Below are 135,853 nucleotides of genomic sequence, written 5' to 3'. Positions count from 1 at the left end.
TTAATCTAGTTGCATCCAAACTCGAAGCCCTGTTTGAGAAAAATCAACATTACATTCATAACCGTCATTTAACCCTGGGTTTTATGACTGGTTAATGCTAGACTGCCCAATCCTGGTCCTGAAGATATACCACCCTGCACAGTTTAGCTCCAGCCCTAATCAAACACACCTGATCCAGGAAATAAAGGCTTTCAGGATCATTTGAGTATTAGAGCCAGGTGTGCTGGATCTGAGCTCTGGTAGATCTCCAGGACTACGATTGGGCAACCCAGGTTAATGTATATTAACTTTAGCACACATTTTGACTTTAATCGCTTACTTGTTAAGCCATGTGTAAAAATTAACCTGTTCATCTCCAGTTGAGTTTACTGTACCATCAGAAAGTGCAGTTAGTCTAAAATAATGAGCATTCTCCTAGTTTTTTTGATTGCATATACTTTTGTTCAGTCTGAGTTCGATTTTCTAGTGTTTACTAAGCAACCACCTTTTATGTTTTGACCTTTCTGAAAATGTCTTTTGAGATCATGATCAATGAGATCATGTGGAGCCAGGACAGTTAAAATCTCGGAGATGTCATTAATGGGTTAGGTGGAGCAACTGGAAATGAAATAAAAGCTGGATTGAACTCTCGATTTAAACTCTAAACTCGATTTAATTCACCCTCAGAGTGGGGAAAACACACAGCAGTGCAGGGCTGTGCACTGACACCTGAGCTCATCTCTCCTGCGTTAAAGCCACGTGTGGTCGGGCGAGCCGTGTTGCTCTAATGACGAGGGCAGGCGAGCGGCACATGGCGCAGCTGTTCACCCAGTAAAGGCATTCAAAGTGTAAGTAATGCCTCTCTCCAGCCTCCCAGCCCCCACCCAGCAGGCCATTAGACACAGAATGAAGAACTGATGAGGCAACATACGCCCGTATTGTGGACCCGCACCTCCAATTAATGTCCCGCGGAGGGAGACTGGTCCCCCTTCATTTCCCACCCGCAGGGGCTTAAACAGACATGAATAAAAGGCATTTAAAAGGTCCGCGCGCTTTTTTTACCTAAAAGGGGGGCTCGGCCTTTTAGATCAGTGTTCATTCACGCCCACCCAAAGCTCAGCATCCTCAGCTGGAGCGAGAAGCCTGTAAAAGGATTAACCATTCATGAGCCCAATAACGGGCCGCGCTAATTAAACAGAATTTAAACGGGTTTAAACGATTTTAAACGTATCGCATCTTTACTGTTTTATTAGTCAGTACTTTCAGTATGAGTATACTCAACCCGTGACTCGTTGTCATGGCAATCGTGCACATTTTGAGTGTAGTTGCGCTCTTTTTCTCGCAGCAGTTTAAGGCCGCTGTCTCTGTTTAGAGCCATATGGCTAAAAAAGTGAGCTTTTTAACACCATATAAACACATCACACTGATCACGTTCAGTCTAGCCTTCTGGTCACTTTTGAAAACAATATGAACTCCATATTTGATTGTGAACAACGGTATGAAAATGACATGTAACGACGCTGTTTATATGCGCAAAAATATTATGGGCGATATTCATCTAACAACAAATTCATCCACGGTGTAAAAAAACAAGTTAGACCAGACAGAAGGTTCTGAAGCCTCACCTTACCAAATTTAGCTGTTGAACTGTTTAAAGATGAACAGATAAAGTACCAATTTAATGACGTCATTTGCCTTTAGTTTGAACTAGCGCTTCATCTGTCAGTCAGATTTTCCCACAGACTCCACAAACTGTCCTGACCTGATCTGATGGACCAAAGGGGGCAATTTACAATCTAGGTGGCCTCATGATGGCCGCATAAACCCACACTATAAACTTCAACCAGTTTACTTAAAACAACATGCAAACGTATTGCCTCAAAAATAAATACATGAATAAATAGTTTAGCAAGTTCGAGGTTGGATAACTGTGGCCTGTATTTGAATTATATCTAATATTTGAGTTATAATTACTTCATTTTCGGTTATCACCTCTTCAGCCAGCAAGGATAACCCAAACAGCACAATCAGCTTAAACAGTGTCAGCTGAGCTGACAGTCCGAGTAATTATTACTCTTGAACGAGTTAGATTAACTTTAACCCGCTAAGAATGCTGGGAAGCTTTTGGCTAAAAGACTTCGGTCTGTAGAATTTCTCCAAATTAATTGGTCTTAAGGAGCTTTACTTAAGTAACTGAGGTGCAAGAAATGGTTAGGGTTAATCGCTTTAGTACGTTTAACAAACTATTCAAGTAAATCGAGGAAACGTATTGCAATTGTTCTAGTTTGTTTCTGAAGCCTCGGTTTCAGTGGCTGCTCCAAAGCTTTCATATTCAAAACGGTACACCACCAGTACAAGTCCATTAGTGTAGTACGTGTAGTATAGTGTGTGGTTTTGGACGCAGCTAATATCCATCCAATGACACGTGCTGCTCTCCACCGGATGCTAGTATTCACACTTTTGGAACAAATGGCTACACTGCATGTGTCTGAGACCAACACACAACACGAGGAGAGGTCAGTCCAGAGGTGACAGCTCGGCTGAGAACCACCGCACGTCCTCCTGTAAAATGAGGCCGCTGAATAAAAGATAATTAACCAGCGTCTATGAGAACTAAGCCCTGCCTCACATCCCACGGTGACCACTGGTCTTGTGTGCCAGTGGTGATTCCAGTGATACGGCGCTTTGGAAAGAGGAATAACGATTTAACCTACGAGGCAGTGACGTTTCTACAGCCCAAACAATCCCTTCGTCATAGTCTATGTTTAACAGACTGTCTAAAAATCAACAGGGCTCACCACTTAGCTTCCATCATCACCCCGTTTATCTCCCTCTTATTCATTAATCATCCATGGTGGCAGCTTTCAATACACATCCATTAGTAACGAGGCATTCATTACTCAAATCTCAAATTAGAAACTTTACTTTACACTGTTAGACAAGAGGGCACCATGCAGGTACATGATTCATTCATCACGGTACAAACAGTGTAAACGTTCCCTTAAAGGTCCAACAGTGGTTTTAAGGTCCAACTGTGTACCTTAAATAAGTATTTCCCAGTGGAAAAGTAAATATTTGTATCTTTTTATGAACTAATTTTTTAAAACAGAACTATTTAATAAAAATGCCTGGAGACGATTTGGGGTATGTGGAGTCTGTACAACTTCGAAAATATCACTTCAGTGGATTGTGGTACAATTTTGTTCCATGACTAACGGTACTGAGATGTACCCCTGAGGGTACCACCACAGTGACAAGGAGGGTACTGCCCCAGTGACAGTGTCGTGCCTTTTTCTTCTGAGAGTGTAGACAAGAGTGGCCTTGGGAGAATCAGCTGGTCGATATGCAACAATAGCGAGCAGGGGCGTCTCTAGGAAAACCTAAGATTTTTCATTATGACTATAAATTCTGTCACGTAGCTTATGAAACATGCATACAAAGCAAAATCACGCCTTTTCTGATTGCAGCAACTGAGAGTGAACTGATCTGTGCATTTGAATGATATATTTGGGACCTTGCAGCTTATCCGAGACAGAGGAGCATGAATATAGTGGCTATTTAAGTCATGTTAAATGTGTTTATTACAAACTACACACAGATCTGTGCCAATTTTGATCAATTTCTGGCTGTTGCTGCTCTAAAACGTATTGATGAACGTTTTGGGGCCATAAAAAGTCCCCCTGTAAGCCCTAGCCCCCTCTATAAAGCACCAGTGACGCCTCAGACAGCGAGTAAAGAAGGAAATCACACTGTCATTATATTCACTGATATAATGATATATTCTGATATATTCACTGAGTAATGCTCGGGCGGAGGAAGGGGCGCTTATTTTTGCACCGGGGCGCCGCTGAGCGTAATGTAAATGAAAAGAGTGAAAATAATTCAGGCTGCTCTCCGCGATGCAAAATCTGCCTGTGCTGTTTTTGTTTGTTTGTCTGTTTGTTTTTTTTGGCATTAAGGCGCGAGAAGGTCACGTGCGCATGGGCGCGTGTCTTCTGCGCCTCTCCACGAGACAAACGTTAAAAGCGCAAGATGGATTCACACCTGAACGCCTCCGCCTCAGCAGCAGACCCCCTAAGCCCACTCACGCTGTTTACTCAGCGGAGTGTTTATCTTCCTTTCAGCACATCTGCGCTCTCTGTTTGCGCTGTGTGGCGTTTTCCCGCCTACATTATCCGCTGTAATGCTGCGTGTAGCTACAGTCCTGAAGAGCTTCACCCCCGAAGAGGTTTGGGAAAGGATCCGCCCACACATGACGCGTTTTAATTTCATAACAATAAATGCAGTAACTGAAGGTGTTATTAAGCATAGTATAACACTGACATGTCTTATGTCTCCAAACAGCATAAGTCGTTAAGAGTTCGGGTATTTCATGAAACTTACAGAGTGCGAATGTGGATCGGAGTTGGATGTGGATCTGGAATAGCATTTATAATCTGGAATGAGACCCAGTGTTGAAGGTGACGGTCCCAAAAGCTGAGCGCTCCCACTCTCGCGCGTTTTACGAACACTTGTGAGTTAAAGGGATATTCCACCGATTTTTCAAAATTTCTCTGACTGAAAAAGAATGGCAAACAGCAGCACAGGGTGATGCTGATAGGAACCCCAGTCCGAAGCATTTAACGCCTTTTAAAGTGACCTCAAAGAAACGTATACCACGCATTTTTACGTTGCCTGCTGCCTGAGACACAGCTGAACTTTAAAAAGATGGTTCCTCAAGGGTTCTTTAGTTAAAGCAATGGTCCTGTTTTTTAACTATGAGTCCTATATAGAACCATTTCATGCTTAAATTGGTAATCGCATGGTGAAACAATAGCAGGACCCTGTTAGGTGTTACCATTTTCAAAAAGGGTCTATATAGAACCTTTGTCTTTAATGGTCCTGTGAAGGTCCTGTGAACCTATATATATATATATATATATATATATATATATATATATATATATATATATATATATATATATAGGTTCATGGGGTAGGGTGTTAACCTTTTAAGATTTAACACTAATTTACTGTGATCGATATGTATATGTGTCTTATATCACCTGTTATTCATTCGAGAAATCTAAATAAGTTTCTTTACAAGAACCGTTTCACATCAAACCACCCTGAATGACTTCGTTTAAGTTTTACGGCCTGGACTATGCAGAAATTCAGAAAAATCGGTGGAATTCCCCTTTAAGGCAGTGTTTAGGCCTAATCAAATGCTCGGTTGTTTATATAGGAATTCTGTAATGTATGGAAAGTGTTTTGAACGCTTTTACGTCACGAGCTTCTTCTTTGTGGATATGAGCGCAGTGATGAGATAAACTGGAAGCTTTTCCTACTTTGAGCGAGATTAACAGTGCAGCGTGGGGCTGGAGTGAAGGTGTGCAGCGTCTCAGTAAATACGCTCTGCTGTTCGTTGGTGCGGATTGCTGGGATAAGAGGAAACATCCGCTGAAGAAAGAAGTCCTCTGCAAAGCTAATCCGTTTAAACCAAAACTAGTAATTGCATTTGGGAGAGTTATCCCTCCGTAATGGCGGGTTCGGTCGTCAGACGGTTGTTTGGAGAGAGTCTTCCTTCCATTGAAGCTCTAATCTGATTTCTATTGAAGCTCGCTTTATTGCAGAGCTTATCCAGAGGCGACAAAGCGAGGAGAAGCAGCGCATAGAAGCCGCCTTTGTTCGCGGTTCACCTTAGCTGGACTAAGCCGTTTTCTTTGATCCAGAGATCGTTACCATAGAAATGAGATTTCCGCACGGGATAAAGTTTTGAATTCGCGTTTTGTTTTTGAAGTTGTTTCTCATAAAGGGGAATTCCACCAATTTATCAAAAATTCTAAGTCAATGAAATAATTAAAAGAATCAGTTCTTGAGATTAAACAGTCATGCATGTGGTTTATAGAGAAACCTACCGGTGGTGGTGATGGGAACCAAGGGTCACCATTTCTACAACACAAGTACAGCCGTTTTATTTAGCGTCCGAAACCAGCAGTGAACCTACATGTGTGTTCTGAGTTTTTATATGTGATGCTGATGATGGTAAAACAGAAGAAAGTCCGAAAAAATATGTTTTCTTTCGGGACTATTTTGCCTTATATTCTTTGCATGTGTGCCACTGCCATGATTGGGTTGAAATAAATTAATTAAAATACATTTTAAGCCAACAATGCATCATGAAACATGTGTCAGACACCAGGCAGCATCAAACATTTCCATGTAATAACCTTCTGTGAGTGAACTTGCAGAGACGTTCCTATCACCACCACTGTGAGCAATTCTGCTTTCACACCAAACCACTCTGAATGGTTTTGTTTACATCTCAACTGTTTCATTTATAGATTTAAAAAAATCAGTGGAGTTGCCCTTGCACTTTGTTGGATGAAACAGTAATTGTTCATAATTCAAACTCGTGAGGGAAATAAAATGTAAGATCATCACAATTGCTGCCTCGCTTTGCTTCTTCTGGCAAGAGCTAATGTAATATATTCCATTAACCAAATCTTGCAAATTCAAAGTACTGTATTTTCAGTGCGGTTCAAACTGTGTCTAGTTGCGCGCTGCATTTGAGAATTACCCTCAGCGGTCTTACAAAGTGAACATATTTTGAAATTACAGGTATATCAGTATCAATTGGCATGAGACTTATTTCAGCAGAAAATGCTTGATTGGACTTGAGCTGGAATAAAATGATCAGTCTGATTCAGTTCTGTGACTTTTAGATGCTAATCTTAAAGGGGAATTCTACCAATTTTTCTAAATTTATGCATAACTCAGTCACTGAGATGTAAACATAGTCATCCTGAGTGGATTGATGTGAATTGGTGACTTGTCCCCACGAACCAGAGGAAGAAGCGGCTTAGACAATGTGTGTGTGTGTGTGTGTGTGTGTGTGTGTGTGTGCGAGTAGCTCCCCACCTCAGACTTTTATTTACTATCCAAAGTAACCAGTGTACCTAAACAATATTTCAAACTTATTGTAAAACAATGTCTCAGGCAATGATTTTCTAGCTCTAAGAGACATTAAATGCTTTAGATGTCTGGTTCCTATCACCACCAATGTGAATTCAAGACTCTCTAGAACTTTTCGCACCAAATCACTTTGAATAGCTTTATTCACATCTTAGTGAAATAATTCTGCAGAAACTGCAGAAACACCTTTAAGTGAATCAATTCACTGGTAACTAGCTCATGTTTAGGCTTAGTAGCCTTTAAAGAAGAAATGGTATATTATAAACCGTTCAACATCAATATTGATATTGGAAATAGAAAAAGTGGTATTGTGCTATTTTGGGTTGTAGTGGAATTGTGTGTATATACTGTAGGTGGATGATTTGTTAAATGTCCTTAATAAACAGTGAAAACTTCATGTATTTAGTAATTGGACCAGGGCTGGTGTTCATAAACAGTCCAGAGTATGAAGGAGGATCTGAGGACACATTGTTTAGCATTTTGATGGTATAGCCTCAAAAGCTTAACTGTGATAGCCCTAAAGGCCAGCGTATTCTGCACCACACAATGAAAACGACTCTGAGAGGATTACAAGTAAAAATCTGTGATACAGTGATTGGGCTTTGGAAGCAGGGCCTTGGCATGCAGATGACTGTTCCTGACAAAAAGAAATGTGGTAAATTACAGTGAAGTGTCCGGCAGATTGCTGACCATCATAGATCTCCACATTAAGTATTCAAGCTTCCTGAGTCGTTGGCAAGATCCCTAGCCATTCAAACAGATGTATAGAAAGATGTTATAAAATACACACATACTCTGAATTGTGTCTTCATAAAATAACTGCTTAAGTTGCAAAACAAATTTTTACACAACCACACACGTCTCCATACAGATGTACTGCGTATGTATGCAACAGAGCAGATCTGCAATATGCACAATTATCATTACTTCTTTATATCAGACATTTCAGTGTCTAATACACAAAACTGTAGAACATACACAATACATTTACTATCATAGGAAAGCCATGTATCTGTTTTTTTTGTTTTTTATTTTTGGTATTATCTGATAGAACAGCTGCACTTTACATCATGTGAACATTTGATGACGGATGGACAAATAGAAATAACCTGAAATTCCTTGGAGTAAAAGGAATACATGCTCTGTTAGAAGAGTGATGATATGCACTTCTGTTCCAAAGTTGTAGGTACATAAGCACAACGTTTAAAATCATTTATCATGGCAATGGCAGATTTTTGGCAGCAAAAAACATATATTGTTCAAATTGATGCGAATATACATAAATACAGTAAAAAGTACAAGCAACAAGCAACATTTCTTATTTTGAGAAAGGTAGTTGATATCTTGTGAGCCAGTTAGAACAATGGAGTTTGGTGCCAGATTTTTCCTCAATGCCCCAGGATGTGTTTAATTTCTTTACCAGCACACTTGATTTCACATAATGAGGTATTGTTTAGCCAAATCAGATGTCGGATGATAACTATAATTAATACTGGGCTTCCACAAGGAGAGGATTGGAAAAGTTAAATGAACACACCGACATACATTATAACACAATCTTTATTCTAAGCTATTTGTATTTATTTTAATATTAATGCTTTTGCAAACATATATGCCCAGGTGAATCGCTTTTAAGTTGTAATTTTCTCAGGTGTCTAAAACTTTTGCACAGTGCTGTAGATGTTTCATTTCAATATACAGTCATATGCAAAAGTCTGGGCACCTTTGGTCAAATCGCATTGTTGTTGATTGATTTTGTTATCTATTGTTCATTTACCAAATGTAACATAGTGGAGAAATCCAACATATTTTCAGCTGTATTAATCAAAAATTGTGCACTAACATTTACAGAAGAAATACCATATTTAAGTGTGGTCTCTGCAGAGGATGTGTTAACTTCTAAAATCAACAAAATATGCAATTTGACCAGGGTATTAAATTTTTGCTTAAATCTTAAGTTTCAACAGTGTGCACAGATAATGTAAGCAGATAATAAAACCCTATGGTTAAGCATGAAGTCATTGTGTTGGTGCACAGGAACAGCCATGCTTGGTCTCAGTGTGGTTCTGCAGTATATCCCCAGAATTAAAACTCAGCTTCTTTTGTGAAGGTTTGTTTTTTGATATAATGATTGCTGTAAAGAATAGAAATGTATTGAAGATAGTACACAAAACTGTTCAGGTGAGTGTATAATTGCTGTGGGAAGAGTCTGCAAAAGACTACAATTAAGATAAGAACAGCAAGCCTAATGAGTTATTTGCAAGTCAATGGGTTCTGCTTACCATCCAACTGCTGCATTTCACACATATTACTGAGATAACAATGAGCTGATATTGAGCATTGCCTGATAGAAAGTCTGCAAATGTTTGGCCTTTGGCAGCTTATAGCTCAAAACATTCACACAAAATCTGAAGAAGAATGTTTAGATGCTCAGGAAGTGAATGGATATCCAGATGCACCATTAAGAGGCATTTAAAACACGATTCCAGACTAAATCCTCTGAGAGGTTTATTCTGTCAGCATGAAAAAAAGCATTGTTTGCACAGTCTACACTGGACTGTAAGGAGCCACACCTTTTACAGGAAGAATTTAGCACGTAAAAAAAAAAATATGTGCTAAAGGAAAAAAACAGCATGAAAGTTTGTTTTACACTGGTAGTGGCATTTAAGTGTTAGGCAGATTGATAGCAAAGCTGTCTGATAAAAAATATATATATACATGAAACAGCTCTACATTAAGTATTCATTCTTCCCAAATTATTGGCAAGATTTGTAGCCTTTTTGTAGAAAGAAGTAAAATAGTGGCTGCTACAAAATTACACTTGCTTCAATTCTACAAAAATATGCTAAAAAGTACATTTTTTTACAAAAAATGTATACATCTCCATACGAATGTGTGTCTATGCATCTGAACACAAGACACATATGTGATGTATATAGTTTTTTGTCATTGCTTGTTCATATCAAAATAAAGGTTTCGGTATCCAATGTACAAAGTTGACATATTTACATATGCTGCACATTTACACTTTTCAGTCTTTGGTTGAGTCTTGTGGTCATTTTGCTTCATGGTCAGTGGTTAACTGCTGATAATTCAGTCTGTTAAAGATTGTGAACTTTTCCAAAGAAAAGTGGGTCATTTCTATTTTTTTGGATTCTACTGTGGCCAAGGCCTCCACACAGTATCGCTGACCATCAAAGGCTGTTTGGAGTTGGGAGCCATCTTCACTGTGTGCTCATAAACGACAGTTCTTTGAGAAACCTTGGGTTGACCCATGGCTGAGTCCACATTTGTAAGTGACTGCTGCCCTAGTGTGGAACTGCTTTCATGTGTAAGGTGCATCAGGCTTCCATGGTGAAGCTGGCTTGCAGACACTAGATGACTCTGGTCCTCTATGTTCTCCTGCAAGGTTCCACACATGCTCTCCAGACCATCCTCTGACTCTTGGTTCTTACTTGCAATGAAATGGCTCACCCTCAGTAGACAGGTTCTCATACCATCTTGGTAGCTCTGGATACGCTTGCAAGGAGAGGACACCTCATCCTCATACTCCACACGTCCTCTTTTCCCTCTGTTTGCTGGGTGAGATCTTGACTGTTGCTCAGCCCTTAGGAAGTTGACCACACACTCCAAGATTTCAGCCTTTTCCACTTTGGGATTCTTCAGTTTCTTGAAAAAGGAATGGACAGAAGGACGTCAGAAATACTTGACAGGCTTATATATTCACTTATTTTTGGAATGAACAAACTTCCTGTACTTGGTATGAAGTTTAGGCCTTACCTCATTACACGTGCTTTCCAGTAGCAGAAGTCTCAAAGTTTCCAAACTGTGGTTAATTCTGTCTCTCCGTCGTTTCTCCATGAGAGGTTTGGGAACCTAGAACGTAGTACATTATACGAAATCATTACAAAGCCCAACATGGGTTTACTGACCATAGTATATAGTTCACCAATGTTTACAATTCTTGCACACCCAGTATCTCAAACAAACAACTGAGAATCTATCTCTTTGGCTTTCTTACCCGTCTCATTGCTTCTTTTTGCTCCGCTATGCCAGCAGACATCTTGCTCATACCTGAAGACAAACAGCAAACCTTACAGCATCAGATGTATTTGCAGCACATTGGAACTTTTCAGCTCCTATTGAACTGTGAGGCCACACCCAAGCCCCGCCCACGAGCTTCTCAAACCAATTGAGCAAATCTATCAATTTAAGTTACGCCCTCTCATTAATATCCCTACACAGGCTGAAAGAAGGAGCTTTGATCGCTAAAGATGATTGAAATTGAGTTTAGTGAGACAATGACCCTTTTGGCGCCCTGCTGTGATGTTTAAGAGGAGACAATTAAGAGGCCGTTTAGCTGTTAGTGTGCGAAGTGGAAGGTCAGCATGACGATTAAAATAAGTAGCGCTCATGGTAGAACAGCCATTACCAGTTCGAGCTTTAAGAAATATGACCTCACATATAAATCTTGTAGCTCCCACTGGATCTGAGGCTTTAGATCAGCAAAGCATTTCACACACAAGTTTAATTCTTCCACTGTGATGCGCTTCAATGATTTATACTCGTACGTGGCTGAAATCATAACGCCAAATCTACTCGTCTTTCACTTTGATATCATGGTGGGCTTCACGGACCCTTCACTGGAAAGAAACAGGGTTCGATCTCATCTCCTCTCTCTTTATTAGTCGTGTGAATATTTCAGCTGCTTGATCGGATCACAGGTTTTAAAGGTCTCTGCTGGTTCTTTTCAGCACAGGTGGAAGCAGAGGGTGCTTTGTGTTTGGTCGTGGCCTGTCCACTGGAGCGTGCTTACGGGGCTGATGAATAGTGTTTGAAGCCCTCCCTGATCTCCAGCCCTTTGAAAGCTGGACCGCCCGTGTGAGCTGAATGCGTGTGTCCACTTATGAAGCGGTCAAGCAGAAGACAAAACCGCAAAAGTAACGTTTATTTCTGTAGATTTGATGCTATGATATTTCAAATAGATCAGCTGTTTTTTTAGAACTACAGGGGGGCCAGGGGGACATATCCCACCCACTTCATGAAATTATGCAGGGTAATTTGGGACGGTTGGGAGCTTATATGATCAATACAATGTTTTGGAGAATGACTTTTCCGCAAAATCTCCCAAGCCAATGAGGCCAATTTGTCATTGTAAGAGATATTTATTATATGATCATTTGTTGATTTATACCCCCATCATCTTTCATCATCACTGAGGTATTTTGGGCCAATATTTATAGCAGCATGCTGTAAGATTTTCAGTGACATGCAAAGGGAAAGTGCTATTCTACACTCTCAGAAAACAAGGCACAAAACCGTCACTGTGGCAGTCCCCCTGTTGTCACTGGGGTGGTACCCTCAATGGTACATCTGCAGTATCTTAACTCTGGAACATAATTGTACCAAAATTCATAAAATGATATTGTCCCTAGGTTGTATTGACTCTACTTACTCTGTCTTGTCGCCATTCTTTTAGTCTATTATTCTGTTTCAAAACATTTACTTATGAAAAGGTATAGATATGCACTTTTCCCCTGGGGAAAACAGTAGGTACACAACTGGGCCTTAGAAGGTATATTTAGATCTTAATGAGTGAGAAAATGTACCTTAACAGTGCTTTAGTTCTTGCAAATGTGCACCCCTGCCTTACCCTGAGATATGAACATCACAACATGGACTTTGTATTTGAATAATTTATGCTAAAATTAGGTGCAAATAACGCACAAAGCTTGGAAGCATATTACAGTCAGGATACTGATACTGCAGAAAAACAAACTATTCTGTTGCGAATATTTGGAGTTTTTGAAAGAAGGATCCAAAGTAATCGGTGTCACTGGATACGTGAATAATACTGCATAACCTCTAAATGCGGCATGCATGTCTTAATTACCACAGAATACAACTTACATACAAACGTATAATTCAACCAGTCTGCATTAACAGCGGCCATCAGTTGCGATAAGCGGGTTACGCCCATTTTCTACAATGAGCTTCATTTACATAAACCTCTCGACCCAGACCCTTACAGCAGCATGCTCAGACATGTAGACCAACACCAATGTCTCCCATCAGTTTTATATGTATGCCAATAAATGCTTAGTAGTTTGTATGGTTTAGTAGTATAGTAGTATAGTTCTCCATGGGAGCTGGTTAAGTGTAAATTTCCTTTAGTTAAGTTTAAGCCTTTGACCTTCTGACCTGGCCTCGTCTTAGGTGCAGTTTGTGCTGCACAACTGGCCCCCAAAAGTTCACCAGGAGTCCACCTTCCCACCACACGGCCCTGAGCGCATCAGCACGTAATAAAATCGTTAGCTACACGGGTCTGGGTGACCGATCTGACACGTTTGGTTGGTTCCCACGACAAAGATGTGAGGGGTGCTTCAGGATTTTCTCCACTTTTCTGCTTCAAACATTTTGCACAACACTGTTAGTAAAGCTCTGCTGTTAAGTCCTGTTACTGGAGGTTGTTGTAATTATTTTGAGGCAGAGGTTTGTGGGTCAGACTGAAGTCCTGTTTGGGTGTGCATCAGCGTGTGTTGGTATGTTGACTCTTGTCATCAGGTCGTTCTCACTTAAAGCAACGCGCTCACACGCCAGCACACTTAGTAGAATTGTGCTAAGCGTTTGGGCATCACACCTCTGGACATACACACCCCACCCCCAACCCCCCTAACACGGCTCTTTCCCTTGTGGCCACGCGCGGAATTTGGGTCCAAGGGTTTCAAGTTACACCCTCACGTTACAATATGGACATGAACCTTGTAGGTTAACTGCACTGTTTATAATAATATCAGATCCATTTTAATAGGTATGGGATTGACACCCTGTTGAAACATCTGACCATGAAAAAATTGCTCTGATGCTAGAAGCTTATGAAAAGTAACTCATACCTCAATATGAACGCGACATTAGACGCAGAGTGCGCGTAGATTTCCTAAAAGTTATACACGTGAACTGTCTGGGGAGCTCAGTCAATCGTTTAGACCAAGTTACCAGGCAGTTTTCTGTACATGTCAAACCTCTTATGTAGCAACATGATCAAATACATTACATAGACACTCGAAGTAGACTAGTTTCCCCAAACATGTTTCCTAAAACAAGATTAAGCCTTCAGACTAATGAGCTCAGATGAAATTTACAATGTCATTAACAATGCAAAGTACAAAGTATAACAATGAACTAATACACTTGGAAAACTGATTTATCGAATTCACAGCCATGTTGTGTGGCAGGTAGGGTAGGTTCCTTGACCTGCACCGCCTCCTCTGTCCTGATTGGCTAGTAGATCATTCTGTCAATCAGTTCTCAGTATGAATTAGCCAATCATTTCAGAGAAGGCGTGGCTTGTGCGCCGTATAAGTTCCAGCCTGGTCTTCGTTCACTGTACTGTACTAAGACCTTCCTGGAGAGACCGGCTTACATGAAGATCCGGTTCTAGAACTTACACTATGGCCAAGACGGAGAGTCTGAGACGAGTAAGCTGGGTTTATTCCTTTAATCAAAACTGTTTTCTCCTGAACTACTCGTTATTTGCAGGATTTGCCACGGAAATTGTGGATGTGATGTGTTGGATGTGTGTTTTAAATAACGTTTAATTCACCCCTCGTTAGACGTTGAAGCCAGTAATAGAGAAGAAAAGAAGAGACCGAATCAACCAAAATCTGGAGGCGCTGAGGGCTCTGCTGTTCAGGAGCACTGCAGATACAGTAAGAACACAACACTGCACTGATTTTGTTAGCTGCTTGACTCTACTTCATAGTCTCTCTGCAGCAGATATAACCCCCCCTCTCTTGCTCCACAGCGTTTACAAAACCCTAAGCTGGAGAAAGCAGAAATTTTGGACCTGGCTGTTCAATATATACGAAAGAACACATGCAGGAGGGCAGATAACAAAGGTATGTTATATTATACATTATAGTATATTGCACTGGCAGTCAAAAAGAATTACTCTACAATTACTTTAGCATGTGTCTTGATGTGTTTATCCTGGCTGTTCACTTAAAGAGGAAAAGCACAAGAAATGATGGCTGTTCCCAAAAGACAGTGGAAGATGCCACTTTCAGTTTCAATCCATTGAGATCTTGTTGGGCTACATTTGTAAATTTGGGACATTTGGGAGGCAGTTCCTCTCAATGTTCCTGGAAAAACTACACCCTTAAAAAGATGGTTCTTCAAGGATGCTTTAGTAAAGAGAGTGGTTCTATATACACTCATGGTGAAATGGCTAATTGTTTCTGCCTTTCGTTTTATATACCTGTATGGTATATCGGCCCTTTTCTGGTTTTCCTTTTTTAAGTGAAACGACTGGATGAACACATCAAAACCAGTTGTTAAGCATTAGCATATGGCATATGTGAACAAGCCCATTTAACTTCCAGTGTATGATTTTATATGTTATACTGGACTTCTGCTGCCTTCATGAATAACTGTGAATAACTAAACACCCTCTTCTTCTGCAGTGAGTGCTACTCCTGCACACCAGGAAACAACACGAACTCAACTCAAGGCACCAAAACCTGTCTATGGAACACATCCCCATCAGTGTGTCTCTGAGTTCACCTCCTACATGAGCCAGATGAACCCATCTGAGAGGGAGACCGTTCTTCAGAGTTTGGAATACTATCTGGACAGTCAACATGAACGTTTTGGCAAAGCTGGGAGTGAAACGGACACAAAGTCAGCCAGCGCTCTGACAAAGCTCAGCTCAACATCATCCCATCGCTACAACCAAGACCTAACCCTTCCTGAATCATTATTACTGTGTTATAAATCTACCAGTCAAAACAGCATTGGCTTTACTCCATCAGCTTCACCAAATCACCTCTCCCCTCCACCCTCTCCTCTTCTCTCCTCCTCCACTTCCTCTTTCAGCACCTCTCCTCCATATTCATCTGTTCCCTGCCATCTGCCTTTTGCTCCTTCTGGGTCTCCTCCCTTCACCAAACCTCCTCTCACTTTTTTTGCAACACCATTGTCTGTCTGTAGTTCTGTAAACATGCCTCACGTCTCCAGAGATCTCCCCACACCACCCTCTTCCAGTCTGGATACGAGAGGAGTTTTGCTGCCTGTCACTGCTCAGTCAACGTGGAGGCCATGGAGCTGAAATATCTACCTTTGGTATCTAATTGAACACACAACCAAGCCAACTTGAACCATCCCTCTTAAATGCTTGGGACCTGCTGGTGGGTCCAGGCTTCACGTGCTCACCCCTACATCTCAGCCAGTTTGCACAGTTTCCTGTGCAATTACTGAATCATAAGCTGTAGAGTGTTACAAGCGTGGGGTTAAAAATGTGGCGCTCTGTGGGACCCCTGTTGGACAGAGGTTGAGAATAAAGGGGGGAGACTTTTAATTGTACTGACTGCAAATGTCTTAAACACTTTGTTTTTGCATTGCAGTGCTACATCTATTTATTCCAAAGTGGTTCTATATGCTTCTGTATGAATCCCTACTACCTGCTTTTCAGTTCATCTACACAGAAAGCTAATTTTATACATCAGTGTATATATTTGTAAATACTTAATTTTTTTAAATATTCCAGACACTATTTTCTACCTTTCCACTTATGTCACTGTGTATTTCATGGAAATGATTAAAAAACAGCTGAAATATAAATAACTTTGTCTCTTTTGATTCCTATGTTAACATTTTCTCTAGGTCTCTACCTTTTATTAGTATCACAAAAAAGTTTTTTTACTCTTAAATAAAACACAGAAATACATTACTACTCAAAGGCGCATAACAATTTGTTATATTAAAAATAGTTTTTTGTTTTGTATCATAATAAACTATTGTTTGGTAGTTTACCACAGCATAACTAAGATTAAAGTTTAGAAATGTATGAAAAACACTCATTCACAATTACTGTGATGTGATGTACCCTGCAAACTGAAAATAGATTATAAAAGTTTGTTCATATAAGAAAGCATAAAATTGATTAAAAATGATAATAATCTAAACAGGTTATCACATTTACACAAACACACATAAACTCACATGCAAAGGCTTAACTAAGGCACACACTATATATACAATTGCCAAATTTGCCTTACAAATCAAAACTGTTACAATGCAGACCCAGATGGAAAAGTGTCACTGGAGAGATTTAGTCAGCAAATAATAGTTTCCCTTTTAATGACATCAGCAAGAGTCACTCTCAGTCAGGCTGAAGTCCTTGAAGGTTCCCAAGTGGCCACCTTTAAACTAGTTACACACACATTTACCCAGTTAAAACACAGTAGTCTTGAGTCTTGTGCTCAAAAAGCTTTCCAGCATTCCTAACAGTTTTGTTGGTTTCTGTCATTTAACTCTTATTTTTTTCCTAATTTGTATAATTCTCTTTGCAAAATGGTATTTTTGGGTCATAGCATGTGAATTTGGAATTGTGCATGTAAATCAAATCTAACCAAATGATTGACGTCTAATTTGCTTCAAGACTCCTGAGTGGCTCCAGCACATTTCGTGAAATCGCTGATAGATGTGCTTATCAAGTTCTTATGTCTTATCTTATCATGTCAGAGTGTCTTTCTCTATAATAAATATATATTATAGATATAGATATAGATATATATAGTTATAGATATAAATTCTATATAAATAAACTTGCCTTGCCTTGCCTTTCTCGAGGAACATTACACAGGCCAAAAGTCAAAGGCCCAAAGTCAAACTACTGTGTTTCCAAGAAATATATTCTTAAGGAAATTATATTTAATTGCACAGCATTGAATTATATTGAATTATATTTAAATATATTTAACCACATTAAAAAGATTTGATTGCAGGAGTCTAAATCCTTTCAATACAGTCTAGATTGAAGTACTGTAAACAAGACAGCACTTATTTAATAGTTAAACGTTTTTTAGAAGCTACTGAACAATAAACAATAAACAAAATTTAATTTTGTAGTTTTAAATAATTGAAAAAATGAATTCCAACATTCTGGTGATTCCAATCTTTGAGACGGTAGTATAAATAAATTCACATCTTTCACTTATCATGAAATGCAATGAAGCATCATTATAAATGTAAAGTAAATGTAATACAAACAGTGATATAGTGCAGTACTGCATTCTACATAGTATAAAATATGTTTTTGGCAATGGCCCTTCACTTGCAGGCTGACATATATGGCAACCACCCCCAAAATCAATGAGCTAACCAAATCTAGCCATATTAGGACTCAACTCTGTTTCTACTTCATGTTAGTATTACTTACTGTTGGATTTCAAATCATATATAAAAATATACACTGTTGCCATTTCTACTAAAATTAATGTGAATGTAACATATCTCTCTTTAAATCATTTCTATTACATATGTACTCAAGAAGTCATTTGTTTTGTTTAAACACTTGAAAATCAAATGTTTTTTTTCCACTTGATTAGAATTGTACCGTTTAAAGTTTTTTGCAAAATGAATACTGGTCAACATTTATGTTGCCTGTTTGTGAGAGTATCCTACTGATCCAGAAGTGAATGCTGTGCTAACCAGCTCCATTCTCCTATACCATATCTAATCTAAAATCCAATCTAGAATTTTAACAAGAGCCTGAAATTTCAATTCATGAACGCTTAAGTAAGCACTTTGTTTGTCTTTGCTGCCATCTTTTGGTCAGGTACATATAATCACACTCACTCAAAGTTGAATTTTATTCATAACTTGTTTTAGTAAAGAGGGATTAAACTGATTTTATGCTTTGCATAAAAAGTTATAAACAAAACTATTTTTTGATGTGTTTTGATGTGATTTATATTCACCACTGTAGTAAATATAAAGTGAGTGAAAACATTACAAAAAACACATACACATACATCAACTATACAATTTACAGTTTAAGCAGGATCTACATAGACCAACATATCAGTGTACTTACCCCACCTCAAAATGGCTAAAATAAAGCTATACTCTTCATGTGTATCTATATATTCATTGCAGAAATTAAAAGTGCATCATATTTTATAATAACACCAAAAACCTACAACCTTGTCATGTCAATAATTAAGCAGTGCTTTGATTGAACTGACTTTAATTAAGCACAAAAAAAAATCTTTAAAAAACATAAGGAATGATACAAATTCTATCATCATTCCAAATGATTTCATTTAATTTTATGTATATCTGAACCATAACCATAAGTGCAAATTCAGGTGATGGAGGGGATCCCTACTTTTTGTAAATTATTTGAGATAATTTTCATAGGGTGGCAGGATGGCTGTTTAGTTTATATTATTGGCTATTTTCCTTATTTTCCATTGAAGCTACCCCAAGTTAGATTTGGGGATTTTGGAGACCTCTATGCTGGAAATGTGTAATTGCATGTAACACGTGGAAGAACATTTTATAACGTGGATTGCGCTTCTGACACCAACAATCAAACCAATGTGATAAATGCAAGTGCATTGAAAGAGTACTGGAAGAACACTCAAAACCTGGTGAAGGAGTATCACTGCTCTACACATTTTAGAGTTGCCCCAAAACACCTGATACAGCTGAATTAATAAATATCCCCTTAATGAGGTCAGCTATGCGTGGAGCAGGAAAAACACCAAAACATGCAGGGCAATGGTACTTCAGGACCAGGATTAAGAAGCACTGTACTATTGTTACCATATCTTCATCAGTATAATGTTGATCTTGTATTTGTGTTTAAGGCTGTGCATTTGAACATGTCTCAGAAATGCTACTTTCAGTTTTAACAAAAAGCTTTCAGTTGTAAGATTAAGTGACCCTTATCAGTCTCACAACAGGGAAATTTCACCTCCGCATTTAACCCATCCATGAAGTGAAACACCACACACATACTAGTGAGCACACACAGACTAGGGAGCAGTGAGCACACTTGCCCGGAGCGGTGGGCAGCCCTATCCACAGCGCCTGGTGAGCAGTTGGGTGTTAGGGGCCTTGCTCAAGGACACCTCAGTCATATACTGTCAGCTCTGGGGATTGAACCGGCGACCTTCCGGTCACAAGTTCCCTAACCTCCAGCCCATGACTGCCCCCAAACAAGTCCCCATGTTGAAACCCAGGATGTAACAAAAAATGTACATAGTGCTTCATTTCCACAAAGAGCCACACAGTGACATAAATAGCCATATTTTTGTTTTTGTGCCTTTTCACAATGAATAGTGAGAAAATGAAGTGGGTCAAAGCACTGATTTAACTGTGTCTGTACAAAAATTTACTTTGTAAAATTTATATTTTAAAATAAAAAAAAAAAGTTGTATATTTGTTTGTATATTTTTAACTAACTATGCTAGCTAGAAGCTATTGGTAACAGCTAACACTATATTCCATATAAGGTAGCTTTCATTATGCTGACACCAGGGGGCTAAAATGAAACAGTCTTAAAATATCAATGGGAAAGCTTGTAATGCTCAATGTTTGTCTGTTTGTGGAGAAATTCTACCCTATAATAAAAAGATCCAATGAGCTTTGCTGGTGACACTACTAGTGGAGAAGTGTTCATGGTTGTGGAGATCTCCGCAAGTTTGGTACTATTGGATACTATTGTTGAGTTATTGAGCCAAACAGCACAAACTATTTGATGTTTTTTGTCAGATCTTACCTGTGATTTCAGATCTTTTGTTAAACAGTAATTTGACCTTCAGTTCGGAGCATTTTGGTCTTTCCTACATCAAATAGATTGGAGTCTGGTCTTGTATGGCTGGGAATAACTGACTGGCAGCCTTGCAAAGATGGAACAGACCGTCTATAACAAATTTGGTACAGCATGCCAGTGATTTCTGTAACATTTTAGACTTTATATATAAAACACATATTTGGCAGACTTCATGTAAGCTCTCTTGTAGCTAATGAAAGACTAGCGAGGTGTTACAGGTGCTAATTAGGTAGCCTACAATCAGCAGTTTGAGGAACACCAGCTTCATATGTGTAGCAAATACTACCTGACTAGTTACATTAGCAATCAGCCACACATCATATCACTGCTTACTCAAAAACACAGCTCATAGCTTGTACTTGAGCACTGTAGTTATGCTGTGACATTCTGATTTCCCTTTTCTGTTTAGTTGTTGTGATGTGGGAGAGCTATGCCATGTCTCTGACATAATGTGCCAGCTAAGGTTAGTTCATACCAAGCTAATATAGGAGAGGTTAAATCGCTGATGGTTTAGTGCCACTATCATTAGCCACAGTATTGGCTTTTTTAAAGACATGAGAACAAAATTGCTGGTAAATGTGATTCCAGAAGGCAGTTGTATGTTAGACAGATAACAGTTTGAGAATTTAGCCCCAATCTAGATAATGACATTAATATATTGATATATTTGTAATGTTGTGATGATGATATACATAACTCATTATGGTAGAATAATGGAATACAAGAAACATGCAAATCCATGTCCCTTCATTGCTTCTGTACATAGTAAATCTGCAACTTTAATACTGTCATGCTAACATTGCAGGCTAGTCTCTATGAATGATGATCCCCATGACTTGTCATGTCAAAATTACCACAACACTTGCAGCAATTAAGCCAGTTTCTACTGTGTCAACTCACTGTCATGGTCAGCAGAGGGCAACATCAGATAGAAAAAGCAGCTTCAGGCCTTGCTCGAGTTCATTTGCCCCTAGGAGTGTCACTCTACAGAGCATAGCGCTCTCAGAGACATAGAGCTCAGCATTGTTACCCACCTGAGCAGCTTTCTGGCGATAAGCCGAAGACACATGAGTTCTCTCTCTTACAAATGTCAGTATTTCTCTCGCACTCTTTCAGTTCGGGATAAGTGCGCACCCTACTCCTTATCTCTTGCTCACATCTCTATTACACGACCTGAATATTTTCTGTGCAAGGCACCAAAGGATTTGGCTGGAGAAAACAGATTCTCTGACATGATAGAACATGTCTTTGGATAATGGTTATTTTTTTTTCCCCCCTCGCCTCCCCACTTCTCCATCGTCTTCTCTCATCTTCACATTCAGCAGCGTCTCTCTGTACTAGTGCCATTACCTCTGAGGTGGCCATTGTTCATTGTGAGGGAAGCAAGCAGGCACATATAATGGCTAGTTCTGCTTTTCTATGATGTCTCTCCACAGCTTGCAATGGGCAGTGCTGACCAGGAGGCGCACAAATTAAAGATCTACTCTGGCTGAGTAAAAAAGTAGCTCTGCAACAATGATAATTAAGAGTGTAGGGGTTAAAATAAATCTATTGCAGTTGTACAGGACAATTGCTAAAATCCCCTTAGGTGTTTCAGGGCACGCTGATTAAAGTTGATCCTGTTAGTCATAGCTGTGTTAATGCTGAACGCAGCCCATGCATTCCTGATTTGGCCCAAACAGGGAGCGGAGTGACTTAAAGAAAACATTGAGGAAGATCCAGCCCTGGAGATGTCATTGCTTTTGTCATGGTTTATTGGGCTCGGAGGTAAATACATTTGTGTTGGCACATCTCGAAAGCAATTTGTTGAGGCAGAGCTGCTGTCAAACACTTTCATCACACGTGCACACACTTGCACTCACCGGTTCCCTCCAAACACATATACACTCGCAGGCATGCATACACAAACACTGTCAACTCATTGGGGATGGAACCATTTTTCTGTATCTTGAAGTTGTGAAGTGAAGCTGGCTGGAACACTGAAAGGCCCTCATGTATGTGTGCAGCACCCTTTCTGACAAGAATCTGCAAACCAAAATGTTTAGGAGCGATCCATACTTTATCTGTCTTTCCAACATAATGATTAATTTCACATTAACAGGCTGTAACCACGACAAGATATTTTTAACGCCAGTGCCAATGGGCCTTCAAGGATTGTGGCAGGAGGTGCTGAACACACCCACATTTGGAAGGCTTGCATACTTTAACCTGCAATCTCAGTCTAGTCAAATAAATACAACTACAGGTATTCAACCTTGTTATTTTACAGCGAGGTTAAAGTAGACCTTAAGTATAAATTATTCCTACTTCCTTGTAAAGCTGGCAGGTCTAGTTAATACAGCAAAGGTTCGATTTCATTTCCTCATTCTGCAGATCCAGATCATTTCATGAAGTTCTGGAAGACCTCCCGAGCTATAGTGAAAAGAACCCCAACAGATGATTATATAGTATAACATACAGTACTGTGCAAGATCAGAGACCACCCTTCATTTAATTTCTGGTCAAAATGGCCATCAAGTAAAACTTATTCATACTTCAGCAGGTATTTCTAAAAAAGACTGGATATAATATACCCACTGGCATAAGAAAGGGGAAAGTCATATGAAAATAAAAACCAAGACTTCCTTGAAGATCAAAAAATTATTAAAAGACAGAGAAAACTGTGATTCCTAACAACCACTAAAGACCTAGTAGGCCCAAACGGCCTCCATCAGGTAAAGAGTCCTTAAAGCATTGATCTTTGATAGAGTTGAGAAAATCAAGCTCCGCTCTTGCTCCATCCCTCTACTGTTACAAGACAACTCTACACTGAGTCTAAAAGGAAGTGTAGCCATTACTGAGAAAAGGAAATAGACATAAAAGAAGAGCATTTGCAAATCAAACAAAAAAGCTTCTGGTGTTCTCAGAACAATTGACTGCCCACTCCAGAGTCCAGACCTCAGCCTCACTGAATGTGTTTGGGATTATTTGGATTGTGACAAGCAGAAAAAGCAACCAACTTCTAAGACTGAACTTCAGAGGTGTGAAAAAATAGATTTCTTTAAAAGAAACTGAAAGCAAGGCTCCTGAAAAACATAGAAACTGTGATTGATATTATATTTTTATTACTTACATACTTACATTACGTGCATGTTACAATAATTGAAACAATGACCTTTTGGTGTCCAGTCTTAAGAAATGCTGAATCAGCTTTCTGGGGATGTTCCAAACAATCTTGCTTTCAATACTGCTCTCCATTTACATTGCAGTAACACTTATGCTCAAAGTAAGATACACATTAACACATATACTGTTCACCCGGTTGGTTTTGCTCTGTCATTTCATGCAACATGATAGGTGCTCCTGGTCCACTGCAGAACTATAGGAGTGTTTTCATTATCTGCTGTAACTAACTAGCTTACTGAAGAGACACTTTTTGGATTCGGCCTGGCTGGAAACAGTACAGGAAGACACTGAAGAATGCCGATCTGTCGCTACCCAAAACTGAATACCATTTTCCCCTCTTTCATTTCTCTTTTTTTCTCCAGCAAAAGGGGCTTTGAAGTTAATAGAGAAAGGAGTCCGGATTGTAGCAAATTACCCATGGACTGGAGCATTTTTGACATAAGTCCTGAGAGGCGGGTGAGCCACTTTTCCTGGCGGCCTGGCCGGGAGCGTTTAATCTCGAGCCACAGGAGACAGCGGCGCTGACAGACTGACAGCACGGCTGGACACGCTTCCAGGGAGCAGTGATGGACATGACAGCCCCCAGAGCAGGGCCAGTGCCCACGCATCACCACACGGGTAAATAAAGGACATGCTTTCACCCGTGCACAGACACAGAACTACACGACCATCCGTGCTTGGACCAGAACCAAACCTCATCATAGCTCTAACATCTTTGTATGTCCACATTCTGAGGCTCATTATTCAGTAACAATTTTATACACAACAGTATGCTATACAGCACCAATCCCACACATACAAATATGTTTATTTAAGATTTAGGCATTCAGTTTATATGATGCTAATTGGTGAAATATACATTTTCCTAGTTATCTACATTAGCTTTGTAGCTCAGCGCTAAACTAAACGAAAGAAGCAAATTTTAGACACTAGACATGTCTTGGATGATCAATTATGTTCAAAGTTAATGGAAAAATGGAATTTTTGCCAAGCTATTACTTTAAGCTACAATTCTATGCAATACTGAGATTTGTGAAGCCCTATGAAGATTTTCATGCTTGTATATGAGGCCTACTTGATTACTTGTTTTCTCATTTGGTACAGTCTGGTTAACTTTTCACCCTTTGACAATAGAAATGTTATTGTTGGGAAGTTTAGGAGACTGTAAGCCATATCAGAGATCTCATAAAAAAGCCTTAATAGCTGCACATAGAGGCAAAGTGGTAATTCAAAGTCTAATGTAAGCAAGGGCCCTCTCCCAGTTCTGTAGCCCGCACTTAATAGATAGTGTATCCGCCTCTAGTCCCTGATAGTCAAAACAAAGACTACTTAACAATAGCTTTGGAGGCCCAGCATTGTGGTGTTCAGATACTATTTTGGCACTTTGATTCTGTTGAATCACGTCTTTCAATAGCCTACTGTACGATTCCTCTGTATTAATTTTCAGAGGCTATTGTTACACAGCCTTACATTGATGTGCAAAAATAAACCCTTTCATAATGTTCAATGCTATTATTTTTCTTCTAAATGGAATTTAGATAGAATCAAGAATATGGAGTCTTAATTGTCTACATGACTGTTTTAAAAAAGAATCTAACTCAAACTTTCCAGAAGCTGCCTTAGATGTAAGGGCTGGCTGTAGAGTTTTGTATGTCTTGCCCTGAGGTTGCGTGTTAGCTGAGCAGTCTCTCTGGTGTCTAGAAGCCAGTGGTCCTTGCCAGCTTCCCTGACCCAGGTCCACCAGCTGTGGGTGGGCTGTGACCCAACTTGCCTGCAGCCATGCTGGGCTAAAAACCTCTGCACTCTGCTCTTGTAATCCTTTAGGATGCACTTCAGCTCAATCAAGAGGTTATACCCCCTCCCTCTCCTCTTGCCTCTTTGTAAAATCAGGAAGAACTTAACGTGTCAAAGGTTGAAACAAACAAAACTGATAGCAGTTAAAAATAGCGAGTTATTTCTGTGGCGGCTAAAAATACGAAGAGAAAATTGTTTTGATCTGTCTGAAGTGCTGGTATGTGGAGCACATTGAAGTAAGTCATGGCTACATTGATGGGAAAATAAAACAAAGACTACAATGTAGCTATGTGCACAAACACATTTATTTTTTGCACAGCAGTTGTGAACAGAACAGGAACCAATGTAGTATATACACAGTATTTTAAAAATCTATGTTGCACAGAGGTCAGAGACAATCAAAACAGTACTAAGCACAAGTTATTCATTCTTCAAGAATTATTTCTGAAGAAATTAGATATAATAGATTGCATAAGGAAGGGGAAAGTTAAAGGAAAATTTTCCTGAAGTTCAAGGAACTGTTAAAATAATATATAGATATAGAGAAAATGGGACTCCTATTCACCATACAACACCTTATAGACCACCACCCTTCCACTGTGAAAAGACACAGCTTAACACAATGGGTCTGCAAGGGTGTCAAGTGTGGATGTCAAGAAGAAAGATGGACAGTCTGTGTTAAACTACAGAATTTTTTTATAACATCCTATCAAAAACGTAGTAGGATCACAAGATAAGGCTTCTTAACTTTATAGTGTAAGTTAATGTAGCAAGATTTTAGATTAAAATGGATAGTGGCTCTGCATACGTAGAAAAGTAAAAATGACGGCCTTGATATCAATATAGGGCAACATGTTGCTTGAACATGTCATGATAAAGAAATAACACAATGCCATACTTAACTGAGCACTGGCAACATCTGCAGGAGAAAACAGCAGGAAAATACACATCTGGCTCCAGCAATGTAGTGTTTTGAGAAAAAAAAAATGGAGTGAAACAGGGGTTTCCCAAAGTAACACTAGCAAATCCATGCACGAACAAGTAACTCAGAGAAAGAGAAAAGTACAGGCTGGAAGTGAGCCAAACGCTGGCTGCTTTTATGATATTGTTGTAATGCACATGTATGGCCACATTAAAGTGGTCAAAAAGAGTCTGTAGCAGCTTTTCAGGTGCTGGTTTTGAAAATGACCTGCTGGTCAGGAGTGATGTTTTGTGATTTTCATAAGTATAAAGTGCTTGTGGCTATTTTTCAGAAGCATTCAGCATTCAGTAGTACAGAGAAATCGCTTTTAAAGAGCTCAAAAAAAAGTAGGCCTCATTAAGAACTACTATGATAAGTATTTCCTTTAATTGGACTCTTTGTTTGTTTATTTATTTATTTATTGGAGAAAGACAGCATTTCGCATGGACTTGTAAAGTCTCCTCAGGGCATCTTCACACTAATTCTGTGAAGGAAATCACCTTGTGAGAATGGCTTTTAAAGCAGCCCTCCTTCCTTCACTGACTTGTCTTCTGAAGGGTCGTAGGGATCAATGACCAGTGCAGGCTGACTGCTATGCGTAGAAGACCAAGGAAGCCCAAGAATGTCAAAGCACAAAGCCAATGCCACAGTTACAGATCATGTACTGGGTGGTCTGGAGAAAGAACACAGCCTCACTATGGCCTCAGGTTGGGTTAAAGAGTTAAAAGAGCCACTCAGAGGTGTCGTGATTGAGTGAGTGATTTCAGCAGTCTGAGGCAGAAGGTGGGGCTGGATCTTAGGTGCACACAAGGAGCTTCAGTTGCCTTTTGAAATGGTTAATGCCAGCTGTTTGTGTGATCCTGCTGCCTTTGATGTTTGATGTGAAGATGTAAGACAGAGGAACAGCTTTGCGGGAAGTTTTCCATGTGCCTGTATGTCAGCTGAGATGATGTCTGTTTTGACATCTTCAGTCCATGCACACAATGCGATACAGACAACAATGGAGACATCCTGGCAATCAACAATGAGACCTACATCTTTGTATCATCTAAATGACAGCCACTGGGATGAAACAAAGGATCAGACTTGACAGTGAGCTTGAAACGGCATAAAAATATCAATGTCAGTATCAAGACAGTGAGGATTACAGTGTAATTTAACTGTGTCTACTTTGACAAGGTACATCATGGCTGATCTAAAATAAAAAAAGATAAAGATATCAGGGCATCCAGCACTTTGAAGGTTAGCGTGACAGTGTGTGTGGTTCTTCGGATCTGTGGACAATCCTTTGTTCTTCCTTATTTGTTAACTGAGGTGAAAACACAGAGATCTAACCTTTGGATAATAGCAAGAGTCATCATGGAGTATTCAGACTTGATGAGTGGACCACCAAGCACAAATCTCCACACAGGAATAGAGGCAAAGCGATATGGGCCTTAGTTCCTCGTGTTAAGATACTGAACAGCGAGCTCTCTTTGGCAGAAGCTAAGAGGCAAGGGGTCCTGGTGGCACTTTGTCTGTCTCAGCAAGATGTGAGAGATAGAATGCAATGATAAGTGCCATGAAAGAAGCTTGTCCTTGCTGGCTTTTTTTTTTCAGATATTCTTTTCACCCACACTACCACCATGCTCCTGACAGAGGGACTTTAAGAACTGAGGAGTTGGCAGAGGCACAGCTGGGGATGACAAGCAGGTTCTAGCTGGTGACAGGATGCACAAGCTCCACTGAGTCTGCAGAGGCCAATCTGATGAGCTTGCACACTCCAATGCAAGTAATACTCAGCTTTAGAACAGACTGCATGAAGGACAAAATTAAGGTTCCTAAGTGATTCTTGACTTTGGTGTTAAGTTCTAGGAATTACATTTGGTGCAGAACCTTCCCATATGCAAAGGAAATATATTTACGTATAATTTTCAAAATATGTGTCAGTATATTTTTGAAAGGTATTTACATGTAGCAAGTTCTGTTTTACAGTTATTGACTGTAGTCCATTTTTTCCTACATCAACATTCGTTAACCCCCTTTCACTCTGTTCTTCGGTGGTCAGGATCCCTACAGGACCACCACAGAGCTGGTATTATTTGGGTGGTGGATCATTCTCACCACTGCAGTAACACTGATGTGGCGGTGGTGTGTTAGTGTGTGTTTTGCTGGTGTGAGTGGATCAGACACAGCAGTGTTGCGGGAGTTTTTAAACCCCTCAATGTCCCTGCTGGACTGAAAACAGTCCACCAAAAATATCCAGCCAATAGTGTCCTGTGACCACTGATGAAGGACTAGAGGATGACCAGCACACACTGTGTAGCAACATATGACCTACTGTCTCTGACTTCACATCTACAAGGTGGACCATCAAAGTAGGAGTGTCTAATGTGAGTAGACCCTCTACTTCAGCAGCACTGCTGTCAGATCCACTCATACCAGCACAACACATTCTAACACACCACCCCCATGTCAATGTCATTGCTGAGAATGATCCACCACTTGAATAACTCCTGCTCTCTGGTGGTCCAGTGGGGGTCCTGAATATTGAAGAACAGGCTAAAATCAGGCTAACAAAGCATGCAGAAAAATAGATGACTAGAGTAACTGTAGAACTACAAAGTGCACTTATATGGTAAGAAAGGAGGTGGTGGTTTAATGCTATGGCTGATCAGTGTGTAGTCAATTGAAAAGGTGTTTACCAAAGAACCAAAGAGCCCTTTTTAAGCCATATATTTTTAAAAATGATCTGAAAGTGGATATGAATAAAACTTTCTTCCCTTTTGTTTTATGTGGGAGACGTAGGAGATGCAAAGGGAAAAAACGCTATTTCGAGCACATTTAACGGATGGTGTGTTGGTCATGCAGCTAGAGCAAAAGTCCGCTAATGAACCAATTATGCACAGCAAATTGAACATCAGAAACAGAAATATGATTAGGCAAAATGCTAAGACTATATTAGCTGATGAGCAATTTGCAATTATGAGTGAGCAATTTGCAATTTTCTGCCACATTGTGCATATTAAAGCAGCATTAGCAGTAAAAATGCTTAGACGCTGCATCGGTTGCATCGAACATGACAGCAAACATGTTATTATGCAGTTGCTGAATAAGCAGCCAATGGTATGTATATGCTGTTAGCTTAATCTTTCTTTACACATTAGCTGGTCTCTGAGATTCTCTGTGGGAATTTCACGAGAGAAGGCATCTACCATACTTAATCTCCTATCTACACGCATAACACAGCACTAATACCTTCTAATGTTACCCCAGATATACTCTTCTGCTCCACGAAACACACTAACCCTGTGTTATCAGTTCTAAATGGCAGTGGACATCAATGTCAAGCTTAAAAAGGCTATTTCCTCTTGCCTAGTATGTTACCTATATGTACTGAGGCCAATATTATAGCTGTCATCTCCCCCCATGCTCCTGCCATAAAGGAATCTTTTGTTCTGCTTGTAACTTAGACATTGTTAAGCTCTCAGGTGCACAAAGTATGCTGAAGCATGGAACAGTATATGTGCTCTTGAACATGGCATAACTGTTTCCTGTTGACAGAGTAGGATTCCTTAGCAAGCGCTTGCTACATGTTTTATTCCATACTGACTCCCCGGAAACATTTTTATACACTTCACATTCCATACACTCATAGGTTCCGAAATGATTCCTGGCATACAGTTCTAGGAAAAAACATTAATAGGAATCTTAAGTTATGTAGAGGCTCTTTAATCTTTAAAAAGGTTCCTTATACTTGCATATCAAATTTAAACAAACAAATCTGTGTTCTTTGGTAGTATATATGCCTATTTTCTTTGAGGTCAAATTTTCCTGGAATGTAAACCTAAATAATGAACTGTACAACATTCAGTGTCTAGAAAGTGACAAAATAAACCTCACTGGCGTTTTGCCTAAGGGCAATGGATTCTGTTGACTGCTGTGCTTGGTCACCATAGCTGAAGCTCCTAGTGGATCTCACACTCCGTTTTTAGGGAGAGAGATGCTTTTGTTTGACTGTGACAGGGGAATGCATGGCTAAACATTGCTTCAGCTCCTCAAAAAGGCCTTTAATGTGCTCTGAGGTGTACTTTGATCTGCTCGTTCTTACCCATCTGCCCTCAGCTTTAAGTAGGTGAGTATACCTGTTACGCTTATTTTGGTGCATATCAAATGCTAAATCCCTCCAGTGTGAGGACTCAGAAAAGCTCAGAAGGTGACAATATGCTGTTAACTTTCTGAATCCTGTCTTTGTGTAGTGAAGATTACAGAGATACAGAGAACCGTACAGTGTTACCTGACAGTTTAGGCCTCTATTCTTTCACTGGCTGTTAATCTTATGTTTCACAGTCAAACTGTAAAGCTGGTTAGAGTCCTTCTGAACAGAGCTGAATCCTACTAAATCCAGTCATAAAATTAGACAGAGTGCAGTCATACTTAGTAATGGAATGGGACAGCCCCCCTCGTGATCGCACAGGACTAATGTTTACATAATGTCTTTCTCTAACTACGTTTGTATCCAGGAAACTGTCATCTTAGCCCAAGCAAGCTGCCAAAATGTCAAGCTCCCTTTGGTGCTTCGAACCTTTGCTGTGATATTTGATGTTAATCTCACTTTGAATCCAATTTTAGAAATCCAGTCTATTTCTTTCTTCTTATTCCAATTGAAGACCCTTCTGTCCATCAAGGTTATGAGGTTTTTATTATTGCAGATTTGCGGCAAAGGGAAGATGGCTGGCTGGCTGACAGCAGTGGTGTGATGCCTCTGAGATTAGACTGCCTGCAATAAAACCAGCACCTGCATGGAGTGTGATTTCAGTGCCATCCTCTCTGCCGCAGCCCTAATACAACATTTCCTCCTGTCTGAAACAATGCCCCCCTTCACCATGCGTTCTTCACTAAAATAAAGAGGTTAAACGGGAGATATGGTGATAATGATGTAACTGTTTTACATAAACAATACTTTTTCACTGTCAAAAGAAGCCCTCGTATCTCATAAATGGTTTATAGAAGAAGGACGTGATGTTCTTAACAGTTTGTCGTAACAAACCATTGTAAAACTGAAATGCTAACTTTATAGGAGGAGGTAAACATCATTCTTAATGGGCATTTCTTTCATTTTTTCAGATTTGCAGTCATTGAAAGCAGACAAAGACAGTGAGTCATGATGTTTTCATGCAGAATGGTTCATTGTTGAGAAAGCTACAGACATTGATTTCTTTTTTTACAGTGGTGGTTATATAGGAACCAGATATCACAATGTCTACAACACAAATATAGCCAATTTATATACTGTCCAAAGTGAACAGTGAACCTACATATGGCTTCTAAATCTTCCTATATCATATAGCATATCAGTAAAGGTAACTTAGAAAAATCATTTTTGAGGGACTACTTTGCCTTAGAATGCCCTGCATCTTGATCTCCACCATTGTTTCATGAATATACACATTTTAGGTCAACTATTTATAAAATGTATCCTAAAACTATGTCTCAAGCATGATGCAGTGTATTTGTAACAGTTTTGTGTATTAGTTTTCTGTGAGGGAGCTTTTACAGGTGTTAAACTCTTCAGAGGTCCTATCACTGTGAACTCTGTATGTTCCTCTAGAATGGAGCATTTTTACATTAAATCACTCTGAGTGACGTAACAATTTAATTATGCAGAGCTTCTTAAATTAAGAATTCCTCTTTAAAGGGCACAAAAACAAATTGTCATGCTTTTTTTCAAATTAAAGAGTTTGATGTCATTGTTAAAGTTTCAAAATGTGCATTTCACTCCTCAGTCCATATAGTCTATATATGGAAACTAAGGTACAAAAACAGTGTTTTTGTTTTTAAAGGTTTTGTGGCATCATAAACGAATTTCAATATATCCACCTATTTAGCATACAGCAGTTTAGCTCCGCCCATTCACATTGAAGTTAAAAGGAGTGTTTCCATGCCAACTGGTTGTTAAATGAGGGCCAGTACAGGCAGCCAATCATTTACATAACATGTCTTAAAGGCACAGTAACACCATGTTTTAACTTTATTGTACGTTAATGTAAGATCTTAAGTAATTTGGACCATTTCCAACTAATTTCCGTTTCTTGTTCCATTCATCATGAAATCTTGAAGTACTGCTGGCAATTTAAAATAGTCTTTACAATAATGGAAAAAGATGTCATCGCAAGGTTTTCTTATGACATTGACACAACATTTCTTGGGAACCTGAAATATCTACCTGAAATATCTACATGAAATCTACCAAAAATGCCAAAAAACATTTCACCTATTCAGTTGGACTGAATGTTATGATAGAAATTAAGCTTCAGCAATGTACAAGCACGCATTTGTAGTGAATACTGATGTCGTGCAGTGGGGAAAGGGCCCGTGGGACCAAGCATACATTACGCTGGTATAATTAACATCTAAGGCTCAGGGTCGCTCCAAATGGCCCTCTCACAAAATGCTGGTTCAGGCATTCTCTGCCTTCAGAACTGCTTTTGATCAATCAGTTTGTCTCCACTTTATCTGTATGGACAGGGTATTAAAAGATTACCTGTAACATAACCATCATAATGGCTTTTGATTTGCGAGCTGAAGCTAGGAGGAGTTAAGGGATGTCATTATAGTGGTGATCTATGGTCATCTATTACCAGAAGCTGCAGTGCTGTGTAATGCTGGGAACCCCATTTATACCTGTCTGCTGTGCAATTTCCCTCCAGATAATTACTGCTGGGATCAGAGTGGTCTCTAAAGAGAAAGCCATTGAAACAATGAGCAGGAAGTTTTTCTTTCTTCCTTTTTTTTCCAAGCACTTCACAGAAATAACATCTTAACCATAATTTGAAGTTGACCTGACTCATGGAATGATTAATACCCTTTGCTTATTTCATATAATTCATTTATTTGACACATTTCCCATATTGGCCCTCTTTTTTAATTAGACTTTTTAAATTCCAGTTCATGGTAAAGCATGTGTTTTTTGTTTTTTTGAAAAATACATTTCCACTGTAGATGTGCAACCTTCAAACTTTAATAACTGATCCTAAGTTCAAATTTCTAATTCACCATCATTCACTGCAGACATTCTTTCATATGTCAGATGCCATATATCTTATCACCTGGTGTAGCATCTTGTTGTGGCAGATTGTGCTGCCTTTGATATTGGAGAGCATGGAGGTTTCACCTAAATAAAGGCCCCTTTGTACTCTGCTGATTAACTTCTGTACATGAGCTTTTTGATAAGATGAAAAAGCTTTCTGCATGAGGCCTGAACCCATGCACTTGTTCACTTTATTTTGCACATTTAAATGTAATGATGAATATTGCCTTCACTCATTTAAATATGAAACACTTGAAATTTGGGGTTACTATATACACCAGTCAGCCATTACATTACAACTTTGTATTAAATCCTTATATTTACACTCTTTATCCATTTTATCAGCTCCACTTACCATATAGGTGCATTTTGCAGTTCTACAGATACAAACAATCTGTTTCTCTGCATACTTTGTTAGCCCGCTTTTACCCTGTTCTTCAGTGGTTAAGACCACCACAGGTATTATTTGGGTGGTGGATCTTTCATGTATATTATTATTATTATTATTATAGCAGTGACACTGATGTGGTGGTGGCGTGTTAGTGTGTGTTGTGCTGGTTAGAGTGGATCAGACACAGCAGTGCTGCTGGAGTTTTTAAACACCTCAGTGCAGATGAACTATTGTCTCTGACTTTACATCTACAAGGTGGACCAACAAAGTAGAAGAGTCTACTAGAGTGCACAGTGAGTGGACACAGTGCTTTAAAACCCTAACAGCACTGTTGTGTCTGATCCACTCATACCAGTGCAGCACACACTAACACACCACCACCACATCAGTGTCAGTGCAATGCTGAGAATGATCCACCACCCAAATAATACCTGCTCTAGGTGGTCCTATCCCCCATATTCCCCTCCTGACTATTAACGTTTGCAATTGTAGAGCTATATGACAACCTAAGTGGAGGTGACAAAATGGAAAAAGAATGTAGAAACAAGGAGGTGGTTTTAATGTCATGGCTGTTGGGTAAAATATAGTTTTTATGAATTTAATTGTTGGATATGACAGTGCAGTTACAGCAAAAGAAGGGTTTCACATGTTGCACGTTTCATTAATGTCACACTGTAATCTACAGCACAGTTGTGTTCTAACTAGACAGTAATATATTTTTTGATGACTGCATGTGTGTGTGTGTCAAATTCAGATTACAAACAGTAATTGTGAATTCAAATATTCAGAAGTTTGTTCTCTGTAGATGATGTGTTCACTTATTTTCACTTAGAAAATCAACAAAACATCATTTTGACCAGGGTGTCCACACATCTGCAATCGACCGTGTGCCCATACCACCATGTTTCACTGATAAAGTGGCATAAAGTGCTTTAGATTTTGAGATGTTCTGTTTTTTCTCCGCACAATGTGCCTGTCGTTACTGGTACAGGATAATCTTCTTCTCATCTTTCTGTTCAGCTCATTGTTTTGCATCTTGTGGTAAACCCCTCAGACTTTGACCTTTTTTACTATATCTTCAGTGGTGGGCTTCATCTGTTAAACATTTTTCCCTCTTTGTATTTTTCTCACAGTATTCTTAGGCATCTGCTACTGTGGTCTTTTGTGGTCAGCCAGGCTGTTTGTTATAAGCTTTCTGGTAAAACTAGTCTAATATTTCAGTCCTGTAGCTGCTATGAACCAATTTAGCCAAGACAGGCCGAGAAACAACAATTACAAAATATCTAGCTGCTAATGGTCTCCTAGAATGGGTGGATATCTATGCAAAGTGCATCATATTTCCATATGATTCATAATTGTTGTTTAATTTCCAACTCCGTGAGCTAGAGTACAGAGACAAAACAAGAACTGTATCACTGTCCAACTGTATACAGACTGCATTGTGCTTTATATGATGTATTCAATGCCTGAGCAGCTTAAGTTGTCCCAGTGACAGGAATGTCTGTTTTGAACAGGCTAACACGCATCAGATGAAAAACCTACAAAGCACTTCTGAAAAAGAGCTCCTTTGATAATCTGTTGGTACACATTTGATCTTGAGCCATTTGAATTTGTCAGCGTTAAACTTTCAAAGGAAGTGTATGGGCCTGGGGCTATGTTCTCAGAAGTGGATTAGCACGGAAGGGAAATCATATCAAATTTATTTTGATGTTGGTTTGTCAAGAACTGTCTGAGTCTTTGGTTTGGTTTGTGCTGTGTCCAAATCACATGGAAATGTACACATCACCCAGTCAAATAATATCTCTTGAATATAAATGTCAATATATGTCAGAATATATATTTATGCGGATCATTCTACTGAGTTGGTTTAAAGTCACAGTTAAAAACACATTTAGGGCTTTTAAATGACTTTGACTTTAAACTACAATCACTTTGCCTTGAGTGACCCTAAACCCTAAATGTGTTTATTTTATTCAAATAAATGGTTGAACATTCCATTTCCATTTGTTTTTTCCAGCAAACACCATAACACTACCAAAACTTTCAGTAATGACTATTTCATGGGTTCAAATTCTAGTTCATTTTGAGTGGAGCCAATACACGACTAGCAAAAGAAAATCACAACATTTTTCGACGCACAAGAAAAGTTTATGTACTTGCAGAAAATATGCATTGAGTAATGACAATTCTTAAGGTTACACACTGATTTTCAGATTTTCACATTTACTTTAAAGCAATGAGATGTAACCACACACTATGTGGGACAGGGATGCAGTCTCACTTCCTGACCTAAAATGCAGTGACCAAAATAAGGCTCCGCCTATGGACTAAAACTTTAAGTGTCAGTAGTGACAGGAAAAGGTAGCACATTGTTTTTTGGAAAAATTTTTTCTCATTAAGAAATTAAACTCATGAACAATCTAAATCTGTCAACTTCGAGGAAATGAACAAGATCAAAAAGAACACTGAAAAAAGTACAAACATTTATCAAGTTGAAATTTAGGCATTAGATTAACCAGATGCTGCCATGCACAAAACACGAGGAAATTCAAATTAAGGAGAGCACATACCTATGGATATTTGCCATGAGTACATGCACTTGAGTAAATGTAAGGAGTTACTACCCAGCTCTGATGTAAAGTCCAAATGTCTGAGACCACATTGAAAATCTGGCATTTTTTCTATTAAAACCTGTAAATAAACAACAAAAATTGTTAGAATGTTGAAAACTTTCAATCAGAGAAAAGTTATGATAGTTAAGAAATTCTGTTCTATTTCTGTCACTATTCAAATGGAAGATCATGGATGTTCATAAAGGTCAGTTTTTTGTCTTATTCTTTCCATTGAAACCTGTTTAAATGACTTTAAGATTTGATCTACTGATCTGAGGCTTTTGCAAAAACATGTGGAGTCCATGCCAGCTTGAGCCCACACTGTCATTAAAGCAGAAGAGGGACATACCAAATACTAAGAAATTCTGAAGTTTAAGTAAACATTCAAAGATTTTACCTCTTGCTCACATTGTCCTGCTAATAATGCTGATCATTTGTAATGAAACATTTGGTATTAACTTAGAAACAAATGCAAAATAGAAGTATTTTCATCAGTGGTCTCAGTGCTTTGAATCCCAGTGTTCATAGTATTTGTAGTGGTTAAGTGTAACTTTATCCAAAGCACTTCAGTTGATCTGCTTTTAATGCCACCTGATGTGTTCCTTTTTGGTTTTCATAGCATAACTACTTTGTCAAAGACCAATGTTACAGTGTCTGATGCAAACTATTTCTATCAAGGTGATGGGACTCTGTGCCAGGGGATTTCCTTTTCCTCAGAAGCTTTCTAAATTACTATGGAGGCGGTTTAGTCCTGTGTCGAAGTGCTTGTTTGAAGTTGCTTGAACGAGGTATAGTTTTCACTTCTTCAGGTCACATCTGCCCCAAATAAGACGTGCCAGGCAATTAAGTCGTGTACGTTGCGTTGCATGCGTGTTTAGATCTTTCGCAAAGAGGCAAGGATGCTGGCATGCTAACTGACATTTTGCAATGAGCTAGATCTGATATCACTTTCATTCATAAATTTGTGCCTTTCACACAGAACATGTCAAGATTCTATGAGTTTTTGCAGCTGACATAATGTTGCAGCATATTTATTACACTTTGAACGGATTCCAAGTTCTTCTAATGTGAGGATGCGTTGCTGGAATTACAGATTGATATGCGGACAATAGACAGTGCTGAAAATCATGTCTTGAATTGACCTACATGTATCTAAACCACTGAGTACCACATGTACTGGCCCCACCCCTGTACTGCCAAACACTTCTTATAGCCTTTTCAGAGTAAAGATAAACAGTTAAATGGCCAGGGCCCACTGGCAGGCCCACAATTTATTACACACTCTATAAAGGAAGAACAGCTCAGCCAGTTTGCATTGAAACCCCTGTAGTTACTGAATAATAAGTGTAATAACCCTGTGACTTTAAGAGGTTAAATGCTGTCCAGTCCAATATTTTTGTGAGGGGTCATTTATGGATCATTTGTTGATTTTCTGACCCTGTTAGCTATTGTAGTGCTAATTCACAAACAGCTCTGATGACTTGCAGGGGCTTGCCATGCTCAGTGCTGTGATTTATAGCGTGGCTTCATGTGTGTGTGTTTTAATTGCAGCTGTACACATTGACAGGTGGCCTCTCTGTTTGATATCAGCACTGTGATCTTCTAAAGGACATCACAAAGAAGCATGCAGAGAGTCTTTGTGCATTAGATTTCACAGAAAAACATCTCTTTACGTTTTAAAGCAGTTGTATACACTGCACTGCACTGTGTCACATTATAGTATGCTTTAATAAGCACACTGTATCTTAACGCCTTTATAAATTTTGGTTTTCTGTTTTTATTTCTTTTTTTTCAGGTTATTAAACTCAACTGTTTCAGCAGTGAACGATTACAGCTAGACCTTCAGTTTGGGCCACAATGGGATTTTTGTAGTATGTCAGTGCCGAGCAAATGGCAGTTCACATGCACATGGCAATTCATACTTTAGATTGGTCTTTTACATTTGATATAAGCTTAAAGTGCACACTTTCATATTTAAGGGTATTTATTAATATCCATATTGGATGAAGTGTGCAATCACTGCCATTTTCATACATAATGCATTTGTTTTTTGCTTGTCAGTCTAATGATGGCTTAATTCACTGGCAGTGACAGCTCTTTTGACTTATTGCAACAGCAAATGCCACATTCGAAATTAGATCTAGATCTTTTATCTGCTGGCTTGTAAGTAAAATAATGATGTAATACCACACACCTGGCCGTGGAACAGCTGGGTCCTTTTGAGCCCCTGAAAAAATTATATATATATATATATATATATATATATATATATATATATATATATATATTTGTGTGTGTGTGTATGATGAATACATAATCTCAAATAAAAGCTGAAATTCTGCAGCTCATATCCATTTCATTTCAACTCTGATATGCTGTTGTAGACAACTAAAATAGCCATGACTTTATTATCAATTATCCAAATATTTATGGCCCTGATATTTTCCAGTTTTAAAGTGAATGTTTTAGTAAAGAGTCACGAAGTAAAGCTGATGCTATTTTCCTTCACTGACTGCCATACATTCAGTGAAGTATCTAGAACTTCCAGAAGGCTTAAAGCGACATTTTTCCTACCAATTGGCGCGCTGGAATAGCTGTACATGCCTATACTCCTGACTGGATAATTTGACATTGTGCATGTCAAGGATTTTAACACTGTAAGCAAAACTTAACGATGAAATAGGAAAATCACTGCAGTACTTGCAGAATTTAAATACAACAAACATGATGATTGTATTAAATAAATCTGATGTAAAAATCACGTCAGTGTGCCTTTTCATTCCTGCCATTTCTATGCTGCCAGCTTTCTGTTGTTTGGTATCTTTGTAATTATTTACTGTTACTTGTTGTCTGACGTTCTATGTTCTGTACCTCTTTCTTAAATGCGCAATAGACCTTTATCTTTTTCTTGCTCCCCTTTGCACACACTTTATATCGTCTGCAGGAGTATTCTGGAAAAAAAACCCACACATTACACTAGACCTTCGCTGTAAACATCTTTGTATTGGGCAATAAGTAGTGCACAGAAAGAATGACACACTTTTTTATTCACAATTCAGCACGAATAAACCAGAGGGACCAATAGCTGGAAGTACTGTGGCACCAGGAAATCACGCAAATGACTGACAAGCAGAAACAATCTTTCTCCAACAGACATCAATATGTTCTGAAGGCTGTTTTGAAACAATCAAAGTTATTTGCATTTAGACAACAAGCAATCAGTCACTTCAACAGAAATCTTTCCTCATCTTTTCCTGAGTGATAGAGAAATCCATACAGAAATCTGATCTCAGTTTGCTCAATAACATGCTGTAAAATATTTAGTTAATCAATTTCAGAATCTCTACTTATGTAATCTAATGTGTTAAGTTGCAGTGTAATGCACATTGCATTCCTAACAGAGCTAGGAAATGTGAATTCCTTTACATTTTGGGGATCAGCAACAAAATACATCTTGTTAGGGTGGAGACACTGGTTGAGGAACATATTACTCCATGAAGTAAGAAAATGAATTCCCACTTTACATGAAAAGCCCCCATAGATTATCTGCAGCTGGCATTCTCAACAGTGTTAGTGTTGAGAATCAGAAATCATTAGCTAAGGTTTAAGTTTAGGAGCAGGTTTAGGATTAGTTTTGCGTTAAGGTTAAGGTCAGGGTTATGGTTACAGCCAGGGTTAGAGTTAAATTTATGTGAATTAATTAGATATTTAATTGAATGTAAGTTAAATGGAAGGTAAGCATATACAGTGGGCCATCCAAATAAAGTGTTACTGAAAACCATTCAAATTAACACTCAAGGTTCTACACCAGTACAGTTACCCAGATAAAGAAAGGAACCATTAGACCAGACAGTCAGGTGGTGGTGATAGGAACGTCTAAAGAGATTAATGTCTCTAAAATCTCCCTCACAGAAAATCATCGCATGAAATGGTTGCAAATGTGCTGCCTGATGCCTGAGACATTATTTTATCAGTGTTTTGTGCCTAAAACTTATTTTAAAACCCACTCATGGAAGACATGTATATACATGATGCTGTAAGACCAAAAATTTAGGCCTGTTTTACCATTATGACTATTGCATATAAAACTCAGGAGACTCATGTAAGTACATTTTGGATGGTAAAATTTCCTGTAGACACTGCAGTCTTTGGTTCCTATTACCACCACAGAGAAGAGATCGGAGTTGTTAAGTTTCTCTACAATTAACCACTTCACATCAAACCACTCTGAATGACTTTGCTTACATCTCAACCACTGAATTATGCACCAAGTTTTAAAAATCGGTGGAATTCCTCTTTAATTCAACGAGCTGCTCTTGTTAACTAACTGTACTGCTGCAAGCCTGTGTGGTCTGCGTGGAGGTTACCGAGTTGCTTAAAAAAACAACACCTGATTTGTTTTCCACTGGGTACAATTTGTATGCTAAACTGAATTGAGATAGTCAGTTAAAGTGCTAAGTTACATGACACATTCTTCACACCTATCAGCTTTCCTTGTGTGGAAGGCCGAGCTCCTTTAAACCCTCTTTTCTTTCGCTCACCTCTTGTTTTGTTATTTTACCTGGCAGTCCAGGTGTGAAGGGGTGAGGCCATGGAAAAACATTCAGCTCTGTAAGCTTGTCATGAAAGAATCCATTGATTGACCTCTACATCGAGGAGCACAATGACAAATGGGTTAGCAATTTTCCGCCTCACTTATGGGCAACAATACACATTTCCACTTTCACTTGGAAGCAGAGAGTGCACGGTGCACATACCTTTCTCAGGTTCGGCAAACAGTGCCCAGGAAGTCTCACAAACCTTGACAAGCTGCACTAAACTTTCAACGAATTATGCACATACTGTAGATGGCCTTTCATCAGCAAACTATAGCTCAAGCTGCCTCTCTGTCATCTCAGCTGTTACTGTTAAATGCTAACGTCATACCTATAAATAATGTACCAGAAATAAGTGTTGAGAAACGATCCTGGCTAACATGCCTGATCGTCACCTCATTGGACCCCTTTGGAAGGCCTCATTTTAAAGGGGCTGAGTACAGCTTTGGTATACAATCAATTCCTAACGATTTTTTTTTCATCAAAAGATATTATTCCATGTTTTGGCTGCTGATTGAATTACTCCCAAGTGCCTGAAGAATGTTTTAGGTGAAAACTATGGAAATTAACCAATTGACCTTTCCTCTGACCCCTAGGATTGGAGAACCCTGCGGGAAAAGTCACTCTAATGCCGGAAAATCAAAGAGATCTTTGAGGCCATTCCATAGAGCTGCGGGCAATCCCCCTAAAATTCCCACATGTGAAAATTAATACCACATCATATAGAACGCATGAATAAGTTATGCTTAAACATTATCAGGCAAATACACATCTCAACAATGACCCAAAAAAAATCTAATTAAGTGACCAGAACAAATACCACAACACTTCTTACATGCCTTACAGATGTTATTGCTAAGCCAGTAATAAAAAAAAACAAGAAGGTTTAGGTGTTTTGCACATTTCTGTACTTTTTGAAGTGGTAATTTGTATTGGAATGCCCGTCCACCCACTGCTGGACAGGATAATGGGTTTGTCCGTCCAGCCTACGAGGGCAGTGGCTAGCTCCAGTCAACAGCACACTCATGTCCTGTAGGGATAACCTGTCACAGCGCTGAGAGCCTAATTGATGCCTCATGCTTTCAGGAGCAATTATTGCGCCCAAATGTCAAGACCTAATTTGTGGCTTTATAAGTTGGATGCATGGGCTGAGGGGAGGCTGAGCTGTGGGCTCCGCTGGGAGACGCCACGCGGTTTGCTGAGCAGATGTGGGGTGGTCTGGGTCTGAAAGTCTGGGTCTGAGGAGCAGCCATTTTGAAACATGAGGCAGATCGCCTGAGGGCCTAACTGTCTGCAGGGAGAGACACGTATGCAGAGTAAATCAGTTTTAGGAACCTGAGGAAAATGTAAGATGTGGGGTTTCATAATATATATAAACATACACACACACACACACACACACACACACACACACATATATATATATATATATATATATATATATATATATATATATATATATATAACTGCTTTACTCTGCAGACGTGTCTCTCTCTCTATATATATATAATAAGCAATATATGTTACCTGTGTGCATAATATATGTGGCGCCTTTTAAAACAAATGTGTAAAATTACTTTACAGGCAAATTATAAATAAAGTTTTTCAAAACCAGCATAAAATGAAGTAAAGACTTTATGTATTTATTTATTTATTTATTTACAGTACTGTGCAAAAGTCAGTTCTACATCGAATTTCTAGCCAAAGCAACCACTGAATATAAGTGATTCATTTTTCGGCATCATATATATATATATACACTGCTCAAAAAAATAAAGGGAACACTTAAACAACACAATATAACTCCAAGTAAATCAAACTTCTGTGAAATCAAACTGTCCACTTAGGAAGCAACACTGATTGACAATCAATTTCACAGCTGTTGTGCAAATGGAACAGATAACAGGTGGAAATTATTGGCAACTAGCAAGACACACTCAATAAAGGAGTGGTTCTGCAGGTGGGGACCACAGACCACTTCTCAGTACCTGTGCTTTCTGGCTGATGTTTTGGTCACTTTTGAATGTTGGTGGTGCTTTCACACTCGGGGTAGCGTGAGACAGACTCTACAACCCTCACAAGTGGCTCAGGTAGTGCAGCTCATCCAGTGTATAACATATTTAACAGAAAACTTTTGTGCACCCTTTGCTTTTATTATAGCTTCTGTTGTTTTCGGGAGACTTTTTTGAAGAAATCTGCAGGGATATTTTTCCACACCTCCAAAGTTCAGTGTGAGATGTTGGTTGCATTTTCTGTTTCTCACAATCCAAGTAATCCCAAACACATTCAGTGGTGCAGTTTTTTTTTTGTCAGTTGCTTTTCTCAGTATAATATTTTGAATAATTTCTTGAACGCCATTTTTGGAAATTGCTGTTTGTTTTAATGATTTACTTTTAACTTTCCCCTTCCTTATGTAAGTGGATTACATCATACCTAAACTCCACAGAATCTTCTCCTGAGAAAACCTGGAAAATAAATAATTAAATAAATGAAAGGTGGTCTCTGTCATGATTGGCCCCTCCCAGTTCTGTCCATGTGCTTTTGTTTACCTTCTAGTCCTGTCCATGTTCTTTTGTTTACCTTCTATTCCTGTCCATGTGCTTTTGTTTTCATTGAGTTCTTCCCGGTCCTGCCCCCTTGTTTCTTGACTCCACCCTTGATTGTTCTCACCTGTGTTGTCCACCTGTGTATTGTATTCTCGTGCTGTTTGCTCTATGTTTGTTCTTTGTGTATTTGGCCTCTGTTGTTTGTTTAGCCTGCGTATCTTTTGTATGTCTGTTCCCCGTTCAATCCATGTTGGCTCTGTGACCCTGGACTATTCTGACCCTGACTCTGGATTTGCCCTTAATAAATCTTGCTTATCTCAGCACATGCGTCCTCCTCATCATCGCTCCCCAGCATTACATAAAGTCCAGCCGATCAAGGACGCAGTGAGAAAGCGAGACCCCGGTATGTGGTTGTTCCATTGGGATGAAACTCCAGCTGTTTTGATGGAGCCCGAGATACACATGTCCCAATGCCACCAAGCCAGAGACAGCAAATCCCCTGGCGCTGAGGGTACACAGGCTTTTCGTCATTCCCGTAAAAAGGCCTAGGGTTCACCCATCTTGAGCTATGCTGCAGGGAGGAGCTACCTGTAGGGCAAAATGAGGTGAGACAGAAGGAACATTCAGTAAACCCTTTTTATGGCACTCAGCTCACTCTCAAGCACCACTGCAAGCTTCCCATAGCTCGGGTTAGCATTGGGAGCAGCTGAGAGGGTCCTGTTTCTGTTTGTTCCTGCAGGTTGGTGCAGCAGTTCATTCCTGGTGTTATGGACGCTGCCCAGCCTGTTCCAGTTCCTGCCACTGTGGACGCAGCCCGAGTTCCTGATCCCATTGCCACACCCCGTGGCATGCCTGTTCCTGTGGCCGCTACCCATGACACACCTGTTCCTGTGGCTGCTACACCACGGCACGCCAGTTCCTGTGGCTGCACCCCATGGCATGCCTATTCCTGTGGCCGCACCCCGTGGCACGCCTGATCCCATGGTTGCACCATGCAGCACACCTGATCCCTTGGCCACTACCCGCGGCATGCTTGTTCCTGTGGCCACACCGCATGGCATGCTCCTCTGGGCCGCACCTCTGGGCCGCACCTCTGGGCCCGCCACCTGTTGCCATGCCTTCGGGCCTGCCTGCCTCCGAGGACATTGCTGCAGGCCTGCATGCCTCCAAGGATATTGCTGCAGGCCTGCCTGCCTCCAAGGATGTCACTGCAGTCCCGCCTGCCTCCGAAGACGTCGCAGTCCCTCTGTTCCTGCCCATCCCGCCCTTGCCTGTGTCTGCTGCTCCCCATGGGCCTCTTGTTCCACCTGTGTCTGCTGCTCCCTGTTGGCCTCCTGTTCTGCCTGTGTCTGCTACTGTGTCCCCTGTTTTTTCTGCTCCTTTGTTTTTGCCCTCCTCTGTTCCTGGTGTTGTTTTGTTCCCTACTGTTGTGTCTGTGCCTGTGCCTGTTCCAGTTGTGGTTCCTGTTCCTGTCTCTCCTTCTGTTTCTGTCCTGGTGTCTGTTTGTGTGTCAGTTTCTGTGCCTGTGTTTGTTTTGGTTCCTGTTCCCTTGTCTTTTGCGTGGTCGGTGTTGCGATCTTGTTTTCCTCGTCCTGTTGTGCCTTCTGTTGTCCCTTATTCAGTGTTGTTTTCTGTTGTGCCTCCTCATCCTCGCAGCCCTTGTTTTGCCCTCAGTCTTTTCATGTTTCCTCTGTTTCTATGTCTGGTGCTGTCTCTTCTGTTTCCTCTCCTGCTTCTATGTCTGTGCCCTTGGCTCCTGTTCCGCGTTCTCCTCCTGTCTCTGCTCCGGTGTCTGTTTCTATGCCTGTGCCTTCTGCTCCTATTGTTCAGTGTTTTGTGTCTACTCCTGTTTCTGTTCCTGTTTCTGTTCCTGTTCCTGTGCCTATTCCGTCCTCTGTTTCTCATGTCCCGTGTCCTGTCCCAGTTCTTTTTGCCCTGGCTCCTGTCCCTGTCTTGTTCTTTCCCTGGTTTTTGGTTCCTTGTGTCTGTTTGGGTTTGTTTAGTTGTTTGGCATGTTTCGGTGTTGCGTGTCTTTGGGGTGGGGGGGATCCTGTCACAATTGGCCCCTCCCAGTTCTGTCCATGTGCTTGTGTTTACCTTCCAGTCCTGTGCATGTGCTTTTGTTTACCTTCTAGTCCTGTGCATGTGCTTTTGTTTTCATTTGTTTTAATAAATCTCACTTATCTCAGCACATGCATCTGCCTCATCATCGCTCCCCAGCATTACAGTCTCTGTCCTTGTCCATTTGTTTATTTATTTATTTATTTATTTACAGCAAATTTCCTAATACATATTTATCTCCTGCTCATGGGTTTAAAAAAGGTGTTTACTGTAATCAGCTTTTACAGCAGTGTATTGTGCTCTGAGTTTGGTAAAAGAAATACTTAATAAACATTTCCCTCTGATTTTCCGTATCTGTAACTGTGCTACTCACACTCATCCCTGAACGCATTATAATTAAGTCACAAACTGTCATTAAAAGTGCCCTGGAGTGCTCAAATACTGCAACTCCAGGAAAACCCCAGAGGCTTTTAGAAACTCAATGATTGGCTCGGCGGCGTAAGTCTTTTCTATTGTCTCCATAGCGATGGAAACAACCCAACAACATTTCCACTACAGTTGACAGCTTTTAAAATTGAGTGTCAGGAAAACAAGTGTGCAAAGCTTAATTGCAGTTTAGGAAAAGCACGCCTCAAACATGTCTTGCTAAAAAAAAAGTATGTGGCATGTGATGAAGTTGGGTGGGGTGAAGAATCGCTCAGTTTTTTTTTTGTTAAATCATCCCTTCATAGTATTGCATATATGTCATGAATTTCCTACCTATTCAGTAGACCAAGACTGTTCGGCACTAAGCCATGTAAACAGCATGGCATTGTACTTTGGCTTTAAAGAGGTCATTTACTCTTAAAGGGCTCTAAATAAATACTTGCTGTGTGTATTGTCGGACACCACCCTTATGCAAACAGATGCCTATCCTTAGAAGAATCCGCAGCTTTAAATCAGCAGGTGAGCCTTAGCATTGCCCCCACCCCCCGGCCCTTCTCCGGTCAGTCTGTAAAAATACGAATTAGACTTTATTGTGATCCAGACAGACAACAAAGCCATCTAGGCTGTATTATTTCCATGTGCTGGTGTGAGAGCACACACACACACACACACACACACACACACACACACACACACAAACACAAGCACACACACACACCACCTTACAGATCAGAGACTGAGGAGATGCTGACAAGTGCTGAGGGAACACCTGCACTGTCTGACTGAACTGACGGAGAAAGAGAAAGAGAGAGAGAGAGAGAGAGAGAGAGAGAGAGAGAGAGACATTGAAATAGAGACAGAAGACAGAGAGTGTGAGAGAGACACTGAGAGAGGCAGAGAGAGAGAAGACAGGAGACAGTGGAAGAGAGTGTGAGAGAGACACTGAGAGAGGCAGAGAGAGAGAAGACAGGAGACAGTGGAAGAGAGTGTGAGAGAGACACAGAGACAGCAGACAGAGGGAGAGCGTGTGAGAGACACAGAGAGGCAGAGAGAAAGAGACAGCAGACAGAGGGAGAGAGTCTGAAAAAGACACTGAGAGAGAGGCAGACAGATACAGCAGAGGGAGAGTATGTGAGAGAGATACAGAGAGAGGCAGACACAGAGACAGCAGACAGAGGGAGAGAGTGTGAGAGAGATACTGAGAGAGAGGCAGAGAGAGAGACAGCAGACAGAGGGAGAGAGTGTGAGAGAGACACTGAGTGAGAGGCAGAGAGAGAGAGCAGACAGAGAGTATATGAGAGAGAAACAGAGAGAGGCAGAGAGAGAGAGACAGCAGACAGAGTGAGAGTGTGAGAGAGACACTGAGAGAGAGGCAGAGAGAGCGACAGCAGACAGAGGGAGAGAGTGTGAGAGAGACACTGAGAGAGAAGCAGAGAGAGAGACAGCAGACAGAGGGAGGGAGTGTGAGAGAGAGAGACACTGAGAGAGAAGCAGAGAGAGAGACAGCAGACAGAGGGAGAGAGTGTGAGAGAGACACTGAGTGAGAGGCAGAGTGAGAGAGCAGACGGAGAGTATATGAGTGAGACACTGAGAGAGAGACACTGAGAGAGAGGCAGAGAGAGACAGCAGAGGGAGAGTATGTGAGAGAGACACAGAGAGAGGCAGACAGAGGGAGAGAGTGTGAGAGAGACACAGAGAGAGGCAGAGAGAGACAGCAGAGTGAGAGTATGTGAGAGAGAAACAGAGAGAGGCAGAGAGAGAGAGACAGCAGACAGAGTGAGAGTGTGAGAGAGACACTGAGAGAGAGGCAGAGAGAGAGACAGCAGACAGAGGGAGAGAGTGTGAGAGAGACACTGAGAGAGAAGCAGAGAGAGAGACAGCAGACAGAGGGAGGGAGTGTGAGAGAGAGAGACACTGAGAGAGAAGCAGAGAGAGAGACAGCAGACAGAGGGAGAGAGTGTGAGAGAGACACTGAGTGAGAGGCAGAGTGAGAGAGCAGACGGAGAGTATATGAGTGAGACACTGAGAGAGAGACACTGAGAGAGAGGCAGAGAGAGACAGCAGAGGGAGAGTATGTGAGAGAGACACAGAGAGAGGCAGACAGAGGGAGAGAGTGTGAGAGAGACACAGAGAGAAGCAGAGAGAGAGACAGCAGACAGAGGGAGAGAGTGTGAGAGAGACACTGAGAGAGAAGCAGAGAGAGAGACAGCAGACAGAGGGAGAGAGTGTGAGAGAGACACTGAGTGAGAGGCAGAGTGAGAGAGCAGACGGAGAGTATATGAGTGAGACACTGAGAGAGAGACACTGAGAGAGAGGCAGAGAGAGACAGCAGAGGGAGAGTATGTGAGAGAGACACAGAGAGAGGCAGACAGAGGGAGAGAGTGTGAGAGAGACACAGAGAGAAGCAGAGAGAGAGACAGCAGACAGAGGGAGAGAGTGTGAGAGAGACACTGAGAGAGAAGCAGAGAGAGAGACAGCAGACAGAGGGAGAGAGTGTGAGAGAGACACTGAGTGAGAGGCAGCGAGAGAGAGCAGACGGAGAGTATATGAGTGAGACACTGAGAGAGCAGACACTGAGAGAGAGGCAGAGAGAGACAGCAGAGGGAGAGTATGTGAGAGAGACACAGAGAGAGGCAGAGAGAGAGACAGCAGACAGAGTGAGAGTGTGAGAGAGACACTGAGAGAGAGGCAGAGAGAGAGACAGCAGACAGAGGGAGAGAGTGTGAGAGAGACACTGAGTGAGAGGCAGAGAGAGAGAGCAGATGGAGAGTATATGAGAGAGACACTGAGAGAGAGACACTGAGAGAGAGGCAGAGAGAGACAGCAGAGGGAGAGTATGTGAGAGAGACACAGAGAGAGGCAGAGAGAGAGAGACAGCAGACAGAGGGAGATAGTGTGAGAGAGACACAGAGAGAAGCAGAGAGAGAGACAGCAGACAGAGGGAGAGAGTGTGAGAGAGACACTGAGAGAGAAGCAGAGAGAGAGACAACAGACAGAGGGAGAGAGTGTGAGAGAGACACTAAGAGAGAGGCAGAGAGAGAGACAGCAGACAGAGAGAGAGTGTGAGAGAGACACTGAGTGAGAGGCAGAGAGAGAGAGCAGACGGAGAGTATATGAGAGAGACACTGAGAGAGAGGCAGAGAGAGACAGCAGAGGGAGAGTATGTGAGAGAGACACAGAGAGAGGCAGACAGAGGGAGAGAGTGTGAGAGAGACACAGAGAGAAGCAGAGAGAGAGAGACAGCAGACAGAGGGAGAGAGTGTGAGAGAGACACTGAGAGAGAAGCAGAGAGAGAGACGGCAGACAGAGGGAGAGAGTGTGAGAGAGACACAGAGAGAGGCAGAGAGAGCGACAGCAGACAGAGGGAGAGAGTGTGAGAGAGACACTGAGTGAGAGGCAGAGAGAGACAACAGGGGGAGAGTATACGAGAGAGACACTGAGAGAGAGAGAGAGAGAGAGAGAGAGAGATAGAGAGACAGAGAGAGAGAGAGAGAGAGAGAGAGAGAGAGAGAGGCAGAGAGACAGCAGAGGGAGAGTATATGAGAGAGACACTGAGAGGCAGAGAGCGAGACAGCAGACAGAGGGAGAGAGTGTGAGAGAGACACTGAGAGAGATGCAGAGAGAGACATCAAGTGGGAGAGTATGTGAGAGAGACACTGAGAGAGAGGCAGAGAGAGACAGCAGAGGGAGAGTATATGAGAGAGACACTGAGAGAGAGGCAGAGAGAGACAGCAGAGGGAGAGTATATGAGAGAGACACTGAGAGAGAGGCAGAGAGAGACAGCACAGGGAGAGTATATGAGTGAGACACTGAGAGAGCAGACACTGAGAGGCAGAGAGAGAGACAGCAGACAGAGGGAGAGAGTGTGAGAGAGAGACACTGAGAGAGAGAGACAGCAGACAGAGGGAGAGAGTGTGAGAGAGACACTGAGAGAGAGGCAGAGAGAGACAGCAGAGGGAAAGTATGTGAGAGACACAGAGAGGCAGACAGAGAGACAGCAGACAGAGTGAGAGTGTAAGAGAGACACTGAGAGAGAGGCAGAGAGAGACAGCAGACAGGGGGAGAGAGTGTGAGAGAGACACAGAGAGAGGCAGAGAGAGACAGCAGAGGGAGAGTATATGAGAGAGACACTAAGAGGCAGAGAGAGAGACAGCAGGCAGAGGGAGAGAGTGTAAGAGAGACACTGAGAGAGAGGCAGAGAGAGAGACAGCAGACAGAGGGAGAGAGTGTGAGAGAGACACTGAGAGAGAGGCAGAGAGAGACAGCAGAGGGAAATTATGTGAGAGAGACAGAGAGAGGCAGAGAGAGAGACAGCAGACAGAGTGAGAGTGTAAGAGAGACACTGAGAGAGAGGCCGAGAGAGAGACAGCAGACAGAGGGAGAGAGTGTGAGAGAGATACTGAGAGAGAGGCAGAGAGAGACAACAGACAGAGGGAGAGAGTGTGAGAGAGAGACACTGAGAGAGAGGCAGAGAGGGACAGTAAGCGAGAGGCAGGCAGAGAGACATGTGACATTAGTCTACAGGCAGGTGTGGAAGGTAACAATCTCTCAGTCTCTCTCACTCGCACACACAGACACATACACACACACACACGCATACACACCTCTATCTGATTGGATTTCCTTGAGAGCTCTCTGACTCTTTGAGGCTGCGTCTGAAGTGATGAAAATAAGGGTGCATCCATTAAGTGCATGAGGTAGGCCTGAGAGAGGGCATGGATGAAGGATTTAAGTGTTGGCTGTAAAGTGCTTCGGACCACCTGCTGCAGGGACAAAGGCATCATTTTCAGCCCAGACAGACTCCAAAACACCGCTTTAACAAGTGCCAAAAAGTATTTCATGGCATCAGGTATCAAACATCCAGAATGTTCAATTGACCCCCCCCTCTCACGCCTATCTGGACCTTTTACTAGAACAGCACAGTAAACACAGTTAATGGTAGCAAGCACCTTCTGAATATTTTACTGTGATATTTTCTGTGTTGCATGCAAACACACACACAGTCTTTATAACTAAAGATGCCAAAATGATATCTTTGAGAGAGGAACCACATTAGTTTTCCTGCAGGACGTTTAGATATTTAAATAGATAACATTTAAAGAGTGTGAGAGTGAAGACCCTTAAAAAATGAGTTTAAGGGAATAAGGCAATTCTGTTTATTTTACACATTTTCTGCATAATTAAATCTTTAAGATGTAAACAAATACAGAATGGTTTGAAACAACGTGCTCCATTTTAAAGAAACATTAGAGAAACCTACAGAGTCCGAATTGTTTACAGTAATAGTGATAGGAACCAGACGGCCACCTCTAAAAGCTCCCTCACAAGAAGATATTACAAGCTTGATTTGACCTAAAATGTACCTTTTTAAATGCACTCGTGGCAGAGTGGTACATGTGGAGTATTTCATAGCAAAATGGTTCCTAAAGAAAGCTGTTGTGTTTGGACAAATTTACCATCATCAACATTAGATATAAAAACTCTGCACCATAACAGAGAAAATCCAAGCTTGTATGTTTCTCTACAAGCCCAATTTCACATCAACCAAAGACTTTGCTTCTTAATAATTAATTTATGTAGAAACATTGACAAACCTGTGAAATTCTCCTTTAAAGAACCTCCATGTGATAGAAATAACGATAGTGTACAGGTACATTATTTGTTCATCAAGGTTTTTTGCTCCCTCAAAGGCACCGCAGTGTTTTTAAGGTCTAATGTTGCACGTTCACTAAGTTTTTCTAAGTGAAAAGTACAAATTTGTACCTTTTCATAACCGAACGTTTTAAAACAGAACAATAAAATAAAAAGCCTGGAGACGAGTCGCAGTGTGTGAAGTCAATACAATTTAGAAAATGGAATTTCAGTGGATTATGGTACAATTATGTTCCCTGACTAAAGGTACTGAGATGTACACTGAGGGTACCACCACAGTGACAAGAGGGGTACTGCCCCAGTGACAGTGACATTTAGTGTCCTAAATAAAGTTCTATTGGAACCATATTAGCAAAGAATCATTTAGGACCTTTTTTTAAAGAATGTAAACACACAAATTGCTGCTGTCATAATAAACCCTTGAACTTCTAATATGCTAACTTTTCAAGAGAGAGAAAAAAGTAGCTTTTTATGTAAGATTTTGCTCCAGTAGACTGTTTTAACCGACCCATTCACACGCTGTAAACGCCAGTTGGTGTTTTGATATCAACAGTATGACGGCGACAATATGCAAGCACATCATAAGGAATAAAATATATAAAAAACGTAAAGAAGATGATGGATTTTTTCACTTTATTTTTCCACAGTGCAATCATCTGCCCATTGTCTAGAAATATTAACATGCTTGGGATGAAGAGGAAAAACTGAACTGTGTAGTATTATGCAAGGTGCTTTTGGTATTTAGGCCTGTCTGTAGATCTGGATGAATAGGAATAAGACGTTTCATCCACTATAGTGTGAACCCCTCTTTGTTTCCACTCTCTCCCGCCCCCATATGCTGCTCGCTGTTGTAAGCTGTTCAGATGGGAAAATCCCACAGTATCACATACCGGTAAAGGTTGGCAGCATGTAGGCTCCCCTGTCAAGACAGCCCCTGGCTCACCATCACACAGATGCTGAGATCACAGAGCGTAGCCTTCATGCTTCGACACAAATACTCTTCCAAGCGTTGTGGAAACTGTAGATAGATATGCTTTTTTGGTCACTGTTGTGGAAATTGCTCATTGAGCCGTTTAAACACATTCAGAAAAAGAGAGGAAAAAAAGAGTACAGGTATGTTAAGCCTGAGGTATCTAAATCTCATATTGTCCTTTTGTCCAAGTGATGCTTGGTTTAATTTGTGAATGGTGGTACAGACCTCACTCTTGATAGAAATAGACAATATGCGAAAGTTAAAATGAAAAAAGAAATCTGAAGAAAAAATAAAAGCAGTTCTTTCCAATATTTTATTTTTATTACAGCATTCCATGGAAAAGTAAGTGGCTCTTAAGTGGTCATATTAAGCCAGACTGTGACGTAATCGACAGAGATTGCTTAATATTTGTCATTTTGACCCTAGTTGTGCTGGGTCGCTGAGCCACCAGTCTACAGCTAAAGGTCAGTTTTTATTCCACCCTGATCTTGTCATTGCGAGGCTGTTACATGAGAAGGTCTCTAAGAGGAGCTTTGAAGTTGATGAGTGCCGGACAAGCCTTTTGTTCTCAGCCTAACTAGTGTCATGTCAACAGCTTGTGCCTGCCTGCGCACGAAGCTATGTTTAAGGGAATAACCCTCTTCCACATGACGTTATATCACTGAAATATGTAGAAACAAATACACATTTCTTCACCAACAGTTCACCCTGTTTAAGTGATGTTTATGAAGGGACAACATGTACACTTTGTAAAATAGTTCAAGTCAGTATGACAGGTGCTATTACAAGACTCAGCACAGATTGAAGTTAAAAGGATTGGGGTTAATTTTCTTGGTCCTTCTTAAAACATATTCACAGAAAAAAATTCTTCATACACCTGAACGGGAAACAAGCAGGATTGGTCTTGTAATTTTAATGGTAGCAACAATATGAGTAATATTTTGCACTTCCATAATAGGAGGACATCAGATTTTTTACTATCTTAAGGCACCTTCTACTGTGATATCTATTTAGATAGGTTTACATTTAGGTGTGAAAATATATATTATCAAATAAATAAATACATCAAATAAATATGTAAGGCATGAACTGTATAAATAATATCCTATAAGATGATGAATCCTGTTCTGCACAGGTTGCAGTCCTGACAGAGTTCCAGAAAGTCTTTCTAAACCAGTCTCAGTTATCTCCAAAGCAGGTCAGCGGTAAGCTGAAAAACTGTCACAAAAATTTCTAAATCTTGTCATGCAGAGCTGCAATCAAACTGCAGTCAGGAACTCAGGACCTTCTCTTTGCTCACTTTTTACCAACAAGCTTAGTGTTCGAAAGGTTCTGTCAGACCCATGCACACTGGGACACCCACTTAACTCTCAGCACTCAGGACAATCAGGGTAGAGCACTTCAGTGCATCACTACTGGCCTGTGCTCTCACTGGCTAATGCACTGGTGCTAGAAGCCAACCATCCGGTTCCCTCGTTCCTATAGGGTAAGAACTGGGCTTATTCCTCTTCTAAAGCCAGGCTGATTGGTCTCAGCTGTGGCCTAACACTTCTTTGTAGAGTTCAGGCACTTTATCTGGGTCCACCGGCCTGGGAAGGAAATGTGTGAACTTTTGATGTCGCCTCGATTTTGTCCCGTCCCGTGGCGTCCCGTCCCTGTTGAGGGCCACATAATAGCGTGCCCCCCTTTCCCCGTGTTTGTAGAGGTTGGAGGAGTATGTGTTGTACCAGTTCTCCTCAAACTGCTCCCGGAAGACGCACTCAGCTGTCAGCTTCTCCTGTAAAGGCAAAGTGAATATCAGGCCTTGTGCAAGTAGGACACATAGTGCAAAAGGTTTAAACAGGGGGTATTTGACTTCAGTAAGAAACATCATGGATACACAAATAGGAACAAGCAGAATACTATGCACCACTGTAATTCCCATGCAAACATTCAGTAACACTTACAGAGCCATAGAGTTCCCCCTTGTCATTCATCCCAAGGTAGAGGCCACTGTCCACTCCTCTGATGCTGATTAATCCAACTGCCAGGCTTATGAATTCCAAAATACCTGGAGAAGAATAAATCAATTGTTCTAGGTATGTTCTCTGAAGTCCAAGCTCTCGTCACAGATTGTGAGTAAGCTGCTGGAGTTATCCTCTCTCACCCACTCACTCACTCACTCACTGACATTCTACAGACATACCAGCTCTGCATGAACTTCTATAGAGTGAACTTCTGCTTAAAGTATAATTGCTGGTGATATCTCTGCATTGCAACATATCTACTATATCTAAATAATAAAAGTTGTGCTAATAACATGCTCGAGAAATCTACATTTGTACCAAGTTCAGGAGACTTGTGCAGTTTTCTGCAGAGTTTTGTAGAGTAGCCCGAACTACCCACAAGTAAAACGTTCTTGCTTCAATGAAAATGAAAAGGTAAACAAAGAAAGCTCCTCAACTACTGAGTTATAGAACTGCAGTAAATCAGTGACTATTGAGTTATAGAACTGCAGTGGTGAGTCTGCATACAATTGTTCTGTTAGGTACCATTTGTCTCTTAATGGTTTAAAAAAAACTGCTTAAAGGGGAACTCCACAAATTTTTCATAACATTTTAGTTCAATGAATTTGTTAAGATGTAAACAAAGTCATTTAGAATGATTTGGCCTAAAATGCTCCATTCTAGAGGAACTTACAGAGTCAGAACTGTTCACAGTGGTGATGATAGGAACTAGACGTCCACTTCTAAAAGCTCCCGCACAGAAAACACATGAAAGGCTAATGAATACACTGCCTGATGTCTAACACACTGTTGTACAGTAGCTTTGTGATAATATTTTTGGTCTAAATTGTATTTTAATTCATTTATTTTAATCTATTCATGGTGGATAGATACATAAAGAGTGTTCTAGGGTAAAATAGCCCTTTATTTTCAAATTTATGACTATTTTACCATCATCAACATTACTTTTAAAGACCCACGTAGGTTCACTGGTGGTTTTGGAAAGTATATAAAAGGGCTATATTTGTGCTGTGGACATGGCAACCTCTGGTTCTTGTTACCACCACTGTAAAGAAACCAGTCGGTAAATTTCTCTGAAAAAATAAACCATTTTACATCAAACCGCTTTGCATGGCTTTACATCTAAACCACTGAATTATACAGAAATTCTGAAACACGGTTGGAATTCCCCTTTAAGTGAGACGTGCAGAAGACAGACATCACGAAGGACTCGGATTCATTTCCTTACAAATATATAAAGTATTATGATTACAAGTCTCTCAGAATTGAACATAAACCCTTGGAACTTGGTAAAAAGTAGACAAATGCACGTCATCTGAAGTAAGGAAAGATCATTAGAGTGAAAGGAACTGGTTCTTGTACAGCTCATATGCACTTCAGTCGTGTTTAAGAGCGCAGTTTAAAGACCCCCTGTCCCGTACCGAAGCGGCTGTGGTCCTGTCTCGTGCCCTGCACCGTGCCGTCCGGCAGGATCTCCAGGTGGAAGCCCGTCCTGCAGTACAGCTGCCGCCTGCGCAGGATGCCCTTCAGGTGCGTGAGGTCTGTAGTGGGGCTGCGGGAGAGGGGCTCCGCGGGCATGAGGAGGCGCTCGGGTAGCAGCGCGAGCCCGTCAGCCAGCGCGGGCATGAGGAAAGGCGAGCTCGCGCCGTCTGCGGCGCCGTGCACGAGCGCGCCGAACTCACCGAGCCCCGCCATAGTCCGGCCTGTCCGGTGAAGGCTAGGAGAGCGCTGGATGGAGCCTAAACGCTGCGGCAGGTCGCTCCCATGCCTGCCGTGGCTGCTGCTGCTGCTGCCGGCCTAACGTCCCCCTCCGCAGCAAGGGGGGGTCTGAAGGTGTTGGGTGGGGGTCCCGAGAAAGGGGTAAGAAGTGTAAGCGCGCGGGATAAATGACCTCTGTCTCTGCGTTAGTCTTCACTCAGTAAACATCCAGTTTAATTCAGGCAGGTCTGGTTTCTCAAGGTTCTCCTGTGAGTCGAGCTGCATCCACCGCGCAGAGAGCTGGAGTGTGTGTGTGTGAGTGTGTGTGAGTGTGAGGTCGTAACTCTCAGCAGTCCCGGTTTCGCGCGATCAGGCAAGGTGAGCGTGAGTGCGTGTGTGTGTGGACGTGGGTGTGTGAGACAGAGGGAAGTGGTGTGTGCTCTAAGGACGAGCAACGCGAGGCAGGTGCAACGCGCGAGCGGTGGGCGGAGACTGGTGGGTTAGACCTGCCCTGTGTGCGCACGTGTCCTTTGGCCTCAGGCGGGGACCAAATGTCCCCCAGATGATGGAGCACATAAACATACAAATGCTTTTTAAAATGTATGTGTTATGAGTTATGAGTGCAGTACACACTTCAAACAGATGGCTCTCAATTTCATTTTTCATATACAAGCTTTTTGAAGGTGGCATCATATAGGACCAAAAAGGGTTCTATAGATCTAACAATAGATGAACCTATTTCAACATTTCAAAAAGAACCATTTAAACATGAAATGATTCTATATAGAACTCATCTAAACAGAACCACTGTCTGTACTAAAGAACCCTTGAAGATGTGTGTACTCCTTCTTTAATGCCGCCTGTGGTTAATGTTAGGGTTTGATGGCAAAGCACTAGCTACTGGGTCAGTGGACCCCCCCAACCCCAACCCCATCCCCATACATAGGAATACAACTGTGTGGGTCCACAGATGGAAAATGTAAACATCCAGATATTGTGGGTTAATTCAGGGATGGATTATTGATTGGGCCAGTGGGGACAGTGCCAGAGGCCTCTGAGTGCCAGGGGCCTCAGAGTACCTCACACCACAAGGCCCAAGGGGGCTCGAGTACTTGGAGCGAGCTTGCGAATCTTGTAACAATAGATTGCTAATATTCTCAGACTGTCCACTGCACATATAAGCATTAGATGTATAGAATAGCAGTTGAAAGTGCAAGAAATCTTATCTATTCTTAGGCACCTCAGGTCAAGTATAAACTGAGTATTTATTTTATTGCTGCCATTCAAATTGGATTTCAGCTTTAATGTGTTGGAATATTTCTGTTTCAGCATCACACCTCAAATGGGCTTAAAGCAAGAAGAAGTCTCGATTCAAGTCAGTATTTAGGTACACAAATCTTACACTAACAGCATGAATAGTTACAGTATACACACAACGCAATATCAGATATTAATCATTAATATGGATAATTTTGTTTATACTCAAAATAAATACACTATAATAATGTGTGTTGCAGATTGTACACAAACACAAAGGTGAACTACTGCTTAATCTCTTTTTTTCTGGTAGTTATTTATTTTTTAAGGTTGTTTAGTTCAGAGGGTCTCTTAACCTGGGTTAAGTGGCAGGTGGTCTATACAAGAAAATTCCCTTTTCAAAAAACCAGAGCTTTACTTATTTATTTAACAATGCAGAGAATCAGTTATGCATTTAAATGACTTTTCAAGTTGCCATGGATCTTAATACAACCATTGAAGCCTTAGAACCCTTAAGAACTACCTTTTTGAGGGTGTATGTTTGGAAGTAGGCATAGCAAAAACTACTTACAGCAATGCAAACTTTGAAATCAAAGAGTTTATTGTAGTATGTAAACATTGTTCAACTATACTATATACTCCCCAGTCAGTACAGTCCAGATGTTGAAACTCATCTGCAAAAACAGTTTCTAAATGTGCTGTTTTAAAGATGCAACAAAAACATCCCATTTATATCTGACAGTTGCATTTTAGCCATTGTGGCTTGACATTGTAACAATAGCAGAACATTTTTTGATGTTATATGGAACCATTTAAGCACTAATAATAGTAAATATTCTAAATAGAACTCTTAGCTCTAGATACACACTTAAAAGATGGTTCTTTGAGTGTTTTTAGTAAAGAAAATGGGTTTCATAAAGAAAACATGAACACTCAGAGAACACTTTGCATGATTAAAGGGTTCTTTGCATGGCGAAAAGGTTATTTGGATTGATGCACAGTGTGCTGTATATGGTTCTGTATAGACGTTTTTTGAAAAGGGTTCAGTATAGCACCAAAATGGGTTCTTCTATTGTTACAGGCCTGACATCATAACAACAGTAGAATCCATTTTGGTACAGAACCACTTTCAAAAACGTTCTATATAGAACGATCTACAGCACATTCTAAAGAACATTCTAAAGAGCCCTATAATCATGCAAAGGGTTTTTGAGTGGTCATGGCTCTTTATAGAACCATTTTCTTTACTAAAGAACCCCTGTAGAACCACTGCATTTACTAAAGAACCATCTATTTTAAGACTGTAGAACTTCTGTCTTTACTAAAGAACCATCTTTTTTAAGAGTGCAGAACTTCTGTCTTTACTAAAGAACCATCTATTTTAAGACTGTAGAACCGCTGTCTTTACTAAAGAACCATCTATTTTAAGAGTGTAGAACTTCTGTCTTTACTAAAGAACCATCTATTTTAAGAGTGTAGAACTTCTGTCTTTACTAAAGAACAATCTATTTTAAGAGTGTAGAACTTCTGTCTTTACTAAGGAACCATCTATTTTAAGAGTGTAGAACCGCATCCTTTACTAAAGAACCATCTATTTTAAGAGTGTAGAACTTCTGTCTTTACTAAAGAACCATCTATTTTAAGAGTGTAGAACTTCTGTCTTTACTAAAGAACCATCTATTTTGAGAGTGTAGAACTTCTGTCTTTACTAAAGAACCATCTATTTTAAGAGTGTAGAACTTCTGTCTTTACTAAAGAACCATATATTTTAAGAGTATAGAACCGCTGTCTTTACTAAAGAACCATCTATTTTAAGAGTGTAGAACTTCTGTCTTTACTAAGGAACCATCTATTTTAAGAGTGTAGAACCGCTGTCTTTACTAAAGAACCATCTATTTTAAGAGTGTAGAACTTCTGTCTTTACTAAGGAACCATCTATTTTAAGAGTGTAGAACCGCATCCTTTACTAAAGAACCATGTATTTTAAAAGTGTAGAACTTCTGTCTTTACTAAAGAACCATCTATTTTAAGAGTGTAGAACTTCTGTCTTTACTAAAGAACCATCTATTTTAAGAGTGTAGAACTTCTGTCTTTACTAAAGAACCATCTATTTTAAGAGTATAGAACCGCTGTCTTTACTAAAGAACCATCTATTTTAAGAGTGTAGAACCGCGTCCTTTACTAAAGAACCATCTATTTTAAGAGTGTAGAACCGCGTCCTTTACTAAAGAACCATCTATTTTAAGAGTGTAGAACTTCTGTCTTTACTAAAGAACCATCTATTTTAAGAGTGTAGAACCGCTGTCTTTACTAAAGAACCATCTATTTTAAGAGTGTAGAACCGCGTCCTTTACTAAAGAACCATCTATTTTAAGAGTGTAGAACTGCGTCCTTTACTAAAGAACCATCTATTTTAAGAGTGTAGAACCGCGTCCTTTACTAAAGAACCATGTATTTTAAGAGTGTAGAACCGCGTCCTTTACTAAAGAACCGTCTATTTTAAGAGTGTAGAACCGCGTCCTTTACTAAAGAACCATGTATTTTAAGAGTGTAGAACCGTGTCCTTTACTAAAGAACCATCTATTTTAAGAGTGTAGAACTTCTGTCTTTACTAAAGAACCATCTATTTTAAGAGTGTAGAACTTCTGTCTTTACTAAGGAACCATCTATTTTAAGAGTGTAGAACCGCATCCTTTACTAAAGAACCATCTATTTTAAGAGTGTAGAACTTCTGTCTTTACTAAAGAACCATCTATTTTAAGAGTGTAGAACCGCTGTCTTTACTAAAGAACCATCTATTTTAAGAGTGTAGAACCGCGTCCTTTACTAAAGAACCATCTATTTTAAGAGTGTAGAACTTCTGTCTTTACTAAAGAACCATCTATTTTAAGAGTGTAGAACTTCTGTCTTTACTAAAGAACCATCTATTTTAAGAGTGTAGAACCGCTGTCTTTACTAAAGAACCATCTATTTTAAGAGTGTAGAACCGCATCCTTTACTAAAGAACCATCTTTTTTAAGAGTGCAGAACTTCTGTCTTTACTAAAGAACCATCTATTTTAAGAGTGTAGAACTTCTGTCTTTACTAAGGAACCATCTATTTTAAGAGTGTAGAACCGCATCCTTTACTAAAGAACCATCTATTTTGAGAGTGTAGAACTTCTGTCTTTACTAAAGAACCATCTATTTTAAGAGTGTAGAACTTCTGTCTTTACTAAAGAACCATCTATTTTAAGAGTATAGAACCGCTGTCTTTACTAAAGAACCATCTATTTTAAGAGTGTAGAACCGCGTCCTTTACTAAAGAACCATCTATTTTAAGAGTGTAGAACCGCGTCCTTTACTAAAGAACCATCTATTTTAAGAGTGTAGAACTTCTGTCTTTACTAAAGAACCATCTATTTTAAGAGTGTAGAACCGCTGTCTTTACTAAAGAACCATCTATTTTAAGAGTGTAGAACCGCGTCCTTTACTAAAGAACCATCTATTTTAAGAGTGTAGAACTGCGTCCTTTACTAAAGAACCATCTATTTTAAGAGTGTAGAACCGCGTCCTTTACTAAAGAACCATGTATTTTAAGAGTGTAGAACCGCGTCCTTTACTAAAGAACCGTCTATTTTAAGAGTGTAGAACCGCGTCCTTTACTAAAGAACCATGTATTTTAAGAGTGTAGAACCGTGTCCTTTACTAAAGAACCATCTATTTTAAGAGTGTAGAACTTCTGTCTTTACTAAAGAACCATCTATTTTAAGAGTGTAGAACTTCTGTCTTTACTAAGGAACCATCTATTTTAAGAGTGTAGAACTTCTGTCTTTACTAAAGAACAATCTATTTTAAGAGTGTAGAACTTCTGTCTTTACTAAAGAACCATCTATTTTAAGAGTGTAGAACTTCTGTCTTTACTAAGGAACCATCTATTTTAAGAGTGTAGAACTTCTGTCTTTACTAAGGAACCATCTATTTTAAGAGTGTAGAACCGCATCCTTTACTAAAGAACCATCTATTTTAAGAGTGTAGAACTTCTGTCTTTACTAAAGAACCATGTATTTTAAGAGTGTAGAACCGCTGTCTTTACTAAAGAACCATCTATTTTAAGAGTGTAGAACCGCGTCCTTTACTAAAGAACCATCTATTTTAAGAGTGTAGAACTTCTGTCTTTACTAAAGAACCATCTATTTTAAGAGTGTAGAACTTCTGTCTTTACTAAAGAACCATCTATTTTAAGAGTGTAGAACCGCTGTCTTTACTAAAGAACCATCTATTTTAAGAGTGTAGAACCGCATCCTTTACTAAAGAACCATCTTTTTTAAGAGTGCAGAACTTCTGTCTTTACTAAAGAACCATCCATTTTAAGAGTGTAGAACTTCTGTCTTTACTAAAGAACCATCTATTTTAAGAGTGTAGAACCGCTGTCTTTACTAAAGAACCATCTATTTTAAGAGTGTAGAACCGCGTCCTTTACTAAAGAACCATCTATTTTAAGAGTGTAGAACTTCTGTCTTTACTAAAGAACCATCTATTTTAAGAGTGTAGAACCGCTGTCTTTACTAAAGAACCATCTATTTTAAGAGTGTAGAACCGCGTCCTTTACTAAAGAACCATCTATTTTAAGAGTGTAGAACTTCTGCCGCCTGATTCCACGCAGGAGCTGTAAACTGACCCTGTAGCAGCTCGAGCGCTGCTGCTGCTGGAGCTGAACGCGATCTGACGGGATGAAGCTGCGCGTAGCGCCACATCTCGCGAGAGTGAGCGAGCCGCTCTGTCACTGCCATGATGGCGGCACTGCGTCGGCTCATCTCAGCGGGACACAAATGCATCGCTTACACGAGCGGAGCAGGACTCCATCCGAAAAGCACACGCTCGCTGAGACGAGCCGGAGCCGGACTGGGTCTCGGGCTCGGAGGAATAGCGGTGTATGAGCTCTGGTTGTCCCGGGACGATGAGAAGCAGGGCTGCAGAATAAGTCAACACTGTGGACTGGTGAGACTCCCAGGTGTGGCAGCGAAAGAGAAGGTATGGCTGAGAAAAAACAGGGTTACACAGGGCGTAAACAAGAGGCTGCCTTTAGCCCTCACTGCTGTTTCATACGCACTTCAGTACCGAGGCATGATCAGGGTAAACAAGAGGTTCTTAAAGAGTTTCATACGCTCGGTATCAAAGGCGCTCTCCACCGGGGAGGGGTGCTGAAAATAGCATGTCAATTGAGCTGCCACATATGGCTGTAACGACAAGCATATATCACTGTAATAACAACAAACATGTCTGAAAAGGAATACAATGCAGTTTGTCACCGGCACTGACAAATACAATGGAATTTCCTTAAGATTAATCATACGGGGTAAACTTAAAGGTGCGACCGAATGTAACCATGGCGACCTGTGTTGTAAACATGCCCACTTGCGTCCCATAGCGATGCTACAGTAGTGTCTAAAGCATAATTTTCTGGAATAAAAACGAGGAAACCCCCTCTTCTAGTGATGTATCTTGAAGCTGAGAGGAACTTCTGAATAACCAGAATAATCTGCTTAGAGCTTAGTTTTGGGCAGGCTTTTAAAATAAAAAAAAATATATATTATTATGTTATTGTTATTTTTATTCTTAAATGGTAGAGTAAGCATCACTTTAGACCATCTCTACCAGCCAGCATGGGTTGAGCACTGCAGAGATTCCCACTAGTTGTATGATGTATTTGTGTAATGCATGCTGGGTATTGTAGTGTCAGAAAACTGATAAATGAAAACATGGCTGCAGAATACTGCATTACCCGACAAATGGCATATTAAAGTGTCATGAGACCCTGACAAAAAAATGACGGGATTTAAGAAACCTGGAAGCTATTTTGCAAAAGTAGTGATATTAACTGAACAAATGGGATAACAGCATAGCCAGCATAAGCATAGGCAGTCTGAAAGTGTACATTCAATAGCATGTCATGTAGCACATCATTTTAAGCACTTTGTACTACATCTGTCATTACTTTAAATATGAATTAGGCTAGCAGTGTTATTAGTTCTGGCAGCAAATCCAATATCATAGACTATTGTAGCAATGCTAATGATTGCAGCATGATTTGGTAACCCTCAGAAACAGATCACACTAACATAATTTGAGCATTTAATCTACCCTTTGCATTATGTTAAAATTTCATAATGAACAGTCCAATAGCGGAAAAAAAGTATAGTACAAATGAAGAACCTCCTGTTAAGTTACCAATTTGGAGATATGAGATTTTGTTCTGACATTTTGACATTTTTCCTTAAGATTAAGATTAAGTGACCCTTTTAGTCCCACAACAGGGAAATTTCACCTCCGCATTTAACCCATCCGTGAAGTGAAACACCACACTCTAGTGAGCACACACACACTAGGGGGCAGTGAGCACGCTTGCCCAGAGCGGTGGGCAGCCCAATATGCAGTGCCTGGGGAGCAGTTGGGGGTTAGGTGTCTTGCTCAAGGACACCTCAGTCATGTGCTGTCGACTCTGGGGATTGAACCGGAGACCTTCCAGGCACGAGGCTGGTTCCCTAACCTCCAGCCCATGACTGCCCCCAATTCCTGGTGCATTTGAAAAATTTGTATTGTAAAACAGTTCTAATTAATTTTTACATGAACATTTTACAAACTCTTTTTATCCCTTTGTTATTGAGCTTTCAAGACTGATATATGCACATAATCTCTGTTTTGACTGGCTGCCCTTAATTGTATGTTATTCTGAGGTTGAGAAAAGCCCAAATTTCCATTTTTGGCCTTGGATCGTGGATTTGTTTTGTGGTATCAAAACTGTTTAGGGTGAGTTGTGAGCTAATTACCTCCAGTTTTGAAGAAGCTTGAGTTTATTTCTTCAAAAATATGTGAGAAAATGTTGGATTAAGAAGACAATAACATCAAACACTGAATAAAAACATTGAACAAGATAACAATTTCCATTCAGCCACCACTTATGTTGTGCACTGTACATGCCCAGCAGTGTTCAATAGCTCTCATAAACTGTGGAGATCAAAGTAAGATTATCTTGGTTCCAGAAAGCACTACTGAGAGCACTTGTTCAGTTCACTGATTTAGTCCATCCACTCCTTTCTGCGCATAAAAAGAGCACAAGGAGACAAGGGCTGTACCCTACTCATGTTCTTGGCATCGGTCTCTCTGGCAAGTTTGTCTAGCGGTGATCTGTGTGGACTTCATTGGTTTGTTGGATCATTAAACCATGCAGGGTTGACTCAGTCTGCGTTGCAACCTCCCTTACACTGTGTTCCTTTTTGTCTTTGCTCCCTTATCAACTCGGGAACAGGGGCGAGGGGTGGGGGGAGCACTGGACGTAACCTTGACTTGTGGATTGAGACGCAGGAATCCAGGGCTGAGGTAACGGGACACGGCAGCTTGGCAGCAAGGCTGACATTTGATGTGGGTAATAAGTAGCAGGGGCACACATTCCCAGGGTGTTTGCTTGGTGCCCAGTGGGCCTGGCTGCCTGCCACCTGGGAAAGACATCAGCTCTGTCCTCGTGAGCTCAGACTCTTCATATCAATGCTTCTGAACATTTGAGTCCCCAGTCATGTGGAGGAACTAAATGAGAGGACATGCATTAAAAACAACAGTATTCAGTCATGTGTGGATGTCAGTAATGCAGTATGGGAAGTTTTGCTTGTGGACATTTTGCAGAACTGATCTTGACACTTTTAAAAATGAAGGTTCTTAAATGGCCCATATTCCACATTTTTCACTTACCAAAAGCAGTCAGAATTTATTTTTACATGACCATTTTCCAATCTTTTTTTGTCCCTTAGAATTAAACAGGCTGCCTTTGTTATTGTGCTTTTAAGACTGATATATGTAAATGATCTCTGCTCTGACTGGCTGCCCATTATTGTGTCTTATTGTGAGGTTGTGGAAACCCAGAGTTCCTTGTTGACCATGCATAATGGATTTGATGGGTGTTTTCAGAACTGTTTATGGTGATATTTTAGATAGCCTTCTAGAAGCTTGAGTCTATTTCTTTATAAATGCATAAAACATTTAATTAAACTTTAATTTAACAAGGTCACAGTTTTCATTTAGCTACCACTTGTTGCCCACTGTAGATGACCAGCAGTTGACTGTGACTGAATGTATGGTAATGACCTCTATTCTGATTGGCCACCCTTTATTGTACCTTACAAATAAACAGGCTATTTTTGTTAGATTTCCATAATAAGGGCCCTTTAAATGGTTTTTAATTTGGACATACAGTTCTAGGAAAAGATGTTTAATTGGCATTCAAAAACATTTTCATACTTGAATATCTCATTTACGATTGAAATCCAATGAAACTTTTTTTGTATAGCTCCAAAACCCCTTTTGGCACTGTTATAATCAAGGTGGTGGGTTTTACCTTCAGTTTCAAAAATTAAAAAAAATTTCAATGTTACAGACCAAGATACGTGCTGATGACGAGGACATGGCAATGTCAGCTCATGAGCACAGATTCCGGCTGTTCAGCTCAGTGGAGTACGAAGGACAGCTTTACATGACGCCGCTGGACTTCATCGAGTCAGTCACTATGAGTGAACCAAAGAGTAAGCACTACTTTTAAACTCTTTCACACTGTACATACAGTTTATACAGTCTTTATCTCTCAGACTGCACATACAGAACAAATACATGAAGCTCCCTGAAGCTGCCTAACAATTTAGAACAATAAACACGGAATTCTGTTTTAATCACTGATTTAGTTGTAAAACTGAGAGATTATATTCCTTTTTTTCATACAAGTATCCCACCCAGTAGATCTTTAAAGGTAGCTATGACTGGTCACTGCTAATGGAGTCATAACACCTGCATAAAGATATCCATCTCTACCAGCATAACACTTAAGGCCCATTTCTGTTACAAAAATCTGCAGAACCATTCCCAAACATGTATTTGATCTTGACAAGACCTAACCTATGAATGAGATTGCTACTCTACATGTTGGAACATTAGGACAGGCTTCATAGACAGACTGAATTTATTATTCAGCTATGGTTTTTTAATACGGTGCCATTTTTATGTTACAGTGAGGTTATAACTAGGACATTTTCACCCAGTATAATGTTGCACCCATCTGTCATTACTTTAAATATGAATTAGGCTAGCAGTGTTATTAGTTCTGGCAGCAAATCCAATATCATAGACTATTGTAGCAACGCTAATGATTGCAGCATGATTTGCTAACCCTCAGAAACAGATCACACTAACATAATTTGAGCATTTAATCTACCCTTTGCATTATGTTAAAATTTCATAATGAACAGTCCAATAGAAATGGTCTAAATGACTTGCGGGGAAAAAAGTATAGTACAAATTAAGAACCTCCTGTCAAGTTACCAATTTGGAGATACAAGATTTTGTTCTGACATTTTGTTTTGACATTTTTTCCTGGTGCATTTGAAAAATTTGTATTGTAAAATAGTTCTAATTAATTTTTACATGAACATTTTACAAACTCTTTTTATTCCAGAATCAAACAGACTGTCTTTGTTATTGCGCTTTCAAGACTGATATATGTAAATGATCTCTGTTCTAACTGGCTGCCCTTAATTGTGCATTATTCTGAGGTTGAGAGAAGCCCACATTTCCATTTTTGGCCTTGGATCATGGATTTGTTGTGTGGTATCAAAAATGTTTAGGGTGAGTTGTGAGCTAGTGAAGCACTAGGGTTCATAAGATCCAAGCTGCACCACTGGTTTTTCAGCAGCTTTAAAAAGCTTTTGTCATCCTGAAACTCGGAGCACAGTTCTACCCTGCTAGCTGGGAGTTGGACTTCCTGGAATGTTCAGAGACGAATAAAATGTGAACTCTAATATGAAGGGCACCCATTGCATCACTGCTTCAAGCGCATTATTTTTAATGGCATATGCTCAGCTAAAAGGCATAACGGTATTTATGGTTTTATGCCTTGGCTATAAAGTCTGTTTTGAGTGTGCTGTCACTGTGCATGTTTGTGAAAGTCTGACCAGAGGGCCATTACGCATAATTGAATTTCATCTTGTGCACATAAGATATGGCTCATATATTAACTTGTGATTGTTTTGTTTGTGCTAAAATGACCAATGTTTTGCATCTGATTTGTTTACATCATGCTGATGAACCTATGTTTTTTAACAATGTATTATAAGATGGCCGAAGCTCTAAACTGGTTTCGTGTCTGGATTGCTGTTAAAAGCAGTGAGCATTTTTAGATGCACCGGCATTTTGATGGAACAGAGCTGTGGAGCTCTTTTTGCAGACTCATGGCTGATTTTGCAATTCATGGAGAAAAGCTTCGTGGTTCTAGTCAGACTGCTGAGAGAGGAGGAATGCTTTCAGTCAGTCGAGCATTTTATGACCTCTCTGCCTTATCGCAATAGCATGGCCTTGCCATTCCTTTGGAACGTGTGGTACAGTATTAAACAATAAGATCACCGCATTGCTGTCAAAAATTGCATTTTTGACTGGATTTATGATGTGACTGGATGAGATTGTTACCAAGACCCATATCCAGACAGAAATGCATTATATTGATAAGTACACTGTGTTAATATACAGTCCATCGATGCCTGTGTTTATGCTGACACCTAAATGCAAGATCTGACTCCCTCATGTAATCAAATGTCTCCTGTTTCAGAAAAGAAGTTTTGGAGATCATTGACAAAAAAGGTACGTTAAAAACGTTCTTACTTATTATCGCACTTATGTTTACTTCTTGACTGTATTTCATTGACAAATATGGGTAAACTGTTTTTTAAATTATCCATTCTTTTTGAAGGATTTAGATAAGATCCTATCAGACACTCCTCCTGTTTGGAAAGGATCATCTCGATTTTTCAGAAACTTACATGAGAAAGGTGAGACCTTAAGACAGGTTTCTGTCATCCCATAGTTTTGTACTGTTAGGGATAGGTATGCATTTACATTTAGACTGAGTCGTTAGGCAGGGCCTCTTGTCCAGATTATAAATCCATAAAAACAATTCAAATAGAAGATTCTTATCCTGGCTTGATCATGCTGAAGTGTATCTTTGAGCAAAGGAACATTTCAAAGTACAGCAGTACATCTGAAAAGCAACCTAGGCTCACTTATGTTTTCAAACTAGTGAACATATGATAAAACTGCATGTGATCAAGTACTCTGTAGTGTCATATGAAAGATTTATAGATCAGAGTTGGCCAAGAATGAGTCTTAAGAACATAACAGAAATAACACTGGAGATGGACAGGGATGGGCCAGGGTGTTGGGATTCCTAGGCACAAGAGTCCTTGGAGGCCCCCCACATGCTACAGTAACATGTAACCAAAAAAGTCTTGAAAAGTGAAATTAAACATATTTTTGTGTGCATTTGAAACAAAGAACAGCCTCTTTAAATAGCAGTGTCCTATTGTCTGTAACGTTTGCATATGATTTAAAGATTTTTAGCCAAACAGAGAAAACCACTATCACACATTGTCTAAAACATCCCAAAATCCCAATAATAACAATATTTTTAGTAATTTAATATATTCAATGGCTACTCATTAATCTAATGTTTACACATGCAGTGGACTTTCCCAGGTATTTAGGCCACCTACAGCCTTGTGGCATAAATCCCCCCAGGACCTTGCAGTCAGAGACTTATGGGCACTGGCTCCTGCAGATGGAGCAATTTGGACCTGAAAAGGAGCTTCTCATACTACTGAGGGGCAAATTCACTAATGCAGCTCAGTTTTACCTTGCAACCATGTTTGCACCTAAAAGGAGGATTTTTCAAAATTTATGCAAAATTTTGAGCAAAATTTTGCTCAACGTGTGGTTTGATGTGAAATTGTAGAGAAACAGACAGTGGTTGTGAGTGAAACCAGAGGTAATGAACACAGATTCTGCATGTGTCTTCAGTTTTAAATGGAATAGCGATCATGTTAAAACCATGGTCAATGTGAAAAAATGAATACATTTAAACATTTCCTGTGACAGAGCTTTTAGAGGCATTACATGCTTCAGATATCTGGTTCCTATAACCACCACTGTGATTAAGTATGCAGATTTTTAAAAATGGTTGGAATTTTTCTTTAAGGAAGGTCATGCCAGGCACCCTGAAAGTCAAGGATCTTAGTTAGAGCACTGTGTAGTAGTGTAGTTCTGAACATGCTTTGAAAGTAGCTGAGCCCTTTGAGACTTGGAGAGCAATAACAGTGAGTTTTGTTTGGTTGATAGTTCGGTCCTTGTTGCAGCAGGGAGATAATGGAGAAATCTCAGTAAACAAGTTGTGTCAAAGAAGTTCTTAATATTGAAATGCTACAAGATTCACAGACCACAAAGAACAGACTATGGAATAATTTTAGATACGATTCTGATTTCCTCTTCACACTACTAGGACAGTGAACCTCTTCCAAATACAGCAAACATAATGTAGTGTGCTGGCTCTATATCTATATCTTATCTTGGAATCTAGCAGAACTGTGACTTTGCTCCAGGGGAAGCTCAGATATGAAGGTGACAGAAATCCCTTACATACCACGTGGCACCTTAAATAGAAAAAAGATGTGTTCAGCAGAGGGGTAACTGGAGTACAACACATTCCACAGACAGACATTAGTTCACATATTACTCAGTCCTCTAATGGCCATAGTATTGGTCTGTTAGTCATACTCATTTTCATATGAATAAAATGTTTTACATTAACACATTCTTTCAGTTTACTTACATTTGGGGTTAATTGAGTTGGTTCAACATACAGTGAACAACATACGTGCAGTGTAAAAGTCAGAGGCTTTTCCATTAATATGGCTATTAAGTACAAGCTATTCATTTTTCATGAGATGTTTCTGATGAGATTAGATCAAAGATAATCCACTTTCATAGGAAAGGTTAAAGTCAAATGAAAAAAGTGAAAAAAGGAGTTTTTAAAACTGGAATTGAAATAAAATAATGGGACTCCTAACAAACATACAAGACCTGCTAGACCACCAAAACTGTCACCATCAGAATAACAGCATGTAAAGCTTTTGTCTTTGAGACAGAGGAGAAAAATCAAACACCGCTCTTGTTTTAGATCTGAAAAATCCATAGGTGTTTTTGTGCACACTTCCACTGTGAGAAGACAACCCAGTGCTATGAGTCTGGAAGTATGTATAGCCAAGAAGCCTTTACTGAGAATGGAAAAAGAAGGAATATTTGCAAATCCAAAATTGAGCTTCTGGTGCTCTAAGAACAATGAAATGAACGTCACAGAGCCCAAAACTATCCTGGGATTACTTGGATAGTGACAGAAAGAAAATGCAAACAACTTCTAAGACTGAACTTTGGAGGTGTGGAAAAAATGTCCATCCAGAATTATCTGAAATAATCTGAAAGCAAGTCTCCCAAAATGAATGGAAGTTGTAATAAAGGCAAAGTGTAGACACACTAAATGCTGAAGTTTATATTGTATTTGTTTTTTGAGGTTTCTGTATATTTTCTGCTAAGTGTATTTTTCAGCTTTTTTCTTATGGTGAAAAATGAATAAGTTGTACTTAATGGCCATTTTGACTGGAAATGAAATAAATGATGGGTGCTTTCTGACTTTTGCTCAGTACTGTGTTACTGTAGTAACACAATTTTGTCTGTCAGCGAACTTTCAGTATATTGTTGCTGTCGTAACAAAACCTCCAAAACTGTAACTTTACAGGAGAAGGAAAAAACATACTTTGCTTTTAATGTAAGTCAATGTAACCAAATTTTGGGCAGTTTCTTTTGGTCCATTCTTCATGAAATTTACATACAATGTAAAGGACAACAGCCATTTTCAAATTATGTTAAAAACTGAAAAACAACAAAAATGGAGATACAATTTCCAACAGCAGCGATATTCAATATGTCAGGGCAAGTAATATTTAGTTTAACAGTATTTATGTAATATGTTTAATTCAAGTGAAAATTATATTAGGTAAATTCAATGCATCACCTTTTTCAGTGCAATGTTAAAAGAGCTATAGTATGCTAAATAAAATGATAGCAGCTCAGAAAACATTCCATTATTTTTTCATTATGGAGGTTTATTAGCATATTATCATCCTAATCACTGCTGTTCAAAATAAACAGTAGCAAAGGACCTTAAGCATTAGCTTTACATAAATTGCTCTTTCTGAAAAATTTTAGGAAGAATGGCTCCAACCGCCGTGGCAAGAATCAAGTCTTGAGTGCGTTTTTGCATTTTAGGCCACATAGCAGTGTGTTGTCTATATACCGTGCCTTCTATGGCCCCTCCTGAGTGCCAGTGCTGGAACCTTGGTTTTTTAATTTACCCGTTAAATTCTGAAGGTGCACTTAGGTTTTTCAAAAAAGACTAGATTGATCTCTGAACAAAGCTTTGCTTCAGATGACAAGGAAAGCTGTTTGAACTCTGCAGTGTTGAGACTTGCCCCAGTGACAGCCCCCCATCACTGAGGACAGTATGAATACTAAGAATGGCGTTGGATTACAGCTCTCACACTGACACTCTATGTGAATTGTCTATGGATCTTTGTATTCCTGACAGGATCTTCTTGAGTATATGGGCTCGGTTTCTTTCTGCAAGACTGAAGGTGTGTGATTTCTTGTCTGGAAGGCTGCAAAACCATTTACCGCCTCCAACAGATTAGGCATAAACAAATGTTGCTTTACTCATTTTAAGTATTGTTTATCTAGCTCATCGGCTGGAATCAAATCATTGTTTTTTTAAGGCCACAGTTTCTATAAAAGGGATATGACTCTAGATACATCTTACAAAGAGGCTCCATAAAGAGATATGATCCAAAATACATCTGTAAAACTCTTCCAAATCTGCTTTGAGCACTGGGGGTAGATGTAGTCACTCATGCTCACACAGACCGTTTTCTTTTATCCTCTCCGCTAAGCATACAGATGTCCTTTTCCCACAACACTCAGAGCAGTCACCCTGAACTATCTGTGCTCGAGTCGCTATCTTTACCTGCAAACAAAAGCCTGGGAATGCTTTCAGTGGCTGCAACATTTCTCCTTAAGTCTCCCCTGTCATGACAGTTGCTCTTCCTTTTTCTCGCTTTTCGCACAACAAAAGGACTCGCAGGCCTGAAAGAAGAACACAAACCCCACATCAGGCATCCACAATCAGTGACAGCTCACTTGAGAATGTTTTACACCTAGGAAAACAAACAGAAGTTGGCCCAGGAGCCAGCCGCTTTGGGCTGCTTTTGTTTGGGTTTGTGTCCGGCCTGATTACCCGACTTTTAGCGTCTCTGTTTGTGTGGAAAGAACACTAAATAGGAGTTAAGAAGGGAATCCCCTTAGATGTTATCAATTGGAAAAGGAGAGATGTCGAGTTTTAAATGACATATGATAGTTTGTTTGATTTTTAAGGGGAGGTTTTAGGATCAAAGGTTGTTTCAACTGTCAAGAACTGTGCATTCTGTGCTGTTTTTCAGGCATCATCTCATACACAGAGTATCTCTTTCTTCTTTGCATTTTGACAAGTGAGTATATGCTCAGGTTGTATGTTTTGTGCTTGTGCAATAGGGTTAAAATTCTGTATATATACTCTATATAAACAGCATAGATTTTCAGATGTCTGTGTTCCTTTTTTACCTACTGAATCTCAGCTTTTGTTGTTCATCATTTTCTAGAGCCTCATGCAGGCTTCAGAATAGCTTTCAACATGTTTGATGCAGATGGCAATGAAATGGTGGATAAAAGGGAGTTCATGGTGGTATGCTTTTTTCCCGTTTGTTTAACACAGTTGTGTCCAAATGTTCCAACGCCCCTGGTAAAATTACCTTTTGTTGAGAAGCTAACATAATATCTGCAGGGAATGTACATTTATATGGGAATTGTCTGTAAATGTTATTGTCCATGTGGTAGTTATTTTCTGAGTTTAACATATTGGAAAAAAATAAGACATAAAATATAAAATGTGCCACAACTTTTTCCCAATATATTAAATAATAAACAATAATTGTGCATTAGAATGTGCAGAAATGTGTTCTCTGTGGAGGATATGTACTTTTGTTTTCATTTAGAAAATCAACAAAACATTTCCAGAGGTGCACAAAGTTTTGCGAACGAATGTCTATAACTATACTAGTACATGTATATACAAGGTCAAAATTATGACTTTTCTCATTTAGCTGGAGGAAATATTTCGTAAGAAAAATGACAAAAAAGAAAGGGGAGGAGATTCTGACAGCTCATCTCAACTGGTAAGAGAGGCATTTAAGTGTGTCTATCAGCTATCTAATTCATTCCTATTCACTTGACATTCACTTTACAGTCCTCACTGAGATAAATACCTGTCTCGTCTAGAATAATAAGCGTTCAGTTAGCAGAAATGTAAAATCAGAAATGTAAAATCAGACATGTAGAATTTGAACAGGATGAATGGGAATAACTGCATCTACTTATGAAAGCTTAATAATGATAGGAATAACTGGCTTGACCACAAGAAATGTGTGTCTGAAATGTGTGACCATTTTCTTTCCTGTACTGTGCATGCTACTGCCATATGTCATCTTCAAGAGTGTGGAACTATATGGATGTCAAGGTTCTGTCAGCAATGCTGTATGTATTTTAATATGGTTAAGAATCATTAACAGCATGTTTTTGACTAGCATTCTTAGCCTGCCTGTCAGTGTATGTGATGTATATCGTGACAGTCTGTAATAGTAATGCATGTCCATGTTATGATGTTTGTACTGGAAACAGTGGTAGAGGCCGGCTTTTAAAGTAACTATACTCTTAAAAATAAAGGTGCCAAAAAAAGGTTCTTTGGGGCAATGTAAAAAAAAAAAAAAAGCCCACACTTTTAGTTCCCTAAAAGGAATATTTAAAGGGACACTCACGCCAAAATGAAATATGTAACTATCACTACATCTGTTGTACACATGCTTACTTGCATACAGCAGTACAGCTGTAGTCTCTAAAGTGAGATTTTCCAGTTTCAAGACTAGAGAAATTCCCTTCTGATGTATCATGAAGGTAGGATGAGCCCCTGAAAAATAGCAGCTGCTTAGATTTTTTGTGGGTGGCCAGTTTTAAAACGTTTAATTTTATATTTTAATTTTTTTTCTTAGCTGGTAAATGCTAAAGGTAGAAAGCTATCATAACTGCTAGTAAGCTGGATACCTTACCCCAGTTTGGCTTCTTTTCTCTGGCTGAAAGGCATTCTACCTCCCTGGTTCTGTAGCTACATTATGGAGCTTCTCTGACAGGCACAGAGCAATGTCCTTTTGCCATCTAGTGTGTAATGTTTGGATAAAGTCACAAGAAGTGACCCTCATGCGTGGCTCAGCCTCAGAAAGGCAGGACAATGCAGCCCTAATGGATCCCGGCCGAACGCAAAGCGAAACATGTCTCCATTGTTTGGCAGTGCAGCCGAATTGCATGGAGAAGAGAACAGATGATTTATGTTACTTGTCTACTGTCAGGTGGCGATCGCTGAGGCATGGTCTCAAAGATTTCACTTAAAAGGCCTTCACCTGAAGACAGACAATTCCTCCAGGACCCCCATGTTTTATTTTTACAGTTACTTGAAAAGTGGTATTTGGGCTCAGATTACCTTTTTTGTGATGGCCTGACCATGAAGAGTGGCGTGCTAGTCACAGCTAACACTTGAATGAGCCAGTCCCAGCAGAGAACAGCAAAGCTGGGGATTTTTCTATTTTTAAAACTTGCTTAGGTTTTGTTCAGGGGTGCTGTTTTCTTGTCTTTTGCAACCCCACCCACCATGGTCTTAATTGCAATCTGTGAGCCCTACGATAGATTACAGTGCAAGTATAGGAGACTGTATTTGCACAGTATAGACATTTGGCACTGGTTTTTGCAGCGTTTCAAAGAATCATTGTAGTGATCCTTGGAAGTATGTTGCCTCACCGACTGAACCTGTGCACCTAGTCATAAATCTTACATTTTGTTTGGTGACTTATAAAGCACTACGGAAGAACATTGTTTTATCAGGTGCGTTACCTTTCCGAATACCTGCAGGGCACAGAAGGTTGGAAAAAAACATTATGTAACAAAAAGGTATAAAACACATAAGACAAAACATATAAAAGTAATAAAACAAACCTTAAAGCTAAAGACAAAATCATTCTTAACTTATAATGTAAGTTAAAGAAATTTTATTCCATAGCATTTATATTGGTGTATTCATCAAGAAATACAATGATGTACAAAGTACTGTGGAAAAGTCAGAGACCACCCTTTAATTGATTTACTTTCCGGTCAAAACATCCATTAAGTTCATTTAAGTATTTTTGAAGAGCATACATTTCCCAACAACTAAATATAATCTTTTTTGTCCTCAGCTTCTATCCTTTTTTGGGAGACTTTCAGTTTTTCAAAGAAATCTGCAGGGATGTTTTTCCACACCTCCTAAATTTAGTCTTAGAAGTTGGTTATATTTTCTGCTTCTCATAATCCAAGTAATTCTGATATAAATTTAACATTCCATAACACCTTGCTCCACATCTCTGATGTCCATGTTCTAGTGCAAATTTTCTTCTTTCCTTTTCACATACCACACAGGGAGGACCACTGTCAGGGAATTAAACCCAGGCCCTGTGATACCCACTGCGTTAATTTTATGTTAATTGTGCTTGCTGCTTTTTTCTGACATTGAAAAATGAATAACTTCTGCTTAATAGCCATTTTGACTGAAAGTTGATAAAAGGCTCTTGCTGCTTTTTGCTTTCTTTAGATCATTTCGGATAAATTGTTCTTTATTAGTTGACAGTTAAAAAGCCATATGTTTGTAACTATTTTAAAATCTGTGTATGTGGGTATGTAAAGATGTACGCTAAAGAAGATCTAAAAAAAAAAGTTAAGGTTACAGCTAAAGGTGTTAAATCAATGTGATAATCATTTATTAATTTCAGCATTACTGAGTTCTGCTAAAGCCTGAGTAGACTAATAAATCAATGTTCTGATCAGTTAGTAATCTCAGTGTTACTGAGCTCTGCTAAAGACAGAGTAGACTAATAAATCAATGTGCTGATCAGTTAGTAATCTCAGTGTTACTGAGCTCTGCTAAAGCCTGGGTAGACTAATAAATCAATGTGCTGATCAGTTAGTAATCTCAGTGTTACTGAGCTCTGCTAAAGACTGAGTAGACTAATAAATCAATGTGCTGATCAGTTAGTAATCTCAGTGTTACTGAGTTCTGCTAAAGCCTGAGTAGACTAATAAATCAATGTGCTGATCAGTTAGTAATCTCAGTGTTACAGAGCTCTGCTAAAGCCTGAGTAGACTAATAAATCAATGTGCTGATCAGTTAGTAATCTCAGTGTTACAGAGCTCTGCTAAAGCCTGAGTAGACTAATAAATCAATGTGCTGATCAGTTAGTAATCTCAGTGTTACTGAGCTCTGCTAAAGCCTGGGTAGACTAATAAATCAATGTGCTGATCAGTTAGTAATCTCAGTGTTACAGAGCTCTGCTAAAGCCTGAGTAGACTAATAAATCAATGTGCTGATCAGTTAGTAATCTCAGTGTTACTGAGCTCTGCTAAAGCCTGGGTAGACTAATAAATCAATGTGCTGATCAGTTAGTAATCTCAGTGTTACTGAGCTCTGCTAAAGCCTGAGTAGACTAATAAATCAATGTGCTGATCAGTTAGTAATCTCAGTGTTACTGAGCTCTGCTAAAGACAGAGTAGACTAATAAATCAATGTGCTGATCAGTTAGTAATCTCAGTGTTACTGAGCTCTGCTAAAGACTGAGTAGACTAATAAATCAATGTGCTGATCAGTTAGTAATCTCAGTGTTACAGAGCTCTGCTAAAGCCTGAGTAGACTAATAAATCAATGTGCTGATCAGTTAGTAATCTCAGTGTTACTGAGCTCTGCTAAAGCCTGGGTAGACTAATAAATCAATGTGCTGATCAGTTAGTAATCTCAGTGTTACTGAGTTCTGCTAAAGCCTGAGTAGACTAATAAATCAATGTGGTGATCAGTTAGTAATCTCAGTGTTACTGAGCTCTGCTAAAGCCTGAGTAGACTGATAACCTATGTGCTGATCAGTTAGTAATTTCAGTGTTACGGAGCTCTGCTAAAGCCTGAGTGGACGAATAAATCAGTGTGCTGATCAGTTGGTAATCTTAAATTGAATTGTTGCACTATTTGATCATGCAGTCTTTCACAGAGTGATGCACCCCTCCTCATCTTTACTTCTGAAAGACGCCGCCTCTCTGACATGCTTTTACACCCAATCATGTTACTGACCTGTTGCCAATCAACCGCCAGGTGTTTTTTTAGCATTACACAAAATTACCAGCCTTTTGTTGCCCCTGTCCCAACTTTTTTGGAACGTGTTGTTGGCATCAAATTCAAAATGTGCAAATATTTTTCAAAAAAGAATACAGTTTCTCAGTTTCAACATCTGATGTGTTGCCTTTGTACTGTTTTCAATTAAATACAGCGTTTAAATGATTTGCACATCATTGCAATTTGTTTTTATTTACATTTTGCACAGCGTTCCAACTTTTTTGGAAATGGGGTTGTACGTCAAATTTGCTAAATTTGTTATTGGAATACAGTCAATGGTTTGCTCAGTTCAGGAGATAGTAGTGGGATTAAGGGAGCAACAGTGGACTGAAGCAGGCGATGAAAGCCAAAATAATGCTGAAAAATTTGCAAATTCTAGTAAATTGCCTTTTTAACGTGATTTTTTATTAAACTAATATTAACACAATAATTAAATGAAGAAAATGGCCAAACAGCAAGGAACATTGTGAGTTAAAAATTGTAAAAATCTGTTGCTATGTATGCTACATTTATAGAAAATGTATCCTGAATAGAGTACTTTGTATTGTAATGGAATATGTTACTGAATACATTTAGCACAGTATATTCAGTATTCAGCCATCACTATATTTTTCAAAGTATTGTGGAATACATAACTGGAGATAGCAGTGAGTTGAGCTGTATAGTGTAGAGAGCATTCAAGATCACCTGAAACATCTGCAACAGCTCTTTTAATAACTAATGAATCCAAGTTTATGGTCTCCTTACAAATGTTTATGATCTCTCAACAGATGTTTCATTTCCCATAAATTCAATGGCTGGCTCAGTAATCATCTCATTTAGCATTTGTTCAGAGTAACCTGCATGTTTTGCATGATGATTGTCCTATTATGGCCTATTATAATCTCCACCTGAGGAAAACAATCAATATTAAAGGAATACTTCAGCATCTTTTAACCTGTCTGCAACACATTGATTAGCAGGGACAATAAAGTTCTTGTATTTATAAAAGAATAAAGAACCTGTTGTCTCAAAATTCACATATAATAGAAGCCAATGGGCAAGTACTTCAGTATTCCTTTAAGAAGTTTGCAACACTGCTCTCTTTGTAACTCTAATATGTTTTGATATTGTGAGATTTGTGTTGTAGTGTGCATGTCTGTGTGCATTTTCCTGTATTTTTAATGCCTGTTTTGAAGCCTATAACAGCTATACTTCTGATATGCAGGTCCTTAAAAAAGAACAGCCTCAGTTTGAACCCAGAAGCTTCTGGGATGTGCTGAAGCAGGGTGCGAGAATAGTTCTCTTTTCAGATCTGGTGGAGGTACAAATATGCTCTGTCTCATCAGTCTTATGATTTCAGTATGCCATTTGTGAATAGCTCCCTTCTGTCTATTGTGAAGTTGTTGTATGTCTTTCCCCATATATGTCATTTATAGATGCCAGTTTAGCCTATAAGTAATTTGTTGAACTTTGTCACTATCTGGATAGAACAAAGAATCTCAGTTTCAGTATGCAGCAAAGAAATAATGTAATGGTACTTCAGAAAGAATTTGCTCCCCAACTAATCGACATATGCATGCTTAAGTCACGAATGTGCTCTTTTGTGGCTACTGTTACGAGGGTAGACAAGCTTCATGCTGGCTTTACACAGTGAAACTTTTATGCAACTAGTTGCATACTGTGAGTCAAGCAACAATCATGCAACATAATTTCCATGCAACTTGGCAGTTGCTCAAAACAGTTCAAAAACAAAGTTGCTTGCAACACTTTCCATTATTCCACTAGTTAGCCGAATGTACAGATCATTATTTGCATGTTATAATACACTGTATCTTTCTCACTACATGTCTATCTATGGTTCTGTACTATACATAACTTTTTTCCATCTGTTGTGTGTAAGTTATATTTTAAAAATTAATGTTTAAGTAGCCAGTAACATTATTTTCTACTTAATGTTTTGGTCATTCTTTATTAGATTCACTGCTAGTTCACTTTGACCGCATCAGTGGGGGTCTCTTTTTCAGCCGACCAATAGGTCATCTTCTCTTTTATTTCATATTTTCATTATTTTTTTATATCATTGTAGATTCATCTGGTGAAATCAGTGGTTTCAAAGTATGTTATTTGATCACATTGATGAACTTGTAGCATTTTGAGTAGCTGTTTCATGAAATCTGTTCCATAAGCTTGAGACAGTTGCAACTCTTGTGGCTGACTTTCAAATGAGTTGCAGGATGCTTTAAATAATGCAGTTTAAGTGAAATTCATTTTCATGTAGGAAAAAGTTAACTGTGTAAAGCTAGCCTCACAGATTGTGGCCAAAATTCCATTCAACCCACTGAGAAGCTAAGATTTTGTCAAAGCATAGTGGCAAATTCATTATTTCCAATTTGCATGATTTCAGTTAGCTACATCATCATCCAGCTCAGTAACTTTAACTGTAAATTAAATGTTATTTGATCTCTGACTGACGATAGTTGAAATGGGATTTTTGGCAACAGTAAAAGAGAACATGCTTGTGGGAGGAACACTGATAGGTCAATCCTAAGCAATCTAGAGGCTAAAAACGTCAGTGTGCATACAGCTATTATGCAGCCACAGTATATCTGTTTTGTTTTTGGCATATTTTGCAGTAATGGGACTAGATAAGGTACTGTAAGAGCCTGTTCCCAAAGGAAAAAGCCTCATCATCATCAGCAACAGATCCAGCCTGAAAGGAAAGAATACTGACATGACTATGCAGATTTTTTGCATGAGTAACCTGTTTGCTGTCTGGCATGGGTGTATGCTCCTTATTCTGTCCTTGCTGTTACACAACAGACTACTCAAATAACGTTCAAATGTTTGATTTAACCTACTCAAATGACTAGCTCTCAACACGCAACAAGACAATCTGAAACAATCTGAAAGTCCAAAGCAAGGCTTCTGTTTAAGGACGTGAGACACTGATTTTCATCTCATAAAATACCACAAAACAGAATCAATATGCCTTCATCACAAAACATTTGTCTGTGCTAAACAATTTTGCCTTGTTTCTGTGTCCGTGTACTCATCCTGTGGATAAGCCATTTTGGAAAATGTGTGATGGTTTATTCTGTGGCAGATTTTGCTCTCAGTCTGTTGTCGATACTGAGTAATGTGTATGTTTTTTACCATCTGCTTTTGCCTTCACAGCAAGTACAAGAGAATATCACAGACACAACTCTGTTGCTGCACTTCTTTGGAAAGAAAGGAAAAACTGAGCTCAATTTTGAGGACTTTTACAGGTAAAAGGACAATTAGACCAATTTTCAAATATATTAATAAAGATGAAACCGTAGGGGTTTACCCCAGTGCTTCACAAGCCTGGTCCTATAAACGCAGTGTCATTGTGTTTTCCCCACTTTTACACACTCACTGATTTATCCCTTTGAACCCTAGGCTGATTATTCTGTTAATAATCTTAATAGTTATTATTTAGCAACTACAATAAATTATTCTGTGAAAACTATTAAATAAGGATGCATTATACCTCTAAAGATGGATCATGGATTTATTATACATAGCTATACAACTAGACATGACAGTTACTGTAAACATTTATGTACTTAGTAGGTTAGCTACGGTACCTAGTAGATAGACAAGAGGATCATACAATGATAGTAGAATTGGCATTTCTTTCTGAACTGTAAATTCAACCTACAGTCTTTTGCATGTGGGGCTGTGGTGATATTTATTATTCTGTCAATTTCATTAAGAACTATGGGATAGATTTAATAACATTTTGGAGCCCGTCTAGTCCTTTACTCAGTTCATGGTACCATGTCCTCTCAGCACCGCATCTGTGTCTTGCTCTGCTGACAGATTCATGGACAACCTGCAGACAGAACTGCTGGAGATTGAGTTCCTGGCCTATTCTAAGGGCATGACCACTATCAGCGAGGAGGACTTTGCTCGCATCCTACTGCGCTATACAACTGTAGACAACATCAGCAGCTACTTGGAGAATGTGCGTCAGAGCATACCAGATGAGAAGGTAAAGCTTTTGCTCTTCTGCTCTTCTCTTCCTATCTACTGACGTGACTCTGCTCGCCATAGCTCACTGATCTTTGACAGGCCCGTATGTGTGAGCATGCCCCTACTGCAGCACAGAGCTTTTTTTTAAAAAGCATTGTCAGAGTTGCCATACCTGGTGTTGGATTACTTTACAACCATATTCTAGTGTGCCTATAGTATATTTCTTCTTTTTTGTCTTTGTCTCTTTTTTGTATTTGGCTCTCTTTATAAACCAGCAATACAAATAAATTAAATTTGTTTTGTTTGTTTCTTAATTTAATTCCTTTTTATTCATATGCACATTAATCAATTAAATGGTAAATGTGCCAGTGCTAGAAGTGGATAAATGGCCATACAGTCTAACAATCTAGCAAACATAATCTATATCAAAGATGCAAGACAGCAATTTACATGCAGAAGAGTTAACAAAAAAGGGTTCTACCATTGTATTAAAAAATGGGTTTATTCTTTGACTCATGACATCAGTGAAACCTTTTCAGTGCTATACAGAACCATTTTTAAAATGGTTCTTTGAAGAACAATATATGATTACATTATAAAAAGAACCATTTAACCAGGCAACAGATATTTGAACGGTTCAAATTAAGATTTCAGATAGTTCTTTGAATATTCACGGTTATGTATATAACCACTGTATTTACTAAAGAACCCTTGAAGAACCACTTTTTTTAAAAGCATCCTTAAAAAAAAGAGGTTCTTCAAGGAGTTTTAAAGTAAACTCTTGAATGGCAGTGTTGGGTTATTTACAAGGTTAAATGGTTCTTCTCTATGACAGAAAACCTGTTATATATGGTTCTTTAAAGAGCAGTTTTCAAAGTTTTTTAGGGGATAGTAAGTACTACCCCTTAGTACCCTCCTCCTAGCCCCCAGTGTGAGAACCACTGCTTTAAAGAATGTTGTATAAAAATGTTCTATATAGCACCAAGAAAGTTCAGCTGTTGTTACAAACCACTTAATAAGCCATTTAATGTATGTTTAAATATGTATGAACACAAATAAATAATATAAATAATGATTAACGACCACATGGAAATTTGAATGTATAATGACATGAATGAAACTGCCAAGGTTAATCAAATGTGTCAGCGTAAGAGAGCTGATCTAGGATCAGTGTTTGTATCTGTTATGACATGACAAGCAATATTGATTTTACATATTCTTGTTTTAGGAAGTAATAAATGTTGCCCAAGATCCGACTATATTACATAACAGTGCCCCCTACAGAGGTCTTAGTCTGGCATTTTTCATTTTCTCATTACTGCTAATGTGTACTCAAACTGTGCAGCGAAAATCATTGCAAAAACAACGGAATCTTAACATGATGCAAAGAGTCTACAAAAGAGAATCTTTAGGTTATAAATCTCTATGCAAACTGACCCATGCATTAAAAGGTTATGAGTTTTTTCACCTTCTGAGGTGGCTGTTGGTAGATGGCCATTGATGATGAAGTGTGCCTAATCATTCAGTTAAGAGATTTTTTTATGCAGTTCACCTTGTAACAACAGCAAAGCGTCACATGTTACTCATTAGTTCATTTGTAAAAGAGACACAAGAAGGGCCTCATAGAAAGAAAAGGCTCTAGTGCCTGGAAATGGATGAGTGGGATTCAAAAGACTTCTGGGCTGGTAATCTGCTAGCCTTGAGATGTTTTGGACAGATTCCTTTTGTTTTTGTTTATGTGAGAATCAGGTTGATCTTCTTTAGAGAAAATCTGCAAACAGCTTGACCCTTTCTTAAAGCCTCCAATCCCATGGTGCTGACAGCTTGAAGTCACAGGCCTGTATCAGGACTTGGGAGGGTACACTTTGACTGTTTGACTAAGTTATTTTCTGCCTTTAGATCTGTTATCTGTCTGATGACTTCAAGGTCTCTTAGACACTTAAGCTTTCCTCTAATTGAGAGAGTTAAGTCTGGTTTAGATAATATGTTGTTCAGAGCTTGGCATTTATTCTCAGTGTTGGGACATCTTTTGGAAAGCCATTATTTTTATGCGTTTTCTCCCATGATGGCAGGTTTTATATTACACAGTCTCTGGGGGACACAGACCATTTTATCCTAATGTTTTTCTAAAAAGGCCTTCATAACTTTGCATTAAAAGGGCATGTCCTTATTGATGTATAATCAATTTTTAAAAATGCCATAAAGAGGTTCTGATGTTTTTTGCTGTTGTTTGTGTTGTATAGGGAATCACTTTTGAGGAATTCAGGTCCTTCTTTCAGTTCCTCAACAACTTGGAGGATTTTGCCATTGCCATGCAAATGTACAATTTCGCAAGTCGATCAATTGGACAAGGTAAAACCTATTACAACATAAAAATCCAACAGTACTAATTCTGTGTATACGTTTCCTGTCCCACTAATCCCCAGCATTGGAGAAGATGATTTGCTGCCACGCTTCACAAACGTATTCACTATCAATCTTATTTGACTTGCAGATGAGTTTGCTCGTGCTGTTTACGTGGCCACGGGCCTAAAACTCTCTCGACACCTTGTTAACATCGTCTTTAAGATCTTTGATGTGGACCATGATGACCAGCTTAGCTACAAGGAATTCATTGGCATCATGAAGGACCGCCTGCATCGTGGCTCCTGGGTAAATGAGACCGGAGGGTCCGCTGGGGTTGTGTAAACGCCGTTTATCTTCCTTTTACAGCACCACAGGTGACAGCAGGGTTATGAACCCCCAATCAGTCTGGGGACTGCTGGGATTTAGCTCGAGAAAAACAAACAACCTGAAATTCTAGTTCAAGGCTTTGAACAGTAGCATGATGTGATGTAGACTGAGAGGGTAAAGTGTCATACATTAATCACATTTAGTCACATTAATCATTATTTATTTATAAGTTTATTTAGTTCATTCTTAAGAGTCCAAAGAGCCAGTCTGTTTAGAAGTTACTTGCTTTCTCTATCAGAACATGGATTTTGCTGTTATACTGTACATTAAATCAGTATTTAGATCAATGTTCAGTATAGTAAGGCACTGCCTTGGCCTTCAGTAACTTGTTTTTGTACATGTGTACATAGACAGTTTCCTGTGGTGCTGGAAAACATTTGCCTGAGGATTTTCTGCCATCTAGTGGACAGGACTGAAATATTTTGGATATTTTTGTTATACTACATTGTACTTGTAGTGTTCTCCCTGCCAACAAAGGAACATTTAATTGCAGCATTCTATTTTAGATTATTATAGCATTCCTTTACACATAAAGTGACTGACTTTCTCTTTTTCTGTGTACTGTTTCCTCCCAAAACCTAGGGCTATCGAGGTGAAGAGAGGTTCACCTCCTTTAAGGCCTGTATGAAGAAAGAGCTGTCTGGAAAATAGATCAATACTCTGGGACTTCGTAGGACTTCGTAAAGCTTAGCTCTCTACTAAAACTGTTACTATCCTACTTACTATTGTTTTCACTTCTTTATAAAATCACAAGGTGTGGTAGTATGACTTGCTCTTGGGAATTTTTTAATCGAAGGATTGTTAACCACATAGTGCAACTCTGATACAATACGATTTAACTAAAGGCTCAGTATCATACTGCTGTGTAATAATTAATGCACTGAATGATCAACAGATACTAATTCCATGTCATGGACTGTTAAGCTTCAAGGAAGGAACTAGTTACTACCCTAACATAATCTAACTTCACTTATATGGGCCATTCTGCAATTGCGGCAGCAAATGAATTAAGAATACTGAACATATCAAGTTTAAAACGTAGTCTGTTACATTGAGTACACTTCTGACATTATTACTAAAATCTGAGCTTTTCTAAATACACTTCTACTTGTTTCTTGTTCACACTACATGTAGAAAATTACAAATAATACATTAATGTTATTTTAATTTTAAAAGAATTTAATATTTAAGGAGTAACACCACTGACATGAAGCTGTCAGGATTTAAGTCAAATTTATCAAAGATTTTACTAACAGTAGACTTCTCTGAGTTAGTCTTTTTTCCTTTGAGATATTCATACAAGAAGTAATTTAAAAGAATTTCCTGTTCTTTAAGGTTACAATTAATGTTTTCATAAAGAAATCTTTAGATTTATTATCAAAACAAACTTATAGTTAGATATTTATGTAGAAAATAATTTTGTGCTTTTTTGCTATTTTAAACTGCTAATGCGCATAAAAATAATACTTCAACATCTGGGAAATCAGTGCTGTGACGATGTGCTGTTTTTCAGGCCCAACATAAGTAAAATTCACTTAAAAATGATCATAGATAGAATTATCACAGTTTTGTTGGTTTTGTTTTATTGGTTAATTTAAGAATAGAACAAAGATCATGCAGCCATCTTCATTTTCATGTTGGGACACCATTTATCATCACAACCGTAGAAAGACCCATATGTGGGATCTGTAGTATTTAGTAGCATGGTGTCATTCTGCTCTTTGCAATTAGCATTAGTTACTGATTTCTAAGATTTATATAATATTTATAGTGATATTTCTAGATTTAAATGTAATTTTTCCTCTTCTTTGTACAATTTACTACAATATGTTACTCTTTCTTATATCTTTTTATTAACTAAGAACCATAGCCATAACGCTGAATACTGCACTGGACTGAAATGAATTTTCAGAGCACCCCATGAGACGAAGTTACTGATGTATGTGTCAAAATCTGTAAGCCATTGAATGAGATTAACCTACTACCTCCTGGACTTATGCCTAATACCTTTTTAGTGTGACATTTTCAGTGCACACAGCCCTTTAAAAACCATTAAATGCAAAGATAAAACACTGGGGAAAAAACAGTAGCAAGTGATTTAATAATCAGATACATTTTAAAATATTTTGTAAATGCAAATGATTTATAAATGTTAGCATTTTCAGTATTATTCAGGATTCTGCACTAGTGCAAACACTGTACTCCTTAATTAAAGGGATGATTGTGTAGGAAAATTTGAAAACCCCTGGTCAAATCACACGCTCTGTTGGTTTTTGAAGGGAAAACAAGTTGACCAGTTGACTAAAGGGAACAAATAAATATGGCGTTTTTCTGCTAATTTCAGTGCACAATTCGTTTATTTGCTGAGTTTAACATATTGGGGAAAAAAATAAAACATACAATAGAAAATATGCCACAGGTTTTCACATGCCATATTTTATGATTTTTTTAAATATGTAAAACTCAGAAAATAGAGAGTAATCTTGCATTAAAGCATGCAGACGAGTGTTCTCCATAGAGGATGTGTTAACTTATTTTAACTAAAAAAAAATTTAACACAACACAACAACCAGGGATGCCAAATCTTTAGCACACAACTATACATTCATAGAAGTCTTACACTATTTTTCTATCTAGTCTTATTACGTTGTGCCAGGACCTACTGATACTTAAACAATCATTCTAAACTGTTTTGTTGAGTTGCCGTGCTGCAGTAGACGTACTGATCTACTAGTATATCTAACAGTGGTCTGCACTAAAGTTAGACAGTTTGCAAAAAATGATTTATTGATTTCCAATGACATATTCATGCCTATGCCTGGTTGTATTTAGCTTGTATAATAGTTTGTAGTACTCATAATTATCTTGATAATTGAAAATATGACAAGGCTTGCTTTTGTGTCTTCCTTGCTGCCACTTTGGTTGTACTATGCTGCTCTATTTGCTTCCCTACAAGATCTAAGTCGTATAATCTTCTCTACATACAGCGAGCACATTGCTAACATACTTTCTCTGAGCCTCTCCATTGCCCAGATCGGCTTACAGAAGGCCTAAAAACATAGAGCCCAATAATGAACTGTCAGATAGCTTTCAGTGTGCTCTACATGTTTTCTTGCTGTTCCTCTCAAATGTTAAATCCACAGATACTTATTTTGAATCTTATTTTAAAAAGACAAAATTCTAAAGCTTATACAACTCTACTAAGATTTGTCTTCAGAAATGAAAAATGGAGTTGCATAATATATAATTAATGTGTAAAAGGCAAAAGGAAGGCATTAATAGACAGATTTGATTAAGTCTATGTACATAATATTGAACCATTGGTGCAAGGTATTACATGCCTACAGACTGTTGTCCATGATAAAGGGTATCCTCATTAAAGGCCACTTTTTTTCTTTTAAACGTTTTAGGTAGTATTTTGGTAACACTACTGCGTGTATTATTTAGGATGATCATTGTAAAAATGAAGTTATATTGCATTACAGTATTTCCAGCTAATTCAGTCTTAGGTGTGCTGATGAACTGCTTCAGGTTGTATTTATAATAAAGTATTAGAGAACCAACTCACTGTGTCTTTTTCCTGGATTGTAGCCTCCAACTGTATGATGATGATGGTCATTCATCGTTTTCAGTAAGGCCCTGTGCAGAGGTGGGTACAGTAAAAGTAAAACTATACTATATTTTACTATTAAAGCTATTAATAAGAATCATTGTAAAGGTGTCAACTCATTCGCGTATTAGTTACTTTCATTTGGATTGCAGCATTTTAAGCTATGAAATATGTATCGACCACTGAAATGAAGTGAAATTGGGTGTGGTCAACTCATTGGTTTCCGAATGTCAGGGATAAAAGCTGTTTTCTTTCCTCAAAGCAATAGTTAAGTATAAGTAAAATGTTTTGTGAAATAAGAGTTTGGTGTAATATGTAAACACTCTTTTAAAACCTAGCATTCACTCCTCAGCCCTTTAACTAGGCTGCAAAAACAAGCTGTTTTAAATTCACTGAAGGGATAAAGAAAAGCTGGAAAATGGTAATGTAAAAATGTATTATGGATGATTTTGGCACATTAAGCCAAACACGTGATAAGTGGACCTCAAGGCAAAAGAATAAAATGCAAGAAAAAAGGGGCAGAAATATATAATCCTATCAAAATTCTACTTTTCTAAACTTTCTTAAACGTTCCAGGGTGACTGAAGTTTAGTTTGTTTGTAGGAAAGTGATGAATAGCTTATCCTTTTATTTACTTCCATGCGTTTTGATTTGTATTTTCACACATGCGTAGTACTCGTAAGTTACTTATTCAAGTATTTGTGAGGAAATTAATTTTTCCACAGCTGCAGTCCTTCACTTCATTTCATAATTCGTTTTTGCTGTGTTTAACTGAATTCCAGTGTTAGTGACAGTACCTGGGCTCTCAGTTTTGAGCTTTAGCGCGTTGTTTAAGGCCAAGAGAATCCAAAACAGGAGAATATCAAGCTAGGTTAGCTATCTTAGCAAACTGGCGCTAATAGATAGCTAGTTAAGTTACTGTAGATTTACTGCGGTTAGAGAGCATATTTGTCGAGTTTTTCACTCCTTTTCGCTTTTGGTGCCAACTTTTACTTCGGCACGAGGCATTATGTCATGGAAATTAGACTTTCCCTCTGTCTGAGGCGTTATTTCACTGAAAGAAGAACACTTACACCGGTACGCGCTCTCGGCTGCTGTGCAGTGGCCGCGGCTGTGGGTTGGAGTGCGTACGCCAGACTTAATGAGCGTCATGGCAACCTGGTGAGAAGGGGCGGGGCTACCACGCTGCACCACAAACAGGACGGATCAGGGCGAGAGAGCGCTGCTGGCCATGGGGCACGGGGCAGCGTCTTCCCGGTGCACTCAGCACCCCTCGCCGCCATCCATGCCCTGACAGGCTGGAGCGAGCGTGGCTGGTTTTTTTTGTTGTTGTTGTTTGTTTTGGCCACGTTTTGGTCAGCAGACAGGCTAGAACATGGCGCCGTCGGGCTCGCGTAACATCAAGAGGGACTGCCGGAGAGTTTTGTACTGGATCCCGGTGCTGTTCATCTGCCTCATCGTGGCGTGGTCTTACTACGCCTATGTTGTGCAGCTCTGCATAGGTAAGGCTGAACACGCAGCTGTCTGGGTGAACTTGAACTGTGGAAGGAGACGGCAGCTGGTCAGAGCCATGTGGCTGTAGATGGGGGAGATGGACACACGAGGAAAAACGACACTTTGTTTTACTGAAAAGAAAAGCGAGCGTTTTTTCTTGCAGTTGAGTTGACTTAAAGGTTAGTGACTGTGACATTGGTGGACGCGTTAACGGTGGTGGCCAAGAGATGGTTAACGTTGTAGGTGGTTATCAAGGTGTCAAGAGACGTTAAACATTAAAACTGTTGAGTCACAGTCCTGAATAGATAATTATCTTTAAAACAGTGTTTGAGACAGAGATGTATTTCCATGAAAATGGCATGCTTGTTCCATTGTGTTCCATAGTGTTAGGTCACATTGGGTCATTTATGTCCCAGTCTCAGACATAATAATAATAATAATAATAATAATAATAATAATAATAATAATAATAATAAAGTGTGCCAAGAATGCAGTGACCATTCATCTCCATTAAAATGGATGATTCTGACAGTCAGTTGTAAGAGAACTGTGTTGAATTAATTTAGCCTCGAAATGGAGTTGGTGCACCAAAGCTTTTGCGTGTTGTATTATTTCAAAGAGCGAGAGAGACCCCCACAGCTAAACTGTGATGACCCCAGAGGCTAGAGTGAGTGATGTGTTGGAGGCAGAGAGCACAGTCCCAAGTGCTGATGTTGCTGCTGAGTTATACCACTGTTTATGCTGAACTGCAGGCAGCCAGACTCTGTATACAACCCGTTTCGGTGTGTATTGTGTGAACGGTCACTGTGGCCCAAGGACAGGATCAGGAAAATTAAGAAAAATGTGATAAAATCACCAAACTGCATTCCAGATCACAGAGTAATGTGGTCACATCAGTGCAGGAAGGACACAGATGTAGAGATAGTATATTAGAAGTGAGAACTAGTACATTCTGAGTTTTGCTTTGGGGAATGAGATTTAATCAATGGATTTATTATTAGAATAACTACAGTTGTCTCTACCGTATGCAACACAGTTTGCTAACAGTGAATTGACCTCATTGGTCTTATGCTATGTTTTCCTCTGCAAGTGCTACTACCAAGCAGAAGGTAATGGGTGAATCATCCTTTAGACAGCATGTGGCCTACAACAGAAACTGGGCTTGTTGTGAATGTGTTATCAGCTGATTATATGTCTCAGAGCTAATCTCGTTGCCTAGCTGTCAAAGTGAACCCCAGCAATCTCTGCTTGACCTATTTTTGGTCGTACAATCACTTGCACCGCACACTGAGTTAACCCCACCATCACCGTAACCAGTGCTGACGGGCAACATTCTTGCAGTCCAGACTAAGAATATTGTTCCATTTCTTCAATTATAGAATTTAAATTGTTTGTTTTGTGAGTAATAAAATTTGACTGTTCCCTATACACTTTTACATCCGAATGCTCTCCAATGTAAATCATATCAAAATGTATTAATAAAGCCCTTTTTATAAGAGATGTTTTTAAAAATCAGTGTTCCAGAAACTCAAGCCCAAGGAAAAACCTCCTAATGGCAGGAGGAAGAAACCTTGAGAGGAACCAAGACTGAAGAAAGGGGAACCCTCAGCAATAGCAATGAGTTTTATGGTTAAGCCTAAGCATTAAATAGAAACATTGAGATTAATCAACGCAAACTAGTGAGTGCTGTTAGAAGTCACTCATAGTTATCTAAAACAAAATCCAATTGCTGGTTACTTGTGTGCTGCTGGACGTTGTAATTCAGTGCATCTGTTTTATATAGTGTGACAGAATGCCTCAGACTCTGTAACAGTGTTATATTAGGGAAGAATATATTTAATGGCCTGTTTATTAAAGCAAATGTTGAAAGAATGGCAGATTTACCTGTGAAAAGGTCTTGTGTAGGAACACTACAATCACTATTAAGTTAGTAACAGTTTTAATACAGTATCAAAAAATCCTCAGTCTGTTTATTGCTCAGTATTGTTCACAGCTCAGCTGCACTGTTTTGTGAGATTAATACTTTGCACAAGGGTGCTGTACTTAAAGGGTCTGCGACTGAAATATCTACTTAAATAAATGACTTTGATGTAATATATATATATATATATATATATATATATAAAAACAGTGTTAAAGCTTCAGACTATACCTTTCGCTCCTCAGTCATACAGACAAAGAACAGCCCATTTTGAGTTCACTGTTTTTGTGATGTCACAGAAAACATGCTATAGTCATACGCAAAAGTTTAGGCGCCCTGGTCAAATGTCATGTTTTGTTGGTTATCTGAGGGAAAATAAGCACATCCTTTACAGAGAACACATTTCTGCACATTTGAATGCAGTTTCTGTTTATCAGCTGAAGTGCACATATTGGGGAAAAATAAAACATAAAATGTGGACTGTGCAAAAGTTATGGCAAATGATCTGTGTTATGTATTTCCCCAAAATGAAAAACTAAGCAAATAAATAGATTGTGTACTAAAATGAGCAGAAACAGTGCCATATTTTTCTCTGTAGAGCAGTAGTGTCCAAACATTTTTCAAAGAGGACCACATCATACCAGATCATACCAGATCAAAATAACAGATGGCTGACATATGAGTCACAAGTTTTCAAAATATCAGTGCATAGAATCTGAGCTTTCTGTGTGCTGCTGTGTTTCCTATCAATGTATAAATGATGCATGAGGCTTCTTTTATCGTTGAATTGGAAAGCAGTTTAGATCAGTAAGTGCTCATGACATGACTCTGCATTTTTCAGTTTTGTTAGATAATGTTCTATACATATCAAATAAAAAGAGCAACTGCAATTAGAAATAAATTTATTAAACAAGAGGAGTGGAACAAACAGCTTAAATATCAAATGTTTTTGTTCGACCTTAAACAGTTAATATTTTCTGATCTACTGAATTTGCTCTGAGAAGACGTTGGTGCTGTGAGACCTAGGTTACTGTGAGACTTTGTTACCACAGTGTGGTGCATTATGCTATAATTTTACTGTAGTGCTGCCACCATCAGGTGAAAGGAAAAACGGCAGCATATTGGCTAGCGGGTCACTTGTAACGTACTCTTAAACAGAAGCAAGGGGTCAACAAAACATCATTTGCTTTGGTGTGTTTAGACTTTTATATACAACTGTGTAACTGCATGTTCAGCCTTTAGCAGTTTAGCTCCGCCCATTCACACTGACGTTATAAGGAGTGTTTCAGCCTGGACTGCTTTTTGAATGAGGCATGATACAGGGCAGCCGTGGACTGATGTAGTATTTTCTCTTATCGGTATTTGAGGGACCCTGTATTAGAACATGCTTGGGTTTGAGGGAAACCGATGCTACACACTTAAAAAGAAAAAGACAGTACTTCAGGGGTTCTTTATTAAATATAGTGGTTCTGTTTAGAGCCATGAGCTCTGTATAGATCCATTTCTTGCTTAAAAGGTTCTTTGCATGGTGAAATGGTTCTTGTGTTGTGTATGGTTCTAAATAGAACCTTTTTGAAAGTGTTTCTGTAGGTGTATGCTATCATATGTGCTATATAAATGGAAGATTAAAAAACTGAATATGAAAATCTCCTACATAAATAAAGAGAATCTGATACACACATAGAAGTCATTTTGAATATGAAGATACATCCCGCTGCCACTGTTACAGACATCTTTCTCCTGATGTTTGATGAATGAGTCAGAATTATTCATTCCAGGTTGTTCTGTATTAGAGAGTGCCAGCAGCCTCAGTGTGATCACAGATATGTCTTGTGCAGTCATGCATCAGGACTAGTTGGTCTCAGAGATAGATTAGCTTGTCAATGCATTGCAGCTTATCTTGACTGGTATCTTCGCACTGTATCTTAGCAGCATCAGGAGTTGAAAGGCCTTTGTATGAGGGTCTAGTGATCTGAGTGAGATCTGCAGCTTGCTTCCCTGTGGTGCTGGGTCCAGCATCAGCAATTACTGCAACTGTACAGGCAACCATCTGCTGTTTACTGACCTTCTGTGTACTGCATGTATGTTTTCTGAGATGTCTCCACATACAGTATGAGCGAATTTACACCTTGCCTTCACGTGTGTTTCGTGTCTCGGTCATAACAAGATCAGCTTTGGCCAGATTCCATTTTCTCTTCATTAAAATGCCTCCCCAGTGTGACCAGATGAGGGGTTTACTTTCCTGCTTAAAAAGCACGTCAGGACTTATGTCATTCCTATTTTACTTTTGTTTATTCGAAACCGATGTGCATTTCTGTGAACCAGGGTTCACACAATGTCTACAACGCAAATATAACATAGCTATTGTTAAACAAGACACTAGCCAACATATTCATAACCAATTCATGCAAAACCTTCTGTTTTGCTTTTAGAGTTAGACGTCTGTTTTTTTTATTTCACCACTACTGTGAACAAAAGTTTCTCTAGAATGGAGCATTTTACACCAAAGCATTCAGAATGACTTTGTTTACATCTTAGCCATTTAATTATGCAGAAATTTAGAAAAAAGGTGGAATTTCCCTTTAAGGATAATTAATTAAATAAAATGCTAATGGCAGACTGAGGAGAAACTGCAAGAATACAAGCTATGAAAACATGCTGATATTTGTGCCTTTCTCAGGCGAGCCTTATTGAGGTCAGCAAAAAAAAAAGTGTTATTTCCGACAGCTGCTGGACATACAAAATTGAAACCCGAACAAGGGGGAGAGCCGGGTACCATGAGACAAAGCTTTTCACAAAAATAGCAAAATAAACCTGCTTTTTGAGCCTAACCCATTTTTTTGTTTTCCATTCTTTTTATATAGAAACAATTGAAAACCTGGGAGAGAAAAGTAAGTAAGCCTGTTGTACAAAAATGTTCTCCTTATCCTAAAAATGTAATGCCAGTGCAGTAACATGATGATGAGATGTTCAGGGTGGTTTTTGGCTGGGAATGATTTGTGTAATGTCAACAGAATGACATCAAAGTACTATTTTGAGGCATAATCATGAACAAACACTGTTACAAAATATCCCTACTGGCTCTTGCATTCATTAACAGTCATTATTGTGTTGTTGTATAAATGTCTTCTGTTTTTCAGTAGTTTACCTCGTGGCGTATCATGTGTTCTTCATCATGTTTGTATGGGCATACTGGCAAACCATCTTCACCAAACCTATGAACCCACTCAAAGAGGTACGTGATGGACTTCTCTTTTACTTACACACACACACATATATATATATATATATATATATATATATATATATATATATATATATATATATATATATATATATATATATATATAATATATATAATATATATAATATTATAAAATACACTTATCTTCATACTAACAAATGAACAACTTGTCCTTTATGGCCATTTCCATTTTATAAATTAATAAAAGGGGTCGTCTCTGATATTTACCCAGTATCTTTAAAAACTTTACATTTTTAAAATTCTTCTCCAAGTAAAGTTATTTATATTATGGAGAACTTTATATGAATGGAGAACATGATTAATTATTTAAGCAATTAAATTAATAATTTAATCGATAATGACATCCCTACTGTAGCCATGATACCACTGTAAGGTTCAGAAATTGCATCCTTATTGAAAAGCCAAACAGGACCCACAGGCTGTTTCTGTCTAGCTGCAGTCCACTAGTCTTGCTAAACTCAAATCTGTTTGAGATGTAAAATTTAAGTTCTTGGATAAATGTTCATTCAATTTGGCACCATGAAGTCGTGTATTGTCGCTGTGAACTATGCAAGTGAAAACTATAAAAATCAAAGCATTTTGGGTTTTGTCTGGCCCATTCAGTTCCACCTGTCACACTTGGACAAAGAACTGTTGGAGCGAGAGGATCGTGGGGAATCTCAGCAGGAGATTTTGCGAAGAATAGCCAAGGATTTACCCATTTACACTCGCACAACATCTGGAGGTAAGCTCTCATTGCAAGACTTTTCTGTTACCAGCCAAATTCTGGTCAATGCTAGTTCTATATATGAACGATAAAGAGTCGCTAAAGTATTCAGGCTAACTTTTAGTGAAATGTAACTTGATTTATTAATTTATTTCCTGTCTTTAGCAAATGCTGTTTTTTTTCCTTACCTTGCTGTACAACATGTGTCCTTAGCTATTCGCTATTGTGAGCGGTGCCATCTTGTGAAACCTGACAGATGTCATCACTGTTCAGTCTGTGATAAGTATGGATTCTTCCAAATAACACCCACTTGAAGCTTATTCTCAGAATCATTCTGCTTGCATAACAGTTCAACTACATTTCTCATTACTGTATTGCAGGTGCATCTTGAAGATGGATCACCACTGTCCATGGTATGTACTTGCTCAGAAAATTAAAAGCAGACAGAGCAAGAACAGTTGAGCCCTTGCAATGAAAAACAGTATATTTGACATTTTTTGTGCAAATTATATAAGCATGCTATGGCATTGTTTCATGCCCTGTATTTAAAATAAAGTGGTAAATAAAATGTAAATAAAGCATTGTTTGTCTTTTTAATGTGAAAACTTTAACAAAATAAAATGGAAAACAAAATAAATCATAATCCAAAAAAGGTGGAATGGTTAATATGTTTTTCATTGGAGGGGCTCAATTAATATGAAGACAATATGTACACAGCAAGAATAAGAATGTGGTAATATAAATGGAGTAATGTAAAATATTTTTATTTAAAATTTAATTCAAAGTACAGGCAGGTGACAAATGAAAGAAAAAAACAATCCATCATGAGACATCAGAACAGCTTCAGTGTGCCTTGGCATAGATTGTGAAAGTCTCTGGAACTGTCCTGGAGGGATGGACTGCCATGGAGGGAAGGAGTGTCAACATTATTTACACTGTGAACGCACGCATTGATATCCAGGAAGAGATCACTACCTTCGGGATAGACATGTTCAATAATGGGATAATCAGTCAGAATAACTGTATTCATTTTCCACCTCAATCCCCACAGTAATGTTGGAGTGCTTACTCCTGTAGTATGTGGCACTGGACATAAAATATCAACACAGTTGGCTAATGTAAGCTTGTTTTCTACCAGAATTCTGGCACAATGGTGGCAAATTAGGTGGAATGTTTTTGCATCTGCGGCCCACTGTGCTCTCCCTTACTTTTGGCTCATGGACCAGCACAAGGTACTTCACGGCCCAGCTTTAGTCTATGGCCCCATGGTTGAGAAACTCTGCTCTAAGGGGACAAGTGGATCCCAACCATAGCAGCAAAATGCCCTCCACAGGACAACAGAACCATAGGACACCCCCGCCCCCCAACGCCCCACTGTAGAGCTCAGACATTCAGGCCTGTAATGATCTCTTAGTGTATGCCACACCTGCACTCGCCAACTTGTGGAGAATATCTCTGTAGACCAGGGTAAATGGTTTTTACAGCACTGAACTCTCACCTGTGAATCTTTGTAATGAGGGGTTTATATGCTGCAGCCCAGCTATTGTATCCCTATGTAGTTGTGGATGGGCTGTTCTTGCTGGCACATTCTGCATTGATATTTTCAGTCGCCTGAGGAACAGTTGCTCGTCTGTTTTTCTGTACATATCCGTACACTAATGCACTCATTTACATTCACTGAATGTGCACTTTCAACCACAATTTCCTGCAATTTTACTGATGTCTTTCCCCCAGATCTAAATGCAGATGGCACTTTAGTCACTGTTTCTATTGCAGCTGGGCCTGCTCAGCAGTTTTGTGCATGTCGCATGGTAGGACATTTATTGCTTACCTTTTTTATGCAGTACACCTGTCCAGAAGCATCTGCTTATGCTTATGAATTTATGTTTCTCCACTCATTTATTCTGTTTTTTTCTTTAATTTGTCACCTGTCAGTATATGCCTTTTTCCATTTTTGAAACAGTGTTAAAATCCTGATTTAAAGTTTAGGAATGCTATGATATACTGTATTTAGGCAAACCAAAGATCAGTGCAAATAACATTTGAAATAAAATATGGTAGAGAGATATATGTGGCAGGTTAACATCCTTGGCAGTTGTTCCTGTGTTCAGCTTTGCATGTCTTGTTTTCTGACAGGGTAAACAACTGTGTGGGCTTCTCAAACTACAAGTTTTTTACACTTTTTCTTGCATATTCCCTGCTGTATTGCCTCTTCGTCACTGCAACAGACTTGCAGTACTTCATTAAATTTTGGACTGTAAGTATGAAGACGCTCTTCACTTGTATGAGTAGGCTTAGTTAACATGACTAGTACAGAAAAGGCTCTCACTTCTCAGATGAAAAACCGTTCAGTGTATAGACTTTGAAAAGCATCCTTCCGTTAAGAGACCTTGAGTTATTCAGGAGGCATTCAGAGTGATGATCAATAATAATAATAATAATAATAATAATAATAATAATAATAATAATAATAATAATAATCTCCAAGGCTTCTGGGAAATTTGTTTGTTTTCATCTTCAGTGTCTTTTTATTTCCTCAAGGTTGACGGTAAAACCCATGAGCGTCTGAAAGAATACTGGGTAGGAGTTAGTCACTGGTGCCGAGCGCTGATCTCCGTATGCTCTGTATAGTCTCCTGTAGTGGCCTAGGAAGCAGAGCATTTGAAATATAGGGTGCAAAGATTGCTTGGCAGTCACTGTAGCCAGTCACTATAGATCAGTTTGCTAACTGCTAATAGAGGAAATGTTGATGCTTTGGAAGTGTTTTGTCATGCAGAGTGAGATTGCACAATATGACCCAAAACATCATGATATTGTCACTGCGCATAATATGTATTATTTTTAAAAAGTCTATGTAAGAAGTAACATCCATAAAAATCAGACATTTAGTAAAAAAATAAAATAATGCCATAAGGGGCTCACATCTAGTCTGATACTGTACTATGCAGTTTCTAGTTGTACATACTACAACTACATCAACAGTTTAAACCTGTGTCTTTTATTATAATTCCCTAGTTCAATGCTTTAGAAATGCTAACAATACCCATAAAATACTTACAATAACATTTTGCTAAATAATAAAATACATAACGATAACCTATTGTCCCATTGCCCAACCCTCATCTACAGGAGCCCTGTAAGTTGTGATATGTGGTATGCGCTGATTGGAATTTTCATGTTTTTGTATGACTTTCCTCAGAATGGGCTGCCTGACACTCAAGCCAAGTTCCACATTATGTTTCTGTTCTTCGCCTCCTCCATGTTCTCAGTCAGTCTGGCTTCGCTGTTTTCCTATCACTGCTGGCTTGTCTGCAAAAATAGGTCTACTTTGGGTGAGTTGGTTAACCTTAAAGAAGAACATTTTCCTCAAACAACAGTTGGTTTGAGAAAGGATTCTGTCAGGGTCTGGTAAAGTCTTTGTAGCCATAAGCATAGTTTATCAAGTTTTTCATTTTGAAATTGCTAAATAAAGCCACATTACCTTTGAAATCTCAACTGTTTAATGTTTTGGCCAAAATGTTTGTAGCACTTTCAGAGTGCAAACAAAAATTTTTGACTGAAAATCCAATGAAAGTCTGAAAGTCCAATGTGCCAGATTCTATGAAAAATTTAAAGTAGCTGAAATTGTTGCATTAGCTTAAACATTAAAATTTAAGAATGTTTTTCAGTCTCCTGCAAAGTTACCATTTTGGGTATTCTTGAGGTCATTTTTCCCCTCAGAGGTCTTCCGTGCACCTGCCTTCCGACATGGAACAGACAAGAATGGCTTTAGTCTGGGAGTCAGCAAAAACCTCCGCCAAGTCTTTGGTGATCAAAAGAAATACTGGCTTCTGCCAATTTTTTCCAGGTGTGTCATGTTACACAACATCTCTATGCACAGTACCTTGGCTCAGCATGACTCTAAAAGAGTTTGTTTGTTTGTTTTTTTTGTGATGTTAGTCAGGGTGACGGCTGCTCCTTTCCCACTTGTCTGGTGAATGCTGACCCTGAACAGCCTGCCTCACCATCCGGACATGCTGCCATCAATAGGTCTGCACCTTTTTTTCCATTACACAATGTTTTTCATTCAGACAGTGTTGTGTACCTTGAGACTGTCGACTACTAATTTAACCGTCCATATATTTCTGAACCTATTGCAACATGGGCATATATGTCGAAAATGTTTGTAGACACTTTCTCATCCAACATTGCTCTTGAAATCAAGGGTCTTAATAGGGAATTTTGTACCTCATTTGCTGGACTAACTTTACATTAGATATTGGAGCATTGCTGTAAGTATTTGATTGCATTCTGCCAGAAGAGCATTAGTAAGGTCAACTAGTGATGTTGAATGATTAGTTCTGTTTCACAAATGCTACTTCAACTCATCCCAGATGCATTCGATGGTGCTCGATCACTCCAGAGGATAATAAGGCTCCATGGTCCACAGCACATTGCTGAACAGCTTTATACCCCTCTAGCTGATGCTTGGCATTGGGCATGATGTCCTTAGGCCCATATGAAGCTGCTCTAAAGCATCCCATTCTATTGGCAGTGCTTTTTGGAGATTATACAAGCTGTGTCTGTGAAAATGAACATCTATGTCAGCAGTGCGGACATCCTAAAGTAGCAGAATTAAAGAATTAGGTGTGTCTAGATATTTTTGGATGTAGTGCATATAGTACTGTTTAAATAAAGCAATGTGTACAGATCTACCATACACACAGCCAGGCCCAATGTTAGAAACAATGGGCCATCAGAGCCACATGATCAGGAGGGAACCAACAGCTTATTGCACAAACTTTCTCTTTGACTACCATCTACCAGTGTAGAAGCATGTACAACAGAATGGTTTTAGTGGGCATGATGACTTGTTGGTGGGGCATTGCTAAATGACCCCCTGATGCTGGGCCTGCACATGACTTACACTTCACTCAGTCTGGCTTTTATGACATGTCTAGTCCAATGTGTGTTTGTTTCTGTTGACTACTAGTGATGAAGACACCCATCAGTTTCCTGCTAAACCTCTGAGAGAGTCTCAGAGCCGACTGCTGAGTAACGGACAGACATGGACAGACAGCGAAGGGACAGAGGATAAAGACAGAGAAGGTGTGTAATAATCCTATCAATGTCACTGCCATGTAATAAAATAGAAAGTATCTGACATTTACTGGTTATTAATATTGGTCAGTCAGACTCAGTGGTCTAATATTGAAGATTTGAATACAAAGTACTTAATAAAACCTAGATGACCAAAATCCTAATGCTTTAAAACTTAATCTAGGTCATACCAAGCTCAACTTGAGGATATATGAGAGTAGCTTTTGTATTAAAACAAAGCGTGTTTTGACGCCTCCAGTCTCATGACTCTGAGTTTTGTAGATTTAGTGTGTGATATCGTGCTGTACTATTTGTGGCCTTTTTTGTACTGTTAGTAGGCTGACTCACTGTTCTTATGACTGCTTACACAACACTGCTTCTATTGAAATTAAATCAAAGTTCAAGTCATTTACTTCAAAATATATAAAAGAATATATTGTAATACTTTCTGGCTGGAGTTTGCGTGTTCTCTCTGTGTCTGCATGGGTTTCCTCCAGGTGCTCCGGTTTCCTCCCACAGTCCAAAGACATGCAGTCAAGCGAATTGGAGATATTATATTGGCCGTGTGTGTGTGCCCTGTGTGACTAGTGACCTGTCCAGGGTGCTTCCTTCCCTCTGCGACCCAGGAGGAAAAGCAGCTTAGAAATCTATTGTAATATAGATACAATGTACATTAAATGGCCAAAGGTATGTGGACACCACTCCTAATTATTGAGTGGTTAAGCTGCACCCATTGCTAACAAGTGTATATAAACAAGTCTCTATAGACAATGAATTGTACTGAAGAGCTCAGTGACTTTACATATGGCACTGTAGTGGGGTGCTACCTTTGCCAAGTCAGTTTGTGAAATTTCTGCCCTGCTATATCTGTCCCAGTCAACTGTAAGTGCTATTATTGTGAAATGGAATCATCTATGAGCACCATCAGCTTATCCCTGAAGCGGCAGACCATACAAACTCACAGGTGGAGGAAAAAGAGTGCTGAAGAGCATTGCATAAAAATCGCCTATCCTCTGTTGCACCTCAAAACTGCATCTGGAAGGAACATCAGCACAAGAACTATGCATTGGGAATTTCATGAAATGGGGTTTCCATGACCAAGCACCTGCACGCAAGCCTAAGATGACTATTTGCAATGCCAAGCGTCGAGTAGAGTGGTGTAAAGCCAGAGGAACACTAACTACCAGAATGTATAGTGCCAACAGTAAAGTTTGATGGAGGAGGAATTAGGGTCTGGGGCTATTTTTCAGAGTTTGGGCATGACCCTTTTGTCCTAGTGAAGGGTGATGTTAATGCTACACCATACAAAGGCTGTTCTAGACAAAGTGGGGGGCAACTCCTTATCAATATCCATGGCTTTGGAATGGGGTGTCTAACAAGCTCATGTACTGTAGGTTTGATGGTCACATGTCCACATACTTTTGGCCATACAGTGTATCACCAAAGTGGGGTGAATTAGTGGTCCAAATAGACTGCAATGATTACCAATAGTTAATTTTCTGGGTCTTTTTCTTGTCATTTGAACAGGCACAAGCAACCCAGCCATGACCATAGAAAAGGAAACCTAGATCTGCTGCTGAAGGAGAAAAAGGTTTGCCTTTTTATTGGTTCCTTTCATACAGTGTATAGAGTTAAAGGGGCATTCCCTCATTCCTGTCCTCATGTGTCTGCCCTAAAACAGTTGTAGTTTTTCAGAAGTTCCTCCCACCATCTAGATCAGGGGTGTCCAATCTGATCTGCAAAGGGCCAGTGTGGCTACTGGTTTTCATTGCAGCAGAGCAAGTGCATACATGCTCAGTTGTTTAAAGACTGATACTGACTGATTAAACGAGTGAAATCATCTGTGCTCTTTGTGTACAACAAAAACCTACACCCACACTGGCCCTTTGTGGATAAGATTGGAACCCCCTGCTCTAGATACATCACCTGAATGGGGATTTCTCTAGTCTTTAAACCAGGAAACCTCACTCTAGAGACTAATGTGGCACCACAAGAAGACCAGGTGGCATGTCCACAGCAGATTAAGTAATAGTTTTTTTTTTTTGTTTGTTTTGGCCAGAATGCCACTTTAAGATGTGACACATTTTTCACAAAGCATTATCTAAAAAACTAATGTCGTCAAACACCAAGAAACAGAGGCTAATTATTCATTAGTGTCTTTTAAACAATTATAAATACACTGGAAAAATGATTTTTGTGCTGTTTCTCATTATCTTCATCAGGTCCCTTTGTGGTCATGCTCTTTGTCCACGGAACAGTGAAGAATCGTCTGTGTGCTGAAAAGGGCGCTCTGCTGCGGCAACAGACCATTATGCATTGGGTTTCTATCTAATTACTTGAGTAGGGTGCTTCTTTGTAAGAGCTGACTGTGCAGGATTTACCAGTATGTATATTAATGAGGATATGGTTAGGAACCATAGAGTCCTTTGTACTCCGTGGAGACGTGGTGTATGTACACTGTGCCTAAAGCTAACACACTGAAACAGTTGCACTCTGGGTGACATTGGACTTGCACACTTTGTGATCCAATTTGGTAGAGCTCATAATCATCAGTTCAAATGATCACCAAAGTGATTATTTACAATCAATGCCTTGATCATACCTTTGTGTGGTGGAGATTGTATTTAAGGCTAAATTTTATATACATTTTGGATGAGCCGTTGTGGTTTTGTGCATGCTGTGTGGTGCATATGTATACATTACATTTCTGATGGATAACTAGAAAGCCTGTACGACAACTTGAGGCACTGTAATACATACTGTGATAGCTTTGTCATGAAGTGCTGTCAAAATGCAGTAGAATTCTTTCAAAAGACCTTGTTTTTTTGTTTCTCTTGTTGGCATGTGTAGGCAAAGATATTAGTATTTTTAATGATGTACATGTTCCTGATGACAACCAGTGTCCACATTGTGTATATTGTTAAGAACTGCTTCAGTGTTTGGAAGTTCTTAATGAACTCAGTTCAAACAGAAAACATTTTGCTATATTGAAATCTCACAGTTCTCTTGCTTAACTTTCCAAATACTGTACCTTGAACACGCTACTGAGCTGTGCAGGACCAAATGAACAGGAGTTTTTAATTCAAGCTGCCTCCATGGAAAGAAAGAAGTACAGCCTGCTTGAAAATAAGGAAATCTTTTGACCTCATAAGCACAGAAAGAAAAAAATAAAGTTGGCTCATTTGCACTTTAGAGTACATGTGGATATTACTTAAAAAATGCTTGCTGGGGTTAGGAAATGTAAACCTTTCTACTACAATTTGCATTCTCTGAAGACCATTTTTTATTTAGAGATTGATCTTTCTGTTTCAAAATGTGGCACTGTGTGTTGAGAAAAGATCATTAATGTGGCTGCAAATGCAAAAGCAGAGTATAAAGACACCATGCTTTTGGTATGATGTTTACAGTTACCACACATTGCAGAACTCTTGCTAGTGGTTTGGGATGGATGGCTGAAACGTTTCTAAGGGCTCTATTACTCTTTGATACTGCTTTTCATTTAATTTGATCCCAGGAATATTGCATGATATGGGACATCTAACAATGTAACCTTGTTTTTTCACCAAAGTATAATGAAAAAACCCACATGCCAAGACTTTGTAAATGTGTTGAGGTGTTTTTATGTGCCTGTTTGTAGTCTTAATCATTGAACCATGAACCATAGCCTCCGGTAATCCTATGTAAACCACGTACTTGTAGAAAAAAAACATGCTTTGGACTTGAGACCAAATGAATCTGTACTGTACTGTTCTACATAAGCTGATTTATTTCTCATGAACCATCATTTATGGATGAGGCTATACCATAGATGTTGATGAATGTCTTCAGTTGAAATAATAAATCCAATGTTTTATGTACATGTTTGTGGTGTTACTTGCAGGATTCTGTCTGTTTTAAATGCAAAGCACATGGACCTGGATTGTAACTCACTCACGTTTAGCAGACTCAAAACTCTATTTTCCACAAGGGCGGGGGCTACTAGCACTTAGTTTTTATTGCTTCAAGAGCAGTGCTTCACAACAATTATGCTTTTTTGTTAAAGTATAAATGTGTTCTATACGGGTGGCTGGATTTGGGAACACCATATTGCATGCAGTGGAGCGCTTACAAGAACAATACAGCTTTAAAAACAAGGCCCACAACTTTTCAGATGTTAGAAAATCTGAGGCCTTTATTTACAAAAGCTCTAAAAACAGTCACCCTTGATATTGCATATTCTCAACATAGATATTTTACACATTAATGGAGTGGAGAGGGAAAAGGGTTAAGCATTGTTTTCATCATTCTTCAGAGGTGACATTCAACCAAAGATAAGCAATGTCCATGCAGTTCACATTTCTGTAAAAGCTCAGACCATGACTCAACACAGCATTTATTCAAACGCCATCAGTACATGCAGCAGATCTACGCAACATAGAATTGTAAAGCAAAAAACTCAAACAGCACCAAATGTGCATGATTGAAAAACCAGCACTACAAGTAAATCTAATTCCACTGACACTGAGTACTTAAGTTGGTTAAGATTTTTTTTTGTTTGTTTTTAAGAAGCATAATGAATAAAAGGCTTTGAATTTTATACTAAAATACTACAAAACCTTTAAGTCACTTTTAAAAATGAAATGAAGACAGTCTTGAAACAGAAGAGGTTATCTCACTTCAATTAAATAGTGGCAGTTACTCTCCTTGGTTTGTGGTAAAATCTGTGCTAGCCCAACATAAAGGTAAAATCAGTGCAAGGCTTCACTCGTGCCAATAAGTGCCTGTATATTCATTCGCCTGTGTGTTTCTGTGGGACACTCCATCTGTCTCAAGCTGCAGCAGACTGTGGAAAAAAGGATGTTGTACTCTCCTCTGATCAGGGAACAACAATACACGTAGATAACTGGCATATCAGAGTTTGCTGAATCAGTCTATTCACTATTCAACAAAGCATGAGAACAAATGTAATAAATTAATGATAAAAAACATAAAATGTAGCTTAATATTAAGGCTGAGCTTTGCAGGAAAAAAAATAATAAAACACCCAATTTTTTTTCTTGTCTCTTATCATAAAAGAGGAACGTTTTGTGACAAAAGTTTAACACAGAGAAGGCAACAAAGTGGAGGAAGTTCCTTTAGCTTTCCATCTAAAACCAAGAGTCTCATTGGAGCTTTAAAGTGCAAATTCCTATTGAACATCTTATGAAAACTAAAAAAAAAAACATGTTTTAAGCCCTGCAGGTGAGGTTCTCTACAGTGAGGGGATTCTTGTTGTGTCATGACTGCTGCTTGTTGGCCTCCTCTTCGTAGGCATTGCCGGTGCCGTTCTGGACATAGGATGAGCCAGAGCCCAGTCCATACAAGTGACCACAGTACTTAGCATCATCAATATGATCCTCAAAAAACATCTGAAACAAAAAGAGAGCACAAGTGGTTATGCATGGTGCACATTGTGTAGAAAAAATGAGCAGTTCCTTGTATTAATAGTAAATGACATGCTTGTCTGTTCAGTGTGAGCATGAAAATCAAATAAGAGGAGCAATAACAGCCGTTTTAACCACATAAAAAAACAAGAATTTAAAATGTGTCCAATTCAATGAAAAATGCATATGAAGAAAGAAAATGTCCATTTGAATATTTCAAGTTCCCTTGCTGTGGCTCCTAGTATGTTTGAGACTATGAGTTACTAACACCATCACACACTGTCTACTAAACGCTTAGAATGGAATAGTTTCAAAAATCTGAAAACTCTTTTAACTTTAAAAAGCACTGAATAACAGTAACAGAAAAATATTTTCATTTGTGGTAATTTCGTGTTTTAACACTTGCATGAACATGTGTTCTTGGTAATCAGATCACGGTCAGATTTCACTTAATCGCATGCAAAATCAAGCACAAACACACACCGGTCACACTAAGCCTGTTCACACTTTGCGTTGATGTGCTTCACGTCTGGATCATATCCTCTGGTTGAATTCCATTTACAGTTTTCATTAAAATGTGTTCCCCATTGTAATCAGATGAGATCTGATTTTGCAATGTGTCCATCATCAAAAGTGAATTATCTACTACTGTCTTCATATCTTCATCAGTATGATGTTTATTATGTATTTGAGGCCTAAACATTGAGTCTGGCCTTCTTTTTGAGCCTCTGTATGTGACATTAATATGAAAAGACGTGGAACATAGTCCAAAACACTTCTGTGAAATCCGACTCAACACCTCTGGCTTTCAAATGATTATTTCAGGATTTACAGGGTGACTTACAGCAGAGGACAAACGCCCTATTTTAGAGTGTTTTTTGTGCAGCTTTTAAATGCAGACATGTATGAATATTTGACAAACAAACCAGGGTAAAATTCAGCTAAACTGACAGCTCAGAAGTAAAGCTGGCAAGATTAAATGAGATATTTATTACACGCAAACTACATTTGTTTATTTGTACAATCCTGTTGTCTAGAGTAGTTTACAAAACATGCAAATGTGCATGTCAAATAGAGTTGTGCATAATTCAGCATCAAACTGAGTCAGGGCTGTCATCAAACAAATAGCGCAACATCAGCTCTCAATAGGATCACTACAGACATGCTTGCAGCTGCAGGATGAACACTGACAGCTCAGCACAAACACACAAGCTTTTGAATTACTGGGAGGACTCGATCATGTGGAAAAACACTTAAGCTCATATTTAGAAGCCTGGTAAAGTTCTATACAGCACAGGGGCTCTGTCATTTTGCAAACTACAGGATGATGAGCTGTACTCAGAGGCCCTCTTCAATGTGACATCCAGTTCAGTTTCAGCTAGGATTTACACTGACTTTATGGGGAGTTATATCACTGGGGTGAAAGATTTTAAGACATGCATTTAATTCCACTATTGCTTCAAAAATAAGACAGACTTAAAAATTTCACAGCTGACAACTTACCTCTCTCATCTTAAAGAAGGCCATTCCCGTGAGGAGAGAGTCTGAGCCTGCCTGATGCTGTGGCCCAATCCTCTCCAGTTCCAGCTGCTCAGCTACCTCCTGCAGGCCTCCCTGCACATCACACAACCATCACTTAACATGCTTCTTTCACAAACTCAGAAAAACACCTCATTTTTAGGCCCAGTAGCAATGGAGCATTTATGTTCTGACAACAGACAACAAAATCTTAATAATAAAATGTATGCGTACAATCCAAATAAAGGTCAAAGTGAATGCATGCCTTCAGGTTTTTACAGCTCTTCATGAGGTATTTCACATCATAGATGATGGGGAAAAACAGTCGAAGGATCTCAAAGAAGTCAACTTCTTCCTCTGGCAACTTAGAGTTTGACAAAATTTTTATCAGGTAACCAAAGTCATAGCCACTGAATGAGAGAAACAGACAACAATGTATTAGAAATTTCACCAGCAATAAGAAACTTAAAACTAAAAAACAACAACAACACCACCACATGATTTCTATATGGTGAATGCAGTTTCATTAATTTTCATCAACATCCAATGAGAGCAACAATTGCTTCATGATCAAACCAATGAGTGAATATATTATATAGAGCACTTTCAAAAGTTTTAGGCACCTGAGAAATCCAGATCTAATGCTATTTACCTGGGCAATAAGTATTTATTTGCTCTGGGGGGAAAAACATTGCCATCACAATACAAATGGCATCAATATCACAAGTAGTGATATTGTATACAGTTGTGCTCAAAATAATAGCAGTGCCCCAACAGCAGCAAGATAAATCAATGTTTTTGTTAAAATTTCAACCTCTACACCACAAGTAAGTTTTTGGAGGGTATAATAAGGGTATAGAAAACCAACAAACCCAACAGGCCACCCATGCATACTGCAGATTCTGTGAAATTGAATGATTAACTGAAAAGGGTGTGTTCAAATAAATAGCAGTGGTGAGTTCAATTAGGGAGGCCGTCACTTAGGGAGGGTATTCTGGGAAAAAAGGGTGTAAACAGGTGATCCTTATTTAAGGAGCAAGGCAACTGACATGCTGGCTGTGCATTTGTCCTGAAAAAACAAGAAAAATGGGTCGTTCAAGACACTGTTCTAAAGATGAGCGTTTTTTAATAAACTAATAAAAGAGGGGAAAACCTATAAAGAAGTACAGAAAGTGATTGGCTGTTCAGCTAAAATGATCTCCAATGCTTTGAAATGGGAAGAAAAACCAGAAAAACGTGGAAGAAAAACAACTCCTCGAATGGATAGGAGAATAGCCAAACTGGTAAAGGCTCAGCCAATGATCAGCTCCAAGAGGATCAAGGAAGACCTTCAGTTGACTGTGAGTACTGGTACAATCAGAAGACGTCTTGTTGAAATCAACCTACCAGCAAGAAGCCCCCGCAAAGTCCCACTGTTAAATAAAAGACATGTGCAGAAGCGGTTAGAATTTGCCAAAGAACACATTGAGTGGCCTGAGAAGAAATGGCATAGCATTTTGTGGACTGATGAAAGCAAGGTTCTTCTTTTTGGGTCCAAGGGTCACAGACAGTACGTCAGACGTCCTGCAAGCACAGAATACAAGCCACAGTACTCAGTGAAGACGGTTAAGCATGGTGGTGGAAGCATCATGATATGGGGATGTTTCTCCTACTACGGTGTTGGTCCTATTTATCGCATACCAGGGATCATGGATCAATTTGAGTACATCAGGATATTGGAAGAAGTCATGCTGCCATATGCTGAAGAGGAAATGCCTTTGAGGTGGACCTTTCAACAAGATAATGACCCAAAACATACCAGCAAGCGAGCAAAAGCATGGTTCCAAACGAACATGATTCAACTGATGGAGTGGCCAGCACAATCCCCGGACCTTAATCCCATAGAAAACTTGTGGGCTGACATAAAAAATGCAGTGCATGAGGCAAAACCAAGAAACGCAGGGGAATTGTGGAATATAGTACAATTGGCCTGGGCTGCAATACCTGTTGACCGTTGCCAGAAATTGGTTGACTCCATGCACCACAGATGTGAAGCAGTTATCAGAAACCGTGGTTTTGCAACAAAATATTAGTTTAGGATACTCAACCAAGTTGACTTATCAAGAATTTCTTAGTTTGTGCAGTACATTTTTGAGTTTCCAAGAAAAGATGTCAACGCTGCTATTTTTTTGAACATTACGTTTCTGACTTTCTGTGAAATATCATTATTATTATTTGAGTTTTAATTACTTTTCCCAATTGTCCTTCTTTGGAATAGAATGTGCTGTGTCCCCAATGCATTTGTGTTCATTAAAGTACAATTTGTTAGAAGAACAATTTGACATTTACTCATTTTTTTAAAGACACTGCTATTATTTTGAGCACAACTGTACATCAATATGCCCATTTAACCATTTCCAAATCCCTCCTTGTGGGAGCCCATTGTTAATTTGGTGACCCTCTGATACCTAGTTTGGTTCAAACTAGCACACAAGATATCAATTGCTCTTTTGGAAAAATAAATAAATTCATTCATTCTTGTAACATTTTACTGTAGTTATGATTAGCTGTATTTATTCTAATGATGTATGGTGATTTTACAAGCAAAAACACACAGCCAAGATAAGTGGTTTTAAATAATGTGCTTAGGTGCCCAAGATATTTGCACGGTACTGTATATACTGTAGCCCCTCACTCTCATTCTTGTTCATGTAGCTGGTGCATTCTTATTATAATGAAGGCTGTTGAGACTAATTATGTTAAGACATAGTTTTCCACTATGCTGTTATTTTTGTTAGTTTGGTGCTTGTTGACTTATTCATAGGTCTCCCATGAGCACTGTCATGCAAAGGACAGTTAACAACTTAAATGCTACGCAAAAGCTGTATTTGAGTGAGGGTTACAATTGCAGATTCTATCACAGCAGCAAAGAGCTTGAGCAACCAGGCTTCAGTCAGCTCTGCTACAGATAATTTTATGGAAGTCAATCCAGGAAAATGTGTTAACCGTGATAAATATTTACTGGCATTAATAATTTCATATGTTGACTTTGACAGCCCATGTTTTTACCCATGACAGGATTTAATTTTTTAATTTCTCATCTACACAAATGAGCACATATTTGGGTTGAATCACCATTAAAATACTGTCATCCATGGGGACTTACCTATGGAATGACAACCACTTGACCCCTTCACAGAGCACAACACCTGAAGTCATAAGGAGCTCTGCAAAATACAGTGTCTCAATGCCTTCTTCTTCATGCTTTTTGAACTGGATACCTGAAGTAGTCAGTAGCTCAATTGAATCCTGTGCATACATATCTTCCCTGAAAGAATTTATTTCAGAGAGACAGTGATTTGGTCATACTTTACCGAGACACAGAATTCAGTATGAAACAATATATTAGGGACTTTAAGCATCAATAGCTGAAGGGCAGGCTACAGCGACCGGAAATATACCTGCGTCAGCACGGTAGCCTTGGAACTAGGGTTACTAAGCAACAGCTCTAATATGACAGTGAAAAATGTTGTTCACTCGATGATAAATCTTTACAAAAATGGAAAACATGACTAAATTAACAATCTTTTTTTATCTAGTTCAAAGTAAATTCTATTCCACACAAGAAACATGAAGTTAAGTCATCTAAACCTCACGTTTAAGAGACTACGGCAAATTCATGTTTCCATAGCTCCATAGCAGAAAAGCAGGCTAGGGCAGCAGGGCGTAGGGAGTCAAATTCACACATGCACAAAAAAGCACAGGCTATCCCTGTCACTATTGTTGCCTAAAGCCTCAAAGGTAATATTTATGTTAAGCATTATAGTTGAGAGTAATCTTAACAGCCCTTGAAGGCTCAGGAAAAACAAAGTAGGTTTGTACATATAAAGAACAAACATGTGTAGTACATGCATTGTTCAGACCTAACGCTGTACTTACGTGAGATTAAATTTGAAGTTGAACTGCCATGTCGAAGTTCCTGGCGGGTACTCTCCTTGTTCATTCATAAAGGTAAGGCCAAGCTGGATAATTTTCAACAAATCAACATTACACCGCAGCAACTGATACTGATAGTCAGCATTGCTTCTGAACTCTCCAATTGGTCTTGCAACTACACCTGGAAACTCTGTGTCCTATAAAAAAAAACATACAAAATGAAGATTTTGCAAAACTTGAAAACAATAAAAAGCTAAATACACTAACAAGGCTTACCATTGCTATGTAATTGTATTTTCGGATCACCTGGCGAATCCTCTTTAGCTCTTCATCCAGGTTACTAGCCCAAACCTCACATATTCTTTGGCTATGATCCACAGTGGCTGCGGGCATAGTGCCACTTTCAGATGGAAGGCATCAAAAAATGAAAAAATGCTCCCTTGGGCACAATTTCATAGAATTCTAAGTCCTGTTCTCCCTTTTCACCTGTAAAAATAATCAAAAGTGTTACAGCACTGAACAGACTGTGTTTGTGCTTAGAGCCTTTAAGGTGCTATTAATTTGAAAGTGAGCAATGCCGACAAGGTTCAACAGAAAATAGCATGACAGGGTACTGGCGCCACTGCAGCAATTTCAGTGAATATAATGTCTATATCATTCCTCACATGGATGAATAGTCAACAAAGCACAAATTATCACGTGTTCATCACTCACTTGAAACTACAATTAAATATTAATTGAACATTATTTGGCCATACATCTCTAACGTCCCAAATAGGACACCAGTAAGAAGATAACTGCATGTTGTCTACTGATTTAAGTTACTGCTACTGAGCTGCAGAGGTTTACTCAACCATGTTCTCAATATTCTTACAAGATATTAATAACATAACTTATTAATAGGAGTTAACCAGGACTCAAACTGTCATGTAATAATAAAAGTGAATTTATTCAAAGGTGCCAGCTTGGTTGTTGCCATCTAGTTGGAAGAGAAAGTATGCTAGCTGTTAGGTAGCCAAGAAATGATCCTAAATGCTTATGTTTTCCTGTTATCACAAAGCTAATTTACACCACTTTTGACTGACTTAACTAGATAATAATTGTCCTTGCTGTCTAAATTCTAACAGACAAGCACCTTTATTTGTTCTTGCTACCTAGCCAGCTAGCAACCTTCTATCCAGCTATCTTAGGTTTCCCACAGAACTGAGCACCTAAGCGAGCCAACAAGCCAACTAGCCTACCGTCCAGAGCCAAAGCAGCCGCCGAATAGTGACCCTTCATCTAATGCTACACCAACTAAAGCTACAGCAAACGAAAGCAGGCAGCTGCGAGACTTGCCCGGCAATTCCACGCATGCATGAGGACTTTTGCTGTCATGTTAGCCACCAACTAACGAGGTCCGTGCATGTTAGCGGATGCTAACGGAACTGCTAGCTGCCCAGCCACATAACTTTGTACTGCTGCATTAGTTTGGCCCAGTTCACTCGCTCTCACGACTTACCTCTCCTCAATTGAGGCACACTTATATGTACTGCTTCAGTAACACACGGTTATCTTGTTTACAGTGGACTGGGCTCTTGCGTCTAACTTTGAAAGAGTTTTATTTGTCTAACACCGACATCAACAACCAGCTGCCACCTCTGAAACTCCATTACAGCGCTGCGCGGCGACGTCATTAACACACGACCACTGACCTCGGGACGTCACCAGCTGTGATTCCAGGGTTTTCCAGACCCGTTTCATTTCCAGCGCTCCGGTCAGCGGAGCGCGGTCAGGCTGAGCTCAGCAAAAGCGAGGAAGCTTTTGGCAGTGACTCCAGGAGACCTTCCCAAACGTTATATACGGTGTTTTTGTGAGTTGACACAAGCTTCATAAAAATGTTAAAGTGGAATTCCGTTCTTTAACCATTTCTCAGTAATTCGGTGGTCGAGATGTAAACAGTCATTCAAACTGGTTTCATGAGAGATGAGAAAAACTTAAGCACTGATTTCTTTACAGTGGTCGTGATAGGAACCAGGGGTCGCCATGTCTACAACACAAATCTGTTCAGTTTATTATCCAAAACCACCAAAGAACCTACACGTGTGCTCTTAGTTTTATATGTTATGCGGACGATGCAAACATATTAATACATCTGGAGAAAAAAAAGTTTTCCTTGTGGACTATTTTGACTTAAAAGGCCCTCCGCCAAGAATAGATTAAAATACAATTTAAGCCAAAACATTATCACAAAGCCATAGTAAAAGAAGGTGTCAGACTTCAGGCAGTGATTAACCGTTTCCTGTAATAAATTTGTGAGGCAGCTTTCAGGGGCATTAAACTCTTTGAGATGTCTGGTTCCCATCACCACCACTGACTTGCCAGGTTTCTCTACACCGGAGCTTGTCACACCAAAGTGTTCTGAATTACTTTGTTCACATCTCAGCCTTGTAAATATGTAGAATTTTTGAAAAATCTAAAATACTGTTTATTTTTTGTGTAATTTCAAGGATGCCATGATAAGAATGCTGCAACAATGCTAAAGCAAATTGGAGTAGTCTGCATACTTGTGCTTGATAAGAAAATAAAAAATATAGATGCCCAAATAAAGAGCCAAATTAAAAAAAAAGTCACACTAAACAAAAGTTTAATGATAAATGTTTAAAAAGAACAAAAAAATTTCTCATGGATATGCTGCCTTGCAATAAGCACCATTAGTTAACAGCAATTTACCAAAGAGGCAGAGGCTATGTGTAAAGCTGACTTTATTTACCAATACTGGAGTAACATTGCACTAGCGACAGAAATAAGTGAAGTGTGAGAATAACCTGTTACATTGGGAATCATCTCTCAACATTCACAAGGAAATGTAGCTTAAGCTTACACTGTGCACGTATTACTGCATATCTTCCATTACTGCTCATAAGAGCATCAATGTTAGCATCATTTGCAGGCTGTAATAAACCACTGTGAGGTGATGTTCCTACAGTTTCTACATTGACCATCTTGACCATGTGTGCTTTGTGATATTTCTCCTTTTTGGTCTGCGTCAGCTGTTCAATTTTGTTCCTCAGAGCTACTTTTGTGTTCAGGTTGAAGGTCCCTGTAGCACAAGTTCACACAAGTGGAATTCTTTGGCCTACGAGCATGTAAGAAGGAAATTTATGGACCGACAAATGTCAGAGCTCTGTCTGGATCCTACTTGTGCCGTTCTGTTTAACCATGGAAAGGCTATTTTAAAATGTCACGTGAATCTGAAACTCATTTGATACCTCACCATGAATATAAGTTCATTATGTGGTATTTTGTAACATGCGGGGTTTCAATACAAATCATTTCATGCGCATACAAAGCTACAATGGCATAAATATTGTAATAAATAAAGCAACACTTCCTTTTTTCACTGGCTATCAGAAATATAGACACAGAGACATGTTAATGGAGTATAGCATGAACAACTCAAGTCAAAATGCATACATGACCTTTTGCCATTCTTAGTATAATTGCACAGTCCCTTTAGAAATCCTATGGCTTTCATTTATCATGTGTCACTTTGCTTTATCAGGCAGTATTGAAAGCAGCTTCGTCTGAGTCGGCGTCCTTGACGCTATCTTCACTTGGAAACGAATCTCCACCGCTGGAGGAATGGCAGCTAAAGTCAGCCACTCCTGACTCCTGGTCGCTGTTGTCAGGGTCTGAGCTTTTTGTTGCATCTCCAAACAGGCTAAGCTCAGTGCTCTCAGTCTCCCTCTGCTGGACAGGCCAATCTTTAGGACCGGTGCTCAAAATTCCACCAGTGTAATCCTGAGGGGAGTTGGCTGAGCTGAGGTGTGCTGGCTCTGCCCACAGAGTCTGGCGATGATTTATTGAATGCCTTTTCACACAGAGGCTGTTCGCATGCTCTTTACCCAGGGCAGCAAGTTTCTAGAACAATACAGGATTCAGTCAGTTGAAAATATGCTCATATATAAACATTAGATTTAATGCAAATACATTATTGCATGCTTTTAAAAGGACTCCCCAGTATTTTGCTAGTCAGCATTGGGCCAATTGCCACTGACAATCATTACCCACTGGCTTCTATTCTGTGCGAGTAAGTTAAGGTTCAAAAACTGGAGAATTCCTTTAAGAGTGGATGATCTTAAACATCTTAAACACTGACTACTTTTACATGTTCTTAGTTAAGAAGGCACAGATTTCTCATAATTCCTGTAAAATAAAATTATCATTAAAAGTGCTCTGATGTGAAATGCAGTGTTCTACAGAAACTTGTCAAGTCAGAATTGTTCAAAGTGGTGGAAATAGGAACCAGGTGTCCAAAGCATTTAGTGCCTTTAAAGACTTCCTTATTGAAAGTTATTCTATGAAATGTTTACAAATTTGCTGCCTGATGCCAGAAACATTGCTTTACAATGGTTATGCAATGAGCTTTTGGCCAAAGATGTGTTTTCTGAAACACATTCATAATGGAGAAGGCAAAATAGTACCCCAATAAAACCTTTTTTTCCTTTTTTTCAGATGCACCGCTATTTTACCATTATCAGAATTACATGTAAAAATTGAGAAGTCACATAAGTTCACTAGTTGTTTTGGTGTATAATGTATAAATGGCTATATTCATATTATAGATGAGCTTTTCCCAACTCTGGTCCTAGAGGCATACTGCTCTGCACACCTAATCCAAGTAATTAGCTCATTAACAAGCCCTTAAAGAGTTTAAGTGGGTGTTTTGAAGCAGGGAGATCGCTATAATTTTCAGGACAGTGTGCCTCCGGGACCAGGGTTGGGAAACACTGTTGCAGACATCAAGACCCCTGGTTCCTGTCGCCACTGCTGTAAAGAAAATTGGAGTGGGTAAAGTTGTCCGCAATGAACCAGTTTACATCAGACCACTCTGGATGACACTGTTTACTTCTCAACAATCTAATAATTCTGAAAAATTGAAAATCAGTAGTATTTCTCTTTAAAGACCTTGCAGCAGGCATGACCACATTTGGTCCCTACCTGCTCACAAACAGCCAGCAGTTCTTCAAGCTGCTGTGTTTCCTCTTTCACAGCCATCAAGCAGTCCAGCACAGACTGACGCGGGTGCAACCCTCTGTCAAAATGATTATACAAACCCCTCCAGAACCTGTATACAACACAAAAGCAAAATAAAACGTGCCAACATTAAAAGTGTACTTGCATTGTAGTTCGACAGGAAATGAACAATATTACAGCCTTGTAGAACTAAGAGGTAAGAATAAGGCAGAAGTCAGAGAGAAATCAGTGTGCAGATCAGTTAACAAATGCTCCAGAATTGCCATAGAAACTGCCAGGCAGCGGTTCAGGTTCAGTGGGTTCGGAATGCTTAAATTATTCTCTAAATCAGGGCAATCTGAAAGTGAGAGAGAAACAGAGGGAGAGTGCAGCATCTTTCACTACAAGTATATGGAGCGATTGCCCATTTGTAAACAAGCACTTGTGCCCCAGTTGCGTCAATTGCACCCGGCTCAGTTCAGCGGTTGAGTCAATCATTCGTCAGAGAGACAGGGCACAGTGGCCCACAAGGAATTTTTCCTGCACGATTTAAACACTTCAGTTCACAGTATGATCCATGCCTTAAAGGGGAAACTCTCCAATATTTCAAAATGTCTGCATGATTAAACAGATAAGATGTAAACAAAGTCATTCAGGATGATTTATGCAAAATGCTCCACTGTAGAGAAATTGACACGCCAAAATTTTTCACATTGTTTCTCTCTGTTTCTCTCACTTTCCCATTGGCCTGATTTAGGGAATAATTTAAGCAGTAGTGATGATAGGAACCAGACATACAAAGTTAAATGACTATAAAAGCCACCTTGAAGTGAGTACATGGAATAGTTATGAATATGCTGCCTGGGCCTGAAATATTGATTTACAAGTGTTTTCAGTTAAAGGGCCCAAGTTGTTGAGTTTGAAGTAATATGTGAACTCTGTTAACCTTTAAAACATCCCATTCACTATCCAGTCCATACAATCCATATGTGAAAATTATTCTGCCTACAGTAGTCTTAGCCCTGTCCGTTCATATTGAAGTTTTAAGGAGAATTTCAGCTCTGATTGCTTTTTAATTGAAGAACAATACAGGACAGCCAATCAGAACAGAGGTCATTTACATATAGCAGTCTTGAATGTATATAACCCGATTAATTCTAAGGCAATGGTCACGTAAAAGTGAATTATGACCATTTTTGGTATATTTAGCCACACGAACCTTAGTTGAGGTCAAGGGACAAAAATAAAATACGAGAAAATGAATGACACACTATATATACTCATAACTGAAAAGAAACTAGTCTTACTACTGTCGGATAGTAAATAAAATGTGGCTATATTTGTGTTGCAGACAAAGTGACCCCTGTTTCCTATCAACACCCTCTTAAAGAAATCACATCAAACTACTGAATGACTTTGTTTAAATCTGAACAAACTAATTTATTATAAACTGTTTTGTGATTCAGATGCTACACACATGTATAATATATACATTATATATATATACATACATATATACATATATATATATATATATATATATATATATATATATATATATATATATATATATATATATACACATATGTGTAATAACGTTTTCTCAGTATGCGCTAAACATTTTAAGGGGCGTTTGACTTCCATGCTTTGCTAACTATTATCAAAACTGCCCATTGTGAGTTGGTAGCTGTTTACTCAAAAAGTTACACATCTGAGTTTTATTAACATGCTTCAACATACTTGAAACAGTAGGGGGTAGTAAGGGGCCGTAGAACTCCCTGAGTCTGACTATGGTCCGGTCTGAACAGCGGATTCACAAAGTCTGATTTGTTCTTCCACATGTGAGGCCACAAGGAGTGAGTCTTCTCTCTAATGCTGGAGAAAAAAACAAAGCAAGCTGTCCTTTAATCAGTGATGATGAGCACAATTTAAAGTGCATGAGTACAACAGAGATTAAGATGTGAGTACTGTAGAACACAGACAAGTCCGTTTTATTTTAATGAATACATAAAAATATTTACCCCAGATCTTTCCTCTCTTTTTCACTGTTGCAAACAAAGTTGCCATATTGACACGAATGAATGTGATTGTGGATGCTGATAAGGAATCTCTCATTGTATTCGAAGGCACAGGGAAACTGCTCCATAAGCTGCCACACACACTCAAGAAACTGGTCTATAACCGGTGACACCTCCTTGGGGTCTTCATCTAGATGACTGTATCTATAGGGAAATGCCATACGATCACACAGATAGGTTCCCTCAAAAACAAACAATCAAGACTGGAAACTTCTTTACATTTATTTTTACAATGGTGGGCATCATACGTCTAATGGGTTACACTTTACAGTAACTACAAGTACACTGCATATTCATAAACAGTACAGTAACACTCTATGACAGATACTCATTTTGAAGGCCCACATTTTGAACAAGCATATTATGTAATGAATTAAAAACATGCTCAGTGATATTTACTACAAACTTCATGATATGAACATGAATACATTAAAACACTGGTTCCTTCTTTTCAGGGTGTCACGACTGGCACCTCCCAGTCCTCCATGTGCTTTTGTTTCGCTTCCATGTTTTTTCCCGGTCCTGCCCCCTTGTTTCCAGACCCTGCCCTTAATTGTACCACCTGTGTTTATCAACTTTGTCTTATTAACCCTCGTTGTCTCTATATTTAAGCCCTGTGTTTGTTCCTAGTTGTTTGCTGGTCTTTGTAGTGTATTCTTTGTAGTGTATTTTATTGTATAGTGTTTGATCTTCTGGCCTCTGTTGTGTGTTTAGTCTGTGGTCCTTTTTGTCATGTCTGTTCCACAATCTATCCGTGTTGGCTCTCTGACCCTGGACCGTTTCAGCCCTGAATCTGGATTTGCCCCTAATAAATCTCGCTTCTCCCAGCATGTGTGTCTGCCTCATCATCGCTCCTCCACGTTACACAGGGAACAAACAGTTCTAAGCACATGATGTCTATATTGTGTTTTTATTGCTACCTTTATACTGTTTAAAAAGATTTCATGACTGATACAAAACGGTGCAAATGGATAACATTTCACATCCTTATACATTACATGAATCTGTGCATGAGTTTCATAGGACATTCATATCATAGATAATTGGTGGTTGGTGTAGTGTAGTGGTTAACACCTCTGCCTTCTACGCTGTAGACTAGGGTTCAATTCCTCACCTGTAAGTAAGTAAGCCCCCTACACCATACCAATAAGAGTCCTTGGGCAAGATTCCAAACACTACCTTCGCCTACTTGTGTAAAATGATCAAATTGTAAGTTGCTCTGGATAAGAGCGTCAGCCAGCATTTTAGATATGTGATGTGCATTATACAGTAATAAACAGGAACAATTATATATGATGGGTTTAATTTCATAACACATTATAGAACACTTTCAAAATCCTTTTTTTCATGACATGTTATTGTAAGTGGGCTTTACACCAATGTTATATTGTGACTAATATCACCATTATTAGAGACATTAAAGTGTTTTCCATTATATCTCAGCTGCTATTCATTTCAAAAACCTGTTATATCCAAAAATGCCACAAATGGATACAGTCATATGCAAAAGTCTCTGTGCTGTTTTTCTAAGTGAGAATAAGTGAATACATCCTCTATAGAAAACAAATTTCTGCACACTGTAATGCATAACTGTTTACTTGCTGAATTTAACATATTGTAAAAAATGCATTCTGTAAAAAACTTGTTACATATTACATTTTATGTTTTTTTCCAATATGTTAAACTCTGCAAATAAATAAAATGACATTAAATTGTGTTACAATTTGCAAATGTGTGTTCTCTGTAGAGGACATTTGTAGAATAATCCATATTTACTCATTTTCACTTAGAAAATGAACTAAACATGTAATTTAACCAGTGTTGTTCAATGTGATTGTATATAGAATTTTGGAATGAAACTCTTTATTCTAATTTGCATGTTTATTCCATGAATAGATGTGAATGTATCTTAAACATCTTAAAGTATACATAAAGCATTACTGAGTGTGATTTAGCTCATTACCTCAAATGCACTATTCATTAACAATACATTTATTGAATGTTTCAAAATGAGTGTGTAATTGTAATATAGTGTCGCTGTATTATTTATCCATAAGCCATGAATACTCACCTGTGGGAAAACTTATGTCCAAATGAAACCCAGTCTTTTTCAATCAGCACCTGCACATGGAATAAAAAGGTATTATGTATAATAATATGATTTCAATCATTTAAAGCAATTGGGTTGTGCAGGGATGCCTGTCTTCTACTTATTTTGACATAATCCATTATTCTGGCAACCTAGTTTTTCCATCCCCGTGCAACAGGAAATGAAATTTTCTTTGAGATGGGATTCCGAGACACAGCTAATCTATGCCGCCAGGCTTCTTTACCCTGTTCACCCTGATGGGGTTCATTTTTCCCAGAAGCAATATATTATTCTACAAAACTGGGCCTTGCTCTTCCCTGTCTGATCTCCCAGAGAGGTAGAGCTCTCTCTGGCAGGAGCCTAGCCAGACAGAGTAAATCCTTATGATCAAAGGAACAAGGCCTGTGAGCACAGCTTGGCAGTTATCCTTGCCAAGCCCATCCTGCATCTTTACTTACATTTTGATATTTGAAATAAAACTTTTAGGGTAAGTAAAGTAGGCTATCAAGTCATCATGTCCATCAATATTTACATACCAATGCATGCTTAAAATGGCCAGTTCTACCACATCCAGCAAATGTTAGCATTACTAATTGCTTATCACACTGTGTTACTATATCATGATAAATGGACCAATAGAAATGTGACAAAATTGTGGAGTAAAATTAAGTTACATGAATGTACAGTACTGTGCGAAAGTCAGTGACCATCCCTTACTTTGGGGATGCATCGATACCACTTTTTTCAGACCGAGTACGAGTACACATTTTTTGGTACTCACCGATACTGAATCCGATACTATATTGAGTACCTTACTTAGAATGAACTAATGTAAATGTAAATTAAGTTTGTGTAAATGAGTGGATTGAGCTGCAGTGGAGAAGAGAGAGTTTTGTTCCATGTCAGAAAAGCACATCTGCACAGCTGTAAGTAAAATACATTTCAGTTTTTAACCTCGATCTGTCGGTCTCTGTAGCACAGTGACAGCAGAAAACACATCTGAGGTTAATCTGAGGAGCTCACTTGTGTCTTTTGATTGTCTGGCAGAGCTGTAGCTGAATATCCTCTAAATCCAGACATACACAGAGTGATTATAGAAATCTTGTTCTTTGTTGACTCACTATGCACATTTGCATAGTCCATCATGCACGAAAATGCTCCATCCATGCTATATGAAACACAGCATCTACAGACAGTGCAGTTTTGTCTATGAACAATTTCAAATAAAGCTGTTTTATTCAAAATAACACATTGCACTCACAGTACTGAGCAGAGAAACTGAGCAGCGCTGCTTACACTGAGCACTGAACCTAAACCAGATGGTGATGTACACAGTAAGACAATACAGGTAAGTACACGGTAAGACATTATTAACATATATACCTTGCTTATCTACTTAGTCAAACAGAATAAAGTCAGCACAGACTTTGCTAGGAAAGGTCGAATGTTTTCAATTTTTCGTTTCGATAGACTACTTGTCTCCACACATACTGGGGAAGTGGTTTTGTTTTTAAATGGGCTAAAAATCACACAGTGTAGATCTGGTGAGAATATACTGGTGCAGAATGTTTAAAGTGACCAGCAGCTTTGTGTCCAACAGTCATGCAGTCAGTGACACTTATCGGTGTAAACAAAGCCTCCACTACTGCGTAACCTGTATCTGTATTAATGCATCCCTACTTTTGTTTACTTAATTTTGAGTCAAAACTGCCATTAAGTGCAACACATGTCAAATCTATCAGTATTTAATTGATCCACTCTTTACTTTGGTGCACGCTACTGGCACTTTGACTCTTCCATCCATCCAATCTTAAACCAACCAGTTACAGCTGTGTCCTCCCAACAAAAGCTGCTTCCTGACATTAAGAGACACTAACATTCACAAAAGCAATTACCCAAGCACCCCTTAGCTGCCCTGCAGATTTGAAATGGCTGAAGGAGATATTTCTGAGAAATCAGATAACACACCTACATAAGGAAGGGGCAAGTCAAAGGAAAGTAAATAGAAAAACAGTTAAAATTATCAAAAGATTTAAAAAAATGGGACATCTAAGAACCATGTAAGACCTTGGACTGCCAAAACTGTAATGATCAGATAAACAGCGCTTAAAGGCCTCATCTTTGACAGAGAGGAGAACATCAAGCTCCACTTTTGCTTCAGATCTGAAAAAATCCACAGATGTTTCTGTCCATCATTCTACTGTGAGAAGACAACTCAACAATATTAGTCTGAAAAATGTGTAAAACATTTGTCCCTTCTCCTATAAAGTCACTATTTCAGAGACAGGAAGGTACAAACTGTGTATTTATAACTGTGTGTTTACCATAAATCCTTTGAGAGTCCTGTAGTAAGGATCAAGAAGTATGCAGGCCACAGAGCACACTTGAGCTGTCCGATCCCAACCATCAGAGCAGTGCACCAAGACACTGACCCCTTCCTCTGCCACAGCCTGCATGCACACTCAAACAATTAGTACAGAGAAGTCATATTAAGTCAAGCATGCATAGGTTACTAAAGTTCTGATTCAGCTGAACCTTTGAGATGAACTTTCCAGCAGTCAGTATGGTTTGGATGTGTTTCAACCAGTCTGAATTTTCCAGTCCCAAGAGGAATTCCCCCATGGAAGGAGACCGAAGATCAGACACTGTGAAATGAGCCACCATACAGTTAAACACATCCTTGGGAATAGAGCAGACAAAATAGATAATCTAACAGCCTACATTACAGTAAATTGGATAGTAATTACTCACTGCCACAGGATCTCTGATATTTGGGACAGTATAATGATGAAAACCAAAAATGCCCAGCTCTTATCGCTGGATTATATTTAAAATATTTAGTATGAAAAGCATGAAAATTGACCTCACTTTACATGAGACCGTTGTTATTTTAGGCACTGAAAAATAAGGATTGAAAAAATGTTTTAAATTGTTTCTATTTCCAGAAGAAAAATATTAGCGAAGACCTGGTCTCCAAATTTATCAGCACGAAGCATCATTAAGTTGTCCTCTCTCCCATCATATATTTGTGTAAACAATAACTACTAAACTTTTTTGTCTTTTTCATTCTCCCTTTGCTTGGTTTACTTAAAACAGTTCTGGGGGATACTTCATCTATACCGACACTGGTGTCACACAACAATATTTGGTTTTAGTTTTCACGGTGATGATATATAACAAAAACTTTAGCTACAATGCATGTCATTTTCTAGGTGTAAAACACTTGAAAACAGTTCAAAATACAGTTATAAAAATAAATATGTAGTAAATGGAATACATGATGATAACTATCATATCAGTATTGGAAGATATGTACTGTAACCCCTTAAAACCCCTTATTACATACCAAAGCTTATTATTCAGTATCTACATGGACTACAATGCAAATTGGCTGAGTTGTTCTTTGCATTTGCATTGATGTTATGGATGTATTTATTGTACTCTGGAGGAGCAGAACGTTTAGATGAAGTAGGGCTTCTGTGCTAAAATCTGCATTTTATTTTGGAACTTTGGCTTCTGCCTGATTAGTGTAAGTTCCTTTTGGGGAATTTTTACAAGAAGAAAATCATCAGCACTGCATGTTTAGTAGTACCCAATACTACTAAACATGCAGTGCTGATGAATTTCTCCTTTAAGAGCATGAACAAGAGCGTGGTGACACTTCATTTGAAAGTTCATTGCTGTGCACTGACTGCTTCAGCATGTGCGCCTCCCTGTAACAGATATTCTTACGTTGCACTTCCTTTTTAAACAAACAGAAATATTCTATGGTGAGCTAATGGCTCCCTATGGTTGCCTTCATGATGAGAGTGCATCAAGCTGGGATTAACAGGTGAGCAGGTTCAGTCAAACTCTGATCTCAGGGCTAATACAAACCTGTGATGAAGGAAAGTGCCATTCTGGAAAGAATTAGAGCTGAAAAAGGTTCCAACTGGCTTTACTGTAACGAGAGCTAGAGCTGCCATGTAGTCTCTGCTGGACAGCTACTCAGTGGTATTCACCCAGTGGACTCCCTAGTGCGTTCAAGGTCAAAATGCTATCACAGCTAGTACTAACGTTATTTTTCCAACACTGAATCAAATCATTCTCACGCCCCTCTTTTCCTCATAAGGGGGAAAAGGGTCTCCAATCGTCAACTCAGCAAAACCAAAATAGTCGGGCAATGAAAGCCAGATGGATTCAAAAACGTCTTACTACATCCCCCTGCTTTACTGTGAAACCCTCCTACGGTCCAACTGTCTTTATTAATGAGAACACTAGGTGGTCCAGTATCCTGGTATTCTGATCTTAGTCCAAGTCACATTATAGGAGGATCTCAGAGAAAATGATGGGAAGCTGTCGTTCACATTGGCTCCACTTTATCCAGCATCCTTTTTAGTACCTTTGTGGGCATTTAAAACTTGTATATGTTCTAAGTGCATCGGACACAAGCAGTTATAAGTGAACCTGACATTAAAAAGTAAAGTACACAGGCGACAAAGTACCTTCTATAAGCTTCTGTTGACTGTTCCTCATCACATGGATGTTTTCAATGCCGATGAACTGAAACTTGATGTTGGTGTAGTTATCCTCACTTTCATAGCCCTTTCCTGTAGCCCGGTTTGCCATTGCATTTAGCTGAAAACATGCACATGTTTAGGAATTTTTGGATAGCTTGTGTAGGCACTGGAAAAAGTGGTACACTGAATTTTCTACTTCCAAATACATAATTTCTACATGAATAAAATATATCATAGCAACACAAGTACTGCCAAAAATAAACTGCAAGACAAAATTGTGTTAAAAAAAATTAACTAACTAAACAGTGTCTTAGTAAGGTTTCTGGTCACTGGAAGCCAACAGAACAGCTTCAATATGTTTTTTTTACAAGATTCTACATGTCTTTGGAGGGAACACCAATCTCAAAAGATATTCCTTTAACTAGTGTTTTGACTGCTAGTGGAGAGTAAGTCCAAAATCCACCATAAGTGTTGAAGTGGGTTGTTATCTGTTGACTGCATAGGCCACAACACGAGTTATATCATTTTCATACTCATCAAACCTTCATTCTCAGAGCATGGTGGGAATTTTCATCTATGAGGACACAACTTCCATCAGGATGGAAATGTTTCACTATAGGACAGAGGTGATTAGTCTGAATACTTTTGTATTGATTTGTAATGACTTTTCCTTCAAAGAGGACAAAAGGACCCAAACTATGCCAGTAAAAGGCCACAAAATATAGTGATGATTAACTCACCTTGGGTCTGGTGTCCACAACGTACATGAACCGGCTGCCAGGGTTGGACTTCATGATAGCCTCTAGCATCTGCTCATCTTCTAAGCAGCGGGCGCTGAAGCCGGACAGAGGCTGGCTGCTGCGACATATGGCTGCCTAGAATGGAAACAAACGTTTGGCACAAAAGGCTCTGGATTGAATATACCACACTGTTAAATACACAATAGCTTGTGTACACACTGATGAGCCAAAATACAATGCCTAATATGCTGTTGGTCCTCTGCGTGCTGCCAAAACAGCTCTGACCTGCTAAGGCATGGACTCCACAAGACCTCTGAAGGTGCCCTGTGGTACCTGGCACCAAGACAATAGCAGCAGATCTGCTCCTGTAAGTTGCAAGGTTCGGCCACAGTAAATCAGACTTACTGTTCCAACACATCCCACGGATGCTCGATTGGATTGAGATCTGGGGAATTTGGAGGCCAGTGCAACATCCTGAACTCTTCTTCATGTTCCTCAAACCATTCCTGATCAATGTGTGCAGCGTGGCAAGCCAATGGTGATACCATTGCCACAAAGGGGTAAATGGCACATGCATACCCGGCCGTCCATGTGATGTAGAAGAAAATGGGACTCATCAGACCAGGCAACCTTCTTCCATTGCTCCAAGGTCCAGTTCTAACACTCGTGTGCTGTGACACATCAAAATCACTCCCGTCTTCACTCCTTCCCTTGTCTCTTGCATCCAACACATCTACTATGAGAAACAACTCTTTGCTTACTGTCTAATGCATTGCGGACCTCGTAATGCACTGCTGTTACAAGATAATCAACTTTTGGCTCATCTGTCCATATCTACACAATCAAACGTTATGACAATGATTCAAACAGTGGTGTTGAATAACAGGTTATAAAATCTCTAGTTCTATGTGCCTACATTTGCACTTCTCTGATGGCAGCTGTTTCCATGCTCAGTTTCAGTGCTCATTTATCGTCTTACAAAGATGGAAATGAAAACTATCACCATGAAACTTTCAGTAATTTATGTTCTTCTACCCACAGATGATAAATCAAACTGAGAGCCTACAGTCCTATTTACAAACTGGGCTCCATTTCATGAGAACTTGACCTTGGTTGTGCTGGTGATACATTTTTTTTAGACACTCGTTTCAATCACATATGGGATTAACTGAACATAGATAAGTGTAGAGGCTATGACATGACCAAGCCATCTGGGTCACACCACCCTAGTTTGTATGTAGAGGTCACATTTTTTGCTTTATGCTCTTGGAACCAACACAAACATGAGGAGTCTGTGGGGAATATTTGACCTCAATAAAAAGGAATGGCCTGTTCTGAAGAGACCAACCCACACAGAGCAGGAACCTGACCTATCTTCTAAGCAATCCACTTATCACGGTTATAATACTGGAAGCTTATGCTGTGCAATATATTATGGAGGCTTCTGGCAAAGAAGATATAGCACAGCGTAACACTGAACACATTTTCAGTAAGTGCAGTAGTGGCAGGACACACTTAATACCCAGTGGAGTACTGGAGGGAAAACCACAAGGAACAAAAAAATGGTGTCATATTAGTGTCAAAGACTGTTGGATGTTACATAACAAATGTATCATATGTCATTATATTATCTGATGACAGAAGACAAAATACATGAAGCCCAGAAGACAGTGAAGAACTGGGCCGAATCTCAGAAGCCTCATTAAACGGACCCACAGAACCTCATGTTCCTCGAAAGGAATGCACTGAAAATTCAGTAGCACTCACTTGGGTTTCTTTGCAGTAGTATGACAGCGTGGGAAATCGGCCTCTGCTGCGAAACTTGGAGCTCCCGACGATGACAGGGAGGGTGGCTGATTTAGGCACAAACAAGTCTGTGGGATACGTATCACACACCTGTCTCAAAGAAGGAGAAGTTACACATGGAAACAAAAATGGATTAGTGATTGCACTGAATTTCGGGCATACACTGAAAAAGCAATACACTAATATAATTTCATTCAAATGAAACTCAGGAACCAGGGTGTGTAACACACACATATTTTCATCTTTGATACAATTTTCTATTCCGTGATCAAGATTTGTTCCATTTTTTGTGTTAAATGTCTTTAATCTATAAATAACAGATTGTTTGCAAAGTATGGTAAATACTGATCTTTAAAAACAGTGTAACTGAGCTATATGCTACAGAAAAAAAGACAGGATGCATCTAGTCACCTTGTACTGATCATTGTCAGTGGTTTCCTTGAAACACAGATAATGAGAGACCCTTGGTTGCTGACTTAAATTTCACTACATTGTTAAGAACATTCATTTTTATGTATTTTTTTAATACTCAGGAAAAGCTGTAAGATCCTGAATGTTCTAATAATCTCATCATCATTACCTATCAGAACAGTGAGTAACAAAGTACTTCATTTCTTTGATATCCAATGTAAAGTGACCATTAAGTAGAAAATATTTCAGAGGATTAAATATCAGAAAATCTGCTTGCGAAAGCCAAAAGAAAAAGAGATTTCAAAAGGCAACACTGAGAAAATGGGACACCTAACAACAGTGCAAGACCTGCTATACCACCAAAACTGTCCCGATCAGATAAACAGCTTTAATGCTTCCTCTTTCAGAGAGACAAGAACATTAAGCTTCACTCTTGCATCAGATCTGAAAAAAATCTGCAGGTGTTTCTATCTATCTGTCTACTGTGAGAAAACAAGTCAATACTGTAAGTCAAAGGTGTGCAAAAAGCCATTAGTGAGAATTAGTGAGAACGCACTGCTCCTCCTGGATCCGAGGTTCGACTATAAGCCGGACTCTCTTCTCCAGTACACCTGCATAGACCTTACCAGGGAGGCTGAGGAGAGTGATTCCCCTGTAGTTGGAACACAGCCTCTGGTCCCCTTTTTTAAAAAGAGGCACCACCACCCCAGTCTGCCAATCCAGTGGCACCGCCCCCGATGTCCACGCAATGTTGAAAAGACGTGTCAGCCAAGACAGCCCCACAACATCCAGAGCCTTGAGGAACTCGGGACGTATCACATCCACCCCTGGAGCCTTGCCACCAAGGAGCTTTTTAACTACCTTAATGACTTCGGCCTCAGTAATGGATGAGCCTATTCCCGTGTCTCCAGACTCTGCCTTCTTCAGCTTGACGGCATCTCTCACCTGGGGTGTCCACCACCGGGTTCGAGGATTACCGCCCCGACAGGCACCTACTACCTTGCGGCCACAGCTACAGTCAGCCATTTCAACAATGGAGGAGCGGAACATGGCCCATTCTTAGTCAATGTCCCTCACCTCCCCGATATCTGGTCAAAGTTCTGACAGAGGTGTGAGTTGAAGATCAATAAATCAAGGTTCTTCTGCCAGACGTTCCCAGCAACCCCTCACTATACCCCTCACAGTCTGACCAGCATCTTCACCCACCACCTGATCCAACTCACCACCAGGTGGTGATCAGTTGACAGCTGAGCTCCTCTCTTTACCTGAGTGTCCAAAACACATGGCCGCAAGTCCGATGACACGACTACAAAGTCAATCATTGAACTGCGGCCTAGGGTGTCCTGGTGCCATGTGCACTTATGGACATCCTTGTGTTCAAACATGGTGTTCGTTATGGACAAACTGTGGTTTGCACAGAAGTCCAAAAACTGAACACCACTCGGGTTCAGATCAGAGAGGCCATTCCTCCCAATCACACCCCTCCAGGTCTCACTGTCATTGCCCATGTGAGCGTTGAAGTCCCCCAGTAGGACAATAGAGTCTCCAGGAGGAGCACTTTCAAGCACCCTTCCCAAGGACTCTAAGAAGGCTGGGTACTCTGAACTGCTGTTCGGTGCATAAGCACAGACAGCAGTCAGGACCCGTTCCCCAACCTGAAGGTGTAGGGAAGCTACCCTCTCGTCCACCGGAGAAAACCCCAACATACAGGCACTGAGTCGAGGGGCTATGAGAAAGCCAGCTGAGGTGGTTCGGGCATCTGGTTAGGATGCCTCCTGGACGCCTCCCTCATGAGGTGTCACAGGCAAGTCCACCAGGGAGGAGATCCCGGGGAAGACCCAGGACACGCTGGTATGATATATTGCCCAGCTGGCCTGGGAGCGCCTCAGAATCCCCTCTGGAGAGCTAGTGGAAGTGGCTGGGGAAAGGGAGGTCTGGGCCTCATTGCTTAAGATGCTGCCCCCGCGAACCCCGGAGAAGCGGAAGATGATGGATGGATGGATGGATGGATGGATGGATGGATGGATGGATGGATGGATGGATGGAGTTTGATATTACGTCTATTGTGAAAAGCATAAAATGCAACCTACTTCTAGGGCTGGATTTTGGAAGTGTGAAAAAATGTCCCTGCTAATTTCTGTGAATAACTAAATGCTCAGGAAAAGTATAAAAGCTATAGTAAAGGTAAAGGTGGACTAAGCTAATACTGAAAAAAGTTGTTACATTTAATTATTGATGCTTCTGTGCAATCTTCTGTTAATTCAATGGTGCACTCATTCATCTAATACATAATGGTAATAATAAATTTTATGAATGTGGAATATTTATAGAGAATATAGACATTTGAATCAAGCTAATTCACTGTTTCACTTTTTCAGTGTGTTATACGTACATACCATATGAACAAAATTGTGAACTTTCACAGTAATACAGTCTGCCCTATTTTCAAATTCTGAAATGAAGACAAACATCTGTATGTAACAGCTGAGATACATTGGTGCATGGGCAAAAGTATTTGAGTTATTGACTGACCCTGTATTCTCGGTTGATGGGGCTGACATGCCAAAGCTTATTTGGTACTCCCATTCGACTGTATTCAGCCCTCAGGTCTATAAAGTCCCAAGCCTGGTCTCGCTCGGCCTTGTCAATGTTAGGCTTGAAAGAAAAACAATACAGTTCCTCATATCGTTCTGAAAAAAAGATAAACAGAAAACATGACACATGTTTTGTTCTGTAAAAGTAAAGGTCATAAACAAACAGTGGGGGTGGAATGACCCTGAGGCTCTCTGGCGATACTTTTGCTGTTACTGATAAAACAATGTCATCAGAACTTGTCTTTCTGAGATTGTTTCACATGGATTCAGCACCAGTAGTGCAGTAGTGTTAATCATCCAACGTACAGAAAAAAAAAGTGATATAAAAGTGCTGGAGCAGAGGTGTGATTTAATAAAGTGGCTAATTGGTTGGTGCTATTGCTGGAGCTATTTACAGACTATATAGAAGAACTGCGTTGTTGTTACCTTGTCTCAGTATCGCTATAATCAGTAAGCATACAAGGCGTATTCTTCTATTACTTGTGGTTAGGGCTGTCACAGTTACTGTACACAGTATAATTGCCTACTAACAATTATTGAAATGATCACAATTATTTGATACAGAGCTTGGCGATATGACAGTATATCTCAGTATCATGAGAAATTTAATCACAGTATTTCACAATATGCTTTTCTAAGTGTCACGATTGGCCCCTCCTAGTCCGGTCCATGTGCGTGTGTTTTGGTTTAGCCCATTTGCATGTGTTTTGATCCTAGTCCAGCCCCTTGTTTTGTGACTCCGCCTCTGGTTGTTTCCACCTGTCCCTCATCATCCCTGTTGTATTTAAGCCCTGTGTTTGCCCCTTGTCTTTGCTGGTCTTTGTTTGAACTGTTCTGGTTGTACTGTTTGCATTGTTATTCTGATTTTATTCTGTCTGTCATGTCTGCCTCCCCCGACCAATCCGTGTTGGCTCTACGACCCTGGACTGTCTCGACCCTGATTTTGGATTTGTAAGCGTGTAAGCTAGCCGTATGAGTATTTTTGCTTAGGTTTTGACTCTTTCCTGTTTTGCTTAGAACCACTCTTCTTATAATTCTGTGTAACTGTAGTACTGATTCAGCCAGTGGTAACTACTAAGTAAATTTAGCTAACAAGTAAAGTAGCTATTCAGTCAATTTGACCACATTGTGCTTGTAAACAATATAAACTTTGTTCAAATTACTGATGACCGGAAAACTCTGGGCCTGCATGAATCAGGCCATAATTTGATTTCTGCTTTCTAACCCACCAATAAACTCACAGAAGCAGATGTAACGTAAACCTAATGTAAAACACTAATGCCATGCTGTGGCTTTAAAAAAATATCACTTCAGCAGAAAATATAAACATACATCATCTAGAAGATAAAGTATATTCAAAATTTTCACTTCATCAAGCATGTAGTTGGTCTCAGCACCACTTCGAAAGTATTTCGTTGCCATCTTGCGGTTGCTGTGTTAAATGCTGCCTGCTAATCCCGGAAAGCACTGTTTCTGCATATGCGTACATTAAGAGAAAAGAAAGAAATCAGAGTAAAGGTAGATATTCACTGAAAAACCTGATTACTGAGCTAAAAGTCCAGCTCTATTTATGGGATTTCTCCATCACATTTATAGGCCTTAATTCGGTCTAAGAAAGTATGCTGTTTACATGACCTTTGAATCATCAGATAACTGCTGAAATCCGATAAAGAACAGATTAGTCAGAGCAAGTAGACGCACTCCCTATTTGAAATTTGTTAACTATTATACTTACTTGCCCTGGAGAGACGCAAGAGTGACATAAGAACATCGTTGCAGTCGTTCTCTTGTGGAATGATGAGTTGAATGACCTGGAAATTCTTGCACTGAATGAGAAGTGGATATCCGAAGGCAGTAACGCTTTGCTTCTCAACATTACACACTAAACTATGCAGCACCTGTGATGAAAAATGAAACCATCTGTAACTTTCTTTTGTCACAGTGCCAAACAGTGAGACATACTCAGGTACAAGGCCAAGTACAGGGGTCGGCAACCCAAATGTTAAGGGTTATTTTGACCTTTCAACAAAAATCATCCATCCATCCATCCATCCATCCATCCATTTTCTAAGCCGCTTCTCCGTCAGGGTCGCGGGGGGGAGCTGGAGCCTATCCCAGCAGTCTTCGGGCGGAAGGCAGGATACACCCTGGACAGGTCGCCAGTCCATCGCAGGGCAGACACACAGACACAGACAGTCACTCACACACTCATACCTAGGGACAATTTAGCACACCCAATTGGCCTGACTGCATGTCTTTGGACTGTGGGAGGAAACCGGAGAACCCGGAGGAAACCCACGCAGACACGGGGAGAACATGCAAACTCCACACAGAGAGGGCCCCGGTCACCCGGCCGGGGAATCGAACCCAGGCCCTCCTTGCTGTGAGGCGACAGCGCTACCCACCACGCCACCGTGCCGCCCTCAACAAAAATCAAACCTTTTATTTTCAACATTTTATGACCATTTTACCATCGTGGCTGTAAATATGTCCCAGTATGTGCTAATGTACTAGTATAGGCTAAAAAATATAATATAAATTAAGACAGACTTACTTTGCTCTACTTTCATCTTTAGCCCAGCTATAGCCGCATTTCTTGCATTTTCTTGTTTGAATTTTCCTATTCCACCTTAAATGGTGCCTGAGGTGCCAGAATGTAACTGCTGCACCATTTAAGGAGGAACAGGAAAATTCTAACAAGAAGCTGACTTTAGCTTGGTGACTTTTTAGTGTTTGACAGTTTCTTGTTGCACGTATCAGGAAACCAGTTGGAGTGCTTGTAAATACAAATAAGTCCATTTGTCTCTTAATTATCAATTTCGTCTTACTATTAAGCTACTAGCTATGCAAGATTGTTGTCTGCATTGCTATGTCGACCAGCAGTCTGCATGCCAGTCTTCAGAGTTAAAGGGTGAATTAGCAGTTATACGTTAACTCCAATGTTTAAAATTCTGTATCCTTTATATTAACATTTTTCGTTAGAACTGTGGTAAAACTGAGAATGACCATCAGAGATTTATTATACTGTTTTATTTTTACTTAATAATCTAATTCTGCTCTGGAGCTGTACGTTACTGACCCCCGGCCTAGTATGTCACAAACGTACTGTTGAACTGAAATGAAGATCATAACATGGTTAAAGAGAATTTAATATGTCATTTATGTCTTCTTAAGTTTTTCTGACTTATGAAGCCTGTGCACATGCACTTATTTCAAAAAACGACTTCAACTAAACAATGCCAATAAAGCTTAGAATGAACCAACTTACCCATATTTCACTGCAAACCTCAGTCTCGTTATCCACAAAGATAGTATGAGAGGCTGTCAAGTACAAAGTGCCCACTTGTGCCCGTCGAGAAGAGCCCCTGTCCAGTAACTGGACTCTTTCAACCTGCAACATGACACAGTCAGCACTGGATAAGCTGGGTAAGAATTCAATTAAACGCCTCTAAACATGTACAAAACATGGATGTTTCTGAAGCTTATATGACCTCAGAGGACTAAATTACACACATAAAAAGAGGGTTCTTCAAGGGTTCTTTAGTAAAGGCCAAGAGTTCTATTTGCAATCCTATTATGCTTAAATCATTCTTTGCATGGTGAAACTGTTCTTCAGATTGATTTTTGAAAATGGTACCAAAAAAGGGTTCTTCTGTGTTACAAGCTTGCCATTGCTCTCTAGAGAACCATTTCACCATGCAAAGAACCGTTTAAGCAAGAAATAGTTCTATATAGAGCTCATAGTTCGAAATAGAACGATTGCTTTTACTAAAGAACCCTTGAAGAACCATCTTGTGCACAGCAAACGTGTAGCTAATAGAACTATTGGTCGTGTGAATTTATTCATGAGTAAATGCACCTCTTCCCCTCTGTAGTATTAAAAGGTATTTATAAAAAGGCACTTTAGAAAACTGACCGTTTACCTTGAGCAGTAGCTCGTGATTATAAATGTAAGGCTTTTAAGAGGTGTAGTGTGGTGGACTGGAGCAAGATATACTGTGCTCTCCTGCGACACAGCACATCCTCACATCATTCACACTATACAACTATCAGTGCAGGCTTCAAAATTGGACAAACACAGTGACACAGACGCAGAAAGCTAACAGCACTCTTTAAAAACGCTAAGTAGAAACAGACCAATATGAACTTTAAATCATGTTCCTGGCAAATAAGAGCAATTTTCTGGTATTGTTTTTACCTTTGGCAGTCTGATGTGCTCCATCATTCGCTCTCAAATCCCTAGGCAGATAAAATATATCTCAAGCTTTCAGAAGAAGCTGCCAGTGCTGTTACCTGCTAAAAGGGCATTTTTTGCTATTATACTCTCTCATATCATTTTGGACTAGATAAACAGAACATATAAGGGAGAAATCGTTGAAGTGCTATGAATGCTAGCTGACTGGGACATGGTTCCTTCTGTCATCAGCGGTGAATCACCAGCCGCTCTGAGGCGCCGTGCAGGGTCCTAAATCACACCGGTTTAAGCATCACGACTACAACAGAAGGAGGGAATCAACTGAAGTTGCTATGTAGTTTTCTTATTAGACATTTGGGCCTTATTTCAGAGTAAATGTCACTTAGAAAGCTTCTGTGACCATAAGAGATTTACTTTAGCTAGGCTGACAGGTTAGCCTACTGTTAAATGTGCCTTCCCTCATAATGCCGACTAGAGCAAGACAGTTTATGAGATGGCAGATCACAGTTAGCTGTGTTTTGAGCCTAGCGTTACACATTAATGGCGTTTTTCACGTTAGACCACCGAAAAGACTACGTGCTAACATGGAGCTGGGCTGTTTCACTTCTTCAGGGTAGGTTTAGTCCGTGCTGGAATGCTGTTTATAAAGGCTGTGATGAGGTTTCTTAGGAATTGGTGCACAGTTCAGGCAGCGCATTTCAGGCAGTGCTAAGGAAACAGGCACAGTCAGTGAGGTCTTTAGGAGGGTGGTTCTGTCACCGACAAATTCATTATTTTTATTTGTTTATTTTTACAGTTTCACATTTTGAACAATACAGTGGTTCAAAATGTCTGTGTAGTTTTTG

At 39.3% G+C, this 135,853-nt stretch overlaps 7 protein-coding genes and 1 long non-coding RNA gene across 13 annotated transcripts; 3 read left to right on the top strand and 5 right to left on the bottom strand.

The window, feature by feature from the left end:
* Nucleotides 1–9,916: 9,916 nt before the first annotated feature.
* On the bottom strand, nucleotides 9,917–11,027 carry her5 (hairy-related 5). The gene is made up of 3 exons (XM_017707020.1): nucleotides 10,955–11,027; nucleotides 10,714–10,809; nucleotides 9,917–10,602 (listed from the first exon to the last, which is right to left on the bottom strand). Exons 1-3 carry the CDS (start codon nucleotides 11,003–11,005, stop codon nucleotides 10,090–10,092), a joined length of 660 nt encoding a protein of 219 aa, XP_017562509.1. The 5' UTR covers nucleotides 11,006–11,027; the 3' UTR covers nucleotides 9,917–10,089.
* A 3,318-nt stretch (nucleotides 11,028–14,345) lies between these two features.
* On the top strand, nucleotides 14,346–16,531 carry her11 (hairy-related 11). The gene is made up of 4 exons (XM_017707018.2): nucleotides 14,346–14,411; nucleotides 14,547–14,642; nucleotides 14,738–14,831; nucleotides 15,396–16,531. Exons 1-4 carry the CDS (start codon nucleotides 14,385–14,387, stop codon nucleotides 16,037–16,039), a joined length of 861 nt encoding a protein of 286 aa, XP_017562507.1. The 5' UTR covers nucleotides 14,346–14,384; the 3' UTR covers nucleotides 16,040–16,531.
* A 36,566-nt stretch (nucleotides 16,532–53,097) lies between these two features.
* On the bottom strand, nucleotides 53,098–56,953 carry fgf20b (fibroblast growth factor 20b). Its single transcript, XM_017707017.2, has 3 exons — nucleotides 56,227–56,953; nucleotides 54,746–54,849; nucleotides 53,098–54,576 (listed from the first exon to the last, which is right to left on the bottom strand). Exons 1-3 carry the CDS (start codon nucleotides 56,498–56,500, stop codon nucleotides 54,331–54,333), a joined length of 624 nt encoding a protein of 207 aa, XP_017562506.1. The 5' UTR covers nucleotides 56,501–56,953; the 3' UTR covers nucleotides 53,098–54,330.
* A 5,559-nt stretch (nucleotides 56,954–62,512) lies between these two features.
* micu3b (mitochondrial calcium uptake family, member 3b) lies at nucleotides 62,513–88,252 on the top strand. Of its 3 annotated transcripts, XM_017707033.2 has the most exons (14): nucleotides 62,513–62,772; nucleotides 66,167–66,311; nucleotides 68,381–68,412; nucleotides 68,522–68,600; nucleotides 73,149–73,196; nucleotides 73,347–73,429; nucleotides 73,848–73,919; nucleotides 74,236–74,277; nucleotides 79,185–79,280; nucleotides 81,134–81,225; nucleotides 81,803–81,974; nucleotides 84,199–84,307; nucleotides 84,450–84,607; nucleotides 85,271–88,252. In XM_017707033.2, the coding sequence occupies exons 1-14, from the start codon at nucleotides 62,530–62,532 to the stop codon at nucleotides 85,337–85,339; spliced, it is 1,440 nt and encodes a 479-aa protein (XP_017562522.1). In that variant the 5' UTR covers nucleotides 62,513–62,529; the 3' UTR covers nucleotides 85,340–88,252. The 3 variants fall into 3 exon arrangements, with proteins under 3 accessions (XP_017562522.1, XP_017562523.1, XP_017562525.1); XM_017707034.2 differs by lacking the exon at nucleotides 79,185–79,280; XM_017707036.2 differs by lacking the exons at nucleotides 74,236–74,277; nucleotides 79,185–79,280.
* On the bottom strand, nucleotides 64,596–89,471 carry LOC108432904. Its single transcript, XR_001858256.2, has 4 exons — nucleotides 89,372–89,471; nucleotides 88,257–88,327; nucleotides 72,677–72,795; nucleotides 64,596–65,322 (listed from the first exon to the last, which is right to left on the bottom strand). It is a non-coding gene; the product is annotated as an uncharacterized LOC108432904 (long non-coding RNA).
* Nucleotides 89,472–89,513: 42 nt separating this feature from the next.
* zdhhc2 (zinc finger DHHC-type palmitoyltransferase 2) lies at nucleotides 89,514–104,620 on the top strand. 3 transcript variants are annotated; one of them, XM_017707038.2, is made up of 14 exons: nucleotides 89,514–89,800; nucleotides 94,578–94,604; nucleotides 94,857–94,948; nucleotides 95,582–95,702; nucleotides 95,898–95,967; nucleotides 96,065–96,097; nucleotides 97,821–97,941; nucleotides 98,226–98,264; nucleotides 98,884–99,016; nucleotides 99,405–99,531; nucleotides 99,624–99,713; nucleotides 100,657–100,772; nucleotides 102,291–102,354; nucleotides 102,986–104,620. In XM_017707038.2, exons 1-13 carry the CDS (start codon nucleotides 89,674–89,676, stop codon nucleotides 102,329–102,331), a joined length of 1,137 nt encoding a protein of 378 aa, XP_017562527.1. In that variant the 5' UTR covers nucleotides 89,514–89,673; the 3' UTR covers nucleotides 102,332–102,354; nucleotides 102,986–104,620. The 3 variants fall into 3 exon arrangements, with proteins under 3 accessions (XP_017562527.1, XP_017562526.1, XP_017562528.1); XM_017707037.2 differs by having other exon boundaries at nucleotides 89,516–89,800; nucleotides 94,854–94,948; XM_017707039.2 differs by lacking the exon at nucleotides 98,226–98,264 and having other exon boundaries at nucleotides 89,519–89,800; nucleotides 94,854–94,948.
* Nucleotides 104,621–104,906: 286 nt separating this feature from the next.
* cnot7 (CCR4-NOT transcription complex, subunit 7) lies at nucleotides 104,907–113,275 on the bottom strand. Of its 2 annotated transcripts, none has more exons than XM_017707031.2 (7): nucleotides 113,100–113,275; nucleotides 111,875–112,084; nucleotides 111,602–111,795; nucleotides 110,829–110,990; nucleotides 107,949–108,093; nucleotides 107,669–107,779; nucleotides 104,907–106,150 (listed from the first exon to the last, which is right to left on the bottom strand). In XM_017707031.2, the coding sequence occupies exons 2-7, from the start codon at nucleotides 111,989–111,991 to the stop codon at nucleotides 106,019–106,021; spliced, it is 861 nt and encodes a 286-aa protein (XP_017562520.1). In that variant the 5' UTR covers nucleotides 111,992–112,084; nucleotides 113,100–113,275; the 3' UTR covers nucleotides 104,907–106,018. The 2 variants fall into 2 exon arrangements, with proteins under 2 accessions (XP_017562520.1, XP_017562521.1); XM_017707032.2 differs by lacking the exon at nucleotides 113,100–113,275 and adding an exon at nucleotides 112,840–113,053.
* A 1,049-nt stretch (nucleotides 113,276–114,324) lies between these two features.
* mtmr7a (myotubularin related protein 7a) lies at nucleotides 114,325–135,261 on the bottom strand. The gene is made up of 14 exons (XM_037540684.1): nucleotides 135,012–135,261; nucleotides 134,082–134,204; nucleotides 132,549–132,711; nucleotides 130,752–130,909; nucleotides 127,770–127,898; nucleotides 126,003–126,137; nucleotides 125,248–125,380; nucleotides 123,299–123,408; nucleotides 123,088–123,213; nucleotides 120,746–120,795; nucleotides 118,618–118,818; nucleotides 118,337–118,471; nucleotides 116,582–116,708; nucleotides 114,325–115,501 (listed from the first exon to the last, which is right to left on the bottom strand). Exons 1-14 carry the CDS (start codon nucleotides 135,036–135,038, stop codon nucleotides 115,139–115,141), a joined length of 1,980 nt encoding a protein of 659 aa, XP_037396581.1. The 5' UTR covers nucleotides 135,039–135,261; the 3' UTR covers nucleotides 114,325–115,138.
* Nucleotides 135,262–135,853: the final 592 nt, after the last annotated feature.

The sequence above is a fragment of the Pygocentrus nattereri genome, chromosome 8 (genome assembly GCF_015220715.1).
Source record: "Pygocentrus nattereri isolate fPygNat1 chromosome 8, fPygNat1.pri, whole genome shotgun sequence".
In the NCBI taxonomy this organism is placed as follows: domain Eukaryota; kingdom Metazoa; phylum Chordata; class Actinopteri; order Characiformes; family Serrasalmidae; genus Pygocentrus; species Pygocentrus nattereri.
The sequence above is the reverse complement of the archived record's forward strand: the minus strand, read 5'-3'. Positions and strand labels throughout refer to the sequence as shown.

Bases quoted from the DNA above. Each gene is read 5' to 3' on its own strand.
- micu3b (XM_017707033.2), top strand. From the start codon at position 62,530: ATGATGGCGGCACTGCGTCGGCTCATCTCAGCGGGACACAAATGCATC. The intron at 73,430-73,847 runs GTATGCTTTTTT...TTTCTCATTTAG, and splicing joins ATAAAAGGGAGTTCATGGTG to CTGGAGGAAATATTTCGTAA. The intron at 74,278-79,184 runs GTATGTATTTTA...TCTGATATGCAG, and splicing joins AAGGTTCTGTCAGCAATGCT to GTCCTTAAAAAAGAACAGCC.
- zdhhc2 (XM_017707037.2), top strand. From the start codon at position 89,674: ATGGCGCCGTCGGGCTCGCGTAACATCAAGAGGGACTGCCGGAGAGTT. The intron at 95,703-95,897 runs GTAAGCTCTCAT...ATGTGTCCTTAG, and splicing joins CACTCGCACAACATCTGGAG to CTATTCGCTATTGTGAGCGG. The intron at 95,968-96,064 runs GTATGGATTCTT...ACTGTATTGCAG, and splicing joins CACTGTTCAGTCTGTGATAA to GTGCATCTTGAAGATGGATC.
- her5 (XM_017707020.1), bottom strand. From the start codon at position 11,005: ATGAGCAAGATGTCTGCTGGCATAGCGGAGCAAAAAGAAGCAATGAGA. The intron at 10,810-10,954 runs GTAAGAAAGCCA...ACTACGTTCTAG, and splicing joins AAAAAGAAGCAATGAGACGG to GTTCCCAAACCTCTCATGGA. The intron at 10,603-10,713 runs GTAAGGCCTAAA...TCCTTTTTCAAG, and splicing joins TGGAAAGCACGTGTAATGAG to AAACTGAAGAATCCCAAAGT.
- cnot7 (XM_017707031.2), bottom strand. From the start codon at position 111,991: ATGCCCGCAGCCACTGTGGATCATAGCCAAAGAATATGTGAGGTTTGG. The intron at 110,991-111,601 runs GTAAGTACAGCG...AAATTCTTTCAG, and splicing joins AACTTCAAATTTAATCTCAC to GGAAGATATGTATGCACAGG. The intron at 108,094-110,828 runs GTAAGTCCCCAT...TCTCTCATTCAG, and splicing joins AAGTGGTTGTCATTCCATAG to TGGCTATGACTTTGGTTACC.
- fgf20b (XM_017707017.2), bottom strand. From the start codon at position 56,500: ATGGCGGGGCTCGGTGAGTTCGGCGCGCTCGTGCACGGCGCCGCAGAC. The intron at 54,850-56,226 runs GTACGGGACAGG...ATTCTTCTCCAG, and splicing joins ACAGGACCACAGCCGCTTCG to GTATTTTGGAATTCATAAGC. The intron at 54,577-54,745 runs GTAAGTGTTACT...TTGCCTTTACAG, and splicing joins AGGGGGAACTCTATGGCTCT to GAGAAGCTGACAGCTGAGTG.
- mtmr7a (XM_037540684.1), bottom strand. From the start codon at position 135,038: ATGATGGAGCACATCAGACTGCCAAAG. The intron at 134,205-135,011 runs GTAAAAACAATA...GTCATGTTGCAG, and splicing joins AGCACATCAGACTGCCAAAG to GTTGAAAGAGTCCAGTTACT. The intron at 130,910-132,548 runs GTAAGTATAATA...TCTTTTTTTCAG, and splicing joins CTTGCGTCTCTCCAGGGCAA to AACGATATGAGGAACTGTAT.
- her11 (XM_017707018.2), top strand. From the start codon at position 14,385: ATGGCCAAGACGGAGAGTCTGAGACGA. The intron at 14,412-14,546 runs GTAAGCTGGGTT...ACCCCTCGTTAG, and splicing joins AGACGGAGAGTCTGAGACGA to ACGTTGAAGCCAGTAATAGA. The intron at 14,832-15,395 runs GTATGTTATATT...CTTCTTCTGCAG, and splicing joins CAGGAGGGCAGATAACAAAG to TGAGTGCTACTCCTGCACAC.